General features: G+C 44.1%; 3 protein-coding genes and 1 long non-coding RNA gene across 5 annotated transcripts; 2 read left to right on the top strand and 2 right to left on the bottom strand.

Annotated features, from left to right (window-relative positions):
* Positions 1-30,582: 30,582 nt before the first annotated feature.
* LOC112980111 (calpain-8) lies at positions 30,583-59,378 on the bottom strand. 2 transcript variants are annotated; one of them, XM_064509964.1, is made up of 21 exons: positions 58,994-59,378; positions 57,076-57,145; positions 49,954-50,072; positions 48,518-48,651; positions 48,045-48,213; positions 47,057-47,140; positions 46,101-46,186; positions 44,676-44,750; positions 43,678-43,838; positions 42,773-42,948; positions 40,766-40,777; positions 38,821-39,032; positions 38,173-38,209; positions 37,412-37,477; positions 36,420-36,477; positions 35,777-35,841; positions 34,796-34,864; positions 33,358-33,538; positions 32,346-32,462; positions 31,675-31,733; positions 30,583-30,770 (listed from the first exon to the last, which is right to left on the bottom strand). In XM_064509964.1, the coding sequence occupies exons 1-21, from the start codon at positions 59,228-59,230 to the stop codon at positions 30,747-30,749; spliced, it is 2,211 nt and encodes a 736-aa protein (XP_064366034.1). In that variant the 5' UTR covers positions 59,231-59,378; the 3' UTR covers positions 30,583-30,746. The 2 variants fall into 2 exon arrangements, with proteins under 2 accessions (XP_064366034.1, XP_025950538.1); XM_026094753.2 differs by having other exon boundaries at positions 33,358-33,436.
* A 184-nt stretch (positions 59,379-59,562) lies between these two features.
* Positions 59,563-61,581, top strand: LOC135327957 (uncharacterized). Its single transcript, XR_010388637.1, has 3 exons — positions 59,563-59,818; positions 59,974-60,152; positions 61,477-61,581. It is a non-coding gene; the product is annotated as an uncharacterized LOC135327957 (long non-coding RNA).
* Positions 61,582-61,959: 378 nt separating this feature from the next.
* On the top strand, positions 61,960-91,673 carry LOC112980095 (calpain-2 catalytic subunit). Its single transcript, XM_064509963.1, has 21 exons — positions 61,960-62,258; positions 62,475-62,544; positions 70,837-70,955; positions 71,342-71,475; positions 72,335-72,503; positions 74,502-74,585; positions 76,207-76,292; positions 76,994-77,068; positions 77,289-77,449; positions 78,178-78,347; positions 79,803-79,814; positions 81,280-81,491; positions 83,349-83,385; positions 84,228-84,293; positions 85,044-85,101; positions 87,196-87,260; positions 88,282-88,350; positions 89,417-89,495; positions 89,904-90,020; positions 90,530-90,588; positions 91,295-91,673. The coding sequence occupies exons 1-21, from the start codon at positions 62,022-62,024 to the stop codon at positions 91,316-91,318; spliced, it is 2,103 nt and encodes a 700-aa protein (XP_064366033.1). The 5' UTR covers positions 61,960-62,021; the 3' UTR covers positions 91,319-91,673.
* Positions 91,674-92,912: 1,239 nt separating this feature from the next.
* TP53BP2 (tumor protein p53 binding protein 2) lies at positions 92,913-142,582 on the bottom strand. The gene is made up of 18 exons (XM_026094590.2): positions 142,201-142,582; positions 122,935-123,082; positions 117,878-117,991; positions 115,567-115,646; positions 114,364-114,465; positions 111,367-111,541; positions 109,750-109,931; positions 109,171-109,335; positions 108,510-108,747; positions 106,573-106,701; positions 106,050-106,186; positions 104,751-105,240; positions 103,601-104,382; positions 101,574-101,711; positions 100,840-100,973; positions 99,519-99,685; positions 96,404-96,603; positions 92,913-93,700 (listed from the first exon to the last, which is right to left on the bottom strand). Exons 1-18 carry the CDS (start codon positions 142,225-142,227, stop codon positions 93,659-93,661), a joined length of 3,450 nt encoding a protein of 1,149 aa, XP_025950375.2. The 5' UTR covers positions 142,228-142,582; the 3' UTR covers positions 92,913-93,658.
* Between the last annotated feature and the right edge of the window lie 442 nt (positions 142,583-143,024).

Raw genomic sequence — 143,024 nt, 5'->3', positions numbered from 1 at the left:
ACCAGAAAAATGATGTCTAGCTAACTGGAGAACAAACTGCACCGCACATCCGGGGAGGTCTGTTCTTCACCTCAACACAGCACGATTTCTGTACTTCTCTGCTTACAGCTGGATGCTACTTGCCACTGCTGCTGTGACTAGATTTGGCCCTTGCTTTCCACTAGACAGTGATTTCTAGCAAAAGAATGTGAACAGTGGTATATCGTTCAAAAGCAAACCCAGGAACCAAAACAATTTAAAGAGGTTATGAATATTTCTATTTTCATCCGACCGAACAAGAAGAAGCTAGCAAATACAAATTCGATATGTGGTATTTGATCTGGAACACCATGCACAGCATTCGTCACTCTTAAGTATAAACTCATGACTAATTTCTCTAGGCTCATAGCATGCTTGAAAAAATTAATTTTCTTCATATTATCGTACCTTAAGTTCTATGTGAGAGGATCCAGTGTCCTTTACCTCCAGCTCACAGACTCATTTCTCATTGAAGGCTGGGCTGTGGAAATTAAGGTGCCAGTCCCTATCCATTTTCCCATGGGAAACATTTCTAAATCACATCCTCCAGCCCTTTTTGCCAGTTGAGCAGAAGCAGCCGAGGGCAGAACGAGGAGGCCGGCACTCGGCTTCCCCCCAGGACCTCGAGAGTGGGCAGCGCGGCCCCTTGAACGGGGACCCATACGGCGACTGAAAGACACAGATTGCTGCCTGCTGCGGGGTGAACTTTATAACCACAAAGTAGCACTCAGAGCCTAAAAGGGCACTTAAATTCAAAGGTGATCTTCAAACCGCTGCTCAGCTGCTACTTAACGCAGAGGCGCTGCGCTGTTTCTCAGCAAAATTTCCCAAGGGGTTGGAGCCATGTGTCTGGATATGCCCTCAGCCTCGGCAGCACAGACCTGGTGCTCGTCTAGGTGGATCTCCGCCGGCTTTATGCCAAGGAGCGTGTGAGCTAGTTAAGGCTCAGCAAGGTGCTTCCAGTTCAAAGGGTCTGGTGGTTTACACCAGAAGAGATGTGCCTTCCCACGGCCAAACCTGAGCGGCTGAGCTCTCCGTGAAGGCGCGGAAGGAGGTCTCACCGTGCTGCGGAGTTTGCGTACACACGCGTTGGTTTGCCTTGAAGCTTTTAATAAAGCATGTAGAAAGTAGAAAATTGCGTGCTCCCTCGTCTCTCAGATGAAGAGTAGCTCTATGTATTCCTTCAGGACACAAGAAAAGAGAGGAGGAACCAAGTGGAGGAACCTTCCAGAGTCAATACTTTTACCTCCTTAAAAACAGACTAACAGAAAAATGTAAAATGTCACAATTTTATAGCACCGTATAACGATTCTCCAAGTTGTTGGGACGTTTTGGATTGGGTCCTAACCAAATGTCTAAGCCATGCAAAACCTAGACTTTGTAACACACCGTCAAATGTGAATCTGGTAAAAATTGATATAGTTGCATTGTATTCCATATTTATGCATTTCTATATTTCTTAATAGAAACACAGTGCTTTATATTAAGTCCATTCCATAGCAAAGCCATACAAGATCTACAAAAGGATAGTCACAGTGTTGTTACACTAGGATTATTGTAACTTTCTTCTGCATCTGTTCTGATAAATATAATAAAACCCACAAATATTAATTGCAAAACTTTTAGAAAAATCCACAATGTAAAGTAACAGCCATGCAGTGTCAATTAGTGCAGCCAGAAGAAGTGGACCAAAAGGAAAAACATGTTAGACCATCCTCGACAGTAGCAGACTTTGAAGAAACAGATATTTGGATCTGAGCTGTGCTCATCTGTAATTTCCATGTTTATTTTTTACTTTTTTCATGTAGCCACAAAAATAACTAAATTCAGCTATAGCCACATTACCACCGAGTTGTGCCAGTTTTATCAGCTGTGCATTTGGCTCTCAGCATAGGCAACCGTTCAGGCTCATTCAGGCTTTTCCCTCTATTTGATCCTTTTTCTTTTCAGTGCTGCATTTTTGTAGATGCATGTTTGTCGGTGGGAATGGGGGTAGGTCCCGGGTTCCCAGAAAGCTCCCATATGGCAGTCTTTTGGGGAACAGGAGACATCCGTGAGAAAAAGAAAGCGCCTGCCCCAAAGAGCCTGCAGTCTCATTCAGGCACCAAAGATTTTTAGCGGTGGAAAGCATAATTAAATAATTGGTTTTGAAATAAAGAGACACCGGTTCAGATTAGAGAAGATGCACTTTAATGAAGGCATCATCCAGAAACTTTCATCTACAAGGAACTGATTCTGCCTTATGGATTGCAAAAGATCTCTTCCTAAGGACTTCACCGAAAGCAGAAACTGGTCCTCTTCGATTATGACAGCGAAATGATTTTATCTGTGCCCAGGCCATCGGTCCATCAACAGAAGCCAAAGGACAGTGATTTCAGAAGTCATGTATCACATTTAATCATGTTGGATCTATTTCCCTGCAGTTTGATTTCACTCAGAACTGAAGCCGTGTAAAAGCACAGTCCTCGGGCAGTTACAACACTGAGAATTATCCTACCACGGTTCAGTGTAATTTGCCATGTCTCATGGTGCCTGAATACAGGAAGCCCATGAATGCAAATGGAAAGAATAATTTCATTAAATTATTTTTATAGCTGCATACTTTTACTAATTAAAACCTTTACTTATACCAATTCAGCAGTGGGCAGAATATTATACTAATGCGCTGTGCTTATTAAAATTTTAAGGTTGACTACTAAATTTGTGGGTGGTGTAAGCCACAGTTAGAAAGCTTTGAGGAGAAAAATAGGGAAACAGGGTTTTGATTAACGCAAATATATTTATGTGAATGGTCCCCCCACATTCGGTTTGGTGGGAACAGGCAGTCTTCTCCACGTATCCGATTCCATGGCTATTTTGCTGTGCTTCAAATGTTTCTGAGACACAGGTGTTTCTAGGCAACATTTACTGTATTCCCTGAGGAAAAATATCAGCATAGGAAAAGCATAACTAAACGCAGCCTGACCCAGGAGGAGCAGAGCTGCGCTGAATTAGCCAGTCGTCTCGTCCTTCAGCGCCTAGGAAATGGGCTTATTGATTTCTCCGGGCGTTGGGTCAGGCTTTTAGGATATGATCTGCAAAAACGGTGAGAAACCTAAACTGAGCAAAGCCCCAAGGAAATGTGAGGGAGCACTGAAAAAAAATTGCTCAGCAAGTACTAATGATCATCTCCGTGAGCATGCACACTGCATGGGAAACACAGGCCACAAAGCATGTGCATTACAAGAAAGCTGTGAACGCTGAATCTTTTCTACAGTGGTTGTAGATTTTATATATATTTTATCCTAAAAAAAAAAAAGAAAAGAAAAAAGCATATCCTAACAAAAAATAGGGAGCAAGGGAGCAGGGCTCTGTACAGATCAGTATCAGGGCCCCAGTTAGCTTAATGAAAAAAGGGAAGTCATCTTACCTTTCATATTTCATTAGAAATCTAAGCTAGCTACTACAATTTGATCCAGTAAAGAACATGACCCTTTTTTCATCGCCCCTTCTCTGCTTCTCTGCCAGCAAGCTCTTATATCTCTGCTTTTTACAAGATTGTTAAATTACTAGTCAGGAGAACAAACCTTTCAGAAGATTTAGTGGTTTTACCTTGTGGGTTATATAGGATGGTGATTTAATGCTAACACGCAGCAGTGCTGACTGGGGCAATTTCATTCATACCAATTTATGGGCTCCTCTGAAGCCGTCCGGAGCGGTGAGGGTAATTATTTGACAAGTTGCTCTCCCAGGAGGGCGACTAATGATGTCGGGGTTGCATCCTCAGTAGTGACAGCATCGGACTCGAACTCTTCAGGCTATTTGCTCCTGGTTGCACTCGCACAGGTCACGCCGATGGTTATACCTCCCGTGCCTGGTCACAGGTAAGTACACGCACCAGCATTATAAACCGAAAAGACCTGGATGAGGATATACAATTCTCACTTTCACCTTCCCTGTGCTCTGCTGTGAGCGCCAGCTGACAAATCGTAAAGGAAAAAGGAGAAGGCAAAGGGAGAGAGGACAGTGGGGCTAAATTCTGTTTTCTCGCACTGGAATCTCTCTCCAGAGTTACACAGCTGGAGTGAGTGGATTTACACTCAAGTAGATTAGAGCAGATTTAGTTCCTGGACTGTCACCCACATCCGTCTCTTATCTTGTCATTGTCATGGTTGTGCTATGGTGTTTAAAGCCGATGAGGAATGCAGTATCGAGCAGCAACTCGGTGAGATCTGACCTGCGAGCCAATGGAATTGATTCTGCATAGTGGGATCCTAATTTTATTTTCATTTATGCTTGAATATTTTATTCAGTTTTCTGAATGTTTGAGGAAAATCTTGCCCTGAGGAAAGAAAATTATGAAGGACAGATATAGTTTAATGCTGGTTTTGCACTGGAGTAAATCTAATGACTTACAGAGAGGTTCGTGATTTGCTTTGGTATTAGGAAGATCAGAAACAAGCCACTTTGCTTTTCTCCATTTTTAAAGCCATTCAAGCCATTGCTTGACCGGAGTTAAAGTGAAATTTGTGCTAAGCTTATGGCACTAGGAGTGCTGCTCAGAAAAATGCTAGGAGGGCTTTGAACTTTTTTCTTCACACACCAAAATAGACTCAATGCAGCAGAAGCAAAGAACTCACTGTTGTACGGTTGAAATTACAGATCTATGGGCAGCGTTAAATCAGCTCAAAAGCAAGCTTTCATTCCTTTAACGGTATCATCACTGCAAGAACTACTTCCCAAAGCCATGAAGATGCAGCCGCCCAGCATCTTCCTCACTGCATGCTTGATTTACGTTTCCTGGGTCCCAATTCTCTTTCGTTGTGCATCTCTCCACGGCCCCCATGAGCGTTTCCTCGGTAAACGTTGCTGGAAGGAGTGAGAGCAGGTCTGTTCCTACAGACCTTCCACAGGAGCGTCCATGCTGCCACGTATCGCTTGGTGGTGAGTGGAATTTGTTTCGGTACCAGTTGCTAAGATGGGAAATAGTAGCTAATTACACACTACTGATGGGGACAGAGTGGAGACAGATGATCTCACACACCTGCATATTGCTACTAGCAGTCGCAGAAAGCAGCGCTGGAAAGAAGCCCGAGAGATCTTCTACTCAGTTTCACTACCCCAAGATTGGATCATTGATACGTACATGATTTCTGACAGAAACTTGTACCACTCACTGTGGATGCAGAAAACAGATCATTCTCATCCTCTTTGCAAGTGCTCTCCATGTAACTGAAGACAGTTACGATGTCTTACTTCAATCTTCTCTGGACTAGCAACCCTCCTTCCTTCAGCATTTTCTTATATGTCAGTTTTTCCAGACCTTTAATCGTTGTGTTTGCCCTCTTCTAAACTCTCACCAGCTGGTTTAGATCTGTTTGATCTACGGTGCGAAAAACTGAACATGGCTGGCAGGGAAAATGCCACCGCGCTCTGCTAGGTGTGCGCGCCTTGGCAGGAAGCACTGCCCGAGGCACGTGTCTGCAAGGCAGTACGGCAGGTCTTTCCATCTCAGTGGCTTCGTTCTCAGCCTGTGCAATACCTCTCACCCCTCTGGTACCCGTTACCTTACACTTACACCTACGATAATCATTCTGGAGTCATAGTAAGTTCTAATTTTTTGGTTTTCTGGTGCAACTTTGATGGATAATTCTAAAAGAAAAGAGTTACTGCACAAGAAGACAAACTGGTTAATGCCCTGAAAGTGTCGCTCTCCTCCTGGCTGAGTCCTGTTGTTGTCTAGCCTGGCCCTGGTCTCCACTGGAAAGCTTGCTGTTGGTTTTGTGTATTAGGGAGGAACGGTTATGTGCTTGTTTTCATAGAAATGATCCACCAGTTCCTGAAGAAAACACAGACGACTGCTTGAAAGACACCGGCTCTGACATCAGCTTGCTCTGCTCCTCACGCTCAAGCCTTTCTACTAACACATGAAGCTTGAGATAAATCTGCAAGTGTTTTAATCTCCCAGGCGAACAAACATACTCAGTTGTGCAATAGTAAGTGTGATACTGAAAACTCAGCAAACTGTGGAACTTCATCCTTATGCAACCCTACCTGGATTTATGTCTGGTTTGGGGTGCAAGCACTGGAGAATCAGACCCACCTCAGCAAAGTGGGTATGTTATCCCCTACCAAGTAGGGTGACATGCATTCAATGTGAGAGAGGAGCTAGCAAGCTGCTGATTTTCCCTCTTCACTCTTTTCCCAGCATTTAAAATACATACCACCAAAAAACCCCCAATTCAAACTATAAACAAAACGAAATACAGATGTAGTTCTACATTGTACTTAAATAAATATTTGTTTAAAATGCTACAGGCTGTCATATCCGGCAGCAGTACAATGCCTAAACCAGAAAACCCATAAAAAAGAAATCATAGCTCACATCTAAGTATAAAAATAAGCCCTTATACATGTGCAATTCACTAACACTTATTCAAATAATTTCTTCTGAAAACTGCCTCATGTTCTGCTGTGTATCCCAGTGCAAACGTTAAAAAGGTTATTTTATATATCTCTCAACAATCTCATCTAGTTGCACTTTTTGGAGAACAAGGTATTTTCTAGGCATCTTGGAGAGAAAACCAACATTTAAAGGCACACAGGGTCACTAACCATTCTGGAAGTCTCAGCTTTTCCCCTTCTCACTGGCCTAGTGCCGAGATCTTGTTGTCCTCCTCGGCAGTGCCCTCCAACTTTGCCATCTGGGAGACTGGTCTCCGGTTTCTGAGAGCACGTATCTCTGCTCCCGCTGATAGGAGGGCACTCGCTGCGTATGCGGATATGCTTCTCCGTGTCGTAGCAGGGAATCTAAATAGCTCACTCCTCAGACCATTTATTTCCTCTCAAAATATGTATGACTGAATTTTATGGCACAGAGCAAATCTTTTGTGTTGGAGCAAACAGGCAATGCCGCAGCGGTACAGTTAAGTGAGTTTATTTTTATAACGAGAAGGTTGTTTGTTACAAGCATCTCACTGGATGAGGCAGCATGTTATTAATTCCCTTTCCTTGTGGAAAAAAACCCAGCGTATCAATTGATAATGTGTTTTACTCCTATAATGAGCTTGAGTTTTCCTTAGCTGAATCCCTAAACAGCAGGGGCGCTCGGCTCCGCTGAACCGGCCGTGCTGAGTCACAACCATTCGAAAGTTGAGCAGGCAGAAATCTAATTATCCCCTGGCCCTCACCACACATCAGGTCTCTCTGAGCAAAGGTTGATGGCTATGACTAAATGAGCACGGAAATCTTCTCCGTCCGGATCCCCCCAGCTAGCTACTGCTCTGGGAAGCAAGTAATGGTCTTGAGCTGCACAGTTCACTCTGCCTCCAGCAACTTCAACGTAGCTGGATGTAATCTGAACAGGTATCCGTTTTATATCGTGGCATTGTGAAACTTATGTCTGCTCAATCCAAAAATTGGAGCCAACGGGAAGGATGTACTTCAGAACATCAAATTAATTTAGCTGCATCTTCAAGGGTCATCTAGCTAACATGCAAGGTAAATTACATTAGTGGAGCAGTTCATTGTAAACCGGGTGCCTTGAAGTGCCCACTGCTTTCTTGAGCAGGCTCACTTGCAGAAATCTCTTCTCACTTTGGCGTTGATCACCCAACCCAACACGCAACCCAGCACTTACAGGCAGACTGATGTGCTCCCACCTGTCTGCTTGTGGTCTGGACACTTCTCTAAGCAAAATCCTAAGAAAAAGAATCACTGACCTTGGATAACTTTGGATCCTGTGGTTAATGAGTCTGGAAGATTTGGAGTAAGAGACAGCTTTGGGTCAGGTCTGGGAACAGAGTCAAGTGGGAGCAGCATATTAGCATCATCATTTAAACCTAATGGCTTCATGAAACACAGTGCAGAAGAGTAATTTTAACTTTAGATGACACAAAAATGGTAGGGTGTGAGCAAGAAAAGAAGATCATAAAATTAATATCTTCCTCCCACTTCTACCACCTCAGATTCCTCTCTGGTTATCTTTAGTTAGGCGGTTGACTTCTCATGAATGTCCTGGGACAAGCAAGTCCGGAAGAGAGATTTGGAGACTGATCAATCTATATTGAGAGACCATCCGAGCATCTTGAAGTGGCCTGCAAGAAAGTGTTAAGATATTTGAGGGAAAGGCAGATAAACAACTTTTCAAGTCTGAAGTATTTAGCTAAAACCCAATTAGAAAAAAAAAAAATCCAACTTCAGAAACAGGAAGAAATTCTGGCCACTGCCTGCAGTTTCCTAAGATATCTATGATGTCTGGCATTGTACATAGATTGCTAAGCCTCGTTCCTAAAGGTCAGTGACCATTAATTAAAATTTCACTGTGCACCCATCTTTTGAAGCGTGTCTCCTCAGCTTGCCATCTGGAAGGTTAATAACAGACAGATTTGCAGCCCGTGCTGCAATGTTCACGTCCAAAGATGAATTTCAAACACTGCTGATTAGTGCAGCTGTTCAGATCTGACTTTTGGGATGGTTTGAAGAGAAAGGGCCCCTTACAAAAGTCCAAGTTCAGTGTCAGGGATTTAATAGGAATTGACTCCAATGCTGAAGACTAATGGTAAAGACTGCAATGCTGGTCACGCAAATGGTCACCAAGGGAACATGGAAAGACAACAAAAGGTGTCTCTGTGGCCAGCTGAGGAGAGTGAGAAACTGAGTCTCCTGGATGGACACCATCCTAGGCCCCCTTGACAAGCAGACAACTTCAGTATTTCCTGCAGTCTTCACTTCTGTGATGTTGAGCCTCAGGCTTAAAGTTCAGGTACAAGTGGTAACACGAGCGAGTTACAACTTCTCTTTTAGTATCAGAGGGAGAGCAAGATTAGTGAAGGCTTCCTCAAACAATCAACTGCTTTAATTTCTCTGTGACTCTCTGAGTGTTTTGGGAATTGCTGGTGACACTTTCACAACAATGATGCCCAAAATACATAACCTCTGGGCGGTGTTCATAAACATGCTTAATCCAAACACAGTTGCTCATCTCAGCTATCTCTTTTCCAAAGAATCCCCAACATCAATATATCTCTCAGCATTAAATAACTGGTGTTTGCTTGTGCTTGGTGTTTATAAAGGTCTCAGAGCCAACAATTCCTTGTTTTAATACTGGCCTCTGACGCTGACCTGAAGTAATTTAACCGCTTCTTGCATCAGAGCCATTACCTGAGAGATACAGAGAAGCACAATAACATATTCCCAGGGATGCAGAAGATGATGTTGCTTTGTTCACCCTATAACCTCTTCAGGCTCTTACCACACACACACATCAGCAGCCACACCAATGACGGGCAAGGGCGCTTGATCAAGCTGAGCTGTCCCATAGGCATAGAGTCTTTTTACCTGGTAACTTGTTGCAGTTCATATAACAGAATAACATCATCCAGAACAGTAGGCAGCATCCACTGGAGAGGAAAAATCTGCAGCTGAAGAAAATGCTGTTATCTGCTACAATATCCTGGCAATGGTCAGCACTTTGATCTAGTTTTGTTGGGGAAGGGGTCTCATGATGGAGAATGTCTCACCTTAACAGCAAAGGACAGCAGCCTCTGCACAGGGGCTGGGAGTCTTCAGGTGATCTTCTAGGCTGGGAATAATTTGAAGAGATGACAGTTAATTAGTTGAGGGTAAACCAAGAATGGATCTGATTAGTCAGCATACTAAAAGCCAATTACTTCTAGAGCACAACTACATGGGTTTACAAAGCTAAGAAAGGACAGCACCTGACGGCATTTCCAGCACATGAGCCCTAATCACTAAACCAATGACTTTGTCCTGCCCTCCCCCAGAAAACGTAGTTCTGGGTGGGGGCAGGTTTGGGAGGGCTTTGGGGGTTTGTTTTTTTAAGAAATAATTTCTCCAAGGACTTGTAAGATACCCAGCTACAAACAAGCAGGCTTTCCTGTGGAATAAAACGCATCATCATGAAGCAGGATTTTTGGAGACCTATTGTTAGCAGCAAGCTGATCTTCCCTGCAGAATCAAGTTGTCCTTTCTGCAAATGGGGTTTGCTCTCAGGCCGTCCAGCCACTTTGGGAACAGTGTCAGTTCAGCCCTCCCGCCAGCTGCCACCCTCTTCTCTGACAACAAGAACCTGTCGCGCACATAACTACGAAACCGGTGCTTTTTCTTCCCACGGGTCACCCATTGAAAACATCTAAGAACTCTGCTTGTGGCCTTAGCGCATATCTGAAACATTAAGAAATGTGTTTCTGGACATTCAGACTAATTACAGAACACATTCAATAGTTTACATAACATTTGTATGAAAATGAAAGGACATTGAAGGCAGGCAAAGCCAAGAACGTGAGCAAGAAACGGCCCATCTGTGGGCTGGTGCACGGCTGTCTCCGTAGCTGCTAGCGCTCGCTTCCAGCTGGACCTGCCTGTGCCTTGCTTGCCAGCAGGCTGTCAATGAAAATCGACAGCAATCCTCAAGATTCGAGCATCCGACTGAATTCCCTTACGCAACGCAAACTGTTCAGAACAGGACAGACAGAGCAGGAGAGGATGTTTGACTAATTGCATATTAAATTATGTCCGAGCCAAAAAACAGTTGCAGAAGAGGCAGTGTGTAATTTCAGATGGGGTGAAATGGGACCATGTGAACACATCAGCTCAGCCACTTAGATTCTGCTTAAATTCGCACAGTGAATATTCAGCAGAACTTGCCAGGCCGTAAGCTGATGCTCTGCATGAATGTGAATTGCATCCCCGGTGCGTGGGGAATTGGGTGTTGTATAATTCATGAGAATAGCCACACGAGGTCACACCAAAGGCTCGTTTCACTCAGCATCATGTCGCCGAGTGTAAACAGTGAAAGATGTGTAGGGAAAGCGAGTAGGAAACAGGGCAAACGTGGCCTGCTCCTTCCCCTGCTGCACCCTCTATCTACCGGCAGCCACTGGCTTAGGGATTTCTGGAGGTGCTGGGTGGCCCATGAGAGACCTTTCTTCCACGAGTCTGTCTAGTTGCTTCTTCAGCCCATTTATACGTGTGATATCCAAAACATGCTGTGGCAAGGAGCTGCACAATTTAATTATGTATGTGTGCAGATGTTCTTCCTTTCATTTGTTTTGATTAATAATTTCCTGTGAAGTCCACTAATTCCCGTGTTGTAAGAAAGAGTGAATAATCCTTCCTTACTCACCTTTGCAATTTTCTCTTGCTCTTGTATATTGCTCTATATTGTTTGGAGAAAATTGCATCTTGAATTGACTCATCTCAAATATTAAGGTGAAAAGAGATCACATGTATTTGTTAACTCCCAGCCACATCTTTAGAGCAGGCTTGTTCTGAATTCCAGGTGCAAGCGATGATCTCTGTGTAGTGTTCAGACTCTGAATACAAATTACAGCATGAACCCGCCTCCACCATTATTATCCATTGTGCTACTGGGATTTAGAAACCCTTTGTATCTTATCTGGTTACTATGGCCATTCTCAAAGTCTGTTATTTCTACATTTTTCACCAGATCTGAAAATATAAGGCTATTCTTTGGATTCACTTCAAAGGTATATGGCATTTTAATGAAAATCTCCCGATGTTCAGGCATGGGGTGTTTAGCAGGTCCCCCGATGTGAACACAACAACAAATGAAAGAATGAATCTAACAGAAAGAAAAACAACAACCCTGTCCTCACTTTCTCCTTGTCTCCACAAGTAACTTTTTGAAAAATGTTGCTGCAAAGGTCCTCTCCCTCTGCAACTGCTCCAACCCTTCACTGGTTTCTCCATTTCTTGTTTGACCGAAGCCTCTCACATATTTCTAGTCTCATTTTGTCCCATGTACCCATCTCCTAATAATGTACCAGATGCAGCCTCCTGACTGCTTGCCCTGGGCAACAGTCATTCTCCAGGGAAAGCCTTATTTATACATCAATTCTCTGCCTTCATGCCAGAGACAAGCTCTTGCTTCTTGTTTTCCAAGCTCCCCTCTGCACCGGCTGCCTCCGTCAGGGCCCGGTTCCCCATGGCCGTGGCACGACTGGTGTCAGGCGTACAACACACAGCGGCTGTGAAACGATAGTAAATCAGGACGCTCGTATTTTGTGCTCAGCCAGCACCGGCTGGAGGGACTGTGCAACAGGGGCAGCCCTGGCGGTTTGGGACCCCAGCTCTCAGCACCCTCGTAGCTCGGGTCCTGTTGCATGCTTTTTCTCCCTTGCCATGTCTAGATTTGACTGCAAATTCCCAGAGGCAGGACCGGAGTGTCATTTACAGTGCTTCACTCCTTACTGCCGGTGTCGGGGGCTGCGAACAATTAAGTGCGCCCCGGCAGTGCTTCGCTGAGTCTAGAGCGCTCAGCAAGGGAAAAGGACCTGGTGCTGCTCCCCAGGGCTCAGGATTTTTAAGCTCTCTTTTTAGATGACATTTCTGCAGACAGACCATTGCAAACAGAGCATTTAGTTGAGTCATTCTGTGCAAACCGAACGAAATCTTCCCGGTGCAGCTCTGTGCAATCAATACGTGCTACGACGATTGAGGAGGGAAGACTGCGACCCTGTTCCTCCCAGGCAGCAGCGTTCCCAGCCCCTCTGTGAACGCAGCCTCCCCTTTTTCTTATCGAATACAGCCCTGAGTTCAGAGTACCTGGTCATGTCCAAAACTGCTAATGAAATGCTTGTGTGCTTGGCTCCAGTGTGGGGGGCCTTTTTTAAGCCTCTCCAAGCATGTGACTGCCAACACTACAGCAAGCGTTTAACAAGACGTGCAGGCTCTGTCCTCATTAGTCTAAACAAGAGCGGAGAAGCAGCAGATGCATGCAGAGTGGGCCTTTCCGAATGACACCAGCTTAATTTGAGCTTGGATGAAGGGAGCCTTTGACTGGCAGCCAGCCCTACATACTAAAGGGCACCGCAATGAACCAGCACGCGTGAGCCCTCAGACACGTTACATTATGAATTGCTGCAATGTCCTTAATTGGAATATGATTTTAGAACACCCCAAAAAGCCGAGGGCAGCTGGACCAGAAATTTTAGATCAAGCCTATACTAGGCATTGTAGCCATTTAAAACTCCAATTCAGCTTGTGTTTGAGAGCACATTTACTTAAGGTATGTTTACAGTTCGCATTACCATCATGTCCATCCAATGCATTTTTCCTTGCAGGCTTGCTGTACTAGTGCCAGCCTTCTACAGACAGGGAACAGAGCTGCACGGGGAGACTCGGTGACTTGGTCAGGGTCAAAGCAGGCTTGTGTGGTGGAGCTGGCTAAACAGAAACAATGTGAAAAAGGCAGCTCTGGTCTAAACAGGAGGGACTCAAATGACAGTGGAATTGCAACTCTTCATCCCAAGTCTAAAATGAATTGTAACGTCATGATTATTTGCATTATCTCTGTTTTTTATTCTTAATACTGGCAATGATGCAGCTTGAAAACAGAATTACTCTGACCTTAAGCATTGTGCTGTGCTTTCAGATACACTACACTTGCTATTTTCCTTAGGGATTTCCAACTTCTGATTATTATTCCTTGCCCTTTCTTCTCCCCTCTTTCTCCCTCTCAATTTAACTGCCATTTATGCATCACACTACCCACCTCTAAGCAGCCAGTATGTCTCCCTTGAATAATGCTCCCAAAGTAGAAAGTACCCCCACTGAGGTTTAGGAGCATGCTTCTGCCTTAATCTAGCCACAGCTGCCTCTCTTTATTACAAGAAAATCCAAAACCAGTCCCTGTTTCCAGACAGGCTCATGCGCCCTCAGCGGTTGCGTGCAGCCTTCTGCGCGCAGCCATTAAAGCAGCCGGCCTCTTCCCGCCGGGTGCTGCTCTGCTTGCAGGCAGGCTGCTACAGTCAGTCCAACCCACAAGGCGCTGTGACATGTCACAGACCTCTCCCACATAGCAGGACTCCTTAAGGAGGAACCAGGGCTAGCTGCAGCTGTGGCCCTGGATAGTCTGGTACCTAGTGGTGCAAGGAAGTCCATTTTGCTGAAAAGAGCCAAAGATACAGGCTTTCCTCTGCACAGCACTGCATCAGCACACAAGCACCAGCCCACGGCCAGCGCTGGTGCAGGTCCTACCTTCAGACCCTTCATAAGACCACTGAGATGTCAGTACAACGCCAAATGCCCAGACACAAGCCACAGGACCGAAACTGTCTCTACTTTGTTTGGAAGTAGCCAAGGATGTTACGGCAAAACTTCCACCTGCTAGAAGAAAAAAGGACCTGAAAATGAAGTGGCCCAGAGAGGAAAAGAATGAGAAAGGGCCTCAGTAATGTCACAGTGAGGATTACTGTCCCCCTGTAAAATGGCTGAGTAAAACCATATGTTTTAAATTAGTCCCTTGGCAAATGCATAGCTTTTGTTCAGTCCTTCTGCGCAGGACACAAAGCATCAATCTGGACCCTGTAGTTTCTTGATACACTCTGTAAAATAGCCATTTGGCAAATGTCCCAAACACATGTTTAGCAATTAGAGAGGGAGACGTTCAAGTTGAGGGTCACAGGATCTCTGTGTTTCAGCCTGTGGGATTACGTGAGCTACAACCCAAGTTAGAGCAGCTCCTAGCACTGTTTCGATTTCAGCTTTGGACTGTCCAGGCCTCCGGAGAACTTAAATCAGGGTAATATTCATGTAGGGAGTTTATCGATTTACCAAGGGAATTGAGTAACTTCAGAGGCTTTGATAAGAGCATGTTATCTTGAAAATCGTTCCTCAACCTTACACTGTAACAGTAAAAATAGTCTTTATTACAGTGCATGGGCTTAGTCAACCATGCAATGTCTCTGTGTCTCTAACTAAGAGAGTACACAGAGGTGAAGTGAGTAAAGTATGAAGTAGCCTTGCCTGGAGAAAGCTGGTCTTCCTAAAAAAAAAAAAAAAAAAAAAAAAAAGGAAACACTTCCTTTGGCCAATATTCCAATATTACTGTGTCGCTGGACATCGTGTATCTCTCTATTATGTCTGTGTAAGACATAGAGTTTTCATACTAGGTCTAGGCAATAAAGATAGCAATTTAATACTGATGGTAAATGACCGTTTTCCTTCCTGTAAGAAGTCTTTGCTCTCCTCAGCTCTTACACTGCCACATTCACATCCATCATAACCCACTTCTTTCTGGGGAGTCGCTGAAACCTATTTCCTTTGATTAGAGACTCGGGTCTATAATTCACTCCTGTTACTGTCAGCCTTGAATTCAGATCATACTTTTCCAGAACATCTAATATCAGTTGCCGGTTAGATTACTGGTCTCAGTTATCTTAAATAGATGTAAACTTTACTGGAAAAAACATAAAGTAAACAGCTGTTGAGAGGGGAGATCTCTTACAAATGATAAAATAGTGCTAATTGGGCAGTAAGTTTCATTTTTATAGAGTGAAAATACCACTGCTGAGAGGACACAAATCCTTGGGAATCTGAGGGTGACTCCACAGCTCCTTCATAACTTGTAGGTGTCTGGAGCTCCACCACTCCCTTGCTTGGAAGAAAACCATCTGCAAGAGGGGACAACGGTAGTTAACCTTGTGTTTCTCTTGGACCCTTCAGTGAGTGTGTCTGAACAGAGAAAATCCTTCGTAGCACAGGTCTGAAGAACAGCCTGAAGCATTGCTGGGGTGTGGAGTCTCACACCTAACCAGCGATGGCGTTTACTTGCCTCCATTTGGGCTTACAGGTATAGTTTCCACACTAGCTTGAGACTGATGGGGGGTTTTTCATGATAACGTAGTTCAGCACCTTACAGAGCATTTAGAGATTGTCTTTTCTTCTTGGCTGACTGCAGGAAAGATGCAGTCAAGCCAACTTAGAGAACATTGCATATCGAGTGAAAAAATCCTGTATTTTGTGTCTGCTGGTTAACGCTGCTGTCTGTAATTCCCTCAGAGCAGGCAAGTGCTTGTCTCACGCAGGAGGAGGCTCAGCCTCGGCAGCCTGCTTAGGCTGCTCGGGGGGTACCAAGTGCTTCAGTGCATGTTATGCAGCTCCCATACATATAATATATAATTTGAAATATATATATATTAATATATTATTAATTATAATTATTTTTATGTATAAAATATATATTATAATTATATTATTGATTAATTAATTAATTTAATATATATTTTTATTATATGTATAATTTGAAATATATGACCCTGAGCATGTTTCTCTTGAAGTGCCGGCTAGTGACTTCAACAAAAGCAAGACCGGGCTCATTGCTATGCTCCCCTTTAGCAAATCCTGCTATTTAGGAATCACCACAACTTGTTATCACTCAGCGATGTACCATGACATTGAAACAAGTGTGGCATAGGTGTACTGGAAATGCTTGTAACGCTCCGCAGCTCCGTGCACTTTTCCTCTCCCTCACTCTGGGTGTCTGCGTTGTCACGCTTAATCCTAGAGGGCAGAGCAGAGAGGAGCAAGGCCAGAGGAGGCCACAGACATCTCCAAAGGGCTGGGAGGATCCCTCGAGTGAATATTCAACTGGACAGTTCCAAGATAAAAATTCATGTCTGGTTGGTAGCGTGCCATGGCCACAGCTGGTTGGGAGTCTTTTTCTATAAATTAAATTTCTGAGGAAAAAAATTTTGAATCAAAACGTAGAAATTCCCATCCTTCCTCAGCTCTACTCAGACTGAAAATGCAGCAGAACTGATTTGTTTCAACGCAGAAGGCATTTTCTGACAAAAAGAGCATTTCAAAGAAACATTTCCCAAATAGCTGTTAGGGAGGCAGGCTGAGAGCTTTCCAAGATCTCCTTCTGCTCCCTCTGTTCCCTGCCCGTGAGTCCAGCCCTCCTTCGTGGAGCCTGGCAGTGCCGTCCTTATCACGGGGATGTCAAATACGGGGGCTGCTTTATCGGACGCCAGCCAGCACGCTCGGGGCTTGTTGAAACGGTCGAGGGAGCTGCTTTGGAGCATACCTACGTATGAAAGAGCTGATTACCAAGCTGTGGGCTTGCGTTTGGATTGCAGCCCTTCCTGCCTGGAGATAAGCGGGCAGGGCTGAGGTGGTGTGACAACCTAACCGGGAGGTGCGCGCAGTTGCAGGCGGGCATCACGCAGAAAAATTGTCTACTTTTCCCTACCGAGTCATTGGGCTTTCAAGAGCTGTGCTTAGCCGGTCACACAGACGGTGTTGCCATATAAACGGGCTCTCGCAGCCACCCTTCTTTCCCTGCACTAGAGAGACACTCAGCCTCAGCTGGTCTACAAGCACACACAGCATCATCCGTAAAATTAGGGTATTCAACCCCCGACAAAACAATCCCAGAGAAAAGTGAGGAGTCAACCAGAGCTAGTCTTATTAGGATGCGACATAATAAATTTAGAATTACTTATTTAGTGAAATTGTAATGATCGTCATTACGTTATCGCTCCAGATGACAGGGTATTAGTTTCAGGCTGCCTGAGGGTATGAAGCAGGAAACAGCAGTAGTTAAATAGCAGGCATGTAGATGCCACATGTAACATATTAATTTCCTCTCCCCGTTCTCTCCCCCTATGCCCCCAGCAATCTCCTCTTGGTCTTTTGCTTGTTTGACCTCTGGCATGTGTTAAAAAACTACTGGCAATCAAGGGTCAGTGCAGTCACTTGCTACCGACTGTGAACAATATTAATCAGAATTTAATTTCAGCTGCTGCAACACAGTGTGAAGTACAAGCACTTTCTTCAAACACCTCTCGTTTTTCTCTCCTCGCCTCCCAGGTTTCACCAACATGACCAAACTGAAGTTTATCTTGTGCTGTTCAGGTCAGATACAGTCAACATTTATCAACTAAGGAAAAAATCCCAAAATAAAAATGGACTAAGAAATGACTGTTATAAGGACATGAGAAGTTGGCCTTGGGGCACTGCAATGCCGTAGGGAGGGATTCAAATCAGCAAGAAAGATTCTGTTTATTCTTCAAAATGCAAACGTTTTCTGTTGTGACATTCAGCTGCTTATAAAAAATGATGCTATCATCCTAAAACTTAGTCTAGTAATACTCCTTGATACTCCCTGGCCCACGCACCTGAATTTCCAGTGGCTCCTCCGCCTCCACGCCCCACGCTACCGTGCTGCAGGTGACGACGGGCCCTTTCGGGAAGGGGCTTGGCTCACGCACCTCCCCGGCGCTGGGTCCCAGCACTGCCGCAGGGTGCCGAGCCGCCGGATGCCGCCAGGACACCCGCACGGCCCACGCTGCGGGCGAGAGGGAGCGTAGCCACAGCCCTTGGCGCAGACTCGAATCAAAGAAATTGATGCAAGCTGAGCCGGGGCTCAGGCTCGGGGTCGTCCTGTGCTCAGAATACAATAAATTGGACGTTTTCCTTTGGGAGAGTGGCAGGGGGCAGGCATGGGGTGAGAAGTCCCTGGGAGCATGGCTACAAGGCAGGCAAAGTTACGGTGTCCCCTTTTTTCAGTGGAAGTGAAGGGCAGCCACCTGGAAGCCGGGGGCAATGCTTTATTTTAAGGAATATTTTAGGAATCATCAGTCTGTATATTTTTTTCTGAAGACAAATGTATACACACCTCCACTATATTCAAATTCAGTGATCATAAGCTTTACATTATTATTAGAAATGATACCTACCAATTTTAGTATGCTTCAATGTTGTTTTTTTTTTTTAAACCACTTCATAACATTCTTAAAATGCTCAGAAATTAGCTCTAATTTAAAGTTTGGTGTCGGCAGAATCAATACCTAGTAGCTTTTGCAATCTGTCCATGGCTGTTTAGAAACAGAAAATATTGTTTATACCGTTGCATTTGAGATAGAAATGGACGTAATCAATTCCACATGTACGAAATAAATAGAGATAATTAGAACCTGCACTGCCAAAACTAGAACATTTCAGCAAGGATAGCTCGGACTGAGCCTGCCTCCGGGAGGCTGGACACTTGCGGTGCCTCCCAGACACTCATGGCTCTTTGGCTCACTCCGGGCACATCTGTCAAACAGGCACCTCAGCATAGGACCTTTGAGAAGTGGGGTGGACAGTCCCGTGGAGGTCTCTCACCTCAGTTCTCCTCTGGCACTTTCAGCTTGCTCCCAGCTCCAGGGCAGCCCATGTTTCCCGTTCCTCCGTGCAGCGCTGGCTCCCCGCAGGCTGGGAGCACCCCGGAGCCCATCGCAGCCAGGCCCCAGGGGAGCAAATGTTCTCCATTTATGAGCGGCTCAGCTTGAAAGAAAACCTCCAGGAGAACTGTGCTGAGACGTGTCCGGGCCTGCCCGAAAGAGCTGGTACGTTACCATATTCAATAGTCATGCTTTGCACAAGTGCTTGATCTCTGCAATTAAACAGTTGCAGTCTTAGCCCCAAATTGCTTTTGAAAACAAGTGATACTTACTGCTTCATCTGAGCATGACCTGGCGCTCTCCCGTGGACCCTTCCCCGTGCAGTGAGTCAGGACCCTTGTAGTGCAGCCCTCGCCCAGCACTTGCTTTCAGAGCTGGCTGTGGGCACTGTCACAGGTGAGTATATTCAACAAGGATGTTTTGAGGATTAAAGCACCCTCCTAATCTGAACTGGAAAAAAAAAAAAAAAAAAAAAAAAAAAGAACTGTTTTATTAGCTGATCTGACCTTTGCCGGTATTACAGTCAGACTTGTAACTTTGTAACTTCAGTGTTAATGTATTTTTTACTGCCTTTAATTCCTGTTACTCCTATAAACTCTGAAAAGAGTGGCTCAGATTTTATTTCCCCTCTGTATTGCCAGGGAAATAATTTACTGAGTTTCCAAACATTTATACTTGTGCAAGTTCACTTAGGGCAAAGATGCCACGCAGGGTCCAAGCCGAAAAATTACCAGCGCCTACTTTTTCCGGTGGAACATGTATTTGTGTTGATGGTCTGGGACATCTGCCCAGTTTGAAGGGTGTCACTGCGAAAGTTAACACCTCTTTTGCTTGGAAACTAAGCGTATCATTTCACATGGATACGGTGGGTGGCAGAAGACATGGGGCTCTGCCAGAGAAAAAGAGGACTTGAAAGAGGACCTGCAGTGGTGGCATGGTGGTGCATTTCCAGTAGGGCAGTTACACAGACTGGTAGGGGCATCCCAACATGATGGCTGAACTGTGCTAGTGCAGAAATGGAGACTGAGCGGCCATCTCTGTCTAGCTCAAGCAGACAGGAGAGCCAAGCTGTTAAAAAAAGGAAAGCGGATATGGGGAATGGAGACTCAAAGAGAGATAAAGTGGCTTTCTCAAAATCATACAAGTCATTCATAACATAACCGAGAGCTGAGTCCAAATCTCCCAAGCCCCAGTCTAACAGCAACCTCATGGCCATCCTTTGCTTTAGTAGCCTTCCTCTGTTTATACGGTTAGAAAGTACCATGGTAGTAAAGCCACCAGCGATGCAGACTGAAAAGCATCACAGGCAGCAAACGTTTAGGCAGACTCTGAGGCTCAGGCAGACCTTGCTGCTATTCTGTATTCGCTCTAATCAGGCTGCGCTGAAAGGCAATTTTTGGATTTCGTTGTTTGTGCAGTGCTCATGGATGTGGCACCTGGTACACGTCATATCCAATTTGAAAGCAGCTCTGTCTCCCAGATCTTGGTCGCTGAAACAGATGACAGAGAAAAACTGAGGCTGAAGCCATGTGTTGCTGTGATTGTGTTAAAAGGGCAAGATGAAAAGGAAGCATTAGATCTGGTATGATCATCGTCATTAAGAAGCATGTTTACAGCCAAAAATATTTGTTCCTTTGGGTACCCAGATGCTTCCCCTTTCGGGACTGAGCTCTCCCAGGACTGCTGTTTAAGATTCTCGAGGACTTCTACTCAATTCCACAGGTAATTGTCTAGAGCTGCTTGTGCAGGTGTATCGACGTCTAAAGAGAGGTGCGCTCGAGGTAATAAGAGGAACTGCAAAGGGATTGCTGAGGTGAGCCAGCGACTGCCGTCACCGCTGCCAGGAGCCCTGGAAATGACAGCGGTGGCTCTGCCCACGCTGCGCTCTCTGAGGGCGCTCCAGGGACAGAGCCTGCGGCCCACGGAGGGTTTTTCACAATTGCCATAGACTGGGGTGATATAAAGCATTTTTAACATGTGTCTTAGTGTCCTCAATCCCGCACATCGTAAGTTATTTTTCTTTAATGAAAGATGACAATTACACTTCTATGTGTTTTCCTTGCTTTACAGTAATCGTTACTGGTCAAGCTCATTTCAATCAATTCAGTAATTCATAAATTGACCAGAACGGTGTTTTGAGAATACCTTTCACAGTCTCCATTGCTTTACATGTCTATAAATAAAGAATAAATGTATAATTTACCACTCAAACACTTTTACTTAGGATGCAGGAGAAGCAGCAAAGGAAGGAAGAGGAGGAGTGAAACCTCCCTGAGAGGGCACGGTTCATGCTGTTCTGCGGCAGGTCAGCTTCTCCCTGCTCAGCCACACAGCAGCTCCCTGTCGCACACGGTAGGGTCCCAGCAGCGCAGCAGGGCAATCTGCAAACCACCCATGGTGACTGCACGACAGATGGGTAAAGTCCACTTGATGGAAAGTGAAGCAAACCCTGGCGTCCTGGAAGTGCCCTCTGGCCCATCCTGTAGACCATCCTGTCTCGGATTGTCCAAGCCCAAGTGTTTCAGAGGAACTGCGTGGTTGTAGGGATATTCCAAACCTCACCTCTCAAGCCCCAATATTAGAGGTCAGCTCAGAGCCTGAAGTCATGAGGTTTCATAATTTCCTAAAAGACATATTAGCAATAGCTATTAAAACACTGGATATCCTTTGTAACTGTACAGACATGCCATCCTTTTTCTCATCTTGCCAAATACTGAAGACCAGCAGTGTCCAGCAACAGTAAGCTCTGCAGTTAAGTTAGACATTCTGCAAAATATATTTCCTTTGACCAGGTTTAAATTTATTACTTTGATATTATATTGAACATCCCCTTCTCCTGGAGTAAAGCAGATGTACTTAAGAGAGCTCCTGGTAAACCCACTGGCTAAGAAGCCAGGTTTTACAAAATTTGAAAATAAAGGAGAAGACTTACAAAATCTACTAACATTATTAGGAGATTTTGTTTTGTTTTCAGTAAAATATGGGGAAAGGGCAAGAAGGATCCAGACTTTCATTCACTTCCCAGCCGTGGTGGAAACCCAGAAGCACCAGTGCAGCATGGAAGCTGGTTAATTGTAATTACTCTTGTATTCTTCTATTATTTACCTATCTATACTGCTCCATATGCCCATTGCAGTGGCTGCTTATTTACCTATCTATACTGCTCCATATGCCCATTGAAGTGGCTGCAGAGCTCTTGGGGGTACAGGGTGGCTCGTGTCTGTCAGCATCATGTGGAAATGACTAGTTTGGGGGCAGATTGTGCTCCCTGCATGCCATCTGTTGATAAGGAGCTAGTTACTTCTTAGATTAGATGGCTCTCAAGACCACATAGTCTAGCTCCTGGGTATTGTAGGACCAATAAAACCATGGATGTGCACTGCAAATGGCTTCCTCTGGCTGTTGCTCACATGAGCTCTTAACAAAACCCTTACATCAAGCAGTAAGTGTCTCCGCAGTAGTCCCATCGATTTCAATGATGCTGCTCAAGTAGTAACTCAGTGCGAACAAGAGTATCCATCTGGTCCTTGGAGATGTAGCTGCATCACCTGAAGGATCTGTCAAGCATTCCCCAAGCAGTCTGTGCTCGTAGACATAAAGGCTAGCACAAAATTAGGCCAGGGGAGTATGCTGATGGAGCGACAACCAGAATAATCTGAGTGATAGATGAAGACCCTGTTGCAATTCAGGAGTGGTTCCCCAGTGTAATTAGGAAGTGCAGTTATGCAATTCAGAAAATTAATTAGAAGTAAACGTTTAGGGAATGCAGGTTAAAGACATGTTACAGCACAGTCTTGTCTAACTCTGTGGTGCTTTTAAGATCTGCTGGTGGTTTAATTGGTTTTATAATGTCTCTGAATGAGCCGTATTCCCAGACTTCTCTACTGACCACTCCAGTGGCATGTATCATAATTTACTACATCTGTCGGAATACCCTGGCCTGCCAGACCTGCTGTTCGGTCTCTGCTCGGTGCAGTGAACCCTTGTGGCCTGGCCAGGTTCATTCCCACTCTGGCTAAACACATCATCCTCAAAAAGGCTTCTGTTCTCGTTTAGTCATCTCCATCCATCCATGCAATGATCATGAGTTCAGGGATGGAAACATTTCCCCACCAAGTATCCTCAAGCTAATTATCACTGTGTTGCCAACCACCTGGAGACATGGCCAATGTATTTTACATGCCTTTGTTTTCAAGGAACCCTGAAACAGAAGTGTTAATTCAGAGTAAAACAAAAATGAAATAAAAAGAAAATCACCTTCCTCGTATTTGTGAAAACTTAATCTGTTCTACACACAGGAATTCAGAGAAGTGATATCCTGGTTAGAAAAATACCGTGTTTTTTCAAGAGATGCTGTTGCGTATGCTGTTCACAAAATGGATTTTGTCTTTGAAAAATGTACCTCCCTACTGACAATAAGACATCACTGTTACATATCACCATTTCATCCCAGAATGGTGATAGGATACCAGGTACAGAAGAAAAAGATACCCTTAAAACTAGAGTAATATTGGCAGTCCTATGGATAGAGCTGGCTCAGGGCTGCTTATGAGGACAAGCAAAATTGAGTCTATCATCAGTGACGGAGGCCGTGGTCCCTTCTGCCCCAGGGTGCAGGAGTCGCAGACCTTTGGTGATCGATCACCTATGCCGACCGACTGCCCATGGGCAGCCCTTCATTTGGGGACGAGGCCTAAGGCGACACTGCCCCACGGAGGGGCCCTACAGCCGGCAGCGCTCCCTCTCACACAGGCTTGCTGTTTCCCTGGCACATGAATATTTGGATTTGCTTCTCTGTGGCGGCATGGCTCCCAGAGGAAGGCTGGGAGGCACCTCCCCACCTCTACCGCCACCGGGATGGGGATGGGGGAGGCTCACCTGCGTCATCTGCAGGGATGGGGGGCTTGAACCGGAGCTGCTCGCGCCCTAGTGAAGTGCTTGGTCTGCTCCACCACCACGTGTGGGAGGCAGGTGGAAGCGGCAGGGAAACGACGCCTCCTTAAATGTACTTCACCACTGCCACCGCTGTGCTTCAAAAGGAGCCGGACCCTCTTGGTAAGCTTTAGGCATGCTCGAAGGTGCCTCTCGGACTGAGTCTCTCAGAGGACTTTTGTCTGGAGAAACATCTAGCACCTGGAGCCTGGCTGCGCTTGAGTCTGAGCTAGATGCCAAAAACTGAAAACTGTCAAAAGCACAAGAGCTGCAGCACCTCCAGAGCCGAGGCACCTCACAGGCAAGCGGCAGCTGGACACAGGCAAATCTGAGGGCTGTAGCCTGGGGTCAGGGCCTAAACCACAGAGGGGAACAGTTTAAATTACTTGATACCCTGGAAGTCCTTGGCCAAGGGGAGAACTGAACTCAAACTCCTAGTTAAGAAGGCTATGCTTAATCTACCTACTGCTTTGACAGAACACATAGGGAACCCCCCCCTCACTCCATGCGACCCACCTCGTTTTTAAAATAATGCTTTTTTTCTTGTTGCTTGTGTTACTAGCATTACTACACAATGCAAGACATGAACTGCGAAATTCTTTGTACTTTCTGCCTCCATGAAGCCTGTTTATTCTTCGTGCTTTTGTCAGCTTGGACACTAAATCGTGGTTAGACGATTTCTCTTCCAAGCTTTCATGCACCAGACCAGCATGTCTGAAGTTCAAACATTAACAGTCTATGTAAAAACATGCAAAAAAATCTTACTCTAAAACAAAGATGTGTTCAAATTAAATTATCATGAAGAAGGTTGGCACTCCACTGGAAGTAACTTCATCTTTCTTATTATGAAGTTGACAGCTGCTGCTTCAGATAGCTTCTTCTCACAGGATTTTGACTGAGGTGTTTTACAAATTAGAGGTCAGGCTGGTACTTTATCATTTCCTCATTTTCTTTTAATCTCCTTTCTTCTGTTTAATTAATTCCATGCTGATTCTTTCTGAAACTAGAAGTATTTTCCAAGCCTCCTGTTACAGTTACCATTTCCTCAGCAAGGTTTTCCCAGCAGAAAGAGGCCACGTAACGCGCTGTGCAGCATCCCCATGCGCAAGGAGCCTTCGTGCGCAACTGGGACACCAAAATAACGCCCTGAGGATAAATCCCGACAAAGCCAGCGTTACTGCTGCGCTCTAGTGAGAAGGCCCCTGGAGGGACAGCGTGCTGCTGCTGGCTTGCGGCGCAGTCTGATGCAAGCAATGCTTTGCTTAGTGACCATCGCGTCTTCCGATCTCCAGCTAACTTCACTGAAAATCAGTGAACAAATATTATGAGCTTTTAAAACGTAGCAAAACACAATATACCATAAACTGTGTTGGTCACAGAGCCTCTTAAACTCCCAAGAGATCATACCCACTTCAGCATGTGCGCTGGGTAAATTTACACAGTGGTCTGAAAGTATCATTACAGCCCGTGAAAACATCTGCAGTTCTCCAAACACACGCAGTTTTAAGCTGGTTAGCTGACCGAGTGTGCCAGATATCTTGCTTTTATCAATTATCAAATAAAACCCTTAAAATAAAGGGAAGGGTTTTCTTTCCTGGACAAGCCTACACGGATGCCATTAGAGATGAATGACATTAAAGCCCGGGTGTCCAGAGAGCCGTGCCCAAGAACTGGCCAACGAGTATTGGCTAGTTGGGCAGAGCGAGGAGGAGACAGAACTGAAAAATCTCCAGAAGTGCCAAATCCTCTGCTGTCTGCAGCTGAGCTGTACCAAAAGGTTTCCATTCATTATTAAACCGAACATGGATGGTTTTATAATTAGAGCAAGGCGATGCTGCCCCCTTCTCCTCTCTTCCCTTTCAAAGCCTCGGCAGACAAGGCAGCCGTCTGGTGCCTTTTGCGACGGTGTCGGGGCAGTGTCAGCAGCAGTGACATGAGAAGGAAGTTTTCCAGTGTGAGCAACTGAGGAGGAGGATGGAAACTCCCTTTCAAAAATGGTTTCAGCGCCCCATCTGCTAAGGACGGCGAGGTACGTGTGGTCAGCGTGGTGTCATGAGCGCGCTGGAGCCAACGCAGTCCTGGTGCAGCAGGTTTCTCTCCCTCTCAGTGTGAACTGTACTTGCTGGCATCAGAGGTGAATTTAGGTGAATCTAGAAAGCGTTGCCGTCTCTGTGCCTGAGCCTGCGGTGTCACTGATAACTTAGGTTTGTCTGGCTCTACTCTCTGCACCTTGTTGTTTCCCCAAACAAGAAAAGAAAGCTGAAACGTTTTACCACATCAGCATCTTCATCATACAGTGGAGATAAAGATGTGACCCTGTGTGCAGTTAGGAGAGTAAGAAAGAGGATACCAAGAAGGATGTGGGAACATAGGGAGGGCTGAAATGCTGTAAGACACTGGAAGACCCTTACTGTTGTCTTCTCTATAACAGCTAGATCAAACTAGTCCACTTAAACTAGCCTACGGAAACTTAACTTGCTTGAAGGACCATATTGAGATGCAGGCCAACTAGCTTGAACTTGAAAAGTCACTGAGGGTGTTTTTTTTAATGTATGAAGAGCAACTGAGTTAGAAAAAATACCGAATCACCCCTTGAGCTAACAATGTAGTTTTTACACATTTAGAAGTGAGTGGATAGACAAGAAAAGCAATGTTTCATAGAGTTTTCCAAATAAGAAGAGAGCAGTGGGAAAGCCATTTGTTTGTTTGAGTCAGCCCTGTGCACTACGAAGGAAGCGTATGTACCTTCTTCCCAGAAAGCAGCAGGAGTCAAAGAAGCAGCAGTTTTCTCCGGCTGCTGACATCATTCGGCTCCCACACTGCTGAAAGGCAGATTCGCTCAGCTTCCTCCTGGCTGTTATTTCGGCGTTTGGTCAGGTGTTTCTTTAGCCCATCGCCCAGAGCCATTCCTACAGATTATTTTCAGCTTCCCAGCCTGTCTCTTGCAGATACACCCCTTCCCAAGCACCATAACCAGCAAAGCCCTTCCACGCACGCAGGCAGATGATTTGGCACTGATGGGGGCCAACATTTCAGGTGAGAGCTGCATCAAAGAAATTCAGAGGCTGAGGAAAGAGTTAATGAGCAGCCAATAGTAACAATTGAAGTAATTTGCTATATTAAAGAAAGAGAGGATTTCATGCTGTACGTGCCAGTTATGCAGAGGGAGACAGACACCATGGCAACAGGCTTGTCAGGCACTAGCAGGGCACTACTTTAAGATTAAATATCGCTAGGGACATCATTAGTGGTGGAGAAACTTCAAAACCTTTGGATTTGGGGTTTGTTTCGCGCCCAGAACCTCACTGGCTTTTCTGAACTTTATTTGAATCTCCAGTTTGTAAGTTTAGACTGGGATAACCACAGCAGACTGGGATTCTGGATGCATCCCGAAGAGGACAGAAGGAAAAACGTGCTCACAGTATCTCAGCACTTCCAGGCAGGCCAGGTTGCCTAATCTGTATGGAAATTAGGACCCAAAACATACAGCTGAGTCAGGTTCAGCAGGACTGTCTGAATTAAAAGGATGAAATGAAGTCTGAAAAGGACTGTTCCTTCTGTCCTTATTCGTAAGCCATGAACATGCTCATTAGCCTGCGGTGAGGAGAAAGGCAAGATCCCCATGTAAATCTCCCGTTCTGGGAGGATGAACAGGTGACAGATAATTGCGCGTATTAGATCTGACTCTTTTTATACTTCGAGCTCTTAGGCAGAATCCCAAATCACAGTGACTGTCTTGTACCTCATGCAGATGTTTCCTCTGGTGCGATGCTGGTGGCAGATGCTGATGCGATAGGATTTATACCCGCGGGAAGTTCCCGTATAAGCAACAGCAAGACAATTAGTCCACAAGGAGGTTGAAAGTCTGAATCTGGATTAATATGAGTCACATTTTACAGGAGCAATATGCAGAGTTCAGGTTTTCAGTGCACCTGGCTGCAGTGCAAACAAAAACATTTCTACAGTGAGAAGAAGGAGAGAAGGGGAAGGTTTGAAGAGCCGCTGCAGAGCTTCCGAGGAGGCCTCTTTGGCCCCACCTTACTTATAGAGTGCTGAAAGTGCCATGTAGCAAGATTTTTATAGTGATGATGAACACATCACAAATTCATGAACCCTCGAGCCTCGCCTGCATTACGATTCCCCACGACAGAGCTACTCCAACTTAAGGGGAGTGAGCAGCGCTTGACAGCTCTGAAAATGAAGCATGGTGAAGCAGGATTAGAGCGCAGGGACCCCAGACACCCAAGTGCTTGCTCAACCCACCGTGCCTTGCTGCTGCCATCAGAGCTGCTGCAAGCATCTTAGTCAACAGCCCATCAGGGCTAACTGGGAAACTGATGAGCACAGATTCGTTCAGGTTGTAGCACAAGGAAGGAGAATAAGGAGATCTTAATCATCTTTTCGCAGATGCATCAAGTAAAAAGGAGAAGTGCATTCAATCCCACAGAAAGGCTTGTTTTTCAGCAGTTGTTGGAGACCTGATAGTCAAGTGCTGTGCTCAAAGAACAAATGGGAGAGGAAGCGGCTCCTCTGGAGCTGCCTGCTTCCCCAAGATAAAGCGAGATGGAGTGGAGCTCTCTGCTCAGCCTGTACAGGAGGGTGAGAGTCATTGAGATAACTATGAAACGCATTGTAATGGAGGTATCTCACTTAATGTGAGGGGAGAAGAACTGGGACCGTGCAATGGATTTCTGTGTATATTTGTTTCTTCCCAATCCTGTTAAGAGAGGCCTCTCTGTGACCATAATTGGAATAAACTGAAGAATAGCTGCGTGTGAGCAGAAAGCTAATCCAAAGCTGCAAGCAGTTAGCTCACCCTGCTGCATGGTTAGCAAGGAGATGTGGTGCATACTCAAGATACAGGGCAGAGAAGGACATGTCCTTCTTACTGAACAGGCATAGTATTTGCTAGAAAAGCACAATAGCTCTTGACACCTAAACTTGTCCCAGGTAGCTCTCTCTTCCAGGTAAGTGGAAGATTTCTGTTGTTGGTTAGCAGGCAAATATCTACCATGAGAAACTGGTAGCAACATAAGACGGCTGTGTACACGTCATGACCAATGATACATGCACAGAGACGGCAGGGGAAAGCTTGCTGTTCCCCTCACCAGTTCCCCTCACCAGTTGTTTTTACCCTGCAACCTGAACTAAAAGGTGTTTATTTCTCTTTTACTGGGAGAGGATTTCTAAATGAGTGTAGCGAATACCATCTATTAGAAAGGTAGAGTAATGCACTGAAACAGGACATAGTTTCCTTTTAGTCAGACAGCTATATCCAGCACCACTGAGAAATGCTAGGAGATGCCAAACTGAAACTTGGAGGCTGTCAGGAGGTATTCTGTGTTCGGAGATGAGGAGGAACCAACAGTTTCCTCCCTACTTAAGAAAAGAGCTTAGGAAAAAGCCAGCATGGAAGAAAGGCTTCTCTTAAATACAGCTCTGAGGAGACAGGGAGGTAGAGCCATGGCCCTACTGCCCACTTTGAGGGTACAGCTCTTTGTCTGCACTCCTTTGGCTCCCAGGTCGAAGTGTCAGAGATGTCATCTTGCCAGATCATTACAATACTGTGAGATACAGAAAGGTTTTCAAAATACTAAAGAGGCTGCTAGATTATCTAGCCTGCAACAAATATAGTTGTTCTTTATAATACCATGAAATTAAAGGCAAAGAGATTTTTTTAAGGACAAAGGTTTTACAAGATAGTAGGGAAGGACAGCACTGTTAGCCAATGACTGTTAGCTTTGGTTTCTTCTTTAAATCATGGTCCACCTTAGCACATCCATCACACAAAAGCTCTAAGACCCCTACAAGTGCATTTTATATTCCTCCCCTCATGCTTGCCTTTGTGATCTTCTGAACTTCAATCCCTTATCTCCTAAAACTCCAAACCCCATCCTTGGGTGCTGAAATATGCAAATGGACAGATATTCAAAGGAGAATATCTCAGCTGAAGGAACAGCAGTAATGTGCCTACGGCCTCCTATCCCTGCTCCTCTGCCTGGAAGAGTGAGCCAAGCCTGATGGATGGGTGCCGTTGTGTTTGTCTGCTTCCGCATTTGGGCTTGGGGCCACAATCCCTGCGTGCTTTCAGCAGCTCATCTTGTCCCTCAGAGCTCCTTCACCCCAGCTTCTGCTGACCCTTGACAGAGCCAAAGCAGGCAACTGGCTAGGAAGGGAGGTAGCCAGAGCAGCAGAACAGAAGATAGCTAAGGTACATGTGCACCAAGTCTGTGCTGTTCATCCAAAGCCCCAAAGACACCTGTGGATATACACCTTGGAAAACACCACTTCCAATAAGGTGGGTAACTTCTCCCACACTATGTGGCACTCTGAAGGGTTCACAGGCACCTAAGAAACTCTGGACAAAAAGCTTTTCTTTTTCTTTCCCTGCAGCTCATTAAACACAATTTTCGCCCTCACTCAGAGGGCAAAACACATGCTGGATATTGCAAGCAAGAGGGATCCATTCCTGGATTTTGAACACTGCTGAGTTATGGTGCATACTTAGAAGACAAATCAAAGCCACCCAGACCCATCAGTGCTAAGTCAAAATTGTGACGTTTCAGTATGACATGAAGAAATATTCTTTGGGCAGGAAAAGGAGGATACATCTGGGTTTGCTTGTATTATTTGCACTTTTTTGTTCAAGAATGCATGTATCTTCTAACCGACAGGAGATCATTTCATTTTTTATTGGGCTTAAAATAACTTGCCAGTAATTAAAAAAGGTTTCTCTCTCTGCTGTCTTTGATAGCGAGAAGCCAAACAAGTCACTCCACGGTTGTCAGAGCTGCAGAGGTCTCTGCCGAATTCATCTACAGTGGTTCAAACCAGTGTGCAGCACAGCCACTGTGGGAGAAACAGAACAAGGAGTTAGATTGCCTGGGAGGTCCATGGCATGGACACGCTATCATGGCTCTCTATAACAGGCTCTGAGAGAAAATCCTGTGAAAGACTGGAACTGTATTTGTATGCTTTATGTGTAGGATCCACCTGCGCTGGAACTTTGGGGAAATTTATTGCTGGGATGGGTGTCAGACATTGCACATGGGGTTTCTCTTGAGGAAGGACAAAGTTCTCCAGAGCAAGTTGCACGTCCTTTTAAAATTCTAGGGCCAGATTATGCAAAGTACACAAATGCAAATGGATTTAAATAACTCTGACTGAAGGCCATAGGGCTTCCTAGCCATCCTCCCCCCTTTAGAGCCAATCTTCAGCTGAGAGGACTAATTAGATGGACCTCTTGGGGCCCCTTGCAGCTCTGTTTCCTGTGATGTATTTGTATTCTGCAAAGGGAAGACTGAAGCTGATTGCTTTTATTACAGCTTCAACAGGAGAAATTTGCATTAACGACAATAAAAAAAAAGACCTGGCATCTTAAAAGGACTCTTCTAATTCTGGCAGGTGGTTCAGTTCATTTTCTGCCAGACAGGAACAGTTTTCTACTGTGTGTTTTCTAATGCATTGACCACTGCCCCCTGAAAGTAGACAGTAAAACACACTGTGAAAGCATTTCCTCAAACAACTTTAGGTGTTTTGAACATATCTTTACTTTTTTGCTCATATAAAGTAAGTGTTTGGTCTACTAATTTGGACAGGTCTTCTGAGCTGATGAGCTTCTTTGCATAAGTAAACTTTCCCTTTGAATCAGTATTTAATTTAATACTTAGAATATTTATTTTAAAGAAATGAATTTTAGTGGTGTCCATTGTTACAGCTTAACCACATGGTATTTTAATACGACTAGCCTCACCTCAGCCAAAGAGAGCTGGATGACTCCACTCCTGTCTTTGTCTAGGAGCTGGAACACTTCTAAAAAGCAAAGGAGGGGAAAAATGGATATAAACCACAGAGTTTGGCATATAGAGAATCACTGTCTGATGAAAGGTAGAGGTCTGGCCTTTTGCCATGACCTGCTGCAGACCTACTGGGAATATTACAGCTGTTCTTCTCCTTTCCTCTTACTTGTAATTTCTAAGCCACTTCACAGGGTAGAATAGTTAGATCTGCAGCAGCAAACTGGGAGTTGGCAGCAGGACAGCTACAAAGTCTAACATGCTCATATCTGGTATGATTTGGGGGATGCACATGTAAATCAGGTCTGAGTCAGCATTGTAAACGACAAATGGTACCATTTAGAGGAGATGGGACAATTGGGGGCCCGAGCACTGAACAAAAAGTGCAGATAACCATAAACCAGAAAAGCACGGTAGATCATGAAAACACTTCTCCCCCCAACTCCATGGCCACTCAGACAGAATGGCGATTGCCATTTCTCTGCTGCTTTTTGAAACAGGCACATTTGTGCTGGCTCCCTCACATTTCCATGCACTTTGCTACATTCAGAGTTAGAAGACACCAGACACTCAGTAAAAACCCAAAGTTATCAGGAATCCCTCTTGGCTGATGGAGGCAGGCACTTACTGAACAGGGTCTCCAGGCGGATCATGCAGGCCACGAAGCCGTCGAAATCGATGGTCAGCTTGCTGCAGGCGTAGCGGATGGCAATGCTCTGCTGCACTTGATTGCTGAGAGTGAAACCTGAAGGCACAGGAAGCACACGAATCACTGCCACAGCAGGCTAACACGCTGCCTTTGATGTGACTCGTCTGTGGACTCCTGCAGCTGCAGGCAGACCTGGATGAAGGAGGGGGTCCATTCATCCCAGAAGGTCTGCTGGGCACCTTTAAAGCCCATTGCACTGCAGTGAAGGGAGGCATAAAGCTCTCCCGCAGCATTTTGTCAAACTGTATATTTAACATTGTTTCACATCATTACCAGTCCTCTGTTCCCCAGACAAACCTCTAATTAGTGAGTCTAGGGGATCCAGATGAATAGCAGTGATGGCAGCAGAGCAGGTTGCTCACGTAACACGTTGGGCTTTATTCAGGCCTATATTAGTGCTATTTCTGTCTCTAGATCATTCACATAGGACTCCACTGGGCACAAAACAGATCAAAAACCAGTGCTTCTCTAGATGCCTGTGAGCTGGCAAGCACTGCCGCAAAAGTGAACAGCACAGATCAGAGAGGACACGGTTGGGGCATGCCTTGATAAGGCTTGCACCATCTCTAGTGTGGAGGAAGGTGGTGGGAGGAAACGAAGGGAAAAGAGGCTTTGGGCATAGCTTCGAGAGAGAACGATTAGATTAGGAAATAATGAGACCAAAAATAGAGCAAGTAATAATCAGATGGACAAGCAATGATCACAGCATAGACAAAAGTATTAATGGTTGAGAACGCAGAGGAGAGGACGGGGTTTGATGTATATAACAGCAAAAGGACTTAGTGGCATGTCAGGAGGCGAGAGTGGCACTGGCAACACTGCGATCTAGGAGACAGAGGCAGAGCAGTTAACATGCTCCGCTGGCCTCCCAGTGCTTGCTTTTCGCGGGGGATCGCAGTGGTCAGAAGGTCTCCCCAAGCAGCGTACTCACCTGCCTCGCTGAGGGCCTTCCGCATCTCGTGGGAGTCCATGGTCCCGGAGTAGTCACTGTCCACTTTCTTATAGATGGCCTGTGGCAGAGGAACGGGGGAGTATGGGAGCTGCTTTTGAAAGTGGGCCTGCACAGCAGTGGGGTTGTGTGAGCACAGGCGGGCAGGCTTCGACTTCCACAGCTGGCTAACGACAGCAGTGAAGACATGAGTTCACCAGGGGCTGGCAACCAGAATGAAATATTAGGGCCCTTCCAGGGTCTACCCTTGGTTTGCTAGTCCACACTGGAGCCCTGACATAGTCCCTGCTCTTGCAGCTAGAGTAAAGCTGGACTGATCACGCCTGCCTGTGCTGCATCCACACCACCGCTTTGCTGTGTAGACGCAGCCTCAGATTTCCGATGAGCTGGGACAGACGCTGCCCCTACCAGCCAAAGCTTCAGCCCTTTGAAATGTTCATGAGAAGGGAAACATCTCCAGTAGCTACTGGCAAGCAAGCCAGCCTGGGAAGCACATTCCCAAGCGCTGGCAGCCTGCCTGCCTTCACGTTACGTGGTGGCAGACAGAGCACTGAGGAAAATACCCTATCGTTTGGCAAACACCGCAGCAGACAAAGTCCATTTTGCTTAATGTTTCAGACACGATGACAGATGCTTCCTACTGCCAGCGGGTTTGTTATCCAGCACTGGAAAATACGTAGGCCTAGAGCTCAGGCTGGAGCTGGCTCTGAGGGCTTGCTCTGCTGACATAAGCCCCCCCATGCACCCAATGCCTCCAGCCTGAGGAGAGCTGAGCACTTCTTCATGAACATCCACGAAAGGTGCTCTGCGCTGAGCAGCATCAAACGTGGGAGCAGCAGGCTTGCTTCAAAGGGATGTCACCAAATAGCATAGGTCCAAATTTGACCTTCCTTTAAACTGCTTGATTCTTGGTGAACTTCTTGGGATATTAAACCCTCCATCAGAAAAATAACTGCAGCATTTCTACAAGATTTTAAAAATACAAAGCCAGGCTTTTCGTAGATCCTATTCTTGCATTTGCTTCAGCAGTTAACTAGCAAACTCTAGTGCCAGAGCATGTCTCAGCAACCCTGGTGCTCAGGTGATAATGTAACGCACCACAACAGCAGAGACAGGTTCATAGACGCTTTAATAAAGCAAGCAGCTGAGAGAGACTCTGTCTTTTGTCCAGCAATGAAAGGGAGTTAATCTGGCTTTTCAGAAGGTATCGCAAATTATGGAGAATGGTGGGGCTAAGGTGAAAGAGGCTCTGCTTGTGCCCTTTTAAATGGAAGGTGTTTCTGTGCCCTGGATCAAACTCCAGCTGTGAGAAGGGAAGCTTATGTGTATATCTGCCTTTGGTGGCTTAACCCAACCTCAGTTCTGGATCTGTACTTCAGATTTGAGAGGGAAGGGGGGACAGTCAGAAATATTACGTTACCAAATACTTCTGAATCTTCATCCAAAGTGTCTTGAATTCTATAAGTCCCAAGGAGCCGGTCCCATTCGTCTGGGGTTGTTAAGGTAGGGTCTGAAAATCAGGATTCCTCTGTCCTTATCAAAGCTGAAGGGCAACTAGTTCCGGCAAAAACAAATCACTCATCACAGGGTAATCTTAATGCCATATTAGCTCTCCTTTGTAATGCATCTCCATCTCCTACAGACAGGCCCATATTTTTATATTTGCTTAGGGAAAGGCATGCCAAGAATCTCCAGGCTATCTGCACTCTCAAGGAGTGATTTATGGGATGCTGAATACACAAGCGTGATTAGATCCACTCATATTTTGTACAGTTAATCGTGGATTAAAGCCCTTCGGGAAACAAAGCATCTGCCTTGGGGTGGACCCCTGTCAGACACCAGAGGCAGGAACCACGAGTAAACTGCAAGAGCCGGTCTCAGGCTAAGCCGTCGTCTGCACATCCCTCAGGGCCCTGCACATCCCTTCCCATGGAAAACTACGCACGTGCCCTTGGCTTTCTCCCATCAAATAATTTCTCCAGCCTCTCTCTGCCCCTTTGAGCCCTGTGCCATGCTAGGAGAACCCAATTTTAGAGATGGGAGTTGAGATTGTGCTTAAAACCCAGACTCCTGCCAAGCACGCTGTCTACGTGTCTTCACCTGGTCCTCGGCCGGGGGGGAACCAAGGCTCCACGTGCCAGCTTCTCTCCACTGCTGCTCTTTGGGGAAACATTTAGGCAATGGGAGATGTAAAGCCAGTGGGAGAAGCAACCAGTGATGACACGGTTCAGGCTGCTGCGCCCTGAGCTGATAGAGCTTTCTTGGCTGAATTTTATGCCTTCGGTCAATAAAGACATGTGTGCCGAGGCAACGAAAATGTAAACTTAGCCTTATCTTGTCAGAAAGACGTGCAACAGAAATCCAGAAACTTTGACGGTGATGAAAGACATTTAAAGGATACATCTAAAAGGCTGATCATCTCCCTGCAAGTGTTAATGTTGAATCCGTCACTTTTAACATCCCTTCCTGCACACAAAGGAAGTAAAAATCGAAGTCAGAAGTACTTTTAGACCAATATTTCTCTGCATGCCACCCCAGAGGTGCCAGCCACATTAAAATCTCCCCAGCAAGGTAAATGCTCTGTCATTTCTCTCACTATTTCCTCCCAGCTGTCTCTCTCAGTTTATTAACAAATGGACATTAAAGTGGCTTTTTTAGTGCAGGGACAGGGGATGCTCTCATTTTAGGGGCTGGTAAGCCTCTATCTGCCCACAGAAATCACACAGCAGCATAATAATAATAGTAATATAATAATAAGCATAATAATATAATAATACTAATAATTTCCCCTGGTGAAGGGGGAGGGATTTGGCAGCTCTTTGAAGGGGAGTCCCGGATGGTATTTTTTTCCCCCCTATATAAGAGGTTCAGCAAGTCAGAAGAAACTCAGTGGGGCTGGGCGGCAAGAGGAGCAAGGTGCCAGCCGGACCCTGGCTGTGTGTGAGGCTGCGGTGCCCCGTCCTGCCGCGGCTCCCTCCGCTCCCGCTGAGCCCAGGCGCAACTTGTGCCACCCTGCTCAGCCCGCAGCGCACAGCGCAACTCACGCTTTGCCAAAACCCGGTTCAGGATGGTTTGAAGCTCAGTTGCAGTCACTTCACAGTCCTGGGCAGAAAATATAACACGTTAACGGGAAAAGCAGTTGAAGCAAACTGCATTCATTCTCTGTCAGCCATCTGGAGACTATTTTAGCTCCAACCCTATTCTCAGGCAGGTAAATCTTTAATTTTTTACTAACATTTTCCAGGAGCCATCCCATGGAGGAGATCCTCAGAAACCATGAGTATTTCCCAGCCTTTCAAATGGGAAATAAGTTGTTTGCTAGGTGCTGTGGAGGCATGACCCAGCAAACGTTAACTTTTCACCAGGACTGGCTGGATTGATTTAATATCTCAGTTTCTTTCGCGACTAAAGGGGTTCAGGATTGCATTTGAGATCTTCCAGGCTTATGGAAACTGCAACCAAACAGTACTGAAATTCCCCTCTCACAAGACAGAAGAGTCTTCCTAACTATGAAGGTGTTTTCATTCTTCAGCGCCTGTGGCCACCTATTCATCAGCAGCAAATGCGATGTGACAGCCACAGGCTAGCACAGCAGGGTTTGCGAGATACCGACGGCTGTCGAATGCAATAAATAAAGAGAAATTTCACCCGACGGTTTTCTGATTCCAGAGGCTTCTGCACTAAAAGGAAGGAATTGCCCAAATGGCCAGTTGTCACAATTATGTGCTAACTCCACAGATAATTTATTGTGCCATGGAATAATATTTTCACAGCCGTAACTCCCATCATCCGTATTTTCAGAGTTACTCCATGCCTTGCATTACTGAGTGAACAAATCCCATTCCGCACCAATAAGAGGAATAATGTAGTAGAACTGTGCTATTGTAGAACAAATTGAGCTGAAGCTGTGAGCTAATAAAAGGGGAGAACTGCCTGGTTTTTGAAGGCCAGGCAGTAAAAGGAATTGGCAGGCTAAATATTTGCATAATCATAACAGAGAGGTCACAGTCTTTTTCTTTCATTTTAATCCACTTACCTCTCCTGAAAGCTTGTGAAACAGAGTCTTGAACTCATCATCTATATCTTTGTTATCGACATGAGGCTGGAGGAAAGAGATGATCAAGAGTGTGATTTATGACATGGTACTGGAAAGTGAGATACGGGTGTCATAAAGCAACTTTACAGGGGACTATTTACAACCATGGAAAACGTGCACTTGCACAGCAGCAGTGGCAGAACAGAAGGGCTCCTTAAATCAAGACTGGGCAGGGGGTTGCTTTCATTTGGGACGAATTACTTTCCAAGACTGAAAAAGTTTTGAAAAAGTTTTCTTGCATTGTCAAAGTAGTCTTATAACTACAGAGCAAATGCTGCTGCACCTGGCTACAGGGCACGCGTGGGGCTCTTAGCTCACTGGTTCCTTGGAAGTACACTTTTGCAATTTCTCCCTGGCTTCAGGAAGACTATTTCTTTCTATGAAAAAGATCATTCTGCATCCTCCCCCCATCTCCTACCTATGTTACACAAAAGGATAATTTAATGTGTTCCTACCCAGTCTATGGGGCTGCAGCTTCTGCGCCTCATGGGCACAGTTACATGAAAATACATGTGAAACTAAGCCAGAGAGATGTGTAAAGAACCCCTGTAACTGAAAAGGTTTTTTTCCTGAGCCCAAACATGTATTGTGATCAAGCAGCACAGTACTCAAGAGAACAGCAAAAATCTTACATCACTTTTACGGCATTTTGAAAGAAAAGTGTGTTGGAAAAAAACAGTCTGCCCAGTTAAGGTGTTTACCTCATACGGTTTTGCAGCCACCACATCACCAATCACCCTAAGAAAAAAAAACAAATAAAACACAACGACCTATAGTGACTAGTCTACCATTTGCCCATAAAATAATTAAGAAAACAACATGTTTTAATATAAAAGGCATTGCCAAATGCACAGAACAAGCCTCTAGTTTCCCTGCTTACTGTGCTCCCCATCTCACCTCCGTCTGCACCACCTCCGTTTAAGATATTTTCATTGGGAAATCCAGCTTTATTGTTCTCACCTCATATTCAGACTCCTACTTCTTTCATTCACCGGCTGCTATTGATGAAATAGCCCTTTTTAAAACCATCTCTTCATCACCGTACTCCCAGGTCCTCCCTTGCGCTCTTTAATTGGGGCAACTTCTGCTTCGTAGCCCTGGGGGGTCCAGTTAGGACATCACTGCTTGCCGGAGGCCATCTGATAAGCCGTGACTGCGTGTGACGAATGTGTGTGCCACACAGGGTAGACTACGTAATAAAACAGGTGCTAGAAATGGGTCCGTTTGGCTGATTAATTGCTGGCTAAGGGGAAGCACAGGGCACGGGACACAGGTCTCTCGCACAGGGTGGAACAGTTTCCTTCGTGTGTCTCACCAGCAGAAGAGGAAGCTTTACAGAAGATACTTACTGAGTCTTAGCCTGTTTCTCCGAAAAAACTCGAAGGCAGAACTCCCCGTTTTTGTAAGGCTCAAAAGTGGAGGGCACGATGAGGTACTCTCCCTGGGGCAGCTTCATGCGGCTGGAGACCTCGCGCAGGTTGATGTAAGTGCCAGACCGGGCTGCTGGTTGGTTCCTTGCAAAGAAATCGCGGTTCAGATGAATATCTGTGGTATTTTCCAGCTGCGGAGATTATGTTTTTGTTAGAAATCATTTGACAATTGACTGGTAAGCCAGACACCCTACCTCAATTTCATTGCTTAAAAGCCATCTCAAGATGTTTTTCTTAGCATGAAAAAACGAATCCGTGAGTGACGGTATGAAAGATAACCACCAGGATTCGGTCATGGGAAATAGTCAGGCAGATAATCAGAAGGAAAAAGTGTCTTGCTCTATAAAGATTACCTTTTCACATGCCTCTTCACAGTCTGTGGTATAAAAATAATTTAAAACATCATAATGTGCACTCAAATTTGCTCAAATTAGTGCTTGCTATACAAGCTGTTCCACGCATTGAGCATTTTTTTCTTTCATAGCCTGTTCACAAAAAAATTTTGATTTTACAAATGCATTTCTTTGGAGCAATTTATGGTCTGTGATAGAACTCTTAATTGCACAGGAATTATGCTCTCTGATGTCTTTAAACAGACAGAAAAGAATAGCAAACAGGACAAAATACTAGCATGAGGGTGAGATTTTTCAGATCAGATCAGAGGATTTAGCCAAGTTCTATTAATAATATTAAAGATATGCATATAGCCCTTTGGAATATGGGGTAAATAGTACTCAACTTTTCCGTAATACCCATATATCATTAAACAAGTGATACACTGTATAGCTCGTAAAGCACTGATGTAACAAGGAACAGTATTGTAAGAATAGCATCTCTGCTTTTGAACCTCACATTACTGACTTTTGCTCCACAGGGATGTCTTTCAAAAAGTATAATCCAATGATCCACAAAAAGACCTGTATGTTTGACACAGGCTGTGGAACATGACACACTGATAAAATTTCTGCCTGTCTAAGATCAGAGCATACGAAGGTGTTATCAAACATTTTATGATAATTCAGTGTTTTTTTCATAAACTGTAGCATAGCATGGGTTTTTATCTTTTTTTGCTTTGAAGACAAGATTGGATATGGAATTTTTTCAACACCCCCAACACTTCTCTCCACTCAAGCTTCAGCTGAGTGGGGCTGCAAAGATTAAGAAATCAGATCGCACATCTTTTTCAATGCATAAAGTTCATTTTCCCTTTGCGTCTGCAAGGCTGTTAAAGGAGCAAAATTAATTGGTTCGTGACCACACTTTCATTTACCAAGAGAGAAGGACGAGTTGAAAAGCCAGAAAAAATTGGCAGCACAGACCGCTGGACTCAAGTAAATGAGTATAGACTATTCCTACGGCCAGACACCCCTGTGGTCTCTTTCTTCAGGAATGAAAAGTCTCTTTACCTTGATATTGACATCTCTGAGGATTAGGGAAGGTTGAGCTGGGTTTGTTCATTAAAGCAGCCCCAGCTCAGAACGATAAAAGGAATGGAGAGTGCTCCGGAGTTCGGCATTTCTTCTAAAAAACATTAGCTACATTTTCTCACCTTTAGAGTGAAGAGACCCTGTTTGGCCTTTGTCTTTAATAAATAGACAAATTCCGACCTCTGCTATACAAAATCAAATTTCAACAAGTATAAATGAGATCAAGATTGGGACTCAGATCTCTGTAATAAAACTTGGTGCCCCAATCCCTTGGAAATGGTTATGGGGAACTTGAGATATTTGTGCAGTGATAAAAGAGCAAAGCTCTCCAGAAGAACTGTCATCAGCAAGGAAGAAGTCCTGCTGGTCGTTTAAATCTCCAGTGCGACAGGAGGTGTCCATCTGGAGGCTGGAAGTCTTCAGCAGAGATTACGTACCTCCGGAGGAATCTGAAAGGAAAAGAAAGAACGGATGCTAAGGGGCTGCTACATACATTCTTCAGCCATTAGAGAAAAACATCCAATAAAGCCTTATTCAGACACTTATTTTTCATTCCCATTTACAACGACATATTGCAGTGTACAGCTCTGCATGAAGTTCTAGCTTGCGCTAGAGCTGCTCCAAAGGAAAACCAGGATCTTCAGCCAGAGGAATCTGTACAACACTTAATTGCTTTTCTCCAGATATGATGGTGTGAACGATACTGTTGGCTGGAAATATTTGGATGAGCCTTGAAATGTTCAGTCAGGAGACTCCACAATCATTTAGCCCCACCTTGCAAAACTGACCTCAGATTTTTTCAGAGCAGACCTAAAATCTACAAGTCTACCGTTATGGGAATGCTGAAAAAAATATAAGGATACTGTCACCAGCCATCAGCCTGAGGATGAATAGACCGTTGTAAGGTGAATGTAATGAGTAACAAATTTCAAGATTTAGCCCTTGCTAAATTGACCAGACAGCCATGTTAATTGGTACCTCTGAATATAAGGTAGCTTTTCAAAATGCAGTCAATTGTCTTGGGAGCACGAATTCCAATGAGAGCCAAAGGGATGGTGCTCCTAAGTCACCAAAGAGCTTTTGGAAATTTCACTCGTACAGTGCTTCTGGACTATCTGAGATGGCCCCTGGGACCTCAGGCCTTGTTCGTCATATCCAGCACACAGAAGTCAAGAGCTCAGGGATAGGCCCTGTTACAGGATTTTTCACCAGGCAGTTCTAGCTACATGACTTATAAAAGCTCGGCAGGGCGGGTGGCCTTGAGCACACACCTATTTGCTTTCTCTTATATAGACATCTGCTTTAGATCACCATCTGTGTTGTCCTAACTGGACTTCCTCAGCCACGGCATCAGCTGCAGCGATGTGAATCTACAGCACTGGGTGGCCCTAGGAACTCGGATCACGGCAGGATGTCTACGTCAGGTGGCTTAGCAGCCACTTCTTCCAAAAGGAAGCATTAGTCTTGGCAAGAGTCACTAAATCTCCCTAATAAGGAAAAGATCACAGAGGAGGCAGATGAGATGAATTATGTGTAAAGCAGAAAGGCTCTGCTAACTTCTCTGTGGTTGTACTGAGCGATGTGAGCAGCGGGCCATCTTTAATGTGCAAATTCCAGGGCGCACACAGGTCAGAGTGCTTGGCACCTCACAGATGGCGAGTCAGAAATGTGCACGGCAAAACCTTTCTGCGCATGCAGACGCTCAGGCACTAGGGAAAACGCTTTCTGGTTTTGAACCATCCCACACAAGATACATTAGCAAAAATCAGCCATTCCCATCTGCTCCCACCTGTGCTGGTTAATGATCTTCATCCAGAGGAATCTACACAACATTTAATTGCTGTTCTCCAGATATGATGCCGTGATCAAAAAAATTGGTTGGGAATCCTTATATTTGCTTCTCTCCCCTCACATCACAGAAGTTAGAGATGTGACTGTAGAATTTTTCCCTACATTATATCTACAGAGACAGAAGCAACACTGGGAAAATCAAAAAAAGAAAAAAAAAAAAGCCCTCCTGGAGCAGAACAATAGCATGGTAGACAATGAATCAAAACAATTTTCAAATGCAAAGAAAAAAAATGCAAGCAACTACTGAGTGCTAATGATAGGCTGTAATCAGAGCCACTTATCTGGAATTGCCAGGCACCATGAGACTGCCCCTATTTAGATGCTGAAAGAGAAGGCTCTCAATAAGACTGTTCCAAATTAATTGCTTGTAGTTTTACACCTCTCTCCTCTTAAAGTGGGACAAAAACTGAACCTAAATTTGTCTCAAACTTCCCATATTATGTGGGTCAGGAAAAAATGAGAGAAGGGTTTGAATCATCTTGCAAAATCCAGCTCTTGAAGTGTAGTGCTGAATGTCAAGATGTTGCACATTACTAATTTCTTCCAGGGGAATAGAACAGTGAATAAAACCTTTAACGAGGAACGAACGATACCTGATAGAGCGAAAAGCCAATACTAAGCAGAGCTTCCCCCATTTTCTTCTGTCTCCTGCGGTTCTTCTGCATCAAGCCCACCAGCAGAGTACAGCACGGCTTGTTCACGCTCCCTTCATGGTCATCATCTGGTTCGTCCAGCCGGATTTTAAACTGGGGATTGGTCCAGTACGTTGCTAAAAATTCCCAAGGCAAAACAAAAAGGAGAAGATTTTGCTCTCATTGTAACCAAGATGATTGCCACTTGAATTACAAAGAATATGTCTTTGGAAGAACCTTTGCCTGGTTCCATGGTTTCAGAGCTATGGTTTCAGAATATGGTTTCATATTGCACATATGGTTCTATGTTTTCAGAGCTATGTAGAACATCAAGTAGAGCCATAGCAAATCAAAGCACCCAGTTATTTCCTGGGCAGTAATAACAAACAGGGAGGAGCTGATGCCATTAATTCCAACCAGGCATTTATCTCCAGGAGATGTCCTTGGCTGAGGCTGCTACTGATGCAAGAGGACCAAATGCCTCTCCAGAGGTCTAACCTGAAAACGCATGCCAAACCACGCTGCCGCTGACCTGCAACACTTTCCTGGCCTATCCAACCCTTTGGAGGATTATTCCAGTCAGAAGCAGAAGGAGCGTAAGCAGGAAGAGCACAGAGGGGAGAAAGAGGCGTGAATTAACTGCACAGTGGGGAGCACGTTAAGTGCGCTGAGGGGCATTAACCCTGATGAGGAAATAAGTGTGAATTAAGTCTTGATTTAGACTGCCGAGCTTTTCCTAACTATCTAAACCCTGCAAAAAGAATTTGACCTCCAAAACCTTCCTATCTAAACCCCTCCTGGTTCAGAAAGAGTTTTGTTTGTTTTCTTTGTTATTTCACCAAGTGCCCACTTGGCTGAGTCTCTACCTGGGAAGTTTTGGCAGCCCCCAGCAGTGGAGCCCCGTCTCCACTGTCCATTAAACAGGGTCAGGTCCCACTTGTTGACTGTGTTGCTGGTCAGTGTGTCGGGAGTCAGGTTGCAGATCTCGAGCCGGGTGAACTGCCTTTGAAAATCTGAAAACGCCATCCTGGCACATAAAAAGACCGGGTGAGTTCATCAGCCTGTAACAGTCAGAGCAAATGGATCCCTTTCCCAATGGGGCAGCAGATCTCAGCATCAGAGAACTGCCCAAAGTCCCAGTAAAGTCACTAAAACTGGTGGAACCAAATGTGCAATAAGATGCTATTTAATGCGAGTAAGAGTTGGCCTTTCTGAAAGAGTCGCTCTGCCAAAAAAAAGCACCTCAGTTTGGTGTTTTGCTCTAATTCCACTGTTGATGTTTATTTTTACCACTCCTAGCATGTCTGCATGAGTGACAGACCTTTTGCATCGTGCTGTGAGCATGAGGCATGTCCTCAGCTCTCCACTGCCTTATGTCCCATACAATTGCTCGTACTGAAGGATGGTGGGTGTTTATCCTTTAATCCAGTCTAGGACAGAGTTTGACATGGACTCAATATTGATCTGTGTAATCAGCTAACTGGGATGGGCTTTCCATTTGCTCTGGGTAAATAGACTCTTCCCAAGCGGATAATCTAGACTTTTTCATTAGTGTGTAGCATTTAGGCAAAAAACAAGCCTCAAAATATAGACCATCTGAGGTTCATTCTTGCCACCTCATTAATTTCATTGCCATCTGGTCTCTATATTTTGGATAAGCACTAAGTTACGCAAGCTCTAATAAAAGGTAATATTTTGAATGGGAAGGGAGATAAACAGGAGGCTAACAACTCATGCATGTCACTGGTACTTTAGTAACCCTTTTGGTACTGGTAGTTTTTCTCCATCCAGATGAAAGGGCTGCTGAAAAAGTGTATGCGCATGTAAAACATCCAAAAGATTAAGCTAACCGAACGATTCTCACCAAAACTCTCCGTCATCTACTTGCTTATCCAGAGCCTGTTTTTGTCTGCGATCAATATAATTCCATTCAGGAGCACTGCAGACAAAAGACAAAAGCAACCTGTTCAGTTGTTACATTTAATTTCATGACAAGAGCAGAGTTAGGGTCTGTCCTGGGTTACAGCTGACAAAGGCATATGTATTTCTGCAACACCTTCTGCCCCCGCAGTGGCAGTGCACCCAGCAACCGGACGATGCAGAGCTGGGATCACACTTCAGCTGTGCTTACAACAAATAAGCCTTAAACTGGATCATCCCCAGGAGGTGCCAGAATGCACAAATATCACAGAGACTGGCTGGACTGGGAAATATGCAGGCTGCAGGTCAGACAGAGCTTCTCAACTGGGAGATCTACTGAAACACCTGATGTTCTCCCTAGGGAATGAGCATAAGCTCCACTGTTTGGATCACCAAAGAACAAGCAAAAAGGTGGAATCAGAAAATATACTGCCTAAAACGGTATTGTTTCTCTGCTGTTCTGATGTTATTGTGTGACAAGCTGGATTCCGATTTGATCTGCTCCCATGTAGCTGTAAAACTCTATACTTGCTTCAGCAGGGCTGTCCCGGGCTAAAACAGGTGTAGTAAAATCCAGATGTGGCATGTACATGTGCCTGAGGCATGCTATTTCTTGGGGTTGAGCAAAGCAGCTCTGATAAAGGTAAGAATAATCCTAATTTTCTTCTGTATTTTCTATGCTCGAGTATGATACAACATCAGCATCAGTAATGCAGTCAGTCGGGACAGGAAACAGATCTCAAAATACTGCCTGAAAAAATATATCCTGGTCCAAATGAAAGTAAAATCCATGCCATTCTAAACAAAAATAAAAGAGATGTTTTCACTGGTGTTCTCATGAGACTCCACGTCCAGTTTAAGACCACACAGTTCCAGACATTCAAATTTTGAGGTCTTTAGCTGACATGATCTTTAGCTGAATTGACCTTTACAAGACTCGCCAGCAGAAAGCAAATACAGGTCTGATGTAGAGCCCATCAACCTCCTAAGAGCTGGAGAAGAGGCAAAATGGTTTAGCTCTACTCTGTTATTTCCCAGGAATGGAACTGGTCTGCACACTCTGCTGAGGTCTTGGCAGCATCAGTCTTGCAAAATGACCTGGGTATGACTTGCACTGTGCTGTTCACAATTAAAATGTAGACTGTTCTCTCTTATTAGAAAGCTCTGTCTGCGGCAGGGAAGAGTGTCCACTGAGCAGAACAGATCAATATCTAGCCTTGCTTTTGAATTAATAATGTTTTATTCCAACGGATTTAGTATCTTTCCTGAATGTGCTCTGTGATTTGATTAACTGCATACTCCCAATTTAATTTTTAAAAGATACCAAAATACAGTGAAGAGAGAGAGGCAGGGGTATGTAATAACCTACTTATCACTCCAAGCTCCAGTCCATTCCACTTCACCCCAGGGATTTCTAAGCCTGACTAGTTTCTCTGGCCGTCCTCGGTAATTTACCTAAAGGAGCCACAACAAACAGAGCCTGAGCACTTCCATTATTCCAATCATCATGTAGCAATTGCATTTCAAACAGGTTAAATATGATTTGTACTTGAGTGATGCAGTCCATTATAATTTGCAAGAGCTAAAAGGCACCTAGAGGTCTTCCACCCTTATTTTACATTCTCCTCTGCCACCAAGTGATCTGTTAGCTGCATCGCTCACCATTTCATATAATGATAGCAACCCACAAGGAAAAATAGCAGCTACAAAATAGCAGAATATCTACATCCTCAAAAGCAGGAGGCATCTCACAACACAGCAAAGTTGGAAAGAGGTTATTTGGCATGAACATCTGAAACCATTCCAGTTTCGGAGAAGCAGGAATGCCTAGGGCTCCCTGTGCAGGAACAGACGTAGAGGGGAGTTCACTAACGAGGCTTTGGCCCCTTTCCCGTTGATGCTGACTGGCAAAGTCCATGCTCTCGCCTCACGCAGCATAATTTTGTGGTGGTGCGGCTGCCCCTGCTCCTGCTCCTCCTTCCCTTCCTGCCAGTGCAATAACAGCTAGGGCCACCTTTGTATTTTTTATTCCAATCTCTTGGTACAATACAGGTTACAGGCTGCACACTGTACTCCGTAAAACTACCAGTAGCGTACTGAGCCTTCAACCTGGCTAAGTATTATGGTCTTTTTTATTTTTTTTTCTGCCAGGGCTGTTCATACGTAAGCAACATTTTTACTTGGTCAGCCCCACAAAGACCCTGGAAAGGTGAAGACACTGCAGTATTCAATCCCAAGCTGTTTTGTATGATGGCAAGTATAAAACCTTCATCCAGGCTGGATGAGCTGGATTAATCAATGGGTACCTAGCAGAGGCTGGCTTACCTCTTCCGCTCCGGTGACAGAGTAAGCGTGTCCCTTCACCAGCTTCAGACTTGTGATTGCTTCTATTTCAGCTGCACTAGTTATCTGGGGCAATAAAAATACACACATTTATTGCTATGCATTGTACACAAGCACACAGCTTTCATGAACAAATTAGCACAGGTAAAGATACCCAAATTGGTATCCACAATGAATATCAATATTCCCGATGCCAAGTATTTTAACTAGAAGTGAGATCCTCAGCAAAAGCTCACATCCAGAGTTTCATACCCCCATATGTGCAGCCCTGAGCACAGCCGAGATTCAAGAAAGTACTATGAAATCTAAATCTAAATCCAGACCCTCATCTCGGGTAACAGATCCAGTCACCTGCAAAGACAAGTTCATGGGAACTCAGCTCCAGGCTGCCTTGGTTTGCATCCAGTTTGTCCGAATGTGAACTCTGGTAACCTTACGTGCCATGAACCAGGATTTGAAACAAGATTACGAAACAGGATGTGGAAGGTGTGTGGTTTTCAAAACATGTACAAACATCTGCAACTCGAGAGACTTTGCGTTACAGGTGCCGATAATTTTTAGGATTAAAAAACAAAGCCAGAGTCAGACTACAGACTACAGGGAAGTATCTCAGAGAGTTTGTCTCCAGCAGTTGCGTATCTGGAGCTGAAATTACCCAGATTTTGAATGATCAAAGATACTCAGGGAATGAGACAGAAGAACAGAACTGAGGAAGCCCAGTGCCCAGTTCATGGCTCTAAGTGTTATCACAGACTTGCTTGTAAAAAGGGAGGTACGACAAGAGCAAATTTTCTAGAACCTAGCCCAAAGGTTTTATCGCTGCAATCAGTAAAAGTCTCTCACTGATTGTAGTTCGCTTTTAGTTCAGACCTTATGACTAAAGCCTAACATTGATCTGAGCTTTTGTTATAATATGGACCGAGGCTCTGAGAAGAGGAACGAGGAGAGAAAAACAGCAGCAGCTTCTTACATCGATGGAGCAGCCCAGCAACGACCCAGCTCGCAGAGCCTTCTGGATGATTTGGTACAGGTCTGAAGGAGCCTTCCTCAGTTCATAGGACTCAGAGATGCCTCCAGTGAAATCCTCAAACGCTTCTATAGTGGAACCTCCCGTGAGAGCTTCGTAAGAGCCATTCAACCTACGGAAGAGACAGCAGAGCAATATGAAGGGTAATCTCCACTCACAAGCATTTGCGCTGCAGAAAGAAGGGTCTGCAATTCAGTATCCCTTGGTCTTTCTGATCATCAGTGTGACTTGGGGCACCAGAAGTAAAGAAACTTGAAACAGATGGTTGGCAGTGTCCTTTATGGACCTAGAGTAAACTAAAAACGGGTGGAACGGAGACTGCGTTTGGGTGAAGTACATTGTGCCTCACGTCACAACTGCTCGGGCAGTCACGTTTCTCCCAACCGAGGACGCTGCTTCTCAGGTAGCCAGCTTACTTGGCATAGGCCTTCTCCAGCAGGGCACTCCAGAACTCGCTGCCCTCCTCCGAGTGGACGAAGAGCAGCTCCCCGTTCTTGGTGGGCAGCCGGTCGTCAACCACCACATCCACCCACTCCCCGTACTGCCAGAACTGATGAGAAGAAGAGAGAAATCGCTGATCAGGGCTGGTATGCATATAATGGCTCCACACTACCACCTTCCTGCCCCTATTTAATACAGGCTCACACGCTACTCCTTCTGTTTTGTATCAGCTTGTGGCTTCTGACTGTCATCCACAGGCACCTGTCAACCAGTCCCCCTGGACAAGCCACTGTGAGCTGTCATTCCCATGTTGGACTCCTCTTCCTCGTAATAGAAGGAAGAACTCCTCTTTCCTATCCTTGTGAGCCACCGAGTAGGCTTCTTAACACAGTATTCAAGTTTTACAGATAGCTAATATTAACAGCACCATCTTGCTTGAACATCTGGAACACTGTTTGTTCTCCATGTATACGTTACATGGTGGAGGCCACACAAAGCTAATGGGTACACAGGATACTCTGAAGTCTTCTTTTCCTAATCTACCCTTTTAATGCAAGATACCTTGAAGAGATCCAATTTTCAGAAAGCGTTGAAGGCCATCTACTGAAAAAATCAAGCCCCTGTAAAAACGCTGTGAGATGTGACCCGAAAGTGGAAGTACCCAGTAGTGCCAGTGCTCTCTGAAAATTCTGGAAAAAGTGAGAAACATTGCTAATATTATTTTTTTACTTGAACACTTGAAACATTTCCTCCAGAATTTGATGCAGTCCTGGATGGAAAGGAAAGAGGATCATTTACACAATAAACCCTCTACTGAGATGAGCTGGCAGAATGGATCTGGGCTCCAGCACACCCGCCCTCACCAGAAGACCTCCTTTAGTATCACAGGGCAAACCTATACTGCCACGTTAGCTCAGGAGCAGAGCTTGTGCTTGAGCCTAACTTCCATGTCCTCGACACAGCCTGGAAGGCTGAGTAGGTTGGCTCAGTGCTGAAACTGGTGCAGCTGCTCTCCGGGAAGGAAAATCAGACAAAGCAGCGGGAAGGGAAGGGAAGGGAAGGGAAGGGAAGGGAAGGGAAGGAGGAGAAAACTTGTCAGCCTGAACTCCATCTCAATAAGCAGTTCAGACATAGCTCGGCTTGAGTCACATGGCATGATGGTTCAGCTCAGCTTAAAAAGCCAGTATAATGTCAGCTGTAAAAAAGTACAACCTAGCCCAGTGAGCATGTGCCATTTAACATGATTTAACATTTAATTCTGTTCCTCTTTTCTCCTCCTCTTTACCCCCAACCATTTCACTTATACACTGTAATTCTTGAATATTTAACCTGTGCCAAAGACAAAAAAGCTGCTTTTAGCTAAATATGAGTGTTTTCTCTCTTATTCACAATATGCTGATCATATAGGTACCTGGAAATGAAAGATCCCAGCATAGTCCTTTTGAAAACTCTGAGCCTTGGGAACAACGCGGTGCAGAATATCTGGATTCAAAGTGAGAGACGCAATGGCGGCTAGGAGCCAGCAGTCACCTAAAAACATGCAGGTTCCAAAGCAGAACAGTTAATTGATTGGGTTTTGCCAAGCTGATCCTTACACCATTATATCATGCTCCTAGACTAAAATGCCAATATTAAGTTCTTTGCAAGGTCCTACCAGATGCAGTATTGGTTTGGCTATTCGTTTTTGTCATGTCTTGTTTTTTGTCTATTTTGCTCATTTTCTACCTACCCAGAGCTCACAGATATCCTGGAGTCTCTGAAGCTGATTATGGCGATAAATTTCATGGTCTAATTTGGGACTCTTTCCAAGGCTTTACTGTTTTGTTTTTCCTTAATGAAGCTGTGAAAGCAGGATCCTCTTCTATATGCTGTGAAAGCAAGATTTTTGCATGCTTTGCAATGTCTTCAGGAGAAAAAGGGCATAGCCAGAGAGAAGGGATTTGAGGTATGCTGGGTTGCAAACCCTGGCTGGGCACTACAGAGTTAATGACTTGTGGTTCCTTAACTAGCCCTGAGCTGCCACACCTGGGAGAGGCAGGGGCTTAGAGGGTGTCTAGAAAAGGGCAAAAGATCTGAGCTGCTGGGAGCATGGTAAGATTTTTGGTTTTAGCTTTTGGAGGAGGTTTGGTTGATAGCAGGAAGATTTGGGTGGCTAGTCCTTGTTAGGTCTTTCTTTGAAGATCTGAATTTGGACCAGCACTTAGAGCTATTGCTACGGATCTGTCTCCGAGTCTGACGAAAGCTGAGGTCCCCTGGGAAGTCTGAAAGGAGGTGAGTCTTTTCTCTGGACTGCAGGTCACCCTGCAAAGGGAGGGCATGCACAGCCCTAGCTGGAGGCTGGATATGTGGCCCTGTTGTGCCCTGAGTTGGTGTCCTGGGAAACTCAGTATCAGTACTTGCATACTGCAAGCACTAAGCAGGAGCTGCTTCTGCACTTCTATGGTTCTGTGATGCTTTCTTAGGTGTGCAGAAAGTCTAGGAAAATGAAACTGTTCTGAGGGTACTCTGTGCCCAGATCTAGTTTCTTTGTGTAGGTGCACACTCTGCAGAATAAATCAGCATAGCAACTCTTCCTTCAGTGGAAATAAGCTAATGGAGAAACCAATGAAAGAGTTCAAGCTGTAGCATGGCTTAATATTTCAGAGCAGTAGTTAACTCTTCATATTGATTTGGGCCTTGTGTTGCAATGCCACAATGAACATAATTTGTAATGCTAAGATACTAGGGAACTTGCCCAGTGCTGTGTGCTTTCTGCTTTCTCTACCCCTGCTCGGAGATACCCAGATGCCTCATGTGAGCTAAACCAGAAATAGCTATTCCCAGTTAGGCAAGAATAGATTTGAGGAGCACCTGTAAAGAAGAGCCCTGAGTGTGATGGACTGCAACCTTCCTGCTCTTGTGTGTTGGGGGCTGCTTGCTTGGGAATAACACCTGAGGAGACAGTCTTGTGTGTGCAAATCACTTGAGCTGGCTGATAGGATGTGGGTGTGAAACGTGGTCACCCACGCAATACCAATGGGGAAGGAAAGCAGGGTGCTGGCACATGAGGTGCTGCCCAGTCTCCCACAGGATTGCTCTGTGCCATCCAGGCTGGCTACGTTTGGGGAAGGGCACTCAAGCTGGAAGGGGGTAGAAAATGGCTGGGTTATCTCTTTCCCCCACTATCTGCATTTCTTCTGAGAAGACATTAAAAATGCTCATCTTGCTCATCCTATACATGTGAAGTTTGAAGAGGAAGTGCGAGGCAAGTTAAATACTACTTTGGAGACAAGCTGTCTGAGCCAAGAGCTCTTACTTGAAAGCCAAGATCTCCTTGCAGAGGAGGAAATAAATTAAAATAAATGACTCATTAAAAGTTTAAACTGGAAATAGAGAAAGTTGCTGCTGTGCATATGGAAGAGGGTCCAGAAGCCTAAGCCTCTAGGAGCAACTAGGAGCAAAAACCTTCTCAAGCTCACCTTCAACTTAATTACATTACAAAGTGCTTGCATTCATGGGGAGAGGGCTGTGTAACATAAGCAAAACTGGGAGAGTACGTACAGGTAAAAAGGCTTGAAGAACCTCCTCTCCCAACAAAACGTACATGCAGGACAAAGCAAGACTGAGAGCTCTCAGACCTACTTTGCAGGCATTTCTCTGAGGCTTTCCTTGGTATGTGCGTATGCCTTATGCCATTATCATTGCTGTTTCCCCTTGGAGAGGCAGAAATAATGGTGCCAAGTCTGGGGAAGAGTCCTTCAGAGGAGGAAGATGAAGAGTCTTATAAAGTTAGAATTGAAACCCTTATTTTTCCAGCTATCCTCAGCTTTCTTGCTGCCTTGACTGCTCCTCGCCTGCTGTGAAGCACAAAAGGCTATTTCTGAGCAGATACTGGAGCAGGGCTCCTGGTGTCCCTCTGCGCCCTGGGGAGGCTAGAGGAAGTCTGTAGGAGTGACAAGGTGCTGCACTCCCAACATGCAGCATCTGGAAGGGCTTCCCCCTCCCTGGCTCAGGGCAGGCTTTTACAGCCAGCAAAAGGCTTTTACAGCCTGCAAAAGGATGCACAATTACACCAAAGATTCAGTGAAATGGGAGGGTTTCCTTAAATATACTATTTATTTCTCTGACTCGGAATAAAACAATTTCAGACTCTCATCCCCATAGGATACCAAATGCAGTGCGAAATCCTTTGCAACTGTCTACAGTATCAATTAACTTCTTAACATCTGGGAGAATGAGTGACATTGGTGGGGATGCTTCTGCCTCACACAAACGTACAGTGCAATTTAACTTTCTGTGGAAGCATCAGGGGCAAGTGTGCTTGGAGCATTAATGGAAAGAATTGTATTGAAAGAATTGTAGTGCTGAATTTTGTCTTGAAAATTGCTATGCCTGCCTTGAGCAATGCAAAGTCCCATCTCTCTAAACCTTACTTGGGAGCCTAATATCTTTGTCTAAGCTTTTGGCTAAGCAAGTATTAACCATGTCCTCAGAAAAGAATGAGTTGGGAATTGGCTATTGTGCATTAATGAGGATGCAGGAATCTGTCTGTACCAAGGAGCTTCCCGGATGGGGTCTAAATTATGCAGCCTGCCTCTTATCTTGTACACCACAATGGGATCTTGGCCTACAAGTAAAGTTTCTTGGCCCTACTAGAAAAATAAATTGCTATTAAAAAAAAAAAAAAAAGTGCAAGCTGACAGTGCATATTTATTTTTTTCAGAGCTCAACATCATTTTGCCAGCAGCAGCTTTCAGAGTTTTGCATGTGGTTGTGCCTGTGTATGGTGCAGCAGCACGTGCTCCCTGCCCCGGCAAGGCAGCCTGTGCAGGACCACTAAAACCTGTCGTAATACAGCTGCACACTACAAGTCGTCTTTCAACATGTGAGGAAACTGTTAGATGCCCTTTCTAGGAAGGGAATCTAGAACTTTTGGAGCGAGGGAAAATGAGGCCAGCTGGCCAATGAATTAAATATTTAATTAGATTTAGTTGACTGTTAGCACACTTCAAATGAAATCCCTGCCCGCTTGCAGGCGTGCAGAGAAGGCCTGCGTTTGCAGGGCTACGCAGCAGGCCTCCCGCTTTGCAGAGCTCACTGAACCACTGCCGTGACCACCGCGGCGAGTGGGCAATGCATCGCTCTTTCCTGCGCTGATGCTGTTCACCCAAGTGCGCTGCATGCACCGAGGCCGTGAAATTAATGAGAAATGTGATTAGTTTCAGTCACCACGGAGCAGCGTTCGGTTTCTGCTTAGCTGCCATCCGAGTGTCTAGACTGAAGCATCTCCCCAGACCTGGGGATGAGCTTAAGCCAGAGGTCCAAAGTGCCCAGTTCCACCACCTCCCTGGGCCCTGCAGAGGCGACTCTGCCCCGGCTGTGTCCTGGCTGCTGTGCCTGCAGAGGGCATCCAGGCGGGATACTCCTCCAGAGCCCCTGGACCTGAAGCCTTGTGTACGGACGTGAGCCGAGCTCTGCAGGAAGGCAAAGGAGCCCCCAGCAAAGGAACCGGCTTTGAGTCTCTCTGGAGACGCATAGTTGGCTGCAAATGTGTTTTTGGGAAGCCAGGGGATCCATCTGCTGGACCAATGATCCAAAATCCCCCTGGGTCCATGGGCCTGACCTTCCACCGAGCCGTATATGAACATTTACAGTGAAATAAGTGACCAAAACAAGCACGGCTAAGCACTCCTCGGCCTGAAGGAGCCTCAAGGGCTCCCTCAACATCTACAGGATCTATCTCAGAGCTGCTAAAGCTTTGGGTTGCTCTCAAACCTCCGTGATGTTCTTAGAGCTGCCTGTAAGGCAAGATGCCCCCAGTGTGAGCCTGGGGGCTGAATCCTGCATGAGGATCCCCCTCCAACCTGGACCCACTCAGCTGAGGCACAGGGGGGACCTCCTGCTCCTGAAAAAGGAAAGGTGCTTTGCAAATGCAACTGGTGTGGATCTGGGGAGCTGTATTCAGTTGAGAAGGTTTGGGTATGTTTTCTATTCTTTTAAATTAAATTCATGCCACCTGCTACTTAAGACATTCTGCAAACGATTCGGGGGTTAACTCCCTCAGCCAGCTGTAAGGAAACTTCCTAAGTCACCTTTAATAACTAAGACTGTGACTGTATTTAAAGTTGTTACTAGGCTATCAAAAAGATACGGTTCAAAGAGCGTTTAAAATATTTCAGGTCTTTCAAGTTCCCATCAAACTTCCCAAGCTGATATGCATCTAGTTTATGCCGTTGCCAAAGAAAAAGGTTTAATGGAGTGAGACTAACTCTAGGTTTTCTTGTTCCTTTTGTTCATAGAAACCCAGACCTGCAGTGTTATTTTTAAAAGAAAAGAAACATGTCAGAAAAGATTATTAAAAATAGATTTTTCTTTCCCTGAAGGACTTGTTAATGGGTCACATACATGGCTTATGTAAATACGTAATCAAGGTCTGTTCAATGGAAGTGTTTTACATGAGGGCTTTAATAACAAGTACTCTGATGTTTGAGGTATTGGATCAAATACCAAAAAAGCATAGCGTGCCTCAGCGGTGTTAACAAAATACCTGAGCACTGAAAGATTAGTCCCATGCCTATATTCTGAAGTCTGTTTTTGTAAAGGGTCAGTGTGCATAGAAGTGGCTGTAAACAGCCTTACAGGAACAAAACCGGATTTTCTTTGCTCTCTTATTCTTCGCCCTTGCAGAAATCTGGGGTTATTTGGGGGGGTTTTTTTGTTTTGTTTTGTTTCCCCCTCCCTCTTTAGAGAGAACAGTAAGCTCTTAACCAAAGCAGAATTGGATTTGGGGGCCTTTCTTGTGAGTTTAGGGGTGGCTTTCTGGAAGACCATGTGGGGGTTTGGCCCACAGGACACTGGGCTGGGAAGCCCCCGAAGCTGGTGCTGTCCCTGTATTCACGGGAGGTGTCTGGGCCCCTATTTGATGGGTTTTGGCCCTGCTCTGCATTGAAAGCCTGCTAAGCCCCACAAAGGACCGGGAGTCTGTAGAGATGTTCAGGAGGTGACAGAAATAAAAAGGGGCTCAGGGTGTTTGCAATCAGTTTCTAGGCTTAGCACAAAAGATGCATTGACCTCTTCTAGCTCGAGAGCAGGTAATATTCCTCAGTCCTTTAGGTTGTAAGCTGCCAAGGAAAATGAGGCTTTACTGCAGGCATTTTTTTTTTTTTTTTGTGCTATTATAGAAACTTCTCAAATTGGAGGTGACAAGAAATGTCGCTTTTATTATTTGTCAGAACAATTCTCCTAAAATACAGTAAGTGATTCCCCATACTCTGTTCTAGCATCCACTGAATAAATATCCTGGAGCAAGTATATGATTGGGCATCTTATTTTTAGCGTTTGGACCACAGGCATACACACTGGGGAATTTTTTATTAGCAATTGCTTTAGTGGTGCTGTGTGTACAGGACCAGCACCGGTATCACTTATTGCCAATGACTTGCAGAAATTGTTTGAATCTCATTTGCACAATGGATGAGACACTGGTACGGGAAGGTCAGAAGTGCTGCAGTGAGCAGCACAGAAGTGAGAAAGGCTGGTTTCCATGTGTTTAATCTATCAAATTCTCATTACCAGAGTTTCAGTGCTCCCACCTCCATATGGAGTCGGGAGAGGTTGCTGCTGCTGTCTTCTGCAGCTGGATTTTATCAGCCAGGAAAGGCTGCGACAGCAGCTATTCGAAGGGGGAATAAAAAGTGCTTACAGCTCCATTCTGGGCATTTGCCTAAGGGCTCTGCTTAGACCATGACAAGTGCTGGGGAAAACGGGTAAGAAAGACAGTTTTGCTGTGACAAATCACCAGGAGAGGGTGCTCGCAACGAGTGCTCAGTGCGGAGGGTCGGGACCTTCTCCCTTGTTGTGGGTGGTGTAACGCAGCTGACAAGGTCTGCTTTTTACATATATATGTATATATAAATAAAAAATATTTATAATTTTTTTATGATATGGTCCTTGTTTCTAGTTCATGCCTCAAGCGGATGGGCAGGTCGCAGTCCCAGGCTCTGCGCTAAGCCAGCTCCTATTCTGCCCCTTCGCTCCTATTTGCATGGCATGAAACTATCACTAGAGCTTGCTCTCCTTCCCCGGTGAAACCCCTAAGGATGAGGCTGCAGGGCCCAGTGTCCTCTATCCCGAGTCTGGGAGCTGCTCTGTGGGGCCGAGTGCGGGCTCTCACCGTGGGGCACGTGCCCTGATGGTGCTGCTGCTGTCCCCCTCTTTCATAAGTGGAGAGAAAAAAGCAATCCAGCTTTCCACCCCAGACAGGGATAACCAGGTGCCCACCTCCAGGAGACCATTCAGGGAATCTCAGCTTTGACACAGCTCTTACAAGCCTCTATATGCCCCATCTCACCATCGATGTGCAGGTTGCACAAATACCACTCTTGTTTCCCAGCACTCTCCATATTATCTCATGGAGAGCCTGGGTGCCTGGTTTGGGACCTCAAAGTCCTTAGCCTGCCTGTAGGGTAGCTGAGAGGATGTGGTATATGAGGAATTTTTAAATTAAGCTTTCTTTTTCTTCTTCCGAAATAAAACCCAGAATTTGTCTACTTACCCAGGGCTCCCTGGCAGATGTCTGTCCGAGTAGCTCCTCCAACTATAAACTGGGGGTTGGTGCATAGCTCCTGAAAAAAAACATTTTGAAAGTACATGTCACCCTTCCTGTTCTGAAAAGTTCCCATTTCTGGTTCATTGTTCAATGTGAAGTTCAAAAAATATTAAACATTTCCAATATTCCTTAAAAATACATATTTCCTCCTTTCTCTGATGAACCAGTCATCATGGCAACATTGCACCATTGAATCAAAAACTGCACCTACTGCGGGGTGGTGAGCCAAATCCTGAAGCGCTGTGTTACTTGCGGCTGTCAGTGATGTTAGTGAGAAGTTTTGCAGGGATGAGGACAGAGGGAAAACCCAACTTTGGAGTTCAGATTGGATTTTCTCTTGCCGTGCTTTGGGCTCGGGTAGCACAGCTGAGTTTGTGGCAGTCATTCCTGGCTCTTGTGCACCGTTGCGTTTCCACTGCCACCGCAGTGGTGGGGCTCTCCCACCCCAACAGCTTCGCTCATATTAGTGGCTCCCCTGTCCTTCCCAGCCCTTTGGGGTCAGCCAAGCAGGTTAGGTTAATGGCTCTCCTTCTCCCAGCTCTGGACAGTTTATCACAGAGCTCGGCCGTCCTGGTGGACAGGAGACCGGAGGAGGTTGCCACCCAGAAGAGCTGATGTGGGTTTCTTCCCCACCTTCCGAGCTGGCGACCTGCTGCAGCGCCCGACGGCAGTCAGCAGCATACGGCACTATGTACATTACTCATGGAGACACCTGTCTCTTCTGAGCCACTGCCAAGTGCCACGTAGGCAGCCTTCGGAAGGGCACTTTCTACCTTTTCTCCTTTTAGAAACCGCTGTCAAAGCCAGAATATAGTGATGGAAGAGCAGCCGTCACTCGCTGCACCGCAGCAATCACAACCCAGAGTGAGACGCCCCAGTCCCCATCACCCGGTGGGCACCGCTGCTTGTTTCGGGTGCCGGCGGTAAGCGAGCAATGACCCCACCAGCCTGGGGGCCCAGGCAGGGGCTGGAGCTGGAAACCTGCCAGCCGGCTGGAAAAGTCCAGGGAATGAGCCCGGCTCCCTGGGCTGTCCCCTCCGGCAGGGCCTAGCTGGTGGGTCTCGACGCTTGGAGGGCGAGAGATGACGGTGCTCCTGGCTTATGGGGTCCCGGGCAGACCCTTCAAATTTTCTCTCTTTCTCTCTTTCTCCTTCCCCTGCCCTGATCTGAGGACGGGAAGTTGTTGTGGGTTTCTTTTTCTTCCTCCCTCCCCCTTTTTTCATTTTTTTTCTTCTTGATATTGCAGGGAGGGACAAAACAAGGAGAAATGAAATACGGACAAAAACAAGCGACGGGAAAATGAAAGCCCAGAAAAATAGTGAGGCCCTTACCTTGTGTTTAAAAAAAAAAAAAAAAAGAAACACTCAGCATCTAATCCTTTCCGATGAAAATCGCTATTTTAAATGGGTGGCTATTTATAGGAGATATGCATTTGGGTAACGACCATTCCAGGCGGTTGTTCTTTAATGCTATAGGCAGCTTGAAGTGATGCAGCAGGTTTTGCACAGAGGCAGAGGCAGGTCGGGAGGGACGTGGCACGGGGGCTGTGGTGCCTGGGGGAGCCCTGCCTGGAAACCCTCAGGGATTTTTGCGCGCATCTCCGTGTTTTAGCATGGCTTTCCAGCTGGGTCGGGAAGCTTTGGAAGGAAGGAAGGAAGGAAGCAGATCTCGTGAAGCAACAGGCGTCCTTGCTTTAGGAGGGATTTCGGAAAGGTTGAACCTTGCTGCAGCTAGCAACCAGGGAGGTAGAGAAAGAAGAAGAAACACAAAGGAATAGCAGATATGCAGGATCGGCACTGGTTTAGGATGGTGGCTGTGACTAGACCTGGCTCTAGCGAGACACGCGGCGACAACGCACGCTTACCGCGGGGCGCTTCCAGGTGATCCCCTGGGTTTTGGAGGAGTAGGGCCCCAGGTCGGCGTAGCCCAGCGCGGAGGGGCAGGCCGGGAACTCGTCGTCCTTGAAGAGCGCGCCGGCCTGCAGGCACCGCTGCTTCAGGGCCTCGTAGTCCTGGCTGAGGTAGCGGGTGGCGTTGCCGCGGGAGCCCAGCCCGCCCGCCGCCGCCCGCTCCTGGCACAGCCGCGCCGCGGCACCCGCCATGCCTGGCCGCTCCGGCCGCGCCCGGCACGGGGCGGATATATGCGGATATATGCCGGCCGGGGTGGAGCGAGGGCGGCCCGGCACGCAAGCACGTGTTTGCTTACAAGCTCAGAGACTGCTCATCCTGCTGCTGCCTCCGGCCTTGGCGGTGGGGCTTCCCCGGCGGAGCTCGCCCCGTGCCCGGCTGAGGGCTGGGGAGGCCATGGCGGTGCTCGCGGAGAGCGCGTGATGGCTGCCCCTTCCTCGGGCAGCTGAGGGGGAAGGTGTGGGATGGGGGGGAGAGATCTTGAGGAAAGAAACTCCTGGAGATAAGGAGCCCAAGCAGTGGCTGGCCAGCTCGCTTGGCCGCAAATATTTGAGGAGTGTAAATACAAAGGAGGAAACAGGACGGCTCGGTCTGCTCCGGGGGGGGAGGCTGGGCCAGGGAAGTGTTAGACACATGATCTGAAAATTCACTTAGTAGAGAAATTTCACTGCTGAAAATCGAGCAAAGGAGAGCAATGCCCAGGATTTTGTTTCTCTGTTGCATTTCGGTCCTTCTGCACGTGTTTGTGTCCTGAACCAGAATGAAGAGTTGGATTATAAAAGGTTGGTGGAGCAGTGGTTTTCTTTCCAGAAGGGATTTTTTCCCTGCAAAACGGACCCATTCAGCAGCACCCACCTTCTCCGACGCCGAGGCAGAGCCCTTGTTCCTTTCCCTGCTGGCACCAGCTTCTCACCCTGAGTTTTCCCCTGTTCCCTAGCCAGAGACGAGCTGCTCTTTTGCTGCGATCTGTGCGAGCGGCAGGCTTTGCCGGCGTTATTCGTGGAAAAGCGAGGTGCTTCGGCATTGGAGAGCGCCGTTTTGAGCAAAAAGGTGGTGTTTCCCACCGACTGTTTGGCACCGCTTTGGAAGCACCGGGCCTTGCGCGTCCAGAGCGCGGTAAGTGCGACGCGGGGGAAACGCAATCCAATGGCACTTTTCATAAATTTCAGTAAAACGTGCCACAGCGTGTTGCCCGTCCTGTGTCTTGCGTGGGGGGAATGGCCGAGGACCACCGTGGTCCCTGACGGAGAGCTGGACCTGGTGGCCACCCGGCGTCCCTGCCTCCAGGTCCTGCTCCCAGCGCTGCTGGAGGCAGCATGAGCCACTCCACGTCTAGAAAATGATGCACAAGCACCATCTAGAGGCTATAGAGACGAGGGAAAGGTGGTGACTGTGTAGGTGGCTACAGCGACAGCTGACAGTTATGATATGGGGCAGAAAGGGTGGAGGTTCTCCAAGCCGCTGCCTGGCCCTCATCAAACCTGCTGCTGAAGTTGCGTGGACACACGGAAACAGCAACCGGAAAAATTATAAAAATGGGTCGGATTTCCATTGCTCCTGGGATTTGCATATTTTTGTCTGGCTCTTCCTGTTTTCCATCTCCCCTCTCCCTTTGCTGGAGATAGCAAGGGAGGAGAGAAATGGGGAAGAATGGGATAAACCAGGAAAACGCAGTGCTGGCTCCTGGCCGTGCTGTTGCTGGGGAAGTGGAGCAGCTGCCTAGCAGGAACGATGACTGCTCCTAGACGTCTGTCCATACGGTTATTCTTGCAGAGGATGAAATTTTCCGCCCAAATTTCAGGAAGGGGACGGGGTTCACTGCCGTGTGCTGCAAACTGGTGGATTCCCTCTGGGGAAAACTGTCTGAGATTGGTGGTGGGCCGGTTCTTCTGTTTTACGAAAGCCAGACCATTTTTGGCACCTCAGGAGGAGCAGGGTGACCTGGTGCCCACAAGACCTCAGTCCCTGGCCCCAGGCTGTTCCTGGCCCCAGGGTGTCCCTGCACCGCCTCTATGGCACGTGGGGAAGGCGGCCAAGCAAAGCAAAGCTGTTATATGGCAAAACATGGCCCAGCCCAGCCACGGCAACATTAGAGTGTTTTTTCGTCACGCACACACCTCCTTTGACTTTTTTCTAGGAGATATTGGGACATTAGGCAGGCATTTCTTTGCAATCTCATTTCCCCCCCCCCTTTTATTTATATATATATATATATATATATATATTTGGAAATCTGCCTAATGATAATGGAGCACGATGCAATAAGCAAGCCACTGCCTTGCTGTCCTCTGCTGCAGGGGATGGAGCAGCTCGGGCGGGGACCCGGGTGCTTCTGGCGCCTGTGGTGGTCCCCGTGAGCGTCCCCAGCCCAACTCTGCTCGGGGGCTTGCGGCCAGACCCCCTTCCCTCACGCCAGCGGCTTGCTTGCTTTGGCTTGCAGTTCCCAGTCGGGACGATGATCCGGAGAGATTCTCCGCGCTGAAAGAGCATCATCACCATTCAGTGCGGGAAATGCCTGTTTTTTCTTCCGTAGGTAAGAGTGGGAACTGAGGGGGGAGCTGGGGACTAGAGGGAGGTAGTTAGGAAGAAGGTTTTATTTTTATTTCTTTTATTATTATTATTATTATTATCGGGGGTGGGTAGGGGATTCTCAGTGCAGACATTAACATCGCGCCTGGCCACACGCCAGAACGCAGCGGCGCGGGCGTAGCTGAGCACTGACAGCACTCGTGGCACCTCTGCGGCGGGGGCGGGGAGGGGAGCAGGGCGCGGCCCCCGCCCGCCCCGTGGCGGGGAGGGGGCGGGGCCACGACAGGAGGGGCGGGGGCCGGCAGCCAAGGGGGCGGGGGCACGGCAGGAGGGGCGGGGCCGGCAGCCAGAGGGGCGGGGCCGGCAGCCAGAGGGGCGGGGCCTCGGCGAAGAGGGGCGGGGTCTGTCCGAGCCGGGCGAGGGCGGCGGCGGCGGCGGCGTCGGGGGGCGGCGGCCATGGCGGGGATGGCGGCGGCGGTGGCGAAGCAGCGCGCGGCGGCGGGGGGCGCGGGGGCGCACGGCCGCGCCGCCGCCTTCCTGGGCCAGGACTTCGCGGCGCTGCGGCGGGAGTGCCTGCAGGCCGGGCGGCTCTTCGAGGACCCCTGCTTCCCCGCCGTCGCCGCCGCCCTGGGCTTCAAGGAGCTGGGGCCGGGCTCCGGCAAGGCGCGCGGCGTCGTGTGGCGCAGACCCACGGTAGGGAACGCGTGCCCCCCCCCCCCACCGCCCCGTCCCCCCCCCCAACGGCTGCGCCGGGGCGGGGCGTCCTGAGGGAGCGGCCGTTAACGGCTGCGGGCCTCGTGCGGAGCGGCCGTTGGTCGCCGGCCCCCGGCGCTGCGGCTCTGCGGCGTCGCCGTCGCCGTGAAGCCGGCTGGCGTAGGTCCGTCGACGCGTGGCTTGTCTCGTCCCCAGGAGCTGTGTGCCGAGCCCCGGTTCGTGGCTGGCGGAGCCACCCGCACTGACATCTGCCAAGGAGCCCTAGGTGAGCGGGAGGCGATGCGCCAGGCAGGGCACCGGAGTGCCCAGCTGCTCTGCCGCCTGGCGTGTGCTTTGCTGTAACCCACTCTAACTGCATCCTCTCACATCTCGTCTGCTCTCTCTGATTTGACCTTGCTCGCCTTCCCCTCCGAGCTGCAGACGGGGACCACGTCCGCTCCTCCTCTGCGTACAGCAAGGCCGCAGTGAGTGCTGGCGGCACGTGCCCATCTTCTGATCGGTGCCGGCTCCTGTCGCGCATGCCTCACCTCAGCATCCACCTGCCTGACAGCAGCACGCAAAGCAGTGTCACTAATTCCTGCCATTAATAGTCTGCCTAGGAGAACAATTATGTGTATTTCATGGCATTTCTTTTTTTAATTTTGTTTTTTGCCCTGCGGAACAGAGTTCTGTGAAGCAGGCAGGATCCCCTGCAACCTGTAATGATGCAGTACAGAGAAAACAAGTTACAAAAAGAGATGCCATAGTGCTGATCAGCTCTCAAGCAAAATTAAGCTGGTGGGTTTTTTTTTTTTGGGGGGGGGGGGGGGGGCATGCATTCACGTACCTGCATGTGAGCCCTTTGCTTTTGATGTGCCTTCCACTGAGTTTGTGCAAGGGCAGCTCCCAGAGCCGGTCGCTCCGGTGGAGCCCTGGGAGCCCAAGGGATGGCCACTCCCAGAGTGGGAGCGAGAAGGGACTCACTAACCTGGTTCTGCATGCACTGCTGTTTCAATCTCTAAGGATTTCTCCTGCCTTGCCTACCAGGAGTTTGAGTACCTCTGTGCCTCTCTTCCCACACGCCAGCATAGAGGCTGACAAAGACAAGAAGTATGGACATGTGAGAGGAAAGAAGCTAAGGAGGAAACAGCGAGTCTGGTAGTTATTACGTGACTATCCACAGAGAAAGTTTTCAGGGTTTTAGGACTGACAGTGCAGCTGAGGAAAATTTCGCCGTCTGTGTAGGGAAGCATGACTAATATGCCGTTTCTTTCCACTGTTATGCTTTCTCAGTGGAATTGGCAAGAGTGAAGTCCATGGATCTGTTTGCTTTCTGTCAGCATAATAGTAGTGATATTGCTGCTTATTAATTTCTAGTTCTGCTGCTGCTATTTGCATTTTATTGTACAAAAATATAGCAGGTAGGAAAGCTCATTTCAGATGTTTTGTACTTACAACAGTTCTTTCAGAAGTTATCCTGGTTGGTACTTTAACAGTAAGACACAACTGGTGTAAAAAAGCCCTGAAAATCAAAATACCTTAGATTGTGAATTTAATTCTCCCTGTGCCCCAGTATTATCTGTGCCGTGGAGTAGGCTGCATTGTGTATGTTGTGAAGTCCTTGGCGTGTTGCTTGCATTACCCTTTCAGAAGAAAGAGCTAGGAGCTTTCAGTTGGTCAGCTTCCTTCACGCGTTCTCTCTCTGCCCAATATCTTGTCTCCAATGACAAATGCTTTGGCATAATACGTGTTCCAGTGCTTGATACTTGTGCTGGATATCTTTCCTCTTGTTTTTATTGTGAAACTTTGCAGCTAGGGAGTTGTTCAACTTGAAATTACAGTCTGTTGTAATTTCAGTCCTTCTAACAGCTAGCGCTTTGCAGAGATGCTTGTTTCTGAAGGCAGTTAGTTGCCTTCTGCCTTCACTAGGCTTCCAGCTTTTCTATCCACACATTCTGGCAGCAGCAGTACTGCGATTAAAGATTTGCAGCTTAACTTTCAAGTTGGGGAGTTGCTGTTGCTGATGCCAAACTTTGGTTTGAACTGATGAAAGCATTTGTTCCCTGACAGGCATTTGGACCAGGGTGTGGATGCTCTCCTGAGGTTATATGTTGCCACTAAAGGATATGAGTCGACTCACCGCTAGTTTTCTTTTTACCTCCTGAAACAATGTTTGAATAGGAAGTTGTTAGTGTTCTCCTTTGTTTCGCTGTTTCAGACACAACCAGCTATGACTATGACTGGCCGCACTATCTTTCTATGAATCTGGGCAGGGTTTTGGTATTCTGTGTCAGTTTGTTGATTAAAATTAGATGCTGTTGATCTTCTGTCTAGTGTATAGACATTGAGACACTAAGTGCCTGTATCAAATCTGTCTTTTTTCACCAAGTGAGGCTAACAGCTGTGCTGTACAGATGCATTTCTTTGCTGCTGCCTAGTTTGACACCAGCATTAGAATTGAGACATTTGTTTAAGCTTTTTTTACTTGAATTTTGTGTGCAGAAGCTGACATCCTGTAACATTTTTGGATGTTCCAGAGAGGGTTGCACTGGAAGATGTCAGGTGCTCTTGGAAGCCTGCACTCTTTATTATGTTACTTTTTTCCATAGAAAGCTTTTATAGCCTGCTTACAGCTTTGATCACAAGGTGACAAGCCAGTGTGCCCATGGAGTTTAATGGCTGTTCCTAAGCCAGTCAAAACAGCCATAGGGATAGGCATCCAGAAGCACATACTCCTATTGCTGGAGTGGACAAAGGTATCAGCATGGCACGTATCATTGAACAGCTTTACCCATCAATGAGCAGTGGTACAAATCTTTTTTTTAGCCTCAGATCTTTGGCTTTTGGGCCAGATGCAGCCTGTAAATTTGTTTCATGTAGCCCAGTGGTTGTTTTTGACTTTTGTACTGGATGATAACAGTGATGCATGAGAGACCTATTTGATTATCGGCATGGAATAGCTTGTCCCCTCACCAAGGCAGCAGTTCATTAGACTCTCCAAACACCAAAGTTCTTCCCTTTGGGTTTTGGGTCTATTATTTTGTTTTTGTTTGCTTTTTAGAAGAGGCTTTTAAAAACTAATGCTTGGAGTTAGTTTTGGAGTATCAGATCTGAAGTTAGTTATGGTATTTGGCTAAGAGTGGCAACAAATAGGATGTAGTGACTCACTATAGCAGAGGAGAGGAACCGATGTCACTGCATGAAGGCAGCTTATTCACCCTTAACCGCATTCTTTGGAGGGGACGTCACCATGGTATCACAACACTGGGGCATACACAGTACAGTATCTCTCATCTGTTGTTCAGATATAGATGTCTCCTCCTTAAACGAAAATGTGTAGAAAAACAGTAAGTTGAGTAGGAGAAATTTAGAAAATTAGATGCATGCTTTTCCCATGCTGGGAACTGCTGAGCTATAGGTGGGTTGCCACAGCCTCTTGTTTCTAACCAGATAACTTCCTGGAGTTCCGTGTTATTACTATAAATACATTCAGTCATTGATGTAGTTGTTAATCTATTGCTGTGAGTGTTTTAAAATACTGGTGTGTTTTGTGATTGAGTGTACATTTCTTTTTCTTTGAACTTGTATTCTTATGTGGGCTATGTAGTGACCAGAGGAGCAGCCCTTCAGTTGCACACCTCCAGATGCTTTGTGGAGAAGCTCTGCCTCTCTTATCTCTCCAAGGATGGCCAATTTTAAGCCAAACTCTTTGTGGCTATTTATGCATGCATTGCAATTACAATTTTTTTTGGTGATATTCTCAGCTGGAGATTAAGTCAATGCACTAATGGATATATAAAACAAGAAGATAGCAGCACACAGGAAGCATGATAGGGGGGGAAAAAAAGCCTACTTCCTGTTAATATAAATAAACCTGCAGTCTGCTAATACCCACTTTTCTAATAACTTTGTTTTGCCTATTGTGCATTTCCAAAAACTCCCCGTGATTAACCTCACCTTGCTAACAGTGCTGTCAGCCTTCAAGAAACTCTTGAGGTTTCCTTCTGTATTAAAGGAAAGATTATTTGTTAGTGACCCTGCTCAGGCCTTCTTAGTGCAGGCTAAAACTCCAGGTAGTTTCACAAGATCTGTTCTCATCCAGGGTTTGACTGCTCAGAAAGTGAGAGTTGATACCCTGACTGTTGTTGCACTTTTGAATGTGGAAAGCAAAGGGTGGTGTGTCCCTGAGGTGTGCCGCATCTGCCTTTTAACCTCAAGAAGCTCTTGCCCAGAGTTGTCCAAGTTAAGGTCTGAGTTTGGCTGACACCAATTTCTCATTAGAAACTAGCATAATATTCAGTAGGGAGTTTTTACAGCAAAGTATGCTCTTCCTTTCTCTTCAGCCTGCCTTAATGGGGTAGCTAGAAAGTAAAGAAAATTCTTGAACTTTAGTACTTCTTATCTGTACGGGGGACATGGCCCAAAGATATAGTATAGCAATAAAGGGTGTATGCTCTTAAGTCTAGAAGACTGACTAGCTTCGCAACGGAGGCTTCCTGAACTACTGTGGTCATGTCGTATTGTTCAGTTATTCTTTCTGTGCTGCTGCTCTCCCAGCTCCTACCTTACTTATGGAATAGAAATGCTAATGTTTCTTCAAAAGAGTGGTGGGAGAACTGCTCTCTGAGCCAGACTTTCTCCTAATTTAATTTGGCACATTTTTTCTGACACTAGTAACACCGATGTCAGGTGCTCTCAGGGTCTCTTGGAGTGGTCAAGTTGAACTGGTTGAGTAAGGCAGTGCTGTGTGAGCTCAGGTTTATGGTACAGGTTGAGCAATTGAGAGGAAAAACACCTTCGCTCACATTATAGAGCAGGCACAAAGGTCTGCCCAGCAGCTTTGTTTTATAGCCCGGGGAGCTGCATGGTTTTACTCAGTTGTGCCTTACAAAAAGTACAGCTGCGCTGAGCAGGTTGAGTTGCTGTCTTTCTGGGCTTATCTAATTCATTGCGAATGAAAGCGTGTGTCTGTCTGGCTAACCAAATGAAGACCTCCTTGCGGTATGGATGAGCCTACCTGTTCTGGCTTTAATCTAGCTCGTGTAGGTCTGAGGTGCTAGAGACGTGCCATTGTAGACTTCACCTCCAGTTTTACATGTCTGTCCATAGAAGCCTTACAGAGCGTGGGACATGTGCCTGGGTTGTTCATTGCTAGGACAGGCATTCTCGCTTCAGGCCTGGCTACATCTGGGCGCAGCCCAGCTGGGGAACCTAGTATTCTCTCTGAGGTAAGAAACTTCACTAGCCAGGGTGGAAGGGGAAGGGTGGATGCAATTCAGTATGTTGAGTTTTCTGCAAACCTCTGCTGCTGTCGCCTGTACTGTAGTTTCAGAGAGACTAACAGGGCTGAGAGCAGTGCACTGGAGAAGTCATCATGGCTGTAACATAGCTTGTCCATGCTGCAGCTGCACCTTTGTTTTGCTGTATAGGTGTACTCGAGATACTTGTTAAAAGTTTCTGATTGACAGCCCAGAATACAGGACAGGTCTAGCTCCTCTATACAGCCCTACTCATGAACTGTAATCAAGAGACTTTTGAGTCTCTACATTGCATAGGCTACTTGGCCTGTGTGCTGAGATGTGGCCAATTATCCTGTCAGCTTGTATATGTGTGACTTGTTTCATGCCTGTAACTAGTGGTTAGGATGCTTTAAGATTGCTTGTTTGTTAGAAGTTACCAGAAGTTGCACTAAGGCTTGCTAATTTTTCCCCAGTGTGAGTGATTACTCCTGCTTGAGGGACAGCAGCATAGTGGAGAGAATGAAGATCCTAGCTCTTTTAGATCGTCTCCTTTTAGGAATTTCTGGGCCCTAAGAATGCCCAGGAGCCAGTAGCTCCTGATGCTAGAAGAGCAATATTAGATGGAGAGGCCAAGGGTTATCCACCTGTGTGCAGTCATGGGGTGTTGATGGAGAGTGCTCAGCTAATTCATAGCTGCTACTGCAGTGTGTCTCTGTGATGAACTGCTAGTCCAGTGCACATGGGTATTTACATCCGTGTCCTTCTCCCATTGTGCAGAGTGTCTCTGACATACAATACCTCTACTGCCAAATATGTAATAACCCACTGCTCTAATGACCTGAAAGAGTCTGGACCTGCTTTAACTCAGGAAGGCAACAGCAAGACTTTTTTTTGGCAAGATTAATGAATTGACTGGCTGTGCAATTAGAGGAGTGCCAGTGGGAGAAAATGAAGTAAGGAGGAAGGAGAGGAGAGAAGATACTAATTCAGCCTCACTATGAGAGCCCTAGTCAAAGTGCCAAGGTTGTTCTCTACCAGGGAATTGTTTCCAGGACATGAAGAAGACCAACTCTCACCCAGAAACTGCCTGTTCTGGAGACTTGACTAAAAACAAGGATTTTCAGTACAGAAAGAATTTCTGGGAGCTCTCTTCCAAAGGCATGTCATGCTTACCACATGGTCAGGTTTGTTTGAGGACTTCTTTGTTAGAAGAATGAAGAAACAACAATAATCACTTTGTGCAGGCAGACTGTATGTAGGAGAGCACAGAACCGAAGTTGAAGTCCTGTTTCCTTTTGGCTAAAGGGTGCGTTTGCGGAGCCCTGTGGTGTCTTCCTCTGAAGGAGGATTGGTGTGAAGTTCAAGTACTGAAGCCCTCATGTAATGGGTGATGGAGGGTCATACTGTTAATAGTGAATTAGCCCGTAATATTGTTCATGTTTCCAGTATCTTCTGACCACAGTCTCTTTGTCAGCAAGCACGATTCCCATGCTTGGCAGTATCTCTGAATGCACCATGGTACCTGAGGCTATGCAGCTTCCAGAGAGAGTCTCAGTGCTATGAAGGAGACTGTAATAAGAGTTGACGTTTTGCAGGGTGAGATGACTCTACTACATTGCAAAGGAGACAGCCTCATTGCTTCATAATCTGTCAGAGCAGAATGACATGGTGACTTTCTTGTTTGAAAAAAGGTTTTCTTCTTTGAAAAACTTCTCTGGTATGATGATTTCCCCATTGCAATACAAGCAGCCAGATGTAGGGCTGAAGGGAGAGTTTTATGTTCACTTCTTCCCCTCTAGGTTATGGAATAGTAAAAGCATCTCGGGTCTGAAAATTGTTGTGAAATTTCACATCTTCTAGCTTTCTTGAGATGTGCAAAGGACCATGGGACAAATGTCATCCCACGAGCTGCTGCCAGGGAACAGCTACGAAAGGGATGGAGAGCTTGGAGGGAGCTGCGAGTTGCCTGCGTTCCTCCTCACATTGTCTGTGTGGTACTGGGTTTAAGCTTGAAGGTGGCCCTCAAGAACTGCTGTAGAGTTAACGCTCACTGAGACTTTCTTACAGCCACCCCCTTGAACCCAAACTTTTCCTTTGTGAGCTTTTGACTCTTCTTCTAAGGGAGTCAGCTGGCTATACAGGAACCATTGCTTTGCTGGCCTCTGACTTTCTAGCAGCTGTATCTGTATTCTTGAATCTGCAATCCTATGTGCACTGCAGGATGATTCTGTGGGATCAGGCTTATGAGAGAAAGAGAAGCTGGCATATAAATTCCTGTGTTTACAGGGCAAGGCAGAGGCAGATCTGGTAATGGTAAAGGGGAGTTTTGAAATACAGTTTCTTGCTATAGATTGTGGGAGTCTGGGGACCAGCGGGGTCTTTAAATCCCTAATCATGTTGCTAATGTGCTATAGGAGGTACATGGCTGAGCAGAAAGGTAATTGTGCTATTAAAATAACATTAGTTTCTTTTAATAATTACCAAAAATAGGGGTAATGTTTATGTAGTTGCAGTCTCCTTTCCTTCTGCTTAGTAAGAGATGGTGTGGAAAAATACTACCCAAACAGGCCATAGTCTGGGGTTCTGGCACGCAGACTTGGTGTATGTTGGCTCAGTCTCACAAAGGGCAAAGAGGTGTGTAGGGCTGTGAAACAGTGCCTGCCTTCAGACCTTTCCTGACTCTCTGGTGGCTAGTGCCAGAGACTAGATGTTTGACTAAATCAGGGGGCCTCTAGCTAGTGCCTTCAGAGATAAATAATATCAAAGGAGTTCTTATTTGGTAGGAGTTTTGTAAGAAAACTTTGAGAGCTAGTCCCTAGGACAAATCTCTGCACGGCAAGTCAGTAACCATTTATGAAACATGGAGGAGGGAAAAGAAAACAACCTCTGCTTATGAAAATACTGGTACTGTGAGAGGAAACTGCACATCTGGAGTTCCTGCATGTGTCCATAAGTCCTGCTCTTTGCCTTTTTCCCCATGCTGTTTCCTAACCTGTAGATACTTAATTGAACATTAAATTTTCTTTCAAATAGTCCAAGCATGGATGATAATTGTACTGATAGATTATAGAAAGCCCATCTCTACCTCTCTTTTTCTTTGGTGGGGGGATGGAGGGGGGCAGGAGGGAGGGAATGGCAAGTAGTTGTGTATGTACAACCGATCTGCCTTAGAGGGAAACTGATGGGAGGGATCATCCTCTGCAAGAGCTGAGATGATTAATTTTCTGAGAGGTGAGCAATCACCTCAGAAGTCTTGATGATCAATATGCAAGTAATAATGTATAATCCCTATGCTCTCCAAAACTGATAATGTTTTTTGGTGTATATCTTTTTTACAGGAGACTGTTGGCTCTTGGCAGCTATTGCATCTCTCACCCTGAATGAAGAAATTCTTGCCCGTGTTGTTCCCAAAGATCAGAGCTTCCAGGATAATTATGCAGGAATCTTCCACTTCCAGGTGTGTGGAAAAATGGCTCTTGCCTTCCACTTGAATGTTGTTAGCCAGGAACATGTGTGTGGCAGGTCAGACCAACATGTGTGGCACTTCCTGGAATGTTTGGAGGGGCATCGAAGAGCCAGGCATAAAACAGAGAAATCCACGGAGAGGAATGGTGATGGAAGGAAGAATGCCTGCTAATAGAAGAGCCAGAAGTGGAGGCTTTCTTTGTGATCCTTCCTCCATCGGCAGATCCAACTGATGACAGGGATTCCTGTGCAGTGCAGGCTAAGCTGACTGCCAGTAGGCTTGTTTTCCTTCTAGGGAATCGGTAGTAGCGGACAATGTCCCTGTGACCCGAGTACATGGTGTGGGGCGATGACTAGGTGTTCATGTTCTCTTTGCAGTTCTGGCAGTACGGGGAGTGGGTGGATGTGGTGGTTGACGACAGGCTGCCCACCAAGAACGGGGAGCTGCTCTTTGTCCACTCGGCGGAGGGCAGCGAGTTCTGGAGCGCTCTGTTGGAGAAGGCCTATGCCAAGTAAGTAAAGGAGAGGGCTGGCTCCTGTAGACAAAGGAAACTGCTTCTTCCCCACTCCATCTCCTCGTCTTTGAGCTTCCCTGTAGTATCTGCAGCTGTGCATTTAAAGTGTCAGGCTAATTGTTAGCCTTTAAAATTTCTAGGATATCCCACAATGGCTGCTTTAGTAAAGGTTTGTTGACAGGTGCTTAAGACAGTAGCTGAAAGTACTGTCAAGTACTTTCCAAGAAAAATATCTCTTGCATCTCATAGCAAGCCTGTTCCTGGAGTGTTGTCTCATATCATCTGGGTCCAGGAAGCTCAGCTTCATCTGCTGTACACGTGTGAAGGTATACCAGCTGCAGTGCTTCAATATGCGTAGCATGTCAGTCCACATGTCGAGATCTCTATTCAGTGTAAAGATGCTCAAATCTGAATTTCCAGTTTTGTGATGGTCAGAGAGGAATTCTTCCATCTAACGTTGCTATTCTCAATTGATTTAAGAAATTGAGCTAATTTAGATCAGCTAAAAATCAGGCGCATAGCTGTTAAAGGGATTGGAAGACAGTACGAAACTAGAGAGGCAAATTGTTGGTTCTTGATTATTATTTCAATTGTTTTCCAGGATTTTTTGTAATTGATATGACTAAACCTGCAACCTGTATAAAGGATCATGTTAGCTCTTAGATGGACTTTCCACACACAGAGGTATAAGAAGCAAAACTGGGAAGGTATCATTTGTAGCTGGCGTTAACTACCATGGTGTCACTGAAAGCAAAAATGCTGTGGCAACGTTCTTGCCCAATTGAGTGCTGGTCTCCAAAGGAGGGGGGTTTAGGGAAACTGATGGTTACATGTGTGTGTGTCCCCTTTCATGCAGGCTGAATGGCTCCTATGAGTCTCTTTCTGGGGGCACCACCACTGAAGGCTTTGAAGATTTCACTGGTGGGATTGCAGAATGGTATGAGCTGCAGAAGGCACCACCCAACCTCTTCAAAATCATTCAGAAGGCACTTCAAAAAGGCTCTCTCCTTGGCTGCTCTATTGATGTGAGTTAGTCTGGCTTATTGCTAGACACTGTGACCTTGCTGTAAGGTACGGATAGGCAGGGAGATGGACCTGTTGCTCTGCTCAGGTGCTTTGTAGCACAAAGGATTTTCCACATCTGCCTCTGACTTGTGAAGACCAAGTTCTCTGCTCTACCTCTGGGCTGGAAATTTGACCCGGGAGTGTAAAACAAGCACATACTCTTTTGGGGGTTATGTCTAAAAGCAGGCTGAAACTCAGACTTCAGTAGTTCACGTGTAAAAGCTCAATGCCTTCTTTTTTTATTTTGTTTTGCTTTCCTCAAATCCTGAAGTTTTTGCTATTTCACAAGTCTATGGTAAAGAATTGTACAGGGAATTCATTAGGGATCCTGATCTACATCTTTGTTCTAAATGAAGTCTGTAGCTTGGCAGTAAGTTATTACAGGCTATGTGTTTTTGGAAAGCATGCTGCTGCTAATGGTTTCTGCAGTCATATGTTCAGAGGTAGCAGCCTGCAATCCTTGCAGTAGCCTGTTTGTTGCAGAAATTGTACCAAAATGTTCCAAAACAATCAGGGCTGTATTCTTGAGGCAGAGAGGCTAGCAATGCTGCCAGGTCTTTAAAAGGCTTTATGAGAAAACATGTGTTGCCAAAATCTGAATCTGTATTGTAAGAAGAAGAGCTTTGGCCTAGCATCCCTTTTAGTTTCACTGAAACAAGTATAAATATTGTTGTTGTGATAATCTCTGTACCCTCAAAGGAGATTAGATCTTAGTTATTATTAAAGGGAAGGTAAACTGTTTACAAGAACTCCGTTCATAATACACACCCAAATATTTCCTCCCATTTTTTAAGTTAAATCAGGGTTGCAAGAGGAGGAAGCTTCACAGCAGGAAAAGTATTTTGGTAAGGAGAGAATATGTCTCAGCACGTGGCTTCATGGCATTTTCTAGGTCTGTTGTTTCTAGTTTGCATAAAGATATGAATCTGACATCTGGATTTTTGCCCCAGAATGATAAAAATCTCTTGTCAAGGGTGGGGGAAATAAATATAGTATTTTATTGGTAGGTGCTGACACTGTATATATTGTAAACTAGTTATAAATGAGTTCAGCTTCAGAAAAATCTTGTAAAAGTCTTTTCCCTGTTCCTCTGACAGAAGAGGAGAAACGGAGGTTAAGCAGTGCATTTAAAAGTGCTCTGTGGGTCTGTAGTAGAACATGACGTAGACTGCAGGAGTCCTGTCTGCTTGATCCCACCCTCTCTCTCTGTTGGGTTTTGTTTTGTTTAGCTTCAAGCTTGCGCTTTCTGAAATGATGGGAAGGCGATGACAAACTTGTTTCATACAGATTTAAGTAGCTTTAGAGCAAGATGTCAAGCAGGCACTTTCTGGCAGGAAGTTATTTTCAGGGTTTATGGGCCAGATTGCCCAGAGCACTAAAAAAGGAAACGGCGATATGCCTTCAGACATGAACTGTGTGAAATGTGTAGCCTTTTCCTGTATCCCTGTGCATGGTAGTGCCTAGGATGGCAGTGCTGGGGAAAGGAAGAGGACCCTCCCATCCCACTGTGGAGTTGAAGGAGATGTTTTGACTCGATAATTAAAGCACTGGACTGCGGCTCACTACACCTGAGTTTGATCCCCAATTACTCCTGGGCAACCCTATACCAGTCACCCTGTGTGTTCCTCCCAGTCCCCTTGAGAACACGGAGGTCATAAATGTGTATTCCCTTGGTACAGCATTTTGAGATCCACGAGAGTATTTCAGAGCCAGGAGGGATCTCAGCTGCTAGCAGTACGGGGCTCCTGGTGTGCATTCTGTTGTGACCATGGGTCCAGCACCGCCACATGTGCTGCTGTCTGCTTTCCCTGCTCTGCCACACAGATTGCTCCCATTACTTCTGTGTGTCACTTAAACCATCTCTGCAGCCTCCTAGTGAACCAGCAAAAGCTTTGCCCTGTTAAATTCCCTGGCTCGTGGGAACTCATGCACACTGAGTTTTTTCTTTGCGCTTCCAGATTACAAGTGCAGCTGAGACAGAGGCAGTCACTTCCCAGAAGCTGGTCAAAGGACACGCGTACTCTGTTACCGGTGCAGAAGAGGTAAGTGCTCAGCAGAAGAGGAGGGAAATGCATCAAGCTTTGCACAGAGTCTCTCCCTGGGGGATGACAGCAACAGATTCTTCTTCAAAGTTGCATTCTGCTCTTCAGTCTAACCTGTTTTAAAGAATCAGGTTTTCTATTCCCTTCTTTTTGAAGAAAAATGTATTTAGTTTGTGTGTTTTCTGTTCACACTCTGGATAAATACATATGTGACTTCTTAAGTTTTCCACAAAAAAAAACCTTTTTTTTTTTATAAGCAATCCCCGCTGTTTCCTAGTGAGCTCTCTTGTGAGCAGCTCAATGCAGAGGACATACTACCCTCTGGTGGTTACATGGCCTCTTAACAATTTTTTTTTTAAATTACAGTGGCTGGCAGTGTAACTAAAGTACACAAGATGTGTGAGACATGCCAAGCAAAAAAACACATTTATCCCTTAAATGCCCACCGAACTATGCCTTTAGGCTGAACACAATGTTCAAAAGTAGGATTTTTAGCCAAGAATAGGTGTCTGGTAAAGGTAAGACAAGTGAAAACAGAAAGGAAGTGGACGGATCATGGAGTTTTTCTCTGTGTGTGATGGACTTTGGATCAGCTCGCTGACAATCATTTCTGAAATATCTCTGAAATTTCAGAGTGAAGTGTGATGAGTGGCCAGCCTTTGGCATGCTGCATTGAAGTGGGCAATGCTACTAGGCAGGTTTATGTGTTTGGAGCTGGCCCTTTTCTCACAGCAAAAGTAGTAAGAGTTTGCTGATCTTAATTCTCAAACAAACGTGACTTAGCCAGGCTTTTCTCTTTGGAAACATTTACAGAATTTCTGAGGATAGTTTGTCTCAGAAACGGGAGCCTCATCTCTAGATTTCCATGCTCTCAGCTGCTCTGTGCAGCACTTCTTAAAAGAGTACCTGTTTTCAGGCTCTAGTGGTACACTAGCTCCTTCCTCTAATTAGTGCCATTAATTCCCCATAAGTAATGGTAGTTCTCGTGGAAACTTGTAAAGCTTTGTTTGGGCTGGACTCAGTGTGCAGAGATCAGTAGAGGATAAGCTAGTGCCTCTTCATGGTGCAAGAAGGTGTTGTTCTGGCAGGGCTGGCACTGCTGTGCTGTGGGCATTTATTTGTGTGATTAAACAGTTTGTGGCAGTTCACACTACAGCCAGTCCTAGTATCCTATCTCTTGTAATGGGCACAGTTCAGATCATATATAGGGAGGGAAGAAAAAGCATTTGAATATGAAGGGGCAGTTTATACATACTTGACAGCTCTAAAGAAATACTCTCTTGTACATGCTTTTTGGAGGCGCTGTAGCAACTTTACATTTCCTCTGCTTGAAATCCTATCAGAGGTATTTTTAAGCAGCACAAGAAAGACATTTTGTTTGTCTGAACTTTGATTTGTGCACAGTATAAACATCTATGCATGCTTGAGTGATTAGAGTTGATTCAAAAAGAGTTTGACTTTATGTGTTTTGGACAAGATGAGTTAGTGTGTTTGTGTTTGTACATGTTCTCATGTATAGGACTCAAATATTTACTCTGCCACATCCTAACTCCCATAAGAAAGGTGGAATGAAGCCCAGTGCTGAGCCCCTGGGTAACTCTATACACTTCTAACCCATCAGGTGAACTTCAGAGGAAGCATGCAAAAGCTGATTAGAATCCGAAATCCTTGGGGGGAAGTAGAATGGACCGGAAAATGGAATGACAAGTGAGTCAATGGCTTGTGAGTTGCCAGCAGGTGTTTATCGCGAGACGTGGTTGTGTTCCTGCTGTGGTCTGTCTTCTCTCTACCTGAAATTCCTCTTCAAATCACATCTGGGTCTGATGTTCTGTCTGCAACGCTCGTGTCGTGATGCTTTGAGCTACTTAAAAGGATCAATTCCATCACTGCCATCTCCAAATAGACTTCACGGTGTGCTGTGCCCTTCATACAAAAACCTGCCTTCATGTCCGATGCAGTGATTTGGTTGGTGATTGCTACAAGGCTTTGTATAGTCTCTGCCGCTTTAACAGCCTGGATTTAGTGGTGAGCTGCTGAAAACTTGTTTTCTAAAAGGACATTGAAACTCTATTTCTGTTAACAGTGAAAGCTGGAGTTTTTTCACTTCTGAGCTGGGCAGTGTGTTTTCTGGGCCTTTCTCTTTCCAAAATAAAGCCTTGTCACATGCAAGCCATTAGCACTCCATTTCTGATCCTTATCTTGGGTATTTAAAACATGAGGCATCTAATATCCCAGTTCCCTGTATCTTAATTATGCTTTGGTTTGAAAGCTCTGGAGCTGCTATCAGCTAGATATCGTGGAACATTGCAGTCATGTAGACCAGCAAGAAAGTGAAATCATTGTGCCAGAACAGCTCCATTAGGATTTGACGCCTACTGTTGTGTAGTTAGTGTGGGTTTGTCTTTCAGCTGCCCAAACTGGAATGGCGTTGACCCTGTGGTGCGTGAGCAGCTGACTAGAAGACATGAAGATGGGGAATTTTGGTAAGTAGCACTGGGTTTCCACTCGATCTGAGGGAACTGGCCTTTCCTCAGCTTTTTTCACATGAAATACCTTTTCCCACCAGACTCTTGAAGAGTGAGCTAATTGACCAAAAAAACTGAGTGCTAAATCACAATGAAAGAGAGGGAAGATAGAAAAGGTGGTTTTATAGAAGAACGGTCCATCCCAAGCAGATGTTTTCTGTGGCATTGCTTCCCACAGGATGGCATTCAATGACTTTCTGAGACATTACTCCCGCCTCGAGATCTGCAATTTGACTCCAGACACCCTGGCAAGTGACAGGTACAAGAAGTGGAGTCTGATGAAGCTGGATGGGAACTGGAGGCGAGGAGCCACTGCAGGGGGTTGCAGGAATTACCCAAGTAAGAACATGCTGTCACTACAGTCTTTGAGGAAATCTTTATTCTAGTTGGATTACCTTAGAAATTGGTAACATTTACACACAGAATCTCTTGTGTTGGGGTTGTCTGACCTTGTCTTCCAATCACTGTTAATTTGTTCCTTCTCTGGGAACTTAAATCTAGGTAGTTGTGCTACCTAGCTGGGCTACTTAAAGCGAAGTGGGTTAAAGCAATAGCCCCGATGAAACAGTGATCAGAGTCCCCTTTCCCTAAGGGCTTGAGAGGCTGAGGCTAGTTCTGATGCCTTCTCCAAGCGGCAGTTGATCAGGCAGGTGTGCGCTGTGGCACAAAGCTCGTTTCTTCTCCTGGGGTTGTGCGTGCAGAGGGACAGTTTTGATGTGGACATGAGGGTGGCCAGCCTTGGGAGCCATGTCCCTCCCACAGTGTGAGCACAAACTCGGTATCCTTGGCACTTGCTAATTTGGGGTGGCCTATCTAGGAAGATATTGCACTTGGGGCCAATATCCAGAAATACAAGCATTTTGTAAATGCTCTGTGATAAAGGGTTTAGTTGTATTTCATAAGATGTAGGCTGGGAGCAGTGTTAGTTTTTCCTTCTCGTATACCAATTTGGAAGTCAGAGTCAGAGCTGCATCTGTCCTAGCTGACAGATTTCTATGTCAGGGTGCAGTTGCTCTCAAAGAAGGCTCTGAGCAATGTGCACAAATCCACTTTCCTCCCCTTCCCAGACACTTTCTGGATGAATCCACAGTACTTGATCAAGCTGGAAGAAGAAGACGAGGATCCTGACGATCCTGAGAAGGGCTGCACTTTCCTAATTGGCCTGATTCAGAAACACCGGAGGAAGCAGAGGAAGATGGGAGAGGACATGCACACTATCGGCTTTGCAATTTATGAGGCAAGTAAGGCAGTATATGTGCACAAGAGGAAAAGGAAAGTTCACCCTGCAAATGCGGCAGTGCCATTCTTGGCTGCATAGCAGGGAAGCAGCTTGCCAGGAGAAAAAGCCTGGAGGCCTTGAGAGTAGTGGCCTTGTGGCACTCTGCACAGTCCTCTGCAAGAGTGGATTGTCTACTAAAACTCAGCAGGGTTCAGTTGGACACAAGCTGCAGCAAGGAAAATTCCACTTAGATGTTTAGAAAAATATCCTCCACCAAGAGAGTGGTCAAGCACAGGAACAGGTGCCCAGAGAGATTATGGAATCTGTGTTCTCAGAGATACTCGGACTTAGACTGGAGAAGGTCCTGAGCAACCTCATCTAACTTTGATATTGGCCTTGCTTTCAGTAGGTGGCTGGACCGGGTGACCTGTAGAGGTTCCTTCTTAGCTACATTACTCTGCGCTTCTAAATGCAGGAGCAGGGAAAGTGTTTACAAAAACTAAGTGCAGAAATTCAGTCTGAGCTTAACTTATCATGCTGTAGTAAAAAGAGGCAAAATAAAAGCAGCTATAGTAGGGATCTGACCCAGGACATGATGCTCTCTGGGATATCTGCGCTAGCATGGAAAGTTATCCCAGCAGCAGAACCAGCCAAAGCACCTCTAAAACTCATTCTGCTGCAAAAAGGGTCAGAAACATGTCTACGGTACCTCTTTAATCAAAACATTTAGAGGTATGTTGTTCAGAGCTACAAAGCAGAGATGCTGTGCCTAACTGGCACTGGAAATAGGAATAATGCTTTTACCTGAGGTTTGTAATTTTTTACAGAAATTTATAGTTTCTGTAATTGTAGGCAGTAGATCCAACTGCTTTCTCTCTTGATATGCCAGCTTGGAAAAAGCTTGTCAAAGAATCCGCTCCCCACAGGCAAATGAGGTTTTAAAGCAAAGTTAGGTCCCCTGAGCCCGTAAGGAAACAGAAAACTGCATTATTATATTGCTTAGCCCCTCTTCCTCTAATGATTGTGGAGAGGTCAGCGGGTGAAAGAGAAGGTGATAAGAAATAATAAAGAAACTGAGCCTATGAAAAATATCGGTGACTGTTCCCAGGCCAGTCAGAAGAGCTGTGTGGGTGTCTCGCAGTGGGCTGCAGGGTAGAGCATCAGCAGGAAAACATGATCAGCTTGACTACATCTGGGCTAGTCTCTGCCCACTCTGCTCAGGGCAAGCCCTCCCTGAGCAGCCCTGTGCAGCTCCAGGACTGAGTTCGGAACTGAGGCAGTGTTAAGCAGTGTGGGTGATGTGGGCTCAGCACTCAAGTTGCCTCCCTCATTGTGTACTGGTTTTTTTTTGGTGTGTGGTGGTTTTTTTTTTTTTCTTCTCCCCCCCAAAGCATGTGGTTGGACCCGCTGAACAACAGTGAAAAGAAATAGCCTTAGGACAAGAAAAATAACTTTATCCTTATCTCCTTGCAGGTGCCCCCAGAGGTATGTAGTGTGGATTGGTGTTCAAGGTGCAGAGTTGGGGATGAATGGCTTGGGGGAAGAAACTGTTAAGAGGATTCTCCTTCACTGACTGTACAGAGTCGTACTGACTGCGCAGAGTCTAAAGTTAGAGGCTGTTTATTCTGGAAATGGGCCTGGGCTCGTGTTTGATTTTTCAGAACATCTTGGTACGGGTAAGAGCTGTCTGTACTGCAGAAAGTTGCCAAAGCTGCTCTTTCACTGATCTTCTCCCAGCCCAGAACCATACCTACTCCCGCAGAACACAGCTGTTTTTTTTTCCAGGTTTGCACAGTTTGTGTTTGACACACAACTAATGTTCCAAATAAGTGTTTATTTTCATTTCCTTAAGCACTCTCTTTGGGTTTTTTTTCCTGTTCCTACCTGCAGCTAGTTTATAGCAGGCCCTAGGGATCAGAGAGGTGTGTGCAGCGCAGTGAGCTGTGTACACAATAGAAGGCAGGGCTGCAGCACCTCTGAGCTGTTGCTTCTCAGAGGAACAAATGAGGCTGAGAAAAATGCTGGGGTAACCTCATTACATGGCTGCCTGTACCTGAGAGGGTGCATGCAGAATGCCCAGGGCACCTTGCAGCTCCTCAGGCAATGCTCAAGGCATCATGCAGCCTAAGCTGCTGTAATGTAAAGCACGTTTTCACCAGGCAGGAATTTTTATTATCTCTGTTAATTAAATTTCTTACGTACCTTTTGAATGTTTTAGCAGTATTCTGACAGCTGCTCAACTCTTATCCTAGTGGTCCAAAAAACTGATTTATATAAAAAAGAAACTGAAACTACAGTCTCTTGACTTTTTTTCCACTGTACGTGGAATTCTTTATCCCACCATTGCAACAGGTCTGACAAGTTTTGCATTCTGAAGTCTGGGAAGGCTACAAGGAGGAGGTTTCCGGACAGTCCATGTTCTAGATCTAAGGTAGCTGACCTTGATAAACCCTGTGCAGAAGAGTTTATTCTGGAAGATGTTACACTCCAAATATGTTTTTATAAAGTGTAACATTTCTTTTATTCTTAAAGGACTTCAGAACTGGGCTCACTGCCTCAAGGCACTCTGCCTTCATAGGCAGAGTTGAGCTGAGATGCCCTGGTGGTACCAGCTCTTGAGAGTAGAGAAATATCAATAGTAAAACATCCGGCTTTAAAGAAAGGTGGTTGGTGGTAAGAGTTTCTCAAATGCCTTCACAAACTATTCATCTGTAAAGCATAAGTGTGACTTGAATGTCTTGCTGAGATGATCTGCAAAATACACTTGCACCTGCAGCTCAGGAGTATTGTGATGTGATACCCCTTGCCCTTTCTTTTTTCTCTTTTAATTCTGTTGAACTGATATCTTTCTTTTCAGATGTAACTAATTATAATTTCTATTATATTCTTAATTTCTAAATGCAAATACATGCAAATTGTGGGGGTTTTCTGTTTCTTTGCTTTTCATAAGTTTTCTGGCCAGACGAATGTTCATCTGAGCAAAAACTTTTTCCTGACAAACAAAGCAAGAGAAAAGTCGAACACCTTTATCAACCTTCGAGAAGTATTGAACCGGTTCAAGCTTCCTGCAGGAGAATATATTATCGTGCCGTCTACCTTTGAACCTGACAAGAATGGGGATTTCTGTCTCCGCGTCTTCTCTGAAAAAAATGCAGATTCCAAGTATGTGACTGTTCTGTAACTGTATAACTGCAGTAAGTGCATGTGCGCGCTGTGTGGGAGTCCAGGAGGGTGGAACAGCACAGCAACAGGGTAAAGCAGTGTGTCCTGTTAATGCCTTTGTTTCAGTCTATAAAGTGCGGTTTTGTTGTCAGCCATACCTGAGGGGCCAGCTGTGAAGAGGGGCTGATTAATGTGTTCACAGACAGCCATTGATCCCAGGCCTGGGCTCTCCCAGCCACGGGCAGCTGGAGAGGGTCGTCTCCTCCTGGCACAGGGAGGAAAGCTGGACTCTGCATGAGGTGCTGTGCCGGAGGGGGTCTCTCCCTGCGAGCAGCAGTCTGAACCCATGGGCGCCTCGTGGGAAGGGGTCACGTTAGTTCTTGTTTGTCCTTGGACAAACTGGCTTATATCCTTATATCCTACCTCAGTATTGAATTCACTTTGAAGTGGCCATAGTCTGACTGAAGCCTGCAAGACTTGGCTAAAAGGGAGAAGTGTCCTTCACTCTAGTGGTTGTACCTTGAATGACCAGAATGAGAGTTGGTGAGGATATTTTGTGTTTAATTCCACTTTCTTGTCTCAGTGCTAGTCTGGAAATAGGGAAACAGTTTCTCTATTGCTTCTGTGTGCAACAGAGGAAAGTTTGAGTAAACATAGCAAGAAGGAATGAGAGGGTTGTTTTGTTTTGGGGTTTTTTTTTGATTTATGTTATTCCCATCCCTGGCTGGGAAGGCATTTCTAGTAATTGGGCTGTAACCAGCTGGAATCCACAGCACAAGAAAGCCCTGGAGGATGGCGGTACAGGAGATGCTAAATGTATGTGTTTTCTGATGTCTATGAAGACATTAATCAGGAGAAATGATCTCACCCTTTTAAAATCATGCTGAAAAAAATTCCAGGTACTTGTTCAGCTAAATGATATCTTTGATAAAATTAGAAAAGGTTTTAATGGAACTGGCTAAAACCATGTGGTTAGCCATGAAGCCGTGAGGAAAGTTCAGATGCGTTGCAGCTTAAAGAGCAGGTAGGCCGGGGTCTTAGGAGGGGGTTTCCTAGTCTTCCATATCTATTTCCTAATTCTAAGCAAGCAAAAATCTTTCTGCTATGCAGTAATCTTTCCTTACACATTTTCTTTAGTGGTGAGAAAACTGGGACTGTAGTTGCATAAAGGCACATGGAGTTTTTGATTGGCTTTTAGCCATGCTTAAACACCGTCCTTAGCTGTGATGACCTACAGAAGCTGATGAACAGTGTGACACACTTCTTTTGGTCTGTGCACATCCCTGTAAACACAGGTCAGAGGACACTTGAGCTGTGGTGCTGGGCTAGATTTCCTGTGCAAATCACCTGAATACACTAACTGCATCTTAAACTTGTCCGAGTGCCTTTCGGGTATTACTTTTTGCTTTAAAAATATAAAATAAAATTTGTATACATACATACGTGTGTGTGTATACATATACATACGTATTATATATATATGTGTGTGTGTGTGTATATATATATATATTAAAAATTGGATTGGATACAAGTTTGATTTGCACCCAAGAGCCCAGCCCTGGGCTGAGGTCTGTAGGCAGTGGCACTAAATGACCCAAAGGATTGTTTCTGACACTAAACTCTATCTGGGACTCAGGAGGACGTTGCAGTTTGTAAGGTGTTTTGAAGCGCTGTTGCCATAGCTGGCAAAACAGTACTTTCATTGGCGGTGTTTAATGTCCAGTAACTTCTTGGCTTTGAATGTTCATCATTATTACCACAATACAAAGAATTCCTCTCTAACTGAAACTTTAAGCAAGGACATCAGAAAAGTGACCTTTTCTTTGTTTTTAATATCAATGTCTTTATTTTTTCTAGGGTTATAGACGATGAAATTGAGGCCAATTTTGAAGAGGTATATCTTAAATATTGTAAATTAAGATAATTTTGTCATAAATGGGGTTGGATTATCCTGTGCCCTGTGCAGTACAGCAGGGTAGTATTCTTCTGTAAACGTTACCAAGGACTTTGGAAACAGATCTTTGGATATCCGTAGCTGAATGTCCAGCAAAGACAATGGAAACATCACAAGCAATATTGCTGCAAGTGAACTTAGCCTTTTCAGGTACAGGGTCAGTCACTGTCTGCAGAAGTAACTGCAGAAGCCAAAGGAAATTCCTTTTGCTCTCCAGACCTAGATATCACCACACTGCAGGCTTAGGGATCCCTTTAGCCATGTGTGTGTTTTTGCATGCAGTGTTGTTTCCATGAGTAAGAAGTGCCTCCCCATATGTTTAGTCTTGCCAAAGCTGAGAATCTCGCCTCCTAATGCACCATGTTATGCGTCTATCACTTTGTGTGATTTTTGCAAGGTGAGAACTTACATTTTGCTTGCTTTTCTTTAAGTGGAGACAGCTGGTCCAACAGTAGTAGTAGCAGCAGTGAAGTTCTTGGTTTGGTTGTTTGGGTTTTTTTTGGATAAAATAAAGACTTAATTTGATCTTTGACTTTTATTTCTTTCATTTCTTTTTTCTTTAACTAAAAGCCAGTAGAAAAATCTTAATTCCTGCAGTGTTTGCAGCACCAGCATTTTCAGAAGCCCTGAAAATAGAACTGATGATAATCAAAGCAAAATTACTGTGTACCTTCAACTTTGCAATTTAAATTGCACTGTTTTACTAGAGGCAAGCATATGCATTAAGTACCTCTCTGTCAGAAAAGTTCCAGCTTTCAGTATTCTGAATTTCTCTTTTGTAGGCTGAGATCAGTGAAGATGACATTGAACCCAGCTTTAAAAAACTCTTTGGACAGCTAGCAGGAAGTGTGAGTATTTTTTGTTTTGTCTTACTGGTAGCAGAGGTGAGTGGATAAGAGAGATCCCTTGCTAGTGTGCAGTTTAATTCCTATGCTGAGTCAGATTTCAAACATATGTGCATAATTGTGCATGCAGACATCTGTGTAGTTATCCATCTAATCCTATGGACTTCCTAGAGCCTCTGGCAAACAATCTCCATTCTCTTTGAACTACAGACTTGACTTTCATCTCTGCAGGTCTCTGCAGGGATGTCCTTGAGGCAGCGTATTCAGTCTGTGCACACACGGAGGCATGCGGGCTCCTCTCTGAGGTGACGGAGGGCTGGGTTTCCTCCCCTCCCTGGGCTTATCTCAGCTGCGCTTGGGGGAAGATACCGCAGCCCCGGTAGCGCACAGCCAAGGGAGCGGAGCGAAACCTCGCTGGGCCATTGCTGCTGGACAAGCTTACAGCTTGCATTTCCATAGCTATATGCTGAGAGCTCCTGCCCGCTTGGTGGGGGCAGTGGGCAGTCCAGTGGCATCTGGACTGGCCTCTGCGCAGGTGCAGGTGGGTTTCCCAGGAGGCATGGTAGAAAGGCAAGACTTGCAAATAAGGTATGGCCCGCACCATATGGCCTGCATTTACAAGGCCTTGACAGAAACTCCCAGGGGATACTCAGATTTGGCGAACTCACCTGAAGGAGTCTAGAGGCTGCTTAGGAGATGGTGTCTGCACGCCTCAGTTACCGAACCTTGATTTTATTTTCCCCTTTTCCACAGGATGCGGAGATCTCCGCCTTCGAATTGCGCAATATCTTGAATAAAATCATGGCTAGACGTAAGTGCCTTCTTCCACCTGTCCTTCAGTTGGCCGCTAGCAGGTTACAGGTGGGACCCCAAGAGCACAGAGCAGACCACCAGCTTATGCAGGGTCACATCCCTGGCTGCGGCTCCAGACCTGCAGTTCGGCCTCTCTGTACTGCCAGGGGCCCATACTCTGCTCCTTCAGGGGGTTGTAGAAATGCTTGGGCTGTGCCTGAGCTGAAGGCATGTTTTACAGGACGTGTGCTTTGGCAGGGTGCATATGGATTCCTGGTAAAAATGGATGCCTGATATCCCAGGATCTGACAGTTTGTGGTGTTTGGCATGAAGATGGACTGGTTTGATTAATGTTTGATAATGAGGAAGGGCAGGTATTGCTACTTCTTTAGTATTGTATGATTCAGGATTCAAACCTGACATGAAATATTAATTGATAAGTTGGCACTCAAGTTATCAGACAAGCTGGCTGCTGCCATTTCTGCAAACTATAAGCAAGAGCCCCCTGATGGAAGCCTACTAAAAGTACTCTGCGAGTGCCGGTCACTGGGCATCCTACTGTCGTGTGTTTCTCGGGAACTGGAGTTAGCATCACGGTTTGCATAGCTGCAGAGTCCGCCCGTGCATCCGCCTCGTAGCCTGGAGAGGGGAGCGCTGTGGCAGCCTGCACCAATCTAGTTGAGGGACCTGCAGATCACGCTGATGTCCATTGATGAAGAGAGTTTTAAAGGCGAAATTTGTTCTCAGAAACAATTTGTGTCTGAGAGAAAACTAATCTCTTGTGTGAAAGAGTATCTTGCATCTGAGAACAGCTTTTTCTGGAGAGAAATAAGGTGGGACTGTGACTGAATGACTTGTAGCCTTGTGGTTCCTCTTGTTGAGCAGTTTGCTTTCCCCCGTTTCCAGAGTCAGGGGCTGAGGCTATGCAATGTTAGCCCAGCCAGTGGTCTGGAGTATCCCTGACAGGGAGGAGAAACTTTAAATCTCTGAGCTTGTTGCTGGATTATTTTCCCTTCCATTGAACAGTGCTTGAGCTTGGAGAAATAAATTCCTTAATTTCCACAGTGAAATCTTAGCCAGGCAGCCAGAACTGTGCTGTATCTCTGTGTGCACAAGCCAATTAACAATTGTGTATTATTTGAAACCAGGCTTGATTTGATGTTCTTCCCCTGCACAAAGCTGTTTCCTATTGATTGCACAGGGGCTCAGACGTCCACGTTGTCCACAAAAGTCCACTCTTGCCTTTGCTGGCAGACAATAGGTGCTTGATCTCTATCAGTGCTTCTGTAGCACACGTGCAAACCAGACTGATTGGGGTGTTTACTTGAGGAAACATCCCAGCTGACTTTCACCCTAGATTTCATTGTCCGGAAATCACAGGGAGGCTGCTGATTAGCAGCCTGTTTGCCTGCTTCAGTGCTGTGTCTCTCTTGTGCAAAGCAAGAACCATCTTAACAGCCCTTTGCAGGGAGCACTGCAGTTTTTGCTTGTGTGCCCTCCCACCTGGAGTTCTCTGTTGCCTGCGTACATTGTCCCTCCGCTCTGCCAGATGAGAAGGACCAGAAGTGGTATGTTGCCTTAGAAGGGGTAGCTGTGCAACGTAAGGCTGTTTCTCTTCCAGCATTTGAGGGAAACTGTAGGATTTTCTGGAAGCAGGTATCCTGACTACAGTTATATGTGCGCCACATCTCCACAGCGTGCAGGCTTTATTGCATTAGCTACTTGCTGGATCCCAAAGGCTTCAGATGATATTAATAATTCCCAGACCACTAGGCAGGCATCCCCTGCTACTGACTGCACTGATACGGCCCTGATTGTGACAGTGGTGTAGCAGAACACCTATTCCCGAAGGAAGATTTCATGTAGATGCTGAATTGCCATTGAGTGAATAGCAGGTATATCACAAACAAGCTAGAGCACTAAGCACACTTTATGTAAAAGCAAAAAACATGCCAAAAAAGAAATTATTTCGCTAGCTTTAAAGTCTGTGAAGACACAGAAACAAATAATTGTTGACGTGTAAGCACTGTGGTTACAGAGTTTCCAAGCTACTTAGGGAGGTGCTGTGGTACAGCATGCAACAATAATCCTGTCTTTTGCTCTTTCTTTACAGGCCAGGATATTAAATCGGATGGCTTTAGTATTGAGACATGCAAAATAATGGTTGATCTATTAGATGTATCCTTTAAGGCTGCTCCTAGGCAATGTTCTTCTGTCTGTGCTAAAGTAGGTGAGCTGCTGCCTTTCTAGTGGCAGGTCCATACTGATGCATTGGTGACTCCTAAGGTGAAGAAGCTGGGTTTACCCTGGGTTCCCCTGCACAGAAGTGGTAGCCCTTCCTATTGCTGCCGACTGTGGCTGCTGTGGGTGCTGGTTTAGCTGGTGACAGTGACGGTGGTGCTACGTTCTCCAATGGCTGGTTTTGGTAAGGGCATTTTAAAGATGTAAGGACTTGGAAAATAAGGCAAACAAGCGGCAGGAAGCTAGACAGTGTGCTGTTTCTTTGGAGCTGCTACTACAAAGAATAAGGGCAAAAGTGTAGGATGAGGGATTTGAGTCTAAGAATAGTTGTGTTCAGTTTGTCCATGAAGTGGGAGTTGAATTGCATAGTCAGAAAAAGGAAAAATTACCAAAACAAGATGAAGCTCTGCTATAATTTGATGTAAAATGTGTCAGTCCCTAGAGGCACTCCAGCAGTTTTGGGAGAGATGTGATGACAGGGTTCTTCTGGTAACTGTTTGTTCAAGAACTTACAATTCTGTAAATAGCAGGCTTGCTTGTGGCTTCGTCCTGTTTGCAGTCCAGACTTACAACTTGTGCTCCTATAACGGTACTGAACTACCTATGCAGAACAAAAATGACATCATCTCTGCTCTTTTATGCGTGTATTAAAAAAAGTAAGGAAAAGCCATGGAGGAGCAGAAAGTTTAGTGAACTAATCACTATTTAAATGAATCAGTCAGTCTCATCTTACTAGTTTAGAAATTAAAGCACAAACGGAAATCTTGTAGAACAATTGTATATTCAACAGCATGAGTTTGTAAGAAACAAGCTTCTCCGACTTGCATCCTTTTCTTTAATTGCAATTTTTTAAGTTTTAAGTCAACACTGCCCCTCTGTGTAAAACTAGCAAAGGAGGTGGGGGGAGGGAGGGGACACTTTTTCTTCCTTCTAAAGAGATTACCTTAACTCAAACAAGAATGACGGGAGTGGTAAACTGGGACTGAAGGAATTCCACACGCTCTGGACAAAGATTCAGAAATACCAGGTAAGACACAACCTTTTTGAGAGAACATACAATAAAATACAGAGGTGGCTGTAGATTGATTTGTTCCATACAATATATAGATATTAGAGAGTATGGGTGTCAATATCTGTATGCAGCACCTTTGTACATGATCACTGAAAACTGTATTTTATTGAATTAGAAGGGGAAAAAAGTTCAGTAAGCATCTTTTATTCTGAGGGAGACAGGGGCCCTCAGCTGCTGGTGATGCCCACAGCGTTTCACAAGATAAGGACAGAAGGAAAAGGGAAACGCAAGAACAGCAGTCAAATGTATACAGTAAAACTTGCGTTCTTTAACTCCCACATCTCCTAGTTGAACCTGAGCTATGCTAGTCAATCAGATGGTGAAACTAACAGTACAGCTGCAAAATCCTCCCAGACCGGATCCATCTACGTGCAGTGCAGGCAATAAAAATCAGTTTTTTTCTTTTGTGTTTCACTTGGTAGCTCCATGCTGTCTGTCTGAGACCACGCTGACTAAGAGTTGGGCTGCAATCAGACTTCCCAAAAACATGGAGACAACTGGGGGCTTGCAGCACCAGGGACTTGCTCTAGCTCATGATGCATTTGTGTCCTCAGTCCCCAAGGTTTTACTTCTGAGAGCCAACACGTGTGACAGCTTGTCCATCAAATGCCTGGTAAAGGACTGAAGGAACAGCTGCCTCTCTTCCTGACTCGCTTTCTGAGCATTTGGGGTTTTTTGTTTACTCGCCCCCTAAAATGCTGAGCCTTCCCACTTCACAGTGCACATTTAGTGTCGGTCTTACTGCCCGCTATGTTAGTGATACTGCAGTTGAAGAAACTCTCCAGAGTCTTTATCCAGTCTGGCTGCCTCATTAAAACATTTAGGTGTTTCAAAAGCTGCTTTTAGATGAACTCAGGGATGTATGTGTGCAGTCCTTCTGACAAACATTTTGAATGTTCCTAAGCAAAGTGCAGGCTGCATTTTAAAATATTTGACTTCTGACTGAAGCCAAAACTTCAGCTGAAGCTGACTAGAACGTTGAATTATTCACCAGTTTGACTTTGTTTTTTGTGTTCTGCAGAAAATTTACAGAGAAATTGATGTGGATCGATCCGGTACCATGAACTCGTATGAGATGAGGAGAGCACTGGAAGCAGCAGGTTTTATCTTGTTCTGTCTCTTTTTATGATTTTACCAGTTTCAGGCTAGTTGATAGATGCTCCCTGGTCTCCTTTGTAATAGTTGCAGACCTCTTTACCTAAGTCAGTGCTTTCAGGAATCAAATTTCCCTTTGCAGAGGCTTTAGGAACTAAGACTGTCACTTTTAAGTTGAAGAATGTTGTGTTCCTGGACCTGAAAGATCTCCATTTAATCTGTATGCTTTGCCTGGGCTCTTACCTTTATGTAGCAATGTCTTGCCATACAGGCACACTAAAAGCACCTCAAACAAGCAACCTGTCTACAGTTTTCTTTAGAGATAGGTTTAGAGACAGGTTTTGGTGGGTTTTTTGTGAGTTTGGGGGGGTTTGTTGGTTTGTTTTGTTTTAATCCTTGGTATTTTGTTTTAGGGTTCAAGTTGAACTGCCAGTTACATCAAGTCATTGTGGCTCGTTTTGCTGATGAAGAGCTCATCATTGATTTTGATAACTTTGTCCGGTGTCTGATTCGGCTGGAAACTTTGTTCAGTGAGTATGCACTTAATAACGAAACACACTCTGTAGCTTTGTGCTTTCAAATACAGGCTCATTTGTGTGGGAAACTTTGTACTGGTACCAAAGTCTCTTCAAAACCAAGGTATCAATCCTGTAACCCGGTCTGCACCCTACTCCTAGAAATCAGCCTTTTACACCAGACTGCTGAAGTGAAGCCAGAGTCTTTTGTGCAAACAAATGTTGAGTTTAAAAAGAACTTTTGTTTTCTAAATGGTTTGAGAAATGCTTTTAATATTACAGATGGGACCATTAAAGTAGGCGCAGTCCCTTTGGCAAGTACTAGCACAGTTACAATGCTTTTCCAATATGTGGATGTATATTTTTCCCAATGTTTACAGTTGTCCCATTCTGGTTTTGGATGCAGACCATTTTCATACACTTAGAATCTGGGAGTAAATTCCTTTTTGATCTGAAGTACAGGAGAACATCTTTCTAATGAGTTCCTATATTCATCCTCATCTGTGATTTGTCTCATACCACAGAAATGTTTAGAAAACTGGATACTGAGAAAACTGGAGAAATAGAATTGAACCTTGTTACTGTAAGTTGATCTAAAAAGCCTGTTCTCTGGGTGGGGTCGGGGCAAGAGCAAGGACTGTCCTACTCCAGTCTGACTACTGGGGGCTGGCTGTGTATGTGTTCACACATATTATGGCTTTAAGTTTCTTGTGTATTTATATGCAGCTTTAAGAAAGGCTACTCTTTTTTTTTTTTTTTTTTTTTTTAAGAAAGATGTTCCTACATCAAATCTTATTCTCTAACAAGCTAGATAAGTCACTTTAATCAGAAGCCTCTCATCATTTACTTGCAGTAATTTGGGTTGAAACCTATGCAGGCCTCTTCCCCACTTTTTCTGTCAATAACAGGGAGAAATGTATGTATGGTATTGACTCAAAAGGTCACCATGTGTGCCCTGGGCAACAACAATGCTAGAAGGAAACTAGCCTCCTACATGTTTTTGATTCACCTGTTACATGAACCTAAGTTATTTCCTTCAGGATGTAATGGAGGAACATGCAGGGAACATGCAGATCATTCCAAAGGTCTCAGGCATTTGTGGCCTTAACTTAAATGAGGTATAAATTTAAATAGTTCAGGAAATATCATCCAAAATAACTTTCTCTAAGAATACTTAGACTTTCCTCCTCAGGCTAGAAATAGGAATGTGCATAGTTGCAATGGGTAGTTTTGTTAAACTTAACCTTGGCCCATGTTCTTTTTTTTCTGTGTCTTTCTGTCATACACAGTGGCTGTGCTTTACTATCATTTGAAGCACTGACATCAGCTGAAGACATCTCAAAAAGATGAAGATCATGTGAGGATAATCATGCAACATACCAGGAAAATAATAGTGTATGTGCCTTAAATTATGAATGGTAACGTCTCACAGTTACTAGGAGGAATCAGAGTTCTAATTCAACAATTGAAGAATCTGCAGCCTCATCTTAGAGATATGACCGTCTTTATCTACTATTTTATATATCCTCTCTCCAAAAGCTTTAATTTAGTAAATCCTCAATGTAACTCTTGAAAATACTGCTTTGCTAGAACCTTCATATTTATTACATGTTATATGACTTCTGGGAGGAAAAAAAAAGAAAGAAAAAGAAAAAGCTGCTTACAGTCTGATAGCCTGGTTCATTAAGTGCTTTCTGAATAACGGCACATTTAACTGTTCTGCTTGATTCTGTGTATCTGCAACTAGAAAAGGGATGGCGTTGCACATCTTGGAACACTGGTGTTTAGGTTAGATGTGCATCTCTCATATTTGCAGTCAAGCCCTAACGTTATTCAGGTTAAATATTCTTTGAAGAATGTGAGTAGCAGATACTAGTGTGACCAAACTGAGGACAAGTCTTTCTGGCCTGCCCATTGAGACCCCTGTAGCAGGAGGCTGTTGGCACCCAGAATTTTTAAGAGAAAGCCTGTGCTCTCACCTAGATTCTTAATTTCCTGCATCTTGTTTATGTTCCTTTGAAATACAAGAAATTTTATATATGAAAACACAACAGTGGAAGTAAAGTTTGCAACGGCATTACTCCTTCTCCAAAAAAAAAAAAATGCATGTGCTGCTTTGAGAGGGGTTCTCACAGCACATATGCAGAACTTCAGTTGTCAGGAACAGAGTAGGTCTTCCTTTTAAGGGGAAAAAACAGCATTCTGGATCCAAAACCGTGAGGCACTGACAGATGCTCTGGCTGGATGTTGGTTACTGAAAGAGTAGGCAGCCTAGTACTTTAGAAGGCTAAGGGCAGAGACAGTGAATTTTTCCAAGACTGTTGCTCAGTAGTATGTACCCTGTATTCTAGCTATTAAAATTACAAAGCTGTGAACAGTGGCAGACCACTGCTTCAGAGATTTCTCACTACAGCTGACTTAATCTTGTCTGCTTGAGGAATTGTGTCCTCTTTCCTACTAACAATTTCCTGTATTTATGGGTGCATTTTTCAGAAAGCAGTAAACATGAGCCTGAAGGTGATGCAGAGGGTAACTTTACAAAAATTCCTTTCCTTCAAGGAAAGATTTGATCCTCTCAAAGTAATGCTCATTGGCCAATGATTACTCCTGAGCAGATAGATACAGAGGATAGGTCTATGGGAAAGGTTTTATTTCAAAAATACTTCTACCAAGTCTTTTTTCTTACATGTGTCCCCCAGCTTCTAAGGTTAACAAAAGATACTTGCAACTAACAGATAATGGCTAAGTTTTATATGCAGAAAGTCAAGCCTGAAATGGAAGCCCTCCTCCCCCATTCACTACAGAGAGTAAATGAATGTTACCGTAACAGAATGGTACCTTGTATTGCTAACATTGTCAGATGGTCTAACCTAAAAGCTTGACACTAAAATACCCAGGAGTTGAGACTTATGAGGAGAAAAAAGTTTAATGGTATCACAGTCAAATAAAAACAAGCTGTCAGGACTACAGAGAGTTTCTACACTTAGTTTTCAAAGTACAAAAGACAATAAATACAGGAGGCTCTTTGTAAAAAGAGGAGTCTAGAACTACATTGTCTGGTATATAGCACATAATATTTTGAATACATGGAATTCCTAAGATGCTACAGCATTTTAAAAGTTATTGCTTAATGCACTGGTCACATGTTTCTTACTGTTTAGATGCATTTCAACTTACCTACTTTAACAAATGTTCTGCTCACAGCAAAAACATTTGGGTGCTGTGCACGTACTTTAGATGACTTTAGTTTCTCCCGTCTGGAAAAAGCCTCAGGATAAATGTGGACAAAGCCAATCATCTGTTTCATGCTGACTCCTTCAATGGTAAATTGAAAGGGTCCTTGTACTTATTGCAGGAAAAATGTGAAATTCTTTTCTGCCATGCTTGAAAAAAATCAGAGTGGGTACTTGAACATTAGGCTTGCTTAGACCAAAGGTAGCAGAGTTTCATTTGCTTGTAACCACTATTTCATCTTGTAGAATGCCCTTTTCCATTTGCTAATGCATCAATCCTTCATTTGTTTTCAAAGCACATTCTTCATAGCTTTCAAATTACATTGTCATTGAAATAAGTCTCATGATATTGGAACCAACACAAAATGAATTTTAAGTCATCCGTGATTAGTACTTCAAGAGTCTGGCTTCTGTACTAGTTCATGCCAAGCTTCTTTGTCTAGGTTTAATCCTTGGATACAGCTGAGGGTAAAACAGAAAAGAGATTTAAAATTTTAGTGCTTAAAATGGTACTTTATACTCATTTTGGTGATACAATTCTAATACAATTTTTAGTGGCAAAGCAGGCTTTAAAAAAAAAAATACTCAGAGGACTAACAAAAGTAGATTTAGCATTCTTTGGGCAAGCTTAAAAGTACCAACTGTGTAAGTACAAAAGTACAATTAGGGCAAAAGGAAGGCACTGAGAAGCAAGTACTACAGAACCTTCCACTTGACCCAGCTGGGTGGGCTAGGGGAGGTATGTGGTTTTGTAAGTCAAGAGACTTGTGTTCAGTGAACTATGGGCTTTTCCCCTGATTTATAAATGGAAATAGGGAGGTGCTAAACTCTATTTTGCTTTCTCTCTCAGTGCATGACAGCCTTTATACAGCTATAGCTTTGGGCAAGCTGGGAATATCTGGCTACCTAAGGACCATGGAAGTACAGGAGCTGTGTACCAGTTAGCGGAGGGCCTGTAAACTCATGTAACGGCCAGGCCGTAACTCAGTAGCCTCCACCCTGTGGCCCCAAGCCACGCACCGTTTCCACGCGCTGGCTGCATGCACCAAGGCACCGGCCACCCGAGCCCCTGCTGCAGGGTGCCACGGCGCAGAGACTCTTGGGGAGCTGTTACCCTCCACTCACAAGTGACCCCTGGAACAAGTCCTGCTCTGCAAAGCATGGCTCTTGGCATGTGGAAAGAGAAGGCTGCACTTCATGCAGATCCTCCATGATCCAGACTGCAGTGCACATCTGTACTACAGCCCAGCATTTTTCAGGTAGTGTTCTCCTTAAAGACATTCTCTATTCAAATAGACACTAGATTTCTTTCTCCTACTCAGCTAATGCTTAAGAGAATACCAGCAACTTCACCCCACAAGACCTGTCCTCAGCACCAGTGTCCTGCACCACCAGCAGAGATGGAGTCAGTACATTACACCTAATAACACCTGACAGTGTTTCATTTTGGTATTAAGTCAGCATTTTGACAGTATTATTGCATTTGCATTCACATCTAGCGTTCTTGCACAGCCTAGGAAGTTGGTGAACCAGTGAGAAGGGTAGAGTACTGATGCAGATAATTTTTTCCTTAGTTTTATTTAGTGCACCTAACTGCAAAAGAATAAAGCGGCTGTGATAAAAATACAACTTAGTATAAGACCATATTAAACTACCAAACATTTTTCTCTGGGCTGAACATCTTGGCCTGGATTTCAGCTGCTGTATTAAAAGTCTAGTAGTTGCTTTTGAGGATAACCACAGAAGGCTTAGGTAGCAATACAACCAAGACTCAACAGCCGCAAGCATGTAACAGTTAATGCTGGGTTTGAGTTGTTCTCCCAGAGGTTCTGTTAGGATTGTGTTGTGCTCAGAAGGATGAGTCGCTACCCCTGTCTCTCCTGTGTTGCCTTATGCTTTTTTCTTACAGAAGCACAAACATTCCTCCTGTTCTCACACACCTGTGCTCCTGCTGAGAGCACCAGCTGGTGAAGAAGTAGCACATGCACAATTTGCCCCAGGGCAGAAAAATAATAAGCCTTTGTTTCTGACCCTATTGTGCACGGCTGACATGTGGGTGCTCTAATTTAGAAATGTTTACATTTAGTGCTTGCTTAGCTTTTCCTCTCTATGTCGGAGAATTTTATATTATTTTGTGGGTAGGCCTGGCCTAAAAATGAAATGGAAATGAAAACTTATTTTACATTATATGCTCTGGAAGTCTAACCAGTTTAAGAATAAGGATTATCTGAATGAGGAAAGTGGTTCAGTCTTTTTCAAGCATCATACTTCAATCAGCTAAAACTCAAGGCAGTTAATCTTTAGCATTGGCAGAACCTCTTATCTCCTGCAGAAGGGTTACTGGATATGTAGCAAAAAGCTTAATGGAGCTTTTATACATGTGTCCATCTGCTACGGTTTTCTAGCAACTCAGTCACAAGGAGAAATATGGGGAAATAATTGAAAATATCTCCCGTTATCCATACAGAGCTGTTAAAAAAAAAAAAAAAAAAGTAATGCAGAAAAGAGGAAGGAAAGGAGATGCCATTAACTTCAAGGCTTTTGACATATAGAAAAAAATATTACTTAAAGAGCACAGGCCAAAGCATTGTCAAATTTCTGTTAGATTTGGCAATCTGATCTCTTTTTCAATACTAGAAAAAGATAAATGTAGAATTTTGCAGTGTGCTTGTCTTAAATTTCTATGTGAAACTATCTCGGAGCATAAGGTGCACTATGTACCCCCAGAATACAGACAGGGAGGGACTAGCAACTCACTCGTAATACAAGCCTCAGTTCTTAAGGTTCTCTGTGCCAGCGTACCACTTTCTAAAAGGACATGAAGCCCAGCTTTGTTTACACGCTCAGGAGAACCTTACATGCACATCATATTCAGTAAAGTAGCTTTTTTTCTGAGATAGCAGATTCTATCTCACTGTGTACAGCAAGGTGGTGGTATGTGCTTTTTTTTTTAATCTATCTATTATTATAGTCTGTGATAAGTATCCAAATGGAGGGTGCTAACCCACTCTGCCAAGGGCATCCAGCTCCCTCCACTGAATAAATGGAGACCTTCAACTCCTACCTTTGGACTTTTGAAATTGCACCTAGCCTAGATGCACGAGAAGAATGTTATGACTACGCCACATAGTGTATTTTTCTGTGACTGTGGAAATAAGGACTTACCCCAAGCAGGTTGCGGGGTACGTAGCCCTCCTTGTCATTCAGCCGTGCCCACCACCACTCAATTTCGTCTTCATCTTCCCGGCGCAGGATTGTCATGCAGTCTCCCTCTTTCATTGAGAGCTCATCATCATTCTGAGCCTCATAATCCCAGAGTCCATAAATCACTCCTTTGTTCATTATCCCCATTTTCTCCTGGACTCCTGCAACATTAAAATCACAAAGCAGCTCAATACAAAAATTGGGTCCTGACATCAGACCACTGGAAAGACTGATGTACTCTTAAAGGACAGCAGCCAGGAAAAAACACCTCAATTCCTATTACACTTCACACCTTGCTATCAGTCTACTCGAAGTCATTCCCAGAACGTGTGGTGTTAGGAAGTTAGTCCTTGCACATGCCAGACAGAGTCCTTCCTTACCTTGTATTCTTTGAACACAGTGTAAACAGTAAATGAACACGAGAGGAGCAGCAATTGAAAAAAAGGTACAATTTTTAGACCAGTGTCCAGGCTTCCTATACATAAGTCATGAGCAAGAAACACTGGTTTGTATTCTTAGTTCACCAGTAATCTCCATCTGTCAAAAGGAGACAACGGTGCCTACTTATGTTAATCACCATTCTGCTGTTTGGTGAAAGAAAATTACTGGTGCACTCTGGCTTGTCGTTTTCCCCGAATACATCTACACTCCTTACAGATGTTATTTGAAACTTGCTCTTTATTAAAATTTGCACATATGTCTGTAGCCAAAGATGAAATACTCTCTCAGTATACACTCCTCAGCTTCTAGACAGCAAATCAACAAAAAAAGGATTTTAATCAACTGCTATACAAACTTTCTCTTAGCTAATTACTCCATTTTAGATTAGTGAATCTTACTGGCTTTTTGTTTGTTTGTTAGTTTTTTATATCATCAGGAGGAAAGGGTATGTTGCACATCATATCACAAAACCTGTCATTTCCCTCTCCATCTTTTACCTATTACAGTTAAGAATCCTATACAAAAGCCTATGTCTGCTAGGGGAAGTATTTGTTCAAAGGAAGTTCTTCGTTTCTGCATTGCAGCTCCTGTAAAATTGAGTTACTTCCACTGCATCATTAAGTTCTGATCATAGAAGCTCTTCTCTCTCTCTCTCTCTCTCTCTCTCTCTCTCTTTTTTTTTTTTTTTTTGCATTTGCATTTGCTATAATTAAAAGTTTGGCAGAAGCTGAGCTCTGCACACATGTAAGGGACAACCAGGCACCTTAAAGCAGAGGAAAAAAAATCCACACAACAGATGTGGTCTTCTAAGAAAACAAAAAAAAAAAAAAAGAAAAAACAAAAGGTTTTGCACCAGCATAATAGTACAAACATGTTCCTAAAGATAGTAAGTTCATTAAATCTTGAAAAGCATAAGATGACATGCTTAAGCAACATCAGAGTTGTGATTTCAACACTAAATGACTAGTGGAGTAATTCAAACATACTTGCATTTGTTAATGCTTTTCAGTATTGTTCATTCTTTACAACAAAAAGGAATTAGGTAAATCAATCAATACTACATTTCAAATGCTTTCCTGGGCAGTACATCCCAGTTTTTCATCTTACAGGCAACAGGCCAGGTTTTAATGTAACATCTGTTCTAGAACAGGAGAGAGACACACACATCCCAAACTTCCTTTACAGCAGGAAAGATTTGCCAGTGAATTACTTTCTCACCATAACTGTAGGCAGCCAGAAATAGTGACAGCAATAAGACTAAGTGCTAATGGATCAACATGATAATTTAATAGCCGAACAGCCAAAATATCAAGAGGTACCTTAGTTTTAATAGTTTCAATTTGGAAAAGACAGTAAGCCAAAGCCTTACAATCCTTTTCAAGACCCACTGAAAAGTATCTCATAGTATTTTTTATTTTTATATAAACTATTAAGTGAGATCAAAAAAAAAGACCCCACAGACAAAAGGATGTGTTTCTTCACACTGTGCCTAGTTAAGTCATGGGTCTCCTTCCCACAGGAGGCTGCTTACATGAATTTAAGAATTAGACAAATTTCTGAAAGAAATCTCCAGAGCACTAAAGAAAAAAAGACAGTTAAAAAAAAAAAAGGTTAAATATTACTATTTTTAACTTAGTCCTATAATCTTCCTTGGGCATTTGCTGTTGATGACCACCATTGGAGTCTGGGTACAAAACTGAATGGAACCTGACTTAGCCCACAGATTCAGGTGCTAGTCAGACAGGCTCCCTCCTTTCCTCAGGAAACCTGTGTATTTGGCACCAAGAGATACAGTCTTCAAGCTTAGCGAGGACAGCTGGGCAGACTGCTTTGAAATATGCTGCCTGAGCAGCTTACAGAAATTCATACTGCTCAGACCTCCCATGTTCCACAAAAACAAAAAGGCTTTATTTTCACTGCTATTACTCTAGCCTCTTACAGATAGATGACAGTCCAGCTGATAGGTGCCTATGCAGCAGGAACTACACAGCAAAACAGAAAAAATAATCTAATATCCTCACTGATTTAATACTCATCCTACCCTGGAGGGAATTCAGTCTATTAAAAAAAAGTTTCCTGGTCACCTTAATATATGAATAACATTTAAGTTAAATGGGGGATTTCTTTGTAGGTGTCAGAGAATAAAAATGCCAGAAAGTCAAATTTAGTGCTTACAAACCTCCGTTAAGGCAGAAAGTTGGCAATACCTTTCCTCATTCTGAAAATTCCTCTTAGGAAGTATTCCTCATTTAAAGACATTAGGTAGCGCATGTGAACTGCCTACTGAGAGATCCACATCACCTTTGCACATAAAGTCATACTTACAGGGAAGATTCGCCTAATCATTGTCTCAGACTAATGCATTCCCCGATGCGTGTGCTCAGTTCATTGCAAGGTTTTTAATGCAGAGGAAAATTGCATTACTGAAATCATCTCTACTTGTTCAGCAGCTATGAAAGCTAGTTCCAGATGGACCTCAACTCTTGCAGTAAGCAGGCTAAAAACCATCTCTCTCCAAGAGGAATTTGAGGCATGGGCAAAAGTATGTGCAAGTTACCACTCCCCATCTAAAAACATACTGAAAAGTCCCAGGTGAGTCCCTAGCATGCTCCAGAACTCAGCTGTCATCACCTACCGTACAGGAACTGGGAGCACTGGGTGTAGCCTTCCTCCATTTCTTCACACTTGTCTGCAGCCGTTTGCATGTCACTGTAGGTCATAGCAAATACAGCTGCCCCAGACTCCACCAGGAACTTGCACACCTGCACATTATTGCAAGATGCTGCACAGTGTAAAGGGGTCCTGCAGGCCAAGAAGAGAAGACAAATGACTTTTATTGTTCACAGCAGCGCTTACAGACTCCTTGGGGCAAACCGCTTCTATGTGTGACCTCCAGCAATCAGTGCAGCATCACTGAAGGCCTCCCACCAGAAGCAGGGAACCCAGGCTGTCAAGAACAATTGTTTTTCACAGATAGCTGGAGTTACCTGGAGCTGCCAGAGCCCTAAAGTTGGGTTTCCGTATGGATCTCCAGTCATGCTACCCTTTTCTAATCCATCAAAGCTTTAAGCACATTCATCACTGCAATAGAAACGACCTCAAAAATACTCCTGACATGATGCTTCTTACGACCTAGACAGTGAGCTTCAAGACCCAACTTGCGGACAAGTACAGGTAATTGGAGTAACTACAGCTGTGGGATGACAAACATCTTTACTCACACCCTTGGGCCTTAGGCACTTTTGTTATAGGCAGAAATACGACAGTACACCAACAGCCCTCCCATGGCCCTTCAACCAATAAGCTCCCCGGCATCCTTTAAGAAGGATTTGTAACCCGGTATCAGTTACAAGCCTGGTTTGGGGGGTGTGTTGGGCAGGGGGGTGCTATTTATCTGAGTATTGGACATAAAACTGAGAAGAGTTTGCAGTGCTGGAAACTGCCCAGAGCATGTGTAAGCTGTACGCTATTGCACTTTGAGAGGACACTGGGAATTTCAGCATACAGTTCATCACGTATAAATTGCTTTAAATATATGCCTAATATCTCAAAGAAATAGATATTTCCTGACAGCTGCATATACCCCGCCAGGCCCAAAATACACTTTTTTTTTCAAATAAGAAATATTAGTATAGATTTGCCTATTTTCTCCTCTATACATTCTTGTATGACACCCCACTGAGAACTGCTGCTGCTCTGCTGTGGAAAAGTCATCACCAGCTCTGCAGGTGCAAACACAACTCTAAAGCTCCTTTTTTCCTATGAAGGCCTCTCCTGATGCTGCAGAAGTCAAATCCATCTCCCCAGGAGCCAAGAGCTTCATAGAGCCTTCTGTTGTGACAGCCAAAAAGCTGGCTGGGCAATCCACCACCGCCGCTCCCAGAGGAATTTGTGGCAGCCCCCAAGCAGCAGTTCTCTCGCAGTGAACATTCACAGGTTGCTAAGGAAAGTCTTACCATCCATCGCTATCTGCGGCGTTCACGTTCACACCAAATTGTACCAGGAACTTAACTATTTCAGTGTGCCCTGCGCACACAGCATTGTGAAGTGCAGTAATCCCTTCATCGTTGGGCATGCTAGGATCTTCAACCTATTCAACCAAAAAAGGAAAGATTCACGTTCTGATGAAGCGCTCTACATGTAGGAAAATTATTTGTCTTATTCTGAAATAAAATTTTGAGCCATATTTCTATAAAGAATACAAGCAACAGGAAGAAAACTATAGTAGTAACACAAGATCTCACAAGAAGATTCACATGTGAGCCTGCAGCCTCCTTTTAACAGTGAGAACACAAAGAAATTCAGAGAAATACTTATAGTATCTTGGTAATTTAGTAAAAGCATTTATAACAAACCCCAGATACATGTATTTTGCTTACAGTTAAATAGGTAAGTGAATTTTGCTTGTCAAATACTTTGCTAACGTGCTAGACAAGGAGGGAAACGCTACATAAGAAACGGAAAAATTATCCTGCAAATTTCCACTCTTGGTGCTAAATATCCAATATGGATGTAACAGCTAAAATGAGCTTCCAAGTGGCCATTTCTGTTAGGACTTCTTTTCTCCTCAGAGAGGGATCTAGACTGTGTGCTATTATTTTAGTTTCATCCCAGTTCTGAGCAGCTTAGCTTTGACTTCCCAGTTTGAACTGGGATTGCTATTCCTTCTCTTACAAGATCGAATTTGTACCTCATAAATGATTCTCTGCACGAGGTCAAACTCCCCCTCCAAAGATGAATCCAGAAGCAACGCGAGGGGATTGAATTTCACCCTCATTCCATGTGCAATTCTCTCAGAGCCAGTTTTACGCAAGTTTGTCCTCTTCCCCTGTGAAAAAGTAACACAAGTTATTGGTATTTTTTGCTGGGAAAACCAGAATACAACGTTGTTGATTTAAGAATAACAACAGAAATGACCAGTTAAGGCAGTTTTACATGAAATTTAAACTGTTCATACTATTTTCTACCCCTTCCCCCCAGCATGAATACAGCAAATTAGGAACACTATGAAAGATGGCTGCCTACATCTTAGGCAAAGGTCACTGTGCAGCTCAAATACAGAAATTATCTTGATCAAATGCATCAAAATCATGAAACTCCCAAATTTCTAAAGAAGAGAAACATAAATGCAAATGTTTATATACAGATTATTTTAGCATTCTTACAGCTATCACACAAACCATGAAACTTAAGACTCCATGAAGTACTTTAAAAAAAAAAAAAAAAAAAAAGTAGATGTTAAGTTCCTAACGTTTCACTAAGTTTAGCAGCCTTATTAACAGGAATAAAAACTGGTCTCCGTAAGAATGTAGAACCAAGTATGGAATAACTTAAGATGTTCACAGTGATACTGGAAACAAAGTGTTTCTATAGCTCCCTTTTCACTCAGCCCTTTCCTGTAGAGAATATGCATACATTAAACCAGCACTCTCCCCAGCTGGCTGTGCAGCACTAATAAACACCATTCATAAGGCTATGCAAATTTCTGACAGATGTCCAAGCAAAGATGAATAGAAATGACTCATGTGTTGCAAGAGCAAACATGTGAAGATAAACTACAGAAGAAGAGATTCCCAGAAAATACTCTTTCACCTGTTGATTTATACATAATACCACAAGTACAGGCTTTTTAAATAAGCAGCCTGTTAGCACAACCCAAGTATCTAAATAGGAATAAAAAGGTTGAGCTGGTTTCTTCTCATCACCAAATTATTATAAAGCCATCCAGAATTGAGTTCTTACAATTTAGGAAATCCTAGCACTCAAGTTTCCCTGTAAAAGGGAGCAAGGACAAAGTCTTAAGAGCACAAAGAAAAACATGCAATGACTAGTCCATGCAGAAATTACAAGGGTAAAAAGCAGGCTAAAGCATTTAACTCCTCTGCCCTGAAGTAGCGGGGAGGGCACAAAATCACACTTTCGTACATCAGCTTATTAAAATTCTATTCGTGATCGGTTTTAATGGAATTCTTCAAGGAACTGAAAACACGAAGTATTTCTGTCCTACAACTGTGAGATAACACCATAGCACATGAACAGATACAGGCTTCCAAAATAAACACCAAGACAGTGAAGCGGTCCCTACCCTTAGCCCAAAGGGACTCCATTTTGATGCAACTTGAGAACTGACTCGGGGCAAATTAAAGTTCCAAAGAAAAATTTAGAAAACACTTCAGTAAAGGAAGTATAAGCAGTTGGCATCTACAAATGAGTTATTAGCGCGGAGACTAGAAAAGGCTCTGTTCCTCCATATTTTTCAAACAATGCACTTCCAAATAAACAGATATGACCAGGGATTAAGATAGTTTCCATCTCATATCAACAACAGAGGCAAATACTCCCGAAATTTGCATCTGTGCCTCAGAAAACAGTTTTATTTACTCTTATGAAGGAATTAAATTTGATGAAGTAGGCAGACTTCTATAAGGAATGCATTTTACAGCCCTGAAGAGTTTTAGTATGTGAGTACCAAACTCCATTTGTAACTTTTCATTACTGTCATTCATTTTAGGAGCACAGACTTTTCATTACTGTCATTCATTTTGGTGATAAGAGTATCAAACGAATAGAATGGATACCTATAGAGAGACTTCTATCCTATTTGTGCAGCTACTCTCCCACATCCACTCGACAATCTCTACAATACGATGCAGGGGATCTGCTTGCAGAACTTGCAGTGACATTCACCGGGTGCTGAAGTGGTAGGCTAATACTTACCGGAGGCAGGGAAAACTGTCCAGTAACTTCAGGAGGTCGCATGTTGAATGAGTCCTCTCCCAAACTTTCCGGTTCCCCTGATGGATATGGAGGTGGCGGGTATGGAGGATATTCCTCCATGTATACTTCCAACGGCAGCGAAGCCTCTAGGCTTGGTTCTTCCATTTTGGGTTGCATGAGTTCATCACTGTCCGACGTTCCTTCGGGTACAGTGTCCAAAGCTGCTGAGGGCAGAGGAACTTCATTTTGATCTGCTGGTGTGTTTTCTGCTTCCTCAGCTATGGCCGGTTCTGGTGTGGAAGAAGCGGTTTCTTTTTCTGATTCTGCACTTAGGTAGGGATTTGGGATTTCCGTTGGGCTTTCAGGACTGGTAGCTGACGTGGTCTGCTTGGAGGAATGTGATGGAGTTGAGATAGTCTCCATGGCAGCCAGAGTGGTCCTCTGATACAAGAGCTTCTGGATATTAGGCCCATTAGGTCCTTCTGGCTCAGTAATGGAGCTACGTTTTTTCAGTGGCCTGGGTGCGTTGGACAGCTTTTTCCGTAACGCTTCCAAATCAGCATCACTCTGATTGCGGTACGGGTTGGACAAGAAAGGCAACAATTTGGTTGGGCTAAGGGGCCGGGGAATTCGCTCTGTTTCATGATTCTCATGAGCGGGAGCTGTTGCTTCCGTTTCGGGCTCCGGACTGCCTGGCTTGCCTTGGAGGTTTGAGTAGACGTTCTCCGTCTGCGGCAGCTGAGTCTGTGCACCAGCACCTGCCATCACAGGCTTGCCATACACTAGAGAGCAGGTCAGAGAAGAGGTGGGGAAAAACAGTTGTGAATATTTGATCAGCAAACCTCACAAGAATGCGCAACCCGATTCACTTATCTGGGGCAGAGGCAGAATACTAGAATCAGCTGAACAGAACTGAACTGCTAACCAGGTCTACCATTATCACTTAGTTATTTTGCAGACATAAGACAGATATTCTGCACTTTTTGTTAGAACACCAACATGCAATTTGCAAGAACCACCTAAGATTCTTACAGCTCCTCTAACCCACTTTTTTAACCAAGAGCAACTCTGCACGCACAGATCAGGTGGAAGATACACCTATCCCGAGATTTTACGAAGCAAGAAGAGTGGTAGAGCGCCACATGCTTACTGCTTGGGAAGTGCGGTCCTCTGGTCTGCGCCCTTGTCAAAGCACTTTGCACTGCCTGCTGGAAGTTCTTCCCAGGAGTCTGCTGCTGCGTATACATGCTATAAATTGAACTTGCAGCCACAGTTTGAGGCTTTCGGAATGGTGGAAGTGAGGCCTCTTTGGACGGCTGAGGGGTAAAAGGCCTCACAGCTGCTGCTGGGGGACTCTCCTGTTTGGACGAGGGAAGAATTTGGTCCTGGCTCGAGGAAGGACCTGCTGGAGGGACAGAGATTCTCTGCTGTATCTGCTGGGAAGCGTGGGAGGGCTGCTGCGCCACTGGTTTTTGTTTGTTCCCCATAGTTACGATAGCCAACGGCAGCTTCTGTGCGTTTCCATCCAGCTTAGTATCAGAAGGTGGCAGATGATTAGCTTGACCAAAGTAAGGCAAGTTTATCTGTTTTGGTTTAGTGGGGACTGGCGGTGGTACTTTCGTTACATTTTTATTGGCTGTCTGAAAGACAAAGAAAGAGTTAAATCAAGATTAAACTGCAAAATAGGTTTTAGAAATCTGCTGGGAAGGACCGTAGGCCCCCAAAGATGACACAGTATCCAAAAATTGTACTATTTCTGCAATGCTGTTTACAATCTCATTCAGGAAACATAAAAAGATTTCTTGAAACATTTTAGCATCATAGTTATTTATAGTACCAAACCTTGAACCTGTTCCCCTTAATTCCTTCTGTGACAGCTATGTTTAAAGCAAATGATGGGTGTGCACAGTAATTCTCTAAAGGTAGCTGAGATTAGAATCTGCAGGTAAGACACTCGTTTTCCACTGCAGCACTTGGTATCTTTCCAGTTTTTCCTATGTTACTTTGCCCCTCCGCCCAATCAAATCATGCACTTGTGTCAACATTTAGGTGGGAAGTCTTGCTGCAATCTGAAAGATACCGCTGAATTAAACAGTAGAACAGGTGCCTAAATGATTTTAAAAGCCCCACACAAATGCTTCTGTATATGTAAACTTTAGAAAACTACACGCACACGTAGACCAAGTAACCCAGTCATTTGTATGTAATCGATCAACACGTAGGTTTCCACCACAGCGAGTAGAGGGAAGAACAGTGAATGATCAAATGACATCAGAAGCCTAAAAGACTTTTTCCTTAAAAGTATTCTCTTAAAAAGAAAACCTAGGTAGTTTTCAAAGAGCTTCTCAATAGCAGTATTTGTAAAGCTGTGCAGTAATCCCTGTCAAACGGGATACAGGAAAACTAGATAAAGTTCAGAGTTGATCAGTAGTGCACATTTCCTGCATACCTGTGCTTCTCGCAAGAGATCCTCACTGCTCTGGTTCTTTCTCAGGGTGCCCAGCCCAGCAGACTGGTCCACAGAATCAAACATTGAAAACGGACGCACTTTCTTCTCTTTGTCTCGCAGAAAACTTTCTCCTTCAGCTGGTGTTAGAAAAAAGGAAGATTTAAAAAAAAGAAAAAAAGAAAATTGCAGGAATAAGGGCCCTCCTCTGTGCAGTAATAGAGGCAGCTTATATAGGAGATACAAAAAAGCGTAGTGCATCCTATCCTTGCACTAAGGACCCAAGGGCATGTTGAATGCTGAATCTTGCAAATTAAACAGCATGTTTGGAGGCATTAGTCTCCACCACCTGAAATATGGCATTTTTGAAAAAATCCCACCACCATCACACCAAAGCCTGTATAACAGTATTAGGTTTTTTGTCTGCTCAAATGTATTCTGTGCATTAACACAAACGTTTTGGGAAACAGTTGTCATTAACTTGATTTTCCACATTTTAAAATTAACCAAACACATAAGAACTTACCCTGTCCTTCGCTAATCACAATTCCTTTTGCTGAAGTCAAGGGTAGTCCTTGACTAATGAGATTGTCCACATTTGAACTACTCCAGTCAGGGGCAGATGGGGAAGATTTTGAACTGGGAACCACAGAACCTAGGAGACAGCAAATGGTACAGGTCAATCTAAAATTGTGTTTTACTGACTTATTCATCCAAGGCAGGGGAAGGTTTGTTTGTTTTTCCAGACATCAGGTCTGGACAGTATACAAGTATCATATGCAGGTTAGCTGCTGTAAGCCCTATCATTTTAGATTTTTTTTTTTTAATAATGAGAATGCAAAACCAAGCTTAGAAACAACTATGAAAGCAGCACACTGCATGTGTCTGCATTTTTAGGCATTCAGACAAGAAGCCTCTCTAGAATACCTTCTTTCTAGTTAGTATGGAACTTCCCTTGGCTGTTAGAGTCAATAGAAGTGATAGGAAGGTAAGAAGGGATCGGAAAGAGGTAACATGCACTAAAAAATATATTTTAATATTAATTATTAATATAATAAAAGTATTATTGATATAAAATCAATACAATTATATATTAATATAATAAAAATATTAATATATTTTTATATATAAATATGATATAAAATGCATTAAAGCAGAAATAAATCCAGACAATGATATCCAAAACAGCAGATAAATCATCTGTATGTTCCCTATGCACATTAGAGCTAATCTTTACATTCAAGAAGTAGATATCAAGTCTGCTTCAAAAACAACTGAGTCAATGCTTGCAACTTATTAGTTTAAACATTTGATCAAATTCTCTCTACTAAATTATCTATTACCATATGTGATATCCAGTTCAAATACTAACGATGAGCAGCAGGAAAAAAAAATTGTCCTGTTGAAGTACTATGTATCGCTCTAGGAAATCAGAGATTTTGCCAAAATGCTAGAAGTAAGGAGGGTGTTTTAGTTCCTCAAATACCACATCAGCACACATTCCTATAACAAACATTTGGAATTTATACAGATCAGAGCTAAAATTCCACTCAAGTAGTTTTAGTACCTACAAACCAGACAAAACGAAACAATTCCCCCCTTTCTCCAGTAGGGTGAACGATACTTGCACTATTTTTGTGCAATGGCTACTTCATATATACCTGTCGCTACTGTAAAGGTAGAAGGATAAAATAAACAGAATTATTCTACAAGCTCAGCCTCTGTTTTCCCTTTGGGGAAGATCCAAGTTTCTCTCAGCTCCCAGTGGAAAGCGGAGCCTTTTGCACCCAAGAAAGTGAGGAAAAGATCTTCACATCTCTCCAGACTTTTCTCTGGACTTTTTCTTTCACTGAGCCAAACTGCATCTCATTGGAGAAAGGCATAGAAAGAAGCAAGCAAACCTCCATTAATACTCTAAGCAGGAGAGGCCAAGCCTCCTGTCAGGTGTTGGACCTAGGTCTCTCCATGGCCATATGCCACCAACACATCAGCAAGTTTATTGCTATTTCTGTGTTACAATCAGCTGCCCCCTTTATATTACTTCTCAGAATGTCTGTTAACTCTTTACATCTGTCACTTCCAAAATATATGGCCAAAAAACTTGGCTTTGTTAGTTTTTTTTAAGTCCTGCCACTAGGTTGTTACTAGATGTGTGCTAGAACAGCTAGTTTCTATAAACTTGAAATGCTGTGTAGTGTTTAGGAGTATAAAGAAGGATCACTAATTTACAGAAGAATCCTGCTATATTCTATTCCTTACAACAATTCAAATTACCCATTAAGAGGATTATTTAATTTATAACACACTGAATCCTATAACCTCAGTGCTTAGAAGATACATTCATTGCAAGAACTGTCAGATCCTAAGACTGATATCTCAAATGGTATTTTGTTAGAAAGAAAATTCAGTGTTGGTAGATTAGAACAAACCAGTTCTGGAGAAGGATTACTAATTGCAAGTTACCTGCAGGAACTTTAGCTTGTGAACTGCTCCCAGCTCTCATGTTCGGCAGAGTTTGTGTTTTTAGTGGACCATCAGGTACCTGCAGAGCTTGTGTCCCATCTGAAAATGCTGGTTTCACCAAAAGTTCAGGTCTGGAAGTGATACGTGGCATAGTAGAGGACTGGATATAAGGACCTACCGCTGCCACTCGACTTGGAGCAGAAGCCACTGGCTGGGGTAAATTCCCATCTGAAGAAACCTTAAAAAACAAAACAAAAGAAAGAACGTTATGCTGCAGCATCCATCCGTCCATCCAGTTTGAACCAGAAGTCAAGAAGGACAAACCAACAACAGAAAAGTGATATTCCAGTATTAAAAATGAAGCTTTTTAGGCTTAAATGGATATTAACAGGCTATAATAATAATAATGAAAAAACTTATCTGAAAAAAATTCCAAGACAGCATAGGAAGAGTCCTTGGCCATAAAGTTTGCCCATAAAGTAGGTTAACACCGATGTACCATGAAAAGTACTTTAATAATACAAGACTTCCACCACATATAGATAAAGATGACAAGCATAGCATCTGAACAGCCTTCCCCACAAGCAAATCTTTACTTCAGACCATAGGGGCCACAAATGAAGCAAGATTATTTTTTTGTTATTAAATATCCAGCACTTACTGGTACGTTCTCTTTCTGTTGCAGAGCTGCCTTTTTCTTCCACAGACGCTCTCGCAGCTCATTAACACGCTTATCCATGACTGCCACCTCTGAGTTGCGCTTGTTTAAACACTCCCTCTGTTGCTGCAGCTTGGCATTCTGCTCCTGGTTCAGTTTGTTCCTCAACTGAATAAATTCACAATGGGGGGGTGGGGGAAGGAGAAGGGAGGAAAAAAAACCACCAACAACAAAATATCAAAACAAATCAACTTTCAGGATGGGATACAGGAAACAGTAACAAAGAGAAAACTCTTCTTAAAAGGTCACATCGTGCTTGCAAACTCAGATTATTTTCTCCTTTCCTCCGGAGAAAAGGTCGATTAATCTCCAAATTTTGCTAAAGGAAAAGGTATATACACCGAATATTCCTTCCACCTTTTGCCTTGAACACGACAACTAATACTCCATCCTCAATACTCGGATGGCTATGCAGCTCTGTCTGGAATAAGAGCAGCGGGATTTCTTTGCAGCAAGGCGAGCAGCAATCCAACCAACTTTTAGCCAGTAGAGTTCTGGTTCCCAAGCCAGCTTTGCCGTTACCTGCAGCTCCTTGTACAGGCGGTCGAGCTCGGCTACAGCCGACTGGTTGTCGTGGTAACCATCAATCCGGCCGTTCTTCAGCATCTCCAGTTGCCTGGTGAGTTCCTCTACCTTTGACACGGCCAGCACCAGCTCGCGCTGCTTTTGCTGGAACAAACTGTTCATCTGTTCGATCTCCTCCACTAGAGAGGACAAGAGAGCACAATAGCGGCGCTGAGCAGCGGCCCGGCGTGGGCTGCCTCCAAGGCAGCCGTTAAGGGGGCAGAGAGCGCCCTGCAGCCCTGCGGAGCAGCTCCGGCTCCAGGCTCCTGCTCGCTGCCAAACCGTCTCCTCCTTGAGTTACTCGCAAAAACAAACTCGCCCCAGCACCTAGCAAGATCATGCAAAGTCTGTCTACTTAGTACGCTGTCAGAAGAAGGAGAGGGCGGAGGAAAAAAAGAAAAAAAAGAAAGAAAAAAGAAGGACATTTTTGACTACTTGAAGCAAAAACAAAGCAGAAATATGGAAACAAGCAAAAATATATTTATCAGGCTGAATTTCATCTGTAAAAACCTAGATTTCACATAATGCTGAATTCCACAGGAGGATACCCATTCAACCACAAGGCATATTTATGGCATTAAAAACTCCAAATTTTGGTATTAAAAATGCTGAATTCCAAAGTCTAAGGAAGCAGCGGGAGTTCAAGCAAGTGCCAAGACCAGACCTACCAGGGAGCGCACAGAGGCAGGTAGAGACACACGCTCCAAGATCTAAACACTTTTCTGTATGTATTACTCTACTGTCCTTCCATTCTTTTAAACTGACATTTATTTTGTGCAATACAACCCAATGGATAATTCATTTTCCCTAGGGAAAAATATTTTTGCTTTATCTGTAAAGCACCATACCTTTTTTTTTTGTGTCCTTAATAAAACAATATGTTTTCATTTGAGTGCTACTGGAACTGACAAGTTTCTTTATGGTATGTAGAGAGGGAGGAAAAAGAAAGAAACAGAAAAAAATCTGTTTTGACATGAAGCCTGAAACAAGTATTTAATATTGAATAATCAGCGAGCTGAACTACAAGCACTCAAATATTACTGTAGCAAGCTGGACACTAGTCCGATCTCTGTAATTAAAAAGAAAATACACAGCCACTTTGGTCATTAAGTTACCTCCTGCATATTGCATAATGTGGATACCATGCCAATCAGCACACACAGCTTTGTTACAGGCCAAGAAAAGAGTAAGAGTCTAAACACATGCAAGGTATTAACACTGAGGATGGAAAAAAGTTACTGTGGTAAACAAAGGTATTTAAGGGAGGAACATTTAAGTAAAGAAACAACCTACACTGAAATAAAAGAGCAGCTACATTAGGCTCAAAACACGCAGTGAAAATACACTTCCGGAATATTCTATAATAAAACAGGAAAATGTATTTTCCTCTAAGTCATTCAGAGCTTCTTTTGGTAAATAGAAGACAAAAATTAACATTTCTTGGAATTCTGGAAATACCTCCACCGAAACATTTAAGTCGCCACAAATTTTAGAGTTCCAAAACCAATGTTTTATGGGGAAGAAAAAAAAAGAAAAAGAAAGAAAACAGGCTGCTTTCCCCCAGCAGGAACTCACCTAATTTCCCATTGCTGAGTCTTTTCTGCTCCACATGGCCTTTCAGTGCTCTGACTTTCTTAAGTTTGGCTTCCTGATTCTCAGCAATTTCTTTCAGTCGCTTAAGTTTTTCCTGCTCAGCAGCTTGCTGTTGCTGTCGCTGATCTTGCTGTTTCAGGAATTTCAGACGCTGTTCCTGCAGTTAAGACAAGAATTTTTTTTTTTTTTTTAAAGGGGGCTTATGGCAAGGTACTGACAGGTAAAGTCTCAGAATTTAAAAGCAGTCATAGCAGCTCCGACCAACAGTTGCTTTAGCTCGGTATCCTGACTTTCCAAAGTGTCAACAGAAGTCTCTGAGAATAGGGCAAGCACATACTGATACTGTCCCAATGTAACTGTCCAGGCACCACTGTTCTGCAGTGCAAGGACCTGCTGGAACAGAGATGGCATCCATGTCCAACAGTCCTTAATAAATTTTCCTTCCACGAAATTGTTCAAAAGCTTTTTAAGCCTTAGCAAAACGTTAGCATTTGTGTTCAATGCTCCAAATACTCATTTGCCAGTTCCATTTAACCGCTACTTAGTTCTCGAGTTGCAAGAGTTAATAATTGTTTCCTCTCTGCCTTCTCCGTGCTGCTCCTACTTTATAGAACTCTATTTTATGCCACATTTTAACTTTTCCAGCATGATTTATAGCCTATTTAGAAATTCTTTATTTTCTTTTCAGAAAGTAATCCATATATTCTTCATCGTTTTTGTCACTCTTCTTTGTCCTTCTTCTAGTTTTGCTATATATCCTTGAGATGGGGGAAACCACTGCACATCACAGTTCTGAGATGTGATCATTTTTAGGTAATGCTCACTGCTATCACAACACAGAATAATTCAAGAAATAGGGAAACCTTCGTAACCAAGATGAAAAGCTTAAGGCTCATGACTGACCTGACTCCATCTATACAGCAGACATTGTCTTAGTAGAGCGGATCCATCTGCCTCTCCAAGAGTGTAACAGCAGGACAGTGCAGCATCAGTCTCTACACAGATCTCTACAGCTTAGATATAAAAGGAACTACTAGATCACCTGCAGCAACTTCCTTTAAGTCACTGGCCATTACACATGACTTCCACTTCTGGAAATGATAACTTCTTCCAGCAGTAGGAGAACTACTAAGGCTTTCCCAAGCACTCAACCAAAGAATAACAGACAAGGCTACCACAGGTTACTAATATTAGAGTTCAATGTTTCCTCCAAAAAATTATCAGTCACATTTGGAAACGTGGACTTTTGTGAACTTGACTGAAAAAGAAACGGCAAAAAGCAAGCCTGCTTTCTGGAGAAAACCAAGCAGCACCTGCAGTGTATGCACAAGTTTAGAGTCAATCACATACTGGAGAATGTCAAAAATAGACATTACAGCCCATGCCTAGAAAACAAGTGTACATTTTCCCCTCAGAATCTATTTTTAATATTGCATCTGGTTTCAGAAGGCAGGAAAAAGGCAATGAAGGCTTCTCTTTGGAACAAACTGGCCTTCCTAGGTACCCTTGCAAAGAGGCATCTTAAATGAAACAAATTCTCCTGTAGGACACCCATCAGGCAATTCTTCTGCAAACCACAGGCAAAGGGCAGCTAACCTGATGGGTGGCCATCTAGATTCAAATGTACAAACTTTTGTTTCCCCCCCCCCACCAATCTTGTATGACTCCCTTTACAGAAAGTATGTATAACGTTCCTATTTCTGGTTTTATAGACAGTGACCACAGCATTGTTGCTATTTATTAAGACTTATAGGTCTATTACCATCACTTGTGGGTGAATAGCAGGAGTTAAAAAAGGTTGGATTTATCTTTGATATGAAATGCTGACCTCACAGCTGAAACTGAGAAGAGGGCAATATTTGCCTGGGCAGAATAGGCATAAACTTTGCTACTAAACTTCAAGTGAATACTCTAATCACTTGGTCAATTCAAAACTGACTAATTTCTCACATTTATACTTCCATGTTTTTCATATTAGTTTTTACCACAGAACAGAAATAAAACTTTATGGGCTATTTTTAGTGAGCCACACAGTGGGCCATTGTGCCACTTTGCAGTTGTCTCACAAACATGACAAAACCAGGGTTTGAACTACTTTGCTGAGACGTGCTTATTGAAAGCTAAGGAACCAAACCAGATGCTAAATGAAGGGGCAAAAACCCTGCTGATCCTGAAAGGAGAGCGAGACAGGCCTTCTGACAGAGGAAGAGCAGCAGGACAGGAGCTGCCGAAGAGCCTCCTTCCCCAGTAAAGGGCTCTCTGAAGGGCTAGGGACTCGGTCGTTCAGACAGCTGCGCACGCTTTAAGATGGGCTGGTGTTTAAAGACTCTCTGCCGACAGTGACATTTTCAGCGGTATTTTCAAGAGTAGGACGTAGCAACAATGCCCAAGTCAAAAATGAAGTCCAAGCTACAAATTCCACAGATGTGCTCGGAATATTTTTCCCCCCTAATCAATTCAGGGGCACCCCAAGTGCTATAATTAGCTTTTCTGGATTGTTCAGCATGCATTTTATAAATCACTCTCCTAGTTACTTCTTTCACATACATGCCATCTTTTCCAGATGGCTGCCCCAGAAAACCAGACACATTGAACTCTATCAGGAAAAAACAAGATATCATTACAGGACAGTGTTACATCCAGAGACAAAAGCATTGTTCAGTGATGAAACTAGTGAATGGCTGGTCACCATACAAAATGCAAACAGGGTTGGCACAGCCACCAGGATGAATTACAATATTAATGCTATGTGCTCTGTCCTTTTAGTAAGCTGTACAGTCACTTATCACTGGCATTATTTTCATGTTTTGCTATTGGATATTTATATAGGTTGACTTTCAAATCTAAAAAGAGAGAGCCAAAGAAAGTGAGGACTGTGTTTATCAGAAGGGGAAAAAAATAGTCCCCAGCCCTCCCTCTTCCTCACATGACTCTTCCGACCTTTGTTCTTGGCTGTAAACAATCTCATTCCAAACCCACCTTGTTAGCCAGCATTTGCTGTTGAGCCTCGATTTGTTGCTGCTGGCGTGATGCCATCTCCTGAAGTTCAGCCAGTGTCATATCCATTCTTGGAGCGCTGACCTGCCAATGAAAATCCAAAGCATGCTAATTCCAGAATTACTTTGATTTGGCAAGTGTGCAATTCAATAGAGCTACCGTAGGAAAGTATAATTAAAGTCTTTTTTTAATTATTTTTATATATATATATACACGCACACACACGCACACACGTATAGATATACACACACCCACACACACCCCCATGTATACATATACACACATATATACACATCATAACTAACTACCTAACAAAATAATTGTAAAGACATGGCACATTTATAAATTAAAAGAATAAACACCTGTAACGTTGCGCACATGCTTGCCCCAGTACAGCAACACACATACAAACACATCTCCAAACACATTAACATTTCTAGTGAAATCCCAGCAGTGCTTTCTAAAGGGGCTTTTCAGAGTCCTTTATAATTAAGCTCAGCATGAATCAGGTTTGACTGATTAAGCACAGCACATAGTGGCATGGATCTCTGTTTGTAGGGATATCACTGCAATTCAAAGCACTTCAACATAAGTTGAAGAAAATGGAAAGTCTAAATATAGTGAAAAATCAAAGGCAGCACTGTCATTATATTAGTTATCTGTTCACACCTTTCCTAAACCTAGATTCAGTCTTACATCCATAATTTGTTCTTGGGCCAGAAGGTACAATGACAACGGATTCGATTCCGAGACACTAACTGCTCTCAACTCAAAATCTGGAAGTAAGGCAGGCCACTTCTCTGACAAAACTGAAGGTAAAAATAACCAGTAAACTGAAGGAAAAAGGAGAGACAATTCTTGGATGGGAGGAGAGGGGGGAAAGATGCTGAATTTACTGCTTGGAGATCACTCATGAAAACTCGGCACTACCTTTCCCAACCTGTTTCCACCCAAATAGTTATCATACAAATATGGATATGGCAGCTATTCTCTGGATATCTTAGAGAGATCTTAAGAACTGAAAGCAACGGCGATAATTGTTAAAGCGGCTCTGTGACAATTACAGAGCAGTCATTAGAAGTCTCTCCAATATCGCCTCTTTGTTTCCAGGCTGGGATTTGCACCAGGATCTCCAAGAAAGTCAAGTCTGTTTTAGCTGCACTGGCTGTTTCACCAAGCACTTACTCCGTTCTCTATTCTTCGATCACCAGGTACTTTCACCCCATTCCTTTTTAAGGCTGGATCTTGAGACCTTTGTCCACTCCCTGGATAGAAATACAGGATAGTCAGAGATGGTAATATATTTTAGGATTTTTCTTATCCCTTTAGACATAACATTCAGTAGGAAGGAAAATGAATACAACCATTTTCTGTTTAGAATCTTAACATCTGTTCCTCCCGTGTTCTTACCACTAAGATAAGCTTAATGGAAGACACAAGGTGTTTTTATGAAGAGGCTGCTACTCAACAGACTGGGTAATCTTGTCTACTGCGGAAAGGATTACAAAATATCCTTTACTTTGCTTCTAATCAAGAAAGAAAAAGTCATCAATCCTCATGTAAGGAGTCACACTTACTAAAATGACCAAACAGCCTTGTTAAAATTTCATTCTATTACCATGAACAACTAAGCTTCCCTTCTAGTTCATGATTTTACCCAACGACAGTGTATGAGAAGTTAGTTGTTATGACTTCATGAAAAAAGTTCAATGGCTCACAAACAAGCTTGGATATATAAGTAACTGTGTGTCTACTTCCTGAAAGAAACTTTATCCGAGTCAGGTCAACATTTATTTTAAAATATAAGACTGCTTAAAAACAGACAAACAGGAAAAACTTCACCCGACAGTTGGCTGTTTCAATATTTTCCCTTGGTCAACAGGCTCTCTGTAAGTCTGCATTACACATACAGAGGGGAACACGGTTTTATAATTGTGTAAATGACACAAAAATATCTAGGTAACTCACAGAAAGGCATTCGGACCAAACAGAGTGTCTTAAAACCAGCATCTAAAAGTTTTGATATGCCTTTGTCAACTGTCTCACTGAGAATATGAACAACAATAGTTAAAGGTTAATCACTTATCATGAAGGATGTATCATTTAATCTATAGCTGATTATTTGCACACAGTGTAAAGTTTGATATCACAAAAACATTTTCTTCCTGACAGTCAGTCTGACAGAAAGACGCTACTTAACTAGAATCCTACTTAAATGCTTCCATCAAATTACGTACAAATGGTGTTCAGATGCCAAGCTGACTCATTTCCCTGTACGACACATGCACTACAGGATGCCGCCATCTCTATTAGCTTTTTCCCATTACCGTCATACCTATTTCAAGAGTATGCTTCTGAAAGCCTAATAAATACAACAGAGCTCCTACCTATTCATTTGCTCCTCCTCAAACATACTGCTTAGCTAAGTTATGGCCAATAAAGTGTCAATAAACCTTCTATTAAGAGCACCGAGGACCCTGGACTTCAAAAATTACATCCTGACAACGAAACTGCATGGTAACATCCTTAGTAGATAAAAGCAGTATAGCTTTAACTTTTCATAAACTCATTTCATCATCATTGCACAATTCAAATGTCAAGATATGCTTAACCATTTTGTAATACACTGGATACGACACTGCTTAACACAAATGCAGTATTTCTAAGACAGAGGAAGATTACTGAAGACCAAAATAACAAAAGAGGAGAGAGAAGAACCCAACAGGTTGATGTAAAGGTGAATGTCTTAAGGATTGTGCTGAAGAGATTAATATGGAATGCATGGGAAAACCTTGCAAAGCAAAAACAAAAAAAGAAGTTCTTTATAGAACATATACAATCATGTTCTTTAGGTTAACAATACAGTGACATTACATTTTCAGAGTCAGACACTTGATTTTTTTTTTTTAATTCCATTACTAAAACTAATATAAGTGTGTAGACTATGGCAGAAACAGGGAAGACCTCTATCTTTTGCCAAGTATACTAAGTTTATCACTTCTAGTAAAATATTATCCAGGTGAAACGTACTAAGCTCACATAATAAATCACATTACTGGACAACAGTTTGGTTACTAGATTTTAAAAAAAGAGATTATATATTCCTTATTAAGAGATCATCAAAGACTTCTAGATATTTAGTTCTGGCTAATCTATTTAGCATGCAATGGCCTTGGATGCTGTAGAGATGACAAATTCTAGAAAAGCTGCAAAAGTTTCAACTCGGATTTAGTGCTCCCAGGTCTGGCAAGTGAGGACAGAGTCTCTGTTAAAATGAACAATAGTTCAAATAAAAGAGTACTTGGCAATCATGCTTTTCTGTTAATAGCGTTCTCCAGTCATAAGAGAATGAATAGCCAGACCAAAAAAAGGGCTGCAACATCGTACTGACTACCAGCATCAGTATGTTATGTATGCAGTCTGGTTCACTAACCTTGGGGAATGAAATTAAACTTAACTTACATAGACAAATTAATCAGCTGAGATCAACACCTACCTGCTTCCCGACAGGGAGAGCGTTCATGTCGAAGAAAGAAACGAACCTCACTTCTCTGCATCCCAAAGCGCTGTAGGATATCCAGCATCCGTTCATTATCAGCTACGGGACGTTCTGAAAAGGTAAAAAGCCAGGCACAGTAAGTTAACCATTACATTCCTGTGAAGCCGGGGCATGTACAAAGACAAAACAACCCAGTATCTGTTCGTTCTCTTTCACTTGAACTCCTGCCACCACTCAGACGCAGTATGTGTGTCTAACCCTTGCCCTCAACCAAGGCATTTTTACCTTTCCCTTAGAAGCAACGAGTGGTACGCAGTGTTTCTCTGAAAGTGAGCAAACACCTCTGGAAAGCAGATATAACCCTTTAAAAGTCTTGCCCCAAAGACAGAACCTGGGGTACCGTCGCAGCCCAAGAGGCAGCAAACAGGCAATTTAGAGCTTTTGCCACTAGTGCCTTAGTATCGTATTTGCAAATCATCTGGGTCACTCACCACTGCAGGAACAAAACCGGTGTACCTTTTGCTGCACTTCTGTGGTACCTCAGACAAACTTACTTCTTAGTGGTTCCCATTTCCCCCAAGAACTCCTCTGTACTAATTCCTACCAGGAACTCTTTATTTTCTATTCTAATGAAAGAGAGATGCAAAAAGAAGCTATCAGAAAATTCTTCTCTTAATGCCTGCTAAGGGATGTGATCATGTGCTTGACTGCAGCCCTTACCGTCAGACTCAGGTGGAAGCACAAAATATTCTGAAAAGGCTCCTGTGCAATACCTAGCAGGCCTGACCTTAGCTACTCTAAGCCATCACAGCTTCTTTCCACTTCAAGTGTTCTCCTACAGTTCATATCAGCTAAAGATCTGACCCACTATCGTAGACAGCAGATTCAATGAAGTTTAGATTGCATGCATTTTGAAAACCATGTTTCTGTTAATCCTTGCAAAGGCAAACTCTTTTGGATTTGCAGCTCAAAGGAAAGAAAGATGAGACAACAGAAAGTTACTCCAATAAGAACTTGCCATTCTTTTCAGGCAGTTAAGATGAAGTTTCTTGAAGAGTTATATGCACAAGTTCCACTGAATTTGTTTTCCTGCTCTTGTTCTGAAGTCCAAGATTCAGTGTCACATCTCTAATTTTTAAGCCTTACTCATTGCCTTTTGATATTGCAAGAGACCAGTAGGAGTCTACATATACCACCTCTATTTACCAGTACTTCTCCTCTTCTGTATGACTGTTCCTCCAAATTTTCCACACTTCACAGCTGGGCATTCATAGACAGGATATAATTATTTACAGGCCTTTAAATCTTTACACAAAAGCAATTCCTTTCGCTATTCTAGATATTTTACCATATATTTTTATGTCTATGCTGAAAGTCATGGCAATTAAGTAGTCAAGATATTACAGTAAATCAAGCAGAGTATATGTAGTCAAGATACTGTCATAATATATTATGACAGTATCTGAAACTCATGATCCAGTTAAGGTCCATTTGCACTGGGTACCAAAGGAACAAAAAATATTATTCCTGGCCTGGGAAATAAGATAAGCAGACAAAGAGTGAAATTAAGTATCACCACTTCTGTATTAGTTCCATCTGTCCCAGTATCAGTTTTGCTGGTCATTTCATTATTTAGACAAGAAAAAAAGAAAAAAAAGAAAGAAATCAGAGTACATCATTCATATTCAACAGAGACTCTTTCAAAGCAACTATCTTAACATGGAATAATCATTTCAGGGAAAAAAAACTGTTGGTGTTAAGTATAAATGTTTTCAGTTTCATAGGAAGAGGAGCCACTAATAGGTTTTCAGCACGTGAAAAGCTTTGTCAACCTAGAAGGGTTTCTTTAAAAGAAAACGCTGCAGCTGTGCTGAAGCAATCTAGGAAGGAAAATTTCTGGAGTCACTGTCAAAAGAGATTAGCTTTACAGAATAAGCAAGTAGGTCACTGTTACAGAAAAAGCAGTCTCTCAGCAGTTACTTGTCTAGACAGCTAAAAAAGCTCTTCATCTGCTAAACCCTAATTCAAAAAAAAAAAAACCCCCACATCACCAACAGTACTACCGTCAGATTTCCATCTTAAAGAATATACAAGGGGCTTAGGAGACAGATTTCTAGCAGCTAGGCAATGCTTCAGCCGAAGCTCTGTAATCAGGGGAGATGCCCTTTGCACAAAGATTCTGTCAATACCACTCAGTGACTTCAAAGGCAGGTCAAAAAGATTTTCAAATACCAAACAAAACTACATTTGAAAAGCTCTAGAAGCAAAGACAACCTATCGGACTTCACCTTTTTGATCCCTATCTCTGTCTTGAAAAGAAAGAAAAAAAATTGTATACACCAGCACCCTTTTTGACTGCTCTCTCTGGTCAAGGCGGTCATCTAACAGAGAGAATTCTGGTGACAATGAGAAGATCAAGAAAGTTTGTCCTGAGATGCCTCAAATTTCAAGCAAGCCTGGGAAGACAAGAAGAGTAGTAAAAGTGCCCACTTCAGGGAGCACAGCACCTCGAGTTTGCTTCCGGCAATCCTTCAAAGTACGTTTAATAAGGTCTGACAACAGAAGCTAAAATTCCTGAACAAGGGTCAGGAAAGGAAAGAGAGACAAGCTGTCTAAGAAGAATCTCAATAACTGAAGTCTGAGAACTAATTTTTAAACACACATCTTACAGCTTTTGTTTCTGTCCCCAAAGGAAGGCTGGTATGCTCCATGTTTATTTTAAAATAAATTAAACTTGTCCATTGTAAAAAAAACAAAAAACCCACAAGACGTACCTTGGCAAAACAAGAAAGTGTGCTCTACTGACATCTAAAATGAAGTTACATAAAGCTAAGTGTATTTTTCCCAAAAGAATAAGCCCAAAATACACATGAAAACTTATTTTGCAAATGGTTGCTAATGGATGTTGCACAGACTGCTTAGGAAGGGATATACTTTATCCAAAACAACATGCATATATTTCACCCTGTACCCAAGTCTTTTAACCTCACATGATTTGAGACTAGTGCATTTTATGTTACCAAGTACAATTTGAAGCTATAGACAGTTTTGCCCACGCCAGTGCTTGTATTTAAAAGTATATCATTAGTAAATATGAGAGGATCAGTGAAGGGAACAAGAATAATTTGGTTTCTAAAAGAAGTGTCAATGCTTTTGCTGTACAAACGGACTACAGATATTGACTATTTTTGTCTTACACTGACAGCACTGCAAGCGACACTTAGGTACCTATGTTTGTGGTATCTCAAGAAGTCTCTGCTAAAACTAATCCTCTCAGAAGAGAGTCACTGTTTCACTTTATGTTTCTGTACTCAGATTATTTTCTTACCTTTCTTCCTACAGCACTGCAGAGACTGACAACTTGATTTTATAAATAAAACTCATTATATTAGATGGTCCCACTAGCCCAGCAGTGCCCTTTCTGGCTTAACAGGATGACTTGCACACTAGGGCACTGGCAAACACTGCTTGCCTCTGGTGCAGGTGCTCTTCCCTTGATTTAAGGACAAACACACTGCCATTTCCAGCATACTCTACGCAAACCTTAAAAGCCAATCAAGAATTTGGGTTCAGGGAAAACCAAGGAGGAGAACTGCCCAGGCTTTAGCAGGGGTCCAACTTTGGTAATTACAGGTGGACCCCATCTCTTACCATCACGACCTGTACTATGTAATAGGGAGCAGATCTAAGATTAATGATTAATTTAGTAGTTAAAGCTACAACATACACCAAAACCCTTATTTTGTCTATCACTCCAGACTTTGATATTGTGTTGATTTAGATGGAGCTGGACAGCGATATACAGTAAAAATTCTGTCCTAAAAGATCTCTTTTTTTGCACTGGATCAGTGATTTTATCACCATTTATAAATAAAACATGGTTTCTTTTCTAAGGAGAAGAAAAAAAATCTTTCTACTGTATTTTAAGCCTTAGAAACATCAGAAATATTACTTTATGTCAGAAGGAACTAAAATCAGGAGACCAGACTCAAGTATCTCATGGTATTAAACACACATCCAGCTCACCAAGGACTACTTTAAATAGGTGTAAGCAAGAGTAGAGAGAAACAGTAACACAGGTTCTTACTATCCTTTCTTTGTTTTTTAATATATATAATTTTATTGAAGCTTCTCAAGATAGCCTTTTTTTTTCCTTCCTTTTTCATGGCTTAAAATTCTTTCAGTAGTTAATCTTTGATATACCTCTGGATGGCTACCAGTATCTAATGAATACTATGGAGGCAGAAAATAGTCAGGAGTCCCTTTTTATTTAAGTGATAAAAAGTTAGTCATAATTTAGCTTTTGATTCACTTATTGACATACTCCCTGGCTCCAGCAGAGCACTGCAAGCTAGGCAGATTTGCATTTCCAGGACAAAACCAGCAAGGACACTGTGGGTGGGGAAGGCCACAATCTACCACATACATAAAACCCTCTTCTGCAAGCTTAAAAGACAGTAACTACTCTTGCTGTCCTCTGTCTTGTCTCATTCCTTCCCAACTTCCACAGACCTTCTTTAAACCATTTTCTACAGATAACTTCTGCTAGTTACTGTAACACTCCCTCCCCCCATAAACTCAAATTTGGCCAAATTAACACTTTCCTGAACGACAGTGGTGTAACCAGGAAAAAAAGTCTTCCATTGCTATTGCAATTGAAAATGGTGGCAGGATTTAGGAAAATATTCTGCCTGCTTGTCCCAGGATTACTCATACATGATCACTTAAGAAAACCACCACCAGGGATCCTCTCCACTGTGGGGAGAAGGGGAAGAAAGAAAAAGCAAGTCGCATGCTCCAAAGACTCATCTGAGCAAGTCAGAAGGGGCTGCACATGCACCAGAACGTGCGAATACCTGACTTTGCTTCTTTTGCTTGTAGCCAATTTGTGTTTGTGTGTGTCTGTCTGCACATGCATCATTATATAGCAATTCTGATGAAGAGATTAACAAAAGGTAGAAACCCTCTGGGATGGGACCATGCCTGTCAGGTCTCTGAGCACAGCACGTTAAAACAGTGAGCGTCCAGTAACTCACAAGGTACGTCCAACATACCTGAGCCACACCACACTTCAGCCAGGTGGCACTCGCTCTCGCCGGGCTCTTTACACAGCTCCACCACATCCCTGCAGGTGGTTTCTGGGGTGACTGGCACCTCGGTGAAGTGCTGCTCGTTGTTACTAAGGTACACTGTCAGAAACATCTGAAAAAGACGGCAGCAACAGCACACAGTTACTTTATCACACCAAACCAGACTGCACATCCAGGTCAGCCCTCTCATTAAACACATTAGTTGCAACAAAAGTATCACTCATTAATAACCATGGTGCATACAGAATTTCAAAACAAAACCAAGTTTCCTTTTAAGGTACAAGCAAGTGAAATGGGGGTAATTTTCTGCTCACCTAGATTATGCTGTTGGGGGGGCGGGTTGTTTTTAATCTGGAGTTGCTGCTCCTTACTGCTCTCTGGGGGTGATGTGTCAGAAACCCCTACCTTACTGCACTCACAAACTGCCGTCATTTGACACAGGAGGAGAAACAGTCATCTACAGTTCAAAAACACGCTTAATCGTGAAAAACAGAGGCAAATTACATCTGTAGAAAGAGTGGAACCTACTATATAGGAAGTAGCAGTGGAAACACATAATGCACACTTCCATAACACTTTTCATTGGAAGGTTTCTTTGAAGCACGAGTTGACTTGCTATGCCCTTAAATATTCCCAGTTTGAATACCAGGTCCCCCACAAACGCAGGTAACAGGAAAACAATTACATTTCACTTGGCTTCCTCTTCACAGCTGCAGAAGCATCCTTGATCTTTGATTATTCCATCTAAACATGTCACTAGATCTTGTTCTTGTTCATCTCTCCCATCACAACTAGAAAATGTGGATTTTAAAAACTAGCTGCCTTACTTTGATGAAAACTATTGATGACTACTGCCTCTGAAAACCAGTTACTTTGCAGTATGCTATTAATACTAAACTGCCATCAAAGTTTAGGATCTAGCTAAAAATCAGTGTTTATTTTCTTCTGCGACCTACTCTGAACTTCAGTATCAAACGGCTGCCCAACGGACAATTTCCAGCATCATAAGAATCAGGCAGACATCTCCACAATGCAACGACTCCAGCAAGCATCCCAAACAACAGGAGCTGCAGCAAAACATCACGGAATTCAGCCTTTTCTGCACACCTGGAAAACCTATTTTTGTAGGAAAAGACTCAAAGGTAGTTTAGAAAATTCCTGCCTGTCCTCATTTTAGAAGGGGGTGAGAGAGGTACACATCTTTATGAACAACAGTTCAAAGGTCAAAAAAAGTCAAACAAGGCAGGAGATGTATAAATACCTTCTAATCTGAAAGCAAAAGTCATCATGGCAAGCATTATTTCTGTCATTTTGTGTGAATGTCTTGGGCTGAATCACCTCTGAGGCAACTGCAAAGCGAAACTTAGCCCATCATTTCACGATGTTATGAATTCCCTGCCCTCCCCTGCAGTATAAATGCACATATGCTCACTTGCTAAAGTCTTCAAAGCTTTTCCAGGGTCCTTTCAAATGCCAAGGTTCCCTCTGCTCCAGCAAGAGAAGCTGCCTTTGTTCTTTTAATAATTTCTTCAAAAACAGTCTACACTCAAAATGTCATGTTATACAGAGTATAAGCATTTGCCCCACTTTAGGCGGTATAAATCAGAACAGCATCTCAGCCCCAGGCATAGCACCAGATTTAGTACCATCACTACCTGGAGCTTCTGGTCTCTACTTCTGCACCGCTCTCCAAGATGTTTTCTGATAAACTCCTAAATACCTGCTGGAAATATTCATAGAGTGGGAAAACATCTGCAGAAAAAGAGCTCAAAACCCCCATAATCCTTAGGAAGTTCTTGTAAGGAGGGGAATTGGAAGTAAAGAGAACACGTTAAATGCCAAGGTGGCAGTAAAATCCACGCTCCTGTCCAACCGAGGCCAGCAAGGCAGAAGGGGGGCAGCAAGCAGATGGTGCAGGACATCCAGCACTGGCAGGTTTTCAGCTGGATTCGGGGCTGTCGTTCATCGAGCAGCCCTGCTCTCCAGTGGGAGCATCCTGCATGCACCACCTGCACGCAGCCAGGTTCCCAGCCGCTCACCCACGTGCTTTCGGGAATTCGTTTGCGTGCTGCTCACTCTGTGGTATGTTATTTTCGTGGGGGCCTGAGCTGGACTGCAGGTACTCAGGTAGGCTCAGCTTACCACACACACATTACGGAGATGCTCGGTGCAATCGTTGTGCTGTTTACAAGATAGTGCACTGAAGTACTGACCTAAATTAAGAGACAAAGCTTTCCCAATAGCAACTCTGATATTCAGCTTTAATCTTTTGTCACGCAACGCTGTCTTATGTTTTAGAGAGATAGTGTTCCCATAGGGAGCTGATGGGGGATGCCACGTGCAACCAGGTAAAAATACCATTTAACCACAAAAACTGGGGCAGAAAAGCATAAAATAAAAAGCACGCTCTCAAACAGCTTTAGAGCAGGGTTATACAGGAACATAAAATATATCCATTTTATCATGCATTCTTCACGTGTAATGCTGTAAAACCTTGTACGTAGAACAATAAATTGCGCAGACTTTGTATCTGCAGCAAGAGTTGATAGCTTGAAAAGATAAGCTCACAGATGGGAATTAGAAGAAAATTATAAAAACATGGGCATTATACGCAAAGCAGGCCTAATTTGACCCTAGCAGGGCCGTTCACGCTTCAGCGTGCCTGTTTTTCTCCAGCTGTTAATCCTCAGGATTTACCAGCACAGGCAGCTACGCAGGAGGGATCACAAGTTGCCATTTCTATCCAGAACACTCAGGATAACGACTAATACATTAAGCCAAGAGCACTCAAACCTGTTGAGTAGGGGCCACTTCTGAGACTCGGTAGTATCTGTATTAAATCTATCCCTTACGTTCCAGGAGCGGAAAACAAACTCCACGCAAATTCTCCAAAAAGCATGCCCCTAAGTCTGACGCCTGACAAGTTCAGAGCGACTACAGGGTTACAAAGATGACGTGACCTCCACAATTACCTTCTTCCACTTCCCCTCTAGCTCCAGGGGCAATTCGGCTCCCGCCTGCTCCACTGCCTGCTTATCTGCAAGCACTCCAGGGTAGCCTGCTCCTGCCTGGCTATGTTTAAACCTAGGGGAAGCACTCAGGAGAAAGCACGCATCGCAGAGACTTCTGGATCTCCAGAGAAGGCTGGACGAGGTAAAGAAGCTGGTGTGAACCCCACAATCCTGCTATGGCTCCTTGGCAGAAGCCATAACACCCGATGGCTGCTGTGACTTGCACTACCTCGCAATGGGACCCCCAAAATTCATCCTTCCCCGAGAACAATTCAAGTGCAACACCTACTAACCACTCTACCAACCACTTCATATTCCTGTTTGACCTCCATGCAGCAGCAACAGACACGGGGAACAAGAATACTTTGATGGCACTAATTCAGAAGTTTGAATCCTGTAGATTACACCAAGCTAGAGAGTAAAGTGGTCTCTTCCTCCTCCCTGAAGTTGAAGATGTTAAGATAGCTTTACCTAAGTATCCATGAAGTAATAAGGAAAGAAAGAACAACATGCAAAAGGTAAATGAAACTCACCTTCAAGCTAGGCACAAACGAAAGAGCTAAAAAAAAAAAAAAAAAAAAAAAAAAAAGCCCACACCACACCACCACAAAACTCACACAACCACACACACCACCACAACCCATCATGAATCTCAGTCAGATCTTCCATTTCTCTTAAGATAGCATCCAGGCAGATAGTGAAGTATCTGACAATTCCATACAGCCTTGGATAGGGGGTTTTCCCTCCCTTAAACTTATAAGGGCCGAGTTTTAGGAACGCCCAGCTCACAGGCTGAGCACTATCAAAAGGAAGCCGGCCCTCTAACTAGACTCTGTTTGCTTCTCTCTGCAAGATGCTGCCTGACGATGTGTCTCACAGTTCTTCTTGCCTCATCTATTTGGACAGATAGATGCTGTTATCACATTGGATCATATTTATCACAGTTGAATCAATCTGTATTCAGTACAAAGTTTTAAAAAGGATATAATTTAGAGACCATTTATTTGTCCGTATCAATTTCCAGATGTTGCAATAGTGCTTAAACAAGTCTGCTCAGGTGTAAGAAAACGTGCTCCATGCCCTGCTCCTCCCATGCTGGCTCCCTGCACTACACAAAAAACTATCGCACTGCTCTGCTTTTGGATAAAAGCAACAAGAAATCCCCCAACTCTTTTTTCCCCCCAAGCTGTACTCCCTATTTATAAATACTGCAAAGCTTTAAAATGTGAAAGCATCCCAGCAGCGTGGCATATTTACAAGGAACCAGGATACATTGTGCCTCTGGTGAAGCTGCTCCTAAAGTAGCATCGCAGCTTTCAGCTGACTGTGCTGTATAGCTTAGAAAATAAAAGTTTGCATTTATGGAGCCACCAAATGAGGCAGTTCGATCGAAGGCACCAAGGGCATCAAAGGGATGACCAAGGACACATCAGCTAAAGCAAGAGACCATTTTTGCAAGAAGGCTGTGATGCATGATTTACAAGCAACTGAATGGCAAAGCGGAACACAGAGCATATGGGAGGACTTTAAAAGCCTTAATAAAGCCTGCCACTTAAGACACAAATCTAAGAAAATCCAGATTGGTATGAAGGACAACACGTAGTCCTCTGAACATGAAATATACCTTTTAGTTTCAAGCCATATTATTTATGCATCACCTCCCAATATAGCCACTAAGTCTGCGTTGTAACACGCCCAGGAACAGGAAGAGAACATAGCAAGAAAAGCAACCAAAAAAGGAGGACAGATGAAGCCATCAATTAAAGCAAGTCACACCCCAGTTTATAACCGTCCATCTACCTCCTCTGCAGGTCACTTCCAAATATCCTTATATTTGCCAGCAACTCTGACCCATTTCTTGTTAAGCTCAGCGACATGACCATTTCATACAGTTTCATGGATATTAAATAGAGCATAACAGGTCTCAACATCTGCCAATAAGTTTTCAACTTAAACCGAAACATTTCAGAACAGAGAGCTCTACATAAGCGCCAGTCTCTGTGACCAAACTGCATTTTGACTCCTGCACTGTCATATTAAAAAACAAAAACCTTCTTCCAAAACTGTTTGAAATACAAGTTTTAAATGTGTGAGGAAACATACACATTACAATTTACATCCATCCAAGGAGATACCATTTCATATCGAAGACTAATCACCTCTGCCTTGGATCAGAAGACCTCGACTATTGATTAAAAGGTTGGAAAAATGCAAATACAACTTACTCTTCATTTCAGCTTTGACGGTATTTCTGTAAGGATCAGATCTGTCTCTTATAAAATATTATATACAAATCAAGAATTCATTGACAATGTTGACTTAACCCTGTTTTTCTGTATTTGTGTAATCCCTAACCTCATACGGTCTTTTCCTGTTTACCATACAATATGCAAGACGAACTATGGCATCTACTCACACAGCATTTTTCAACTTCAAAGCAGTCTATAACCAGTAAGTCTTGACACAAGCAAGCAGTTTCCCACTTTACAGACAGTGAAACTGAGGCACAAAACACTGCGATGACAGAGGCAAGAACATCATTTGGTAGCCAAACAAGCATACTGCTTCTGGAAACCATGATTCATTTCATTACCGCGCATTAGAACTGAATACATAATTCTGCACCACAATTCCATATTCCCTGAGGTTTAGAGTGAGCCCTAATATCCTTGAATCACAGAATACTTGTGCTATTTTTTTTAAATATATTTCCATAACACAGCTAAGTAATAGTCTTTGCTGGAATAACAAATTTTCTTTGATCCCGCTTTTAGGGAAGCATTAAAAGTCACTCTTAAGGTTAATGAGGCAATGTTCTTCAGTAATACTCTATTGTTGTCTGAGTTATATCTACTAAATCAGACTGCGAATGCTTCAAGATAGGCACCACATCTTCCTACAACATGGAGAGCACAGACACCTGACATGCTGTCTAGATAAGCCTCCAAAAAGGGGATCAGAGCACGCCCTTCAATGGCTTTTCCCACACACACTGTGGTTACACAGCAGCAATATATATCAATACTGAAAAGCCATTGTTTCAGACGTGAAATAGCTTTTTTTTTAAAACACTGCGTGGTATGGGAAAGAATTACAATAACATAATATTACATCCTGAACTAAAATGTATTTTTAGAAGTTAATTTTAGTTAGCTTAAAAAAAAAAGAAACTAGAAACATATAATTTTCAGAATGACGAGATTAACTATTAAATTTCAAGCACAGATGACAGAAACAAGAAATAACTGCTTCCACCCACAGACCTGATATCCAAAGTTCTTACCAGAAGCGAATCTTTTCTGGTAAATATAAAATCCCTTTAAACAAAGAGTTTTAAATAGAAGCATTACAACTTACCTAGCGGGAACACTGATGCTGCACCTTCCTAGACAACCTCGAAGAAATCAGCTGCTAAAACAGATATTTTTGCTGACTTGATGCAACTTTCCAAACAAGAGAAGACAGCCAGTACAAAGGCAGTTTTTCATGTTGTGATAAACCGCATTCTGCGCTGGTTCATAGTTACAGCTCTCAATTTAATGTGACGGACACCTCAATAATAAAGTGCTTCTATGATTCCTTCACATCAAGTTCCCCAGAACCTTAAAAGAGCCCTTCAGGAGGCAACACACTCACTTATTGTGCCTAAGGATTAAGGTACGCAGAAGATTAAGGTACGCAAAGGATTATGTAATAGACTTAATAGAAGACAGGGACACAGGATGATTGTTACCACTGACTCTTTCCATATTCAGCTGTTCAATAAAGAGAGCTTTAGCAGAGATGCAGAGTAAAGTTTAATATTTACCTGTAGCCACACCTGAACAGATGGAGTTAGGTTCTTTCTGTCTCATCCACTGCATGCACTACTCTGTTTATATTGCACTGGCTTTTCGCCATAAACCTGAGAAAGGAAGTTGTGATGCAAGGTAGATGGAGTACAGTAGGAAGCACCATGCAATTGTTAAGACCATTCCCAGTCTATATAAAGAACAGCCTTTTTCCCTTTTAATTGTATCACAGGAGAACACAGAACTCTCAGCCTTTACTCTCAAAGACATGGTAAGTTACTGTTTGTATAAATTATTTAAATATAAGTATATTATGTATTTGTACTTTATCTTCCGTAAAAACATCTATTTTCCCAGGATTTAAAAATAATGTACATCCATGTGGATTTTTGATGGGGGAGGAAAGTAGGAAACAGCAAAGAGGCAGCTCCCCCTTCCCCCCCCCTTTTTTTTTTTTTAAACGCAGAGAGAACAGAATGAAAGCCATCTGCTTTTGGTATACGCTAGTTAAATTGGGCAAAAGCTATAGCACAAACATCAATCTCTGCCATACTTCATCTCACCACCAGGCCCTGAATCATCATTAGGGAAATCTGAAGATTTCTAGGAAAACAGTCTCTGAGTTCTCGCCAAACACAGTTACCATCTGAAATCAATGCATCTAGGTTTGTGACCATCCCACTTCATGAGCTGTAACTTTGAAGCACCGAGTTTTAACTGTCTTCAATTCAGAATTACAAACCGAGGAGGATGCAATTACAATCTTCATGCCAAACTTCACAGAAAACCATCATCTTCTGCATCTCTTAGTTTAGCCATATTGGTTTTGTGAAGTCTGTCCGGCATTGTGTAAGGCCAGTAAACCCCGGATTCCTGATCTAAAACCCTACTGAAGGGGGGAGGATGTTGAGACAAGGCCGTTAAGAAAAGATCTTTCCAAACTAAGGCTTTTACTTTGAATCCAAGTTATATTTTTCTGACTTAACATTTCTCTTCAGTCATACTCATACAACCAAGAAAAAATTCACACCTGCCATAAGCCAGACATCAGAAAGATCCAGACAAATAAAGCTTACTATTCTGGATGAATACTAAAAACAGGAGCACCACACTCCCACGCACCCCATGCTCCTCAGCTGATTTACCAACCGGCACTGAAGACAAGGCTGTCTCAGATCAAGGGTGGCATTTAAAGCTACTTATACTTTTGCACTGCTGGTATTCATTGCAATATCAGCATTCAGCACAAAGAAACATTCTGAAAGATATGGGTCAGGTTTTTAAAGAAATATAGATTAAACTGGTTCAAATAACATATTTAAGAAACTACAGTCCTTTAGTGAACATTCACTTTTGCTGACACATCAAGTATAGCTTGTTTTGTTCAAATATGAATCCCTGCTTGGATTTACACCAATTCAGTTAAACAACTGCAGGAATTCATGGCAAACAAATCCTGAAGACATTCTTCTCATTGTGCCACACCACAGCATGTTCACGCATCTATTCCTGCTGCCACCTATGCTTACAAGTCCCTCTCCTCCGCACAGCCCCTTCAAGGACTCTCCCCCTTTCTCCATTGGGAAGCTTCCTCCCAAAATGCGCGGTCATGGCTCCTTAGAGACACCGCTTTTGGACTATTAGCCACTTCATAAGGACGCAGTGCAAATCACCTGGCAGAAAAATAAGCCTACATGCAACATTTGGACTTGTATTGTTGGTGTCCTAGTTGGAGCTTGCTCCTCCTCTTCCTGGAGTCCACAAAAGGAGAATAGGGCCGTTGGACGCTTGCCCCTCATCCCCTCTGCCTCATCTTCTCTGTTCAGCACCAAGTTAAGAACACTTAGAATACGAGGAGAAAGCAATTAATAGTATTGTCAGGCACACACAGACACACACAGAAGACCACGTAATTCTTACAATAATTACTACAGACTGCTGTCATTTCCCAGAGTAACATACACAGTACAACCAGAGGGGCTTACCATTGCTCCTCCTCCCATCTTTCAGTGCAGCAACGCACATCGCAACTAAGAGAAGACCCTAAAGCCAAGGCAACATCCAAGCATAATGAGCTGGGTTATGAACTCAAACTCAAGCCTGAATCATCTCAATTTGCTCTACTTGCGTCAAACCCAGAAGCAGTATTTGTACAAAAACAAATAAAGAAATAAATAAAATAAAGAGAAGACACTAAGCTGCTCCTGCTGAGCGAGAGCCTTAGGTCCCCCCCATTGGGAATATATGTTACCCCTCTTCTAGGGTCCTGGATGGCTGGAGGTCAGTAAAAAGCCTGCAGGCCTTTGGGACACTGTTGAGAACTGTGCTTCTCAGAATAGTCCATTGAGATGCATGTATGTTCCTGCAACAAAAAGAAAGCCTAATACTTTTTTGTGCAGCCGAAGAAGATTTTGTACAAGCCAGGACCGTTTAAGAGCAAAAGGGAAGTTACACCCACTTCAGGGTGGAAAGTGAATTTAGCACAACCTACACCTAAACAGCACAGACTATCACAGTAAACCAGCAGCTACACCACCCACGCTGTACCACCTGCTGGTTAACTAAAAGCAGCAACTCTTTACTGGGTTTAGAAGTACTTATTTTCTACTTTTCCAGCTCACACATAATAATCTTGCTGATAAAAAGAGAATCGACATTCACACCAGGAAGCACTCCACCTCAGCCCACCAGAACACGCAAGCCAAACCCACATTTATCACGCAACAAGTGCCTGACACACAGATCAAACAAATTTATTACCTTTCATTTACCGACAACAGGGACCTTTCTGGGAGTGCCCATGGAGGAGGCAAAGGAAAGGAGGGAGCATTAAAGTAAAAGAAAGATTTCTTCTGTGAATTGCTGTCCATCGCCTGAACAGTTTGAAAAAAAATACATTGACTAAGAAAAGGGAAGCTTTGGGATTTAGTAGTAAAACAGAACAAATCATGTGGTAAGTTAGAACTTGAGGAGGAAAATGAAAAAAAAAAAAAAAGAGAAGCACAGAACGATGGTTTTCTCCAATCCCAACAACTTCATAGAAATGAGAATGAGACCAGCGCCAAACACTGCTGAAAATACTACTCCTTATGTCAAGTTGGTCACTCCTCTAGGAAGACAGCTGCCAGAGTCTCCAAGTCCTACCTCCATGAAATAGGTCTCCGAAACACTATGAAAATGCTTGTGACATGCACAGGTAGCTCAGAGGACACACCATTTCTGCCACCTGAAACAACCATACATGCTTAACCACATGGGTAGTGCTGCCTGGGGAAAGTTACAGGATATATTGGTTGGGCTGTTCTGTGATACAGGCCGACCAGTCTGGTACCCTGAAGTGTGTTAAAGCATGAAATTCAGGGGCACTACAGCGCAGCACAGGCTGACATCTCCTTTCTGCCACAACTGCTAAAATACGCTGTTCAGCCTTCTACCTCCATGATCAACAAAAAGGGCGGTGGGGGGGGAAAGAATTTCAGGAGCACATACCAGAACACGCTTTACTGCTTTCAAAGGCAGCGCTGGCTTCCTATATATTTGCCTCCAGGAAGCAGAGGAAATAGAGTTATATAGAGCTTCTCACCCTCAGCAGGATTATTACATGGCTGTGTTAGTCCGACTTGATCCTGGCAGCAAATGAGAATGCCCAAAGACCCAAATGGAGGGGGATTTCTCCACTAGCTCCGGAGAGGCCAAGGAAAGCAAAAAGTACCATCTGATTGCTACAGCCGAGCTGACCTAAATGGTGAGCAGCCAGAGGTGACAGACATGCTTGTCCCAAATCCCTCTCCATTATGTCAGATTATACAGCCACATGGCAAATCACTTCAATAATGTAAGCTTTTTGGTTCCTTTTTGCCTTTAGCATAGGTGGTTTTTCTTCCAGTCAGCCAAGTGACCCAACTCCTTGCTAAATTCAAGGGGAAGCTACAAAGGCACGTGGCTTTGGGAGGGGATGCAAAACTCAAAGGAACAAAGTAGCATCCTACCATTAAATTAATTAGGCGTAACGTGGCACCATACTTGTGCAGAAGGGCAGCCCTTTCCAGTTCACCACTGGTTCTGGCTGGGAACACGCTCCTGCTGCGATAAAAGCAGGCCCTGAAGAATGAGCTTCACTTGTCCACCAGCGCACTGAGATCCAGCAGCTCCTACATGGCAAGGGGTCCATCAACACAGCCAACAGGACCGTCAAAGACAGCCACTACAAAACATCTATGCTTGGTAGCCACATCTGTTGACACCAACAGCTGAAGTTATTGTTCAAAGCCATAAAAAAGAGCTTTTGTCCTACCTCTGAGCTGCAAACATGCAGGAAGACCTTAGTAACAGTACGTATACTGGATAATACCACTACAGCTACAGTGGCACACATTTAATTGGCCCAGAAGACACGCTGAGGTTTTGCATCCAAGCACACAGATCTTTTTGTTATTTTGCAAATTAAAAGGGACCAGTGGGGCTATTCCAACTCAAAAAGTGATAAATGGCCTAGTCAGGTACATTGCAATAGCAGAAATGGGAAAGAGAAATCTCGCCCCTCCAGCCAGCCTTTTGGCCCACTGAGCACCCCACTCAACCTGATCCTGTAACATAGAGCTCCACAGACTTCGGCTTCCTTCGGGAATCATTCAGCTACTATTACAGCAGCTGCAGAAGAGTGGCAGATTGCACAGTTGATCACTGTCTGACAGGTTTTATTTAAGCACTGCTCACTCCCAAAGCCCTTTCCAGGCAACACAAGGCTCTACGCAGACCTACTGGCTAAGAAGTGAGGGAAGGGAGAGCAGCTCCTCAGAGCAAGGCAGCCAGCTTGCTGCGTGGCTGTGTGCGTTGTCACAAGCAAAATCACGACAGAGATCTTTGAGGATGGCTTCATGTGAAATGCTGCTCACTGAGACGATGTTACAGCTACTTTTAATGAACAGAACAGAGTATGAATTTATCAGATAAAATTGTCATTTATTACAGGGCTCCTCAACAGGATTCTGGGACCTCCAGAAAATGTTTCTTTCAGCCTACTACTAGTTGCCTATTCATTCAGCTTCCCTAGAGGTAAAAAACATTTTCTCTAACCCAGCCTCACTAACTGCTATTTCCAGTCTAAGCACCCTAACAGTGTTTTCCTACAATACTGGGAAATCACACAGCAGAAAGGCCCTGCGGGCAAGACCCAGATTCAATGGCACAGGAGTAACGACGCAAAAGCAAGAAGCACATGGTGCTCTTTCCACAGCTTCCCTACACAAACCCTTACTCGTAGCAAAGTGTTCTCGAAAGGCTGGAAGATGCACTGTGTTTTATCAACGATAACGTGGCTACGCGTGCGTGGGGAGGGGGCTGCAGGACAAGCAGGTAACGCTCTTCAGAAATGCTACTCGTACAGGAGCCGCAGCCCAGTTGCTTGCTCTGTCATTTCTGGTATTTAACAAGGGAGTTTCACGTCATTCTCCAAGGAGGTCTGGAATATTTTGCTTGGCCCTACACGCTGTCTGTGCTCTCTCACAACTCTGCCGCCTCTCTCTCTCTCTTTTTTACATGCAGAAATTGGTCACATGCCCCGCTATATCAGATAATTTTGCCTGAAACACTTCACTAGGCTGAAAGACACCCACCGTCTTACCACTGCTTAAAATGGAGATATTCTAGGGATCCCACCCTTAGAGGGTCTTCCCAGCACTGGGATGTCTAAAGATGGTAAGGATGGATTTCCCTTTCCTGGAGCAGCCAGGGCAGGAGACATCAGTTGCTGCTCTGCATGACCCTGATACTGGCCTGGCTGAGGCTGTGCATTCAGGCAGCACACACTTATGTCAGATGGAGAGAAGGGTGAATAGAGATGTTTGGACACACTGCAAAAAATGGACCAGACAGGCTACTGCTTTCAAGCAGCAAGAGAGTTACCGCTGAACGATAACTGCACATCGGTATCACAGAAGCAGCTGAGTAAGAGCCCCAGTTACAGGGAGTAAGATCCTTCCTGTGCATTTCAGTCGGACTTGCTCACCCAGCCACTTTGCACAACATCAACTTTGGCCAGCACAGCTAAGGGATAGGGGGTTAGACCTGCCTGTGCACCGATGAAGAGGCTTGTGGAAACCCCCAAAGGTGACAGTCATTTTCCATAAGGCCAAGCCTCTACACCCTGTGAACACAAGAGGAACGCCCTACATCAGTGTCTACGTCTCGATTTCTGGCTCCTCATTTGGATGTTGCAAGCCTGCAACTTATTTACAGGCCTGCAGGCTGCCGCCCTGCTGCAGTGCCAAAGCACGGAGGTGGTCCCGTGCCACACAGGGGCAGAGTGGAAACACGAGAGGGTTAAAAAAGAAGCCACTGAAGAAGATCTCAGGAAACAATTTTCCTCTTTTAAAGGACAGAATGAAACTTAAGGTAAGAACAGCAGACAATTCCAGAGACTTTCATTTAACTCTCGATCTAAAGAAACAATGGAGTTTAGCACTTTATTGCAAGAGGGGAGAACTAGTAATCTAAACTTAGATACATATTGTTCTTTAGGCACTTAAACATCACAAAAGAGCGTTAAAAGACAAGGAAAAATTCTTAGCTCATTTCACAGAAAACAGGAATGCTTCTCGTATCCAAGATATGCCTTAAACAGTACGAGGGCAACATTCACTTTACACGCATATAAAGGATTTATGGATAAGCATCTCCCTTCAGGACTGTTCTCAAACATGGACCAGAATAAACTACTGCCACGGTTCTCTTACCATTTATGACTAACCCTGCAGAAGCAGGAACACAGGAGATTTAGGTGCTGAGGAGCCATAATTACTTTGAGAAAGCTAATAGAAGTCTGTCATGTGCAATGCAAGTATTCAATTTCAGCTACTCCACAACATACCAGTTGGTTTGACCCTACTAGAGCTCTGGTCTCCCAAATCCTGGGCTGCGCTCGCTGCATGACCTGGTCGCTTAACCTCCCTGCAGCTTAAGTTCCCTTTATTAAATGCTCTGATCCACCCCAGGAAGTATTCCAGAGACCAGATGTCCAATATTAAACAGTGACTCAAAATAATAACATGTCAGAAGCTTTTAAGTTAGTCATGTGAAAGTGTCCATGTTTTTCTTTAGTTCAGGTATTGTAACTATAATCTAGGTATCTTGCACAAAAAGGTTTTCCTGTATCTATTTCATAATCAGAGAGCTATGCAGAATGATGGATAAGTGCAGTACACATGTGATTTTAAATTTTATGTGCTTTATTTTGTGAAGTGATGACATGAAGCTGCAAGCATAGGATTAACCAAAAAACCTCAAGACAAAGGCAAGAAGTGTTCCCCTAATCCTCTTTTCTTAAAACGCATGCCATGAAGAGCCAAAGCAGTACACACAGCCTTCTGTCAAAGGATCTTCCCATATTAAGACCTGGAAGTACTGCTGTAGCATACAAGAAATTGGTACAGAACTGATGTGAATGATTTGCAGTGAATTACTGTCTCAAAAATAAAATTCTTGGTATTAACACCACAGCAACAAAAAACAAAGGGCTCTCATTGATACACAGCGGGGTTGCGTTAAACATTCGCGTAACGCTATTACTACAGTGAAACCACCGGTGAGGATGTAGGCATGACTAATTCTAAACACTAGCAGCTAGACCCAGAAAATTAATGATTAACAAAACACAAATAACAAAAACAAGTGGAAAACTGGTTTCTTCCTTTTTTACATTTTCAGCATCATGATAGTGTCATGATTACTGTTCTTTCCCCCCATTCGCTAACTGTTCCCTCTCCCTCAACACTTATCCTAAGCTACACAAGTAGTTATCCAGCACTGCTTTAAGTAATTTGGGGGTCTTTTATGTTCCACAGAAAAGCCTGAAACTTCTAAAACAGTTAAGCAACAGTGACTAAGACAATGAGGTATACTTCACACGATGTCCAGGATTTCTGGTAACCTTTACACATAATATCATCTGACTGGTTAGAACCTAAGATCAAAAAGATTGTGCCTGAGTCAGAAATGACTAAGCCAAGAGAAACCAGGCTTAAAGATAATAAAACTGAGAGCAAAAAATGAATTTTATCTACCCATTATGCTGCGAGTATGAGCACCCTTGAGTATCCAGGGTATTAAGCGAGTTTTCCCACTTCACCGGAAGCTGACGGTTCCCAGGTCAAAAGCCTCTTGGGGTTCCCGTGTTATCAGCGAGCTCGGGCAGACGGAAGCGAGTCCTCCTCCTGCTATGCCGTCGGGCCAGGAAAGGTAGCTCCAGTCAGTCTCCTTGGGGTTGTCTCGCTCCCCCAGTAGCACGACAGAATGTGTCCATCGTTAAACAAGCTCAATGACACGCACAGTGGGAGAGAAAGGAGAGTCCCCGAGGCAGACTGCTAACAAGGACAGCAGCCAGACAAACAGAACATTTCCAAGCCAGTTTCTTAATCAATAATTGGAAAGGAACGCTAGGCGTATTGCCATTTCAGAAGAATAACAAAATAGAAATAACCTTTATACCTGCCTCTTTTAAAGTCCAACTGACTTGCATGTAAATTAATCAGGTCACAATCTGTAAGGGATGCTCCATAAAAGCGTAGAGGTACGAAAGCGAAACAAACAGTCAGCTGTGCATTACTCAGCATCTAAGCAAACTACTTTAAACACTGAACACCACATTAAAGTGTTTGAATACAAGCACAATGCTAAAACTTTTAAATGACTAACATTAAGTAGAACTTCAGCAGTTAAAGAACACCCAATAGATACTAAATACTTCAACCAAATTAAGAGATGAAGCATACACTTAGAAGAGCTCACAGTCTGAAGTCCCATTTGTGCACTTAAATCCATGCTGGCAGACAAGGAAAACAGCATTACACAACTGATAAATCTGACTGGAGCTTAAATAATTAACAGACGACGGGGAATAGGACTGAGAACCTACTGATCACTTACTGGTATCATAATAAGTTACTAACCTCTGCCTAGGGGTCAGTTGATTTATAAACTTACAGATCTGCATCTTACAAAGTAGTAGAGATTCCTTCACGTTAAAATTTCATATCGTAAGCAGCAAGAAAAGTGTATGCAAAGATGGGCTACTACTACACTGTTACAGTAATTTAGCATCTATATGTTAGCTCCAGTGTAATTGTCTAAGTGAACAGGCAAAAATACTTTAATTGTAGCTTTTTATAAAAGTTTAAAGATATATTAAAAAAAAAAAAAAAAGACTCACACATCCACAAACTAGTGAGTATTCTGCAATGAAAATCTGTACTTTAAGTCATCCAGCACAGTACCTACTGGACATAACAATTCAGAGAATACAGTTTAGAACAAGGGATTCGAGAGACTCTGGAAGGACAAAACAACTGTTTACGGTATACAAGCTTAAATTAATTAGGAAAGAATGTGTGGCTACGCAGAAAATTCAGTTTTAGAAACTTAACATCATTTTCTGATGACAGAAGGCATTATTAATTTAGTAATTTAAGCACTGGAAACTGGAGTTTCCCAAGTTAGTTCCTAATCCTGACAATTTATCTGTGTGTCTGGATCCATGCTGATCTGCAGAAGGCTCCCTATAACTACTGCATGTAAGACAAATCATAAAACAGTATCTTGCACAGGTCAGCAAGGGGCTTTGTTTCAGTCTCAACACTTCCGTAGGCATTAAAGGGTAACTCAACAATCTGTGTCACCTCCTACTATCTGAAAAAAGCCATTTATTCAGCATGCATAATGACACAAATTTTTTCTCAATATATTCTTGTCTTTCAGGTAAGAGTGTAAAATGAGGGAGAGAAACTAATTATGCTGCAGAAAAAAATGCTATTTTTGAAAGTGTTTCCAGCTCCTTTTTACTAAATAGCACCAGTCAAACTCCCACAAGCCTTCAGCAGATGAAAGGTGAGACAACTTCACACAGCTCACCACTGTTAACCCTGTTATTACCTTCATCAGAACAGCTACGCACAAATTACTTCATATTACACCCTTATGCAGCCTTTTAATCACATTGTCTTGGCATATGGTTACAGCAGTAGTTTAGGTCCTATCTGTCATCACCACAAGGAAAACATTCCTATTTCAGGGTAGTGCCTAAGGAGTAGGAGTAGTTATTACAGCAGTTTCTAAGCTTTTCCCTGGCAACTACTCTAGAGGTGAATTCCTGCTGGGCTCATAAACGGCGTATGCCCTACTCGGGGTCATGAGCCCTGCTACATTATTTAATCCCACGTCCACATTACTTTCTGAAGCAGAGGAGAGACGGAACTAAAGCAGAGACTTAAAGTCTTATATAAACAATTTTATTTGTGGGGTGGAGAAGAGGAAAAGATGTGGTAAGAAATGTTAAGCAAAAAAACAAACAAACCAACCATCTTGCAGATGGTTTAGGGCCAGGCTACTATGACAGGGATGAAGATACTCATGCCCATGAACACCTCATTACTGCATAAAGAAAGAATTCAGATATCCTGCTCTCTCTCGATTTCTCTCAAAACCTTCTCTCCTCATCCCAAACTCTCTCAGCCTCCTCATAAACAGAAAGGAGAGTTAGTTCAGCTAAAGAAAACAGTCCATTAAAAAAAAAAAAACAGAAAATAAGAAGATGAGAAAATTTATAGAAATACTTGCAAGGAAGATAAATACTAAGAAATACTTTTAGAACTACAATTTTCACACTTTTGTGCTTACATTCATGTGCGTACACCTACTAGAAAAGGATGTTTTCAAAGTGGCAAGTAGCTGTTTAGGTGCCCAAGAGCCAGAGGAACAAAGCATTTTTGTAATATCACTCTGCACCATTTAATGTAATTTTTGGCAATCTCTTGCTGAAGACTATACCAAAACTCAGTTTTGTTTTTTAAGTGAATTCAAGTTCTAGTACTCAAAATACTTGTGCTTTATTTTCTTCAGCCAAATTCAGTTTTCACAAATCTCTGATTGTACACAGTAAGCACAACAGGAAAATGACTGTATCCATCCCTTTATTTGTGGGTTAAAAAACAGAATCATTAACGAGCTGCCTCATCAACCACAGAAAGTCTGAGCAATCAGGGCAATGCATACTCTGAAACTCTCACCTCCAAATGCTGATGGGATAAGCAACAGCAGTCTGTCTCTGAACAAGCTTGTTCCTCCTGTATTTGAATTCAGGGGCAAGAAATTGGCCAGCAACAGTATCTCTTGGAGATTTCACTGTCATATGAGGGTCCTCACTTAGCTCAGTTTTGACATCAGCTGAATTAACACCCTGCTATTGTATTTATTGCTTTTCTCTGAACTCTCCTCTGCAGGCAACAATACAGCTGCACAACACACCGGCTATTTCGTCTGTAGCTAGACTCATATTCCGTCTGTTCTTCTGTCATCAGTTACACTAATAAAGTCACCCAAGCTTCTTTAGTGTTCTGCTAGATTAAGTTACCTCTCATTATTCCCTCTTAATTGCAGAGGAAGAGCATCAGCGTGATAGGAAGGGAAAAAAAATAGAAGTAACAGCATCTCTGAGACATGCACAGCCTTCCAGCATAAGTCTTACTTTCATCTCCCAATACGGTGCCTCACTTGCTACAGGCAGCCCACCTGATTTGCTGCTGCAAGAATTAAAATGGAAATATCCTTTAATAGGAAAATGCTGTTCAAAAGGAGTACCTATGCTTGCAGAAATACTCGGTATCAACAGCTGTAACACAGGCCATATTACGGGGGGGGGGGGGAGTAGTGAGAATATTTAAGGGGAAAAAAAGTCAGCTAAGGAGGTATTGAGCTTGCTGGGATTTCCTGCACATATTGCAGTCTCTCAGGATGGCAGATGACGGATTTCATCCGGCATCCCAGTCGGCAAAACCGTCTTACTTCTAAAGAAGAGTGCCGAGGCAGCACTGTGTTCCCTCGCCCTCCGGTCTTTTGTGCCAAAAAGCGCACGCAGTCGCCACGCTACACTTTTCCCAACTTCGGTCGCTACAGATTCACGTTACGCTCCGACAGGACCGCGCTCGCTCCTCCCTGTCCCCCTTCAGAAGCGCCGAAAACCTCCCCCCTCCCGGGGCAGGCGCAGGCTGGGAAAACCTGGCGGCGAAACCCTCCGGCGGCTCCTCCCGGGGGCTCCGGCCGCCCGCGCCGCCCCCCGCCCGAGCGGGCCGGGCCGGGCGCTGGGGCCGCCCCGCGGGGCTCGTCTAACAAGTTGATCCCGGCGTGGAAAAAAGAAAAGAAAAGAAAAGAAAAGAAAAAGCCGCCAGCGGAGGGCGTGGGGGGGAGGGGAAGCCCGTGCGCGGCCGCGGAGCCGCCGCAGCCCAGCCGGGCGGGGGGTCGCCGCCCCTCACGACCGCGGGATCCATTTTCTCTCCCGCTCCGCCGCCGCCCCGGGCCCCGCCACAACTTTGCCCGCCCGCGGCCCCCCTTCCGCCGCCGCCGCCGGGCCGAGCCCGCGGCCCTGCCCGCCCGGGACTCACCGGCATCATCTTGGAGCCGAACCGCATGGGGGCGGCCGGGGCCGGGTCCCGCCGCCCGGGCCGAGGAGAGCGGCGGCCTGGCGAGGCGGAGCGGAGCGGCCCGCGCTGCGCCGCGCCGGGAGACCTGTTGCGGGAGGCGCCCTCTCTCCCTCCCTCCTCCGCCGCCGCCGCCGCTTTGTTGCCGCCGGGCGCTGCTCGCCCGCCGCCGCCGCCGCCCCCGACTCTGCTCCGAAACTAACCCCGGGCCGGCGAGGAGGAGCCGCCGAGCCGAGCCGAGCCGCGCCCCGCCCGCCGCCCTCCCCCGGGAGGGGCCGGGGCCGGGGCCGCCGGGAGGGGCTGCCCGGCCACGGGCGAGCGAAGGCGTCGACTTCCAGCGCCCCGCGCCGGGGCGGCACGGTGCCAGCCCCAGCCCCCGGGTAGGAGGGCACCGGAGGCGTGTAAACCCTCGCGGGTCACGTCCTCAGGGCCTCCCCGCACCGCCAGGCCCAGGGGAGGGCCCGGCCCGCGGTGAGCGGGCACGGACACAGCGGCAGCCAGCCTCTGCCCCGGAGAGCTCACAGCCCGGGTAGGACAAACACGGATGCGGAGCCACTGGTCAAGGTCACCCAGCACTTAGACACCAGAGCCCAGCTAGTCCTGTGCCATCTCATCTGTAAGCCCGTGCCTTCGCTGCTACCCCAGGCTGACCGGCTTACTCACAGGCTTCTAATTCTTCATGTACCAAAGCAACTTAGTGTCCCTGCCGGAGTAAATGTGACACCTGTGGTACTGTGATGAAGTCAATCCTCGCAGAACAACGTTTAGGTTCTGTAACAACAAAAAAG

This window comes from Dromaius novaehollandiae, chromosome 3 (assembly GCF_036370855.1).
Source record: "Dromaius novaehollandiae isolate bDroNov1 chromosome 3, bDroNov1.hap1, whole genome shotgun sequence".
NCBI classification, from domain to species: domain Eukaryota; kingdom Metazoa; phylum Chordata; class Aves; order Casuariiformes; family Dromaiidae; genus Dromaius; species Dromaius novaehollandiae.
This window is presented reverse-complemented; position numbering and strand designations above follow the sequence as displayed.

What these genes read in the sequence shown, in the direction of transcription:
- LOC112980111 (XM_064509964.1), bottom strand. Translation starts at nt 59,230, where the DNA reads ATGGCGGGTGCCGCGGCGCGGCTGTGCCAGGAGCGGGCGGCGGCGGGC. An exon ending in TGAAGATTCAGAAGTATTTG is followed by an intron (nt 33,539 to 34,795) that starts GTAACGTAATAT and finishes GTCGTTAGCCAG; the next exon opens with CTGTGGAAGTCGAAGCCTGC. An exon ending in CCGCCTGGAGACCCTGTTCA is followed by an intron (nt 31,734 to 32,345) that starts GTAAGTGCCTGC and finishes TTTGCTTTTTAG; the next exon opens with AAGTGTTCCAGCTCCTAGAC.
- LOC112980095 (XM_064509963.1), top strand. Translation starts at nt 62,022, where the DNA reads ATGGCGGGGATGGCGGCGGCGGTGGCGAAGCAGCGCGCGGCGGCGGGG. An exon ending in TCCTTGGCTGCTCTATTGAT is followed by an intron (nt 72,504 to 74,501) that starts GTGAGTTAGTCT and finishes TTGCGCTTCCAG; the next exon opens with ATTACAAGTGCAGCTGAGAC. An exon ending in CATGAAGATGGGGAATTTTG is followed by an intron (nt 77,069 to 77,288) that starts GTAAGTAGCACT and finishes TGCTTCCCACAG; the next exon opens with GATGGCATTCAATGACTTTC.
- TP53BP2 (XM_026094590.2), bottom strand. Translation starts at nt 142,227, where the DNA reads ATGCGGTTCGGCTCCAAGATGATGCCG. An exon ending in TGAAGTGTGGTGTGGCTCAG is followed by an intron (nt 117,992 to 122,934) that starts GTATGTTGGACG and finishes TTACCTTTTCAG; the next exon opens with AACGTCCCGTAGCTGATAAT. An exon ending in GTGCTCCCAGTTCCTGTACG is followed by an intron (nt 96,604 to 99,518) that starts GTAGGTGATGAC and finishes TTAATGTTGCAG; the next exon opens with GAGTCCAGGAGAAAATGGGG.